The 144179-nt window shown below is 40.2% G+C and overlaps 2 protein-coding genes across 4 annotated transcripts; one reads left to right on the top strand and one right to left on the bottom strand.

Moving 5' to 3' along the window:
* Window positions 1-48438: 48438 nt before the first annotated feature.
* On the top strand, window positions 48439-56722 carry Glrx (glutaredoxin (thioltransferase)). 2 transcript variants are annotated; one of them, XM_013021999.1, is made up of 3 exons: window positions 48439-48799; window positions 53684-53803; window positions 55740-56722. In XM_013021999.1, exons 1-2 carry the CDS (start codon window positions 48593-48595, stop codon window positions 53795-53797), a joined length of 321 nt encoding a protein of 106 aa, XP_012877453.1. In that variant the 5' UTR covers window positions 48439-48592; the 3' UTR covers window positions 53798-53803; window positions 55740-56722. The 2 variants fall into 2 exon arrangements, with proteins under 2 accessions (XP_012877453.1, XP_012877452.1); XM_013021998.1 differs by having other exon boundaries at window positions 48443-48799; window positions 55743-56722.
* Window positions 56723-67108: 10386 nt separating this feature from the next.
* Rhobtb3 (Rho-related BTB domain containing 3) lies at window positions 67109-129864 on the bottom strand. 2 transcript variants are annotated; one of them, XM_013022075.1, is made up of 12 exons: window positions 129579-129864; window positions 129169-129394; window positions 124751-124937; window positions 113580-113731; window positions 109778-109889; window positions 106800-107165; window positions 95567-95679; window positions 91905-92025; window positions 81554-81727; window positions 78194-78360; window positions 69143-69239; window positions 67109-67537 (listed from the first exon to the last, which is right to left on the bottom strand). In XM_013022075.1, coding segments are annotated over exons 1-12 (1833 nt in total). In that variant the 5' UTR covers window positions 129581-129864; the 3' UTR covers window positions 67109-67421. The 2 variants fall into 2 exon arrangements, with proteins under 2 accessions (XP_012877529.1, XP_012877528.1); XM_013022074.1 differs by having other exon boundaries at window positions 113580-113734; window positions 129579-129687.
* Between the last annotated feature and the right edge of the window lie 14315 nt (window positions 129865-144179).

The following is a 144179-nucleotide window of genomic DNA, read 5'->3' as shown; positions in this document are numbered from 1 at the left end:
CAAGAAAGAAAACACATGACCATTTCTGCTTGTCTCAGATATATACTAGTTATTGCAAATAAGGGAAACCATGGGACCTTTGTTTCTTTGGACCTGGCTAGAAAGAACCATTTTTAAAAGAGCCTTTTTGCCTTAAACCTACATTCTTCTTACCACCCAGTTACTAGAAGGGTTCAACATGGTTCGGTATAGGTGAGATGTTTTAGGAAAAAGGCTTTTATAAAAATGACTCCATAGTATGGGGCACTGGTAGCTCACGCCTGTAATCCTAGCTACTCAGGAGGCTGAGATCTGAGGATCATAGCTCAAAGCCAGCCCAAGCAGGAAAGTCGGTGAGACTCTTACCTCCAACTAACCACTAGAAAACTAGAAGTGGTGCTGTGGCTCAAGTGGTAAATTGCTAGCCTTGAGCTAAAGAGCTCAAAAACAATGCCCAGGCCCAGAATTCAAGTCCCACAACCGACAGCCCCCCCCCAAAAAAAAAAGACTCCCTCTCCTTTTTTTTTTCATCCCAAGGCTAGAGCTCATCTAAATCTATCTTGTTTAAGAAGTGCCAAGAGGATCTCCAGGGGTCTCATGGTCACCTGAACGACAGAACCCTGCAGCTGAAAACAGCTCTGAGGTGACACTGGAGACTGTTAGCAAAGCCGCAAAGCCATGTTTCCATCTAACTTCTTCCTTTCTTCCTCTCTCTGTCCCTGTTGACAAGTTTGTATTGCTATGGTAGCTAATTATCACCACCCACCTGCTCTTCTTCCTCCTCTTTCTTTCTTTTTTTTTGTGGGAGTACTAAGGTTTGAATTCAGTGCTTCACACTTGCTTTACTGCTTGACCCATGCTTCTAGCTACTTTTGGCTTTACTTTCCAAATAAGATATCACATTTATACCTAAACTGACCTGGAATGTGAGCCTTCTTTTTATACTTCTAGCCCAGCTTTTACTTTGAGATGTAGCCTCATAAACTTTTGTGCCTGGCTTGGCCTTGAGCTACAGTCCTCTAGATCTCTACTTCCCAAATAGTTACAATTGGATACTCTGGTTTCTCTTCAGATTGTATAAAGCTTTCACCTTTTACCAAATAGTTACAATTGGGGCTGGGAAGGTGGCTCAGTGGTAGAGCGCTTGCCTTGCATGCCTAAGGCCCTGGGTTCGATTCCTCAGCACCACATAAGCAAAAAGAAAAAAGCCGGAAGTGGTGCTGTGGCTCAAGAGATAGAGTGCTAGCCTTGAGCTGAAGAGCTGAGGGACAGCGCCCAGGCCCAGAGTTCAGGCCCCATGACAGACCCAAAAAACAAACAAACAAACAAACAAACAGTTACAGGCATGAACACATCTGCTTCACCCCTTTTCTGAACTCACTGGTCTTGCATGTATGAACTCTCCTGCTCCTCTCTCCTTTTAACATGCACAGCTAAACATGTTTTCTTGAATTTAGCTTATAGATGGAGAAAAGGCCAGATAGAGACAGAAGTACAAAAGAAAGACATGGAAAGTTGAGGAAAACAAGTTGAACTGTTCTGCAGAGATGAAGGATGATAATGGAACATGGAGCTTTATATCATGGGTGTGAATCCTGGTTCTTATGAACTTGTGGCCCAGGGCTATTTTTCTATACCTTTCCATCTTCCTCTGATAATCCTTGTAACCCCTGACCATTAAACATTTCATGAAGCTAGAAGGACTAGGTAGGGACAATCAGAAAGCGACACTACTTGTTTTTACAGGCCCTCCCCCCATGTCAACCCACTTTGGAGGGAACAGAAACTTCTAGAAGGTCCAATACTTCAAGCAAAATAGCTACTATTAAATTACATGGCCCCTTTTAGTAGGAGTCTCATTTCAGCAATTTAAAATTCCAAGCTTGTATTAGAACTAAAGTTCTGAAGTATATTTAAAATGAATGCTTCTCTCCTCTTCCAGCTTTGGCTTGCTTTGAACTGGGAGCCAAGTACTCCTTGTCATCCTTCCTTCATCTGCTACCCCTCAGCTCCCCCAGGATTGAAGGAAAGGCAGGTAGGGATTAGCACAGGGTAGGAGAAGTCTTAGGTGGCACCTATGAAGTTAACCTTAGTTTCTTCTGGACATAGTCGGGTTTCTCATGAGCATTTCTGACCTTTCTCTAGTCAAGCTGGCACAAGAGGACATAGTAAGAGAATGTTCAGGTCTCCTTGGAGCAGCAGCATGAAGCTACTACTTACAGCAATAGAAGAGAAAAAAGTGTTGGAAATTACTTCTAGTGAATAGAAGCTGTCTGGGGCCTGTTAGATTGCTGAACTTATTCTCTAAATTGCTGCTTTGTCTTTATTAAACATATCTAGGGAGATAAAAGCAGACACGATTCCTTCCTGAGGCCCAGGCATTTCAGTTTATTGCCTTATCAAAAGTGTTCTGGTACTTGGGGTTCTTATCTAGTGGCCTTCTCATGTTGCTAATTCCTTCCGAGGAAAGTTTCCAACATGGGGAGATACCATTTGGTGGGTCAGTGGACCTCAAGCTAGTCCCTGAGTTCACATGGGAAAGTTGGAACTTGGGAAGGACAGTGATTCTTTTTCTCAAGAATGATTGAGGCCCCCATCTTCCAGGAGGTTTGAGGCTGGTATCTTCTCTGAGTGGACCCTTCTGGGGTAGAGCAAGATGTTTGGGCCATGGTGAGGGTACATCATCACCCAGGGTAGCTTGTGAGACAGAGAAATAACATCTGTGTTATTAAAAGTGCTCTGCTGTGAGCAACTGGGCAGACCATCTGTACGGTGTGAGTATAACAAGGTTACTGGTGAACAAACAAGAAGCTAAACCAACAGAGCTGGGAGGGGAATGCCAAAGGGTCAGCGAAGCTCAGGAGAAGCCCTTTGCAGAGTGAGAACAAGCAACAGCAGAGAAGAGCAACAACTGTTTACCATTTGTCAACGTGCAACACTTCGAGTCTTCCCAAACATTTTCACAGATGCCCTCAGTTGATTGTGCTCCTCAACACTTTCACTGTGGAATGGGACAACTCCCAGGCACAACCCCCAAAGAGTCACAGAGGGTGAACAGTAGATAAGAAGGTAGGTCTTGTCTCTCTACTATACCCTAATTCCTGGCAGCCTCCGCTAAGGGACCCCCATTGTTTAGCTGGTGCTTTGGGGGACTCAACAAGGTCTCCACACAGCCCATTCACAGGCTACCGCCACGAAGTTTCCATTGCTCTATCTATGCTCTGAGCCACGTGTTTCTCATTTCCCTGTATTCTCCCAGCAGGTCAACACCCCAATCTGCTATGAAAATGCCTCTCCTATTCAAACTGCCCAGATGGAGGCTCTCCCCAGCTCCTATTCCCTCATGCAACCACCTCTTGCTCCTGTTTTCTGCTTGGAGGTGGAATGCCACCCACCATGGCAGGACAAGGTTTTCACCTGTGGGTGCACGCTATGCTGCTGCATTCTTGACATTGTGATACCTGGATCTCCCTTCTTCCCAGAAAAAGAAATGGAGATCTGTTCTGCCCCTGTATCTTTGCCTTGACCTTTACTCTGAATTATCAGCTATAGGAAAATAGGAAGCTTGACAGCCATGCTAACCCACTATTCCTCAAAGTGATGGGTCTCAGGCATGCTCTCTGACCAGAAGCAGTATAGCAGCACCTGGAAACTTATTAGAAATAGAAATTCTCAGGCTGATGTGAAACCCCTGGACTGAGACCCACCAACCAGTGCCTTCATGAAGCCCTGCAGGTGATTCTGATTTGAGGCAACATTTGTGTCTTTAACACTCTCCATTAATTAGAATCACCTAGGGACTTTTGTCTATGTTCTCACAAAGACCAAGAGTTCTGCAGGTAGACTCTTTTGAAGTAGGAATTACACAGAGGACATTTACACAAATTTATCACATGATAGAAATGAATGGTAAGAAGTGAGGGCCACCAACCTACATAAGATTTCTGGATCTCCCAAATGCAAAGTCATTTGGCCTAAGAAATTTGGACAATGCTAGATTTAACATGATTAGCATTTTTTTTTGATGAAGGACTTTTCAAAACCTTTAATATGCTGATCTATGCCTTTAGAGGAAGTAGAGATCACACCATATCCTGTTTTATCAAAGTATCTCAAAATCAATATTTCAAGGAACAAACACATTGAAAATGTTACCTTAGAGGGTTTATAAAACATCATTTCTGCTGCAAATCAGGTTTCTGGAATCCCATGGACCTCTGCTCAAACTATGCTTTACCAGAACTAGGGTCCTTGGAAGAAATACCATTTAGATGTCCCTGTTTCTATTTGTGTAATCATACTCAATACCTCTTTGTTAAGCCAGAAACTGGTGGCTTGTGCCAATAATCATAGCTACTCAACAGGCTAAGATCATAGGCTCAAGGTTTGAGGCCACCTATAAAAGTCTGAGACTCCAGCTCCAATTAACCAGCAAAAAGCCTGACTGGAGGCCCATGAGCCATTCTCATGGCTCAGCCATGAGCATGAAAGCCAAGCAAGAGCACAAGGCCTGGAATTCAAGACCTAGTACTGATGCACACTCACACACACAAACAACACACACTTGTTTGTTGTCTACCATCCTTTCAACAACTTTTTTTTAGCTTGGCATCTCTTAGTGAAGCTATAGATATATAGATATAGATATATTTTTTTCCGGCTGGTCCTGGGCCTTGAACTCAGGGCCTGGGCCCTGTCCCTAAGATCCTTTTGCTCAAGGCTAGCACTTTACAACTTGAACTACAGCACCACTTCCAGCTTCTTCTAATTAATTGGAGATAAGAGTATCATAGACTTTCCTGCCTGGGCTGGCTTTGATTCACAATCCTCAGATCTCAGCCTCCTGAGTAGCTAGCCATCAGTGATGTCCAGCTAATGTAATAGATGAGAGATTTGTTGCCATATTTGGGTGTCAGACTGGGAAAATGAAAACTGTGCTCATCTGTAATTGATTAGTTTAGCTTGGGTTTTCTGTTATATTCTTATCTCCGCGAACCTGTAGTCATTGGTGTCTTTTTCATTTTTGTTTTATGATTTTATGACTTGGTAGAATTCATTGCTAGCTATTTCTAGTCCCAAGCTTACTCACATGGTTGTGGCTGAAACTTCCTGGCCCTCACCATGGAGAACATTCCATGGGCTGCCTGAGCATCCTAACACAAGGTAGCTTCTCCCAGAGACAGACAGACAGAGACAGACAGGACACAAGTGTTAATACCCATGATAAAAACTACCATTTTTTGTAACCTCAGTTAGAAGTACAAACATGGATTTAAACAACATTTCTCTTCTGAGTTCACAGTTTTATTTCAGCTCTTCTTTAGGAATAGAAATACAGTCTTATATCTACCATAGTTCTTTTGTTGTGGTTATTGTTGTTGTTGGTTATGTTGTTCTTTAGGGGCCGGTCATGGGGCTTGTACTCTGGGTCTGTGAACTGTCCCTGAACTCTTTTTGCTCAAGGCTAGTACTCTACCACTTTGAGTCACAGCACCACTTAATTGGAGATATGACTCCCACAGGAACTTTTCTTCTTGGGCTGCCTTCAAGCCATGATCTTCAGATCTCAGCCTCCTGAGTAGCTAAGATTATAGGTATGAGCCACCAGCACCAAACCCATCGTTGTTTTGTTTTGTTTTTCATGGAATTAAGATTCTTATTTCAGAAACGCTTTCTATTTATCAGTCCTCCAGTGTTCTTAACTGAATGGATTGAATGTCCAACTGAGATGCAAGAAACTATGAAGCAACTTGTTGAGAGTTTGCCTCTGAGAGCCTGCCTCAGGCAGAGACATCTGATGTGAAAACGTGAGGACAGGAAGGCACATGAGAGGAGCCAGGACTGGCAGTCTACCTTTAAAAGTGTGTTGATTTGCCTCCAGAAGCCTTGCCCTAATGAAAGAGACCATTCATTCTTTAAGACATTCGGGGCATATTTGTCACATGGCAACACTATCCCAGCACTAGGCATGTCACAGCAAGCAAATCAGATTTCCTGTCCTGAGCCATTAGTAATGTGAAAGTCAGAGCCAAGCATTCCCAGGGAAAGTATACAGTAGGAATGAATTCTTACATAGCCTAATATTTTATTTAACAAATACTTACATAGCTTTTGCTGTATGGCTGACATTTCTCTAAGTACTTTGGAAATGATAAAATGATCAGCTCCTCATAATTGCCCATGAATATTATTCCCATTTTATATACATGTCACAGGTCAAATAACTTTGCCAGGACCACACTGCTAGTGATAGAGATGTACTTTGAACCTAATCTAACTGCAGAGTCCACTTTCCTTACCACATCACCAATAACTGTCTGCCCTCAATGAAACAACTCAGCTCTGAATACTAGCATTTTCTTTGTAAAGCACAGAATATTATTACATACTGGTTGATAATTTTGTAGTGATATTTTATCAGCTGAAATCTCTTTTATCTGAAAAATTGCTTCAGTAGAGCACCCTCTCCCCTCCCTCTCTCTCTCTCTCTTCCCCCCCCTTTATTTTGAGGACAGCATTATCATATATACCAGTTGGCTAAGGGTTATAGTTAATAGGTTCATCATCTATTTGATTCACCCTTGTCTTATTTCCATCACTGGGTTTATTTTCAACAATTTCTGTTATAATATGATTTTCATTTCTATGGTGGTTTCATTATCTTCAATTCCTTTCATCACTCCTTTAGCTTTAACTTCTTTTTATCTGACCTCCTGTATCTTAAAACTCATTTCATACAAAGTTGGTATATATTTAAATTTTCTTGGAGAATGTAGATAAATATGCATCTGGAATTCTATAGGTTGCCCGAATAATCCCTCTTAATGGTTTACTCTTCATCTGCTTGTTGACTACAGGTTTGGTTCCACCCCTCCACAACCTTGGATGTGGTTGTTTTTATTTGCTTTTGGTGTTTTCAATGTGCCTAAATCTGTATGAAATTATAGGCTAAAATAAGTGATTTGTTGTGATTTGCTGTTTATTACATGTTATGGGAGGGGTTAGGACAATCAGTGGCAGCTGCAGACCTCCAATCAGGCCTGATTGCTCACAGGGTTTTAGATTGAACTCCTGTGAGTGGGTTGTCCAAGCAGGATATAATTTGGCAAGGATCTTGGTGGAGACTTCTAGCTCTCTAATCTTTTCTTATGTGTATTTAGAATTGTTTGTTCAAACAACTGGCTGCCATTTCTGTTTTTACATACTTCCTGTCTTACTTTATAAATTTGAACTCTGTTTTCAGAGAGAGCCAATGTGTCTTTCCCAATAACTTCCTTCCTTCTGTCTGATCATCTTTCCTTCTCTGCAAAGTAGAACCAACACTCAGAAGGATGTTCTTCATTTGTTGTGGGTCCCATCCATACCCTGAATTCTTGTTTGAAGGACGATGTCCCTGGAGACCCTTACATTATTTCCAAAGAAATCTACAACACCATTGAAACCTAAAAGATGGGCTTCACCTCTTCACAGCCTTCCTTGACTTGGTCAGATTTTAGCAGATTATAATGAATTGAGATTCTTCCTAGCTGCATTATTTTCATAGGTTTCATGAAAAGGGTTAAAGAAAACATTCTGTATACCATCGTATTTTATCTAGCACATTAATAAGTTGTTAAAAGCTCTAGTTTATGAATTCCCTGAATTATGACCATTTCTCTCTGCTTAGTTTCACTCAAAAACATTTATTGAGGTGATAATAGATGCAGATGTAGAACATTATGCAAGACACTGCTAAAGATACAAAGTGAGTAAAACATGAGACCTACTTTCAAGGAACATATGGTATAATGTGAGCAAGAAGAGAAATCCTAAGTAACCATAATAAGATTCATTTAAATGGGGTCAAGGAATGATCAAATTGTGACAGTAATGATGGTGATGATGAAAGGGTAGGGAATATGGTTTAGTGGTACAGTGTTCGGCTGGCATGCATGAGGCCCTAGGTTCAATCCCTCAGTACCACATAAACAAAAATTAATAAAATTAAAAGGGAAAAATAACTTTTACAAATTATTTTAAAAAGAGACAAGAGGTGATTATGTTCAGTCGGAGGGTTTTTGACAATAGTCAAAAAGAAAGAGAATAAATAAAGGACAATGTTCGCCAGGCGCCTGTGGCTCATGCCTATAATCCTAGCTACTCAGGAGGCTGAGATCTGAGGATTGCGGTTCAAAGCCAGCCAGGGCAGGAACATCCGTGAGACTCTTATCTCCAATAAACCAGTAGAAAACTGGAAGTGGCGCTGTGGCTCAAGAGGTAGAGTGCTTGCCTTGAGCCGAAGAGTGCAGAGACAGTGCCCAGGCCCAGAGTTCAAGTCCCATGACCAACCAAAAAAAAAAAAAGGACAATGTTCATCTTATGAACGAAGTGGGGATAATGGGCTTTGGATTACAGTGACACCAGACTCACCTCTCAGATAATCAGTGACTATGTACCCTCAGTAAAACAAGTGAGTTCTGTATACAAGCATTTTTCTTTATAAAATAGAGAATATGGTACTATATACTTGTTTGTTGTGGTGGGGGTGGGGGTGATCTTTTCCTAGTCCTGGGGCTTGAACTCAGGGCCTGGGCACTATCCCTGAGCTTTTTTTGCTCAAGGCTAGTGTTCTACCACTTGAGCCATAACACCACTTCTGGCTTTTTCTCTTTATGTGGTACTGAGGAACTGGACCTGGGGCGTCAAGCGTGCTAGGCAAGCACTCTACCACTAAGCCACAGTCCCAGCCCTACACACCTGTTTTGAAATTCAAGTGGTAAAAGGCCTGTCAAGCTCCCTGCCTGCATAATTCATGGCTCCTACTAGATATTTCAGAAATGTTTCTTTCCAAAGGAAGCCTTTTGTATAATAGAATCAATCCTCTAGTTGTCATATATTTAACACACATAAAGCTTTTTCTTACTTTTTCCTAAGCAAGTGCTTGGCTACCCCCCTCAGCTCAGCCTCCCAAGTAGTTAGGATTACAGACACACCCAATTCAAAGGATTTTTGGTGTTGTTGTTGTTGTTGTTTAAATGAATGGTCTTTCTACTGTTAGTTATATGTGTTATATAATTGTATAACTCTTAACTATATTATTGCTCTGTTAGCCTTGTAGCTAAACAGTCAAATGGGACAACTGTTGTGAATGTGCTCCTCAAGTTTTCAGGTATTAAGCAATATAAGGAAATGGATTAACTTCCTGTGTACCTCATGTTCCCTCCTTTAGAAACAAAATCCCACTCTCCTTCCTTTACACAGAAAACCCCATGAGCACATTTTTGCTGGCTTTTACCCTGGCATATGATTAGGCAAGTTTTTAGTGACTGAAGGCCAGTTCTCTGAGGATTTTTAGGGTCTGTCGGAGGCTGGCTTGGGACAAGCCAGCGTTTTCCAGAGAGGCGCAACATGATACACGTGAAAAGAAAATAGGTCAGAATCTCCTGTAGCTGTGCTGCATTGCTCCTTAGCTAAAGGTCATTCTTAATCCTCCTACAGCTCCCAGAACACTGTGTACAGTGGTTTTGTTCAATGTTCCAGGAAGGAAATGACTTCTATAAGGCAAAGTAGGGGACACATTCTTCACCGGAGCACCCCCCCAAAATGTTTCACAATTCCATTGAAAGCACTAAAAGATTAGTTCTAGCGAAACTCCATAGTAGTATTTCCCCATCCTTAAGATCTGAAGTGACATTCCTCCTCAGATAGAACCATAGTTGAAACTTTAACTTTGAACCTGCATGAAATAAAAAGAGAAAGAGAAGAGTCCACTGAACAAGAGCACCACCCATGAGTAGAGGATCGTAGTCAGCATGGCTGGAGAGTTTCCACTCAACCCAGTGATCTCTAAGCAGAGAAAAGAGTCTACACTGTTTTTCAGAAACACAGGAATCAGAAGAAAACAATGAGAATGTCATGGAGTCCACTTGCATTGTGGCATATGGCATTAAAGGAAGCGGTCTGAAAACACTAGGCCCTAGCTAGCAGCCCATTGCCTGCTCCTCAGCACCTTCATGGCTCAGGTGCCCCCAAAACTCCTCCTCTAACAGAAAATAAGAGAAACACTGGAGACCCTTTCTTACCCCGAGAGGCCTCCAACAGCTACTCTCTCTGTCCTTATCAATTCAGAAGAGATTATTTTCCAAAATAAAAGTAAATACATGGATTTGTGGATGTGTTCACCTATTTCCACACTTCCTAAAACCCATCACCAATTCATGTCCCCTCTTTCAGTTTGTAGCAGCTCCTTCATCTCCCTTTAACTCAACCCTCTCATCAAAGCAAGCTCAGTTCCCTCAAATTATTTATCTGGAAATACCATGGACATCGCTTAGGGACAAACAAGTAAGGAAAGATGTATACTCGTTTTGGGTTTTTTTTTGCCAGCTCTGGAGCTTGAAACTCAAGCCTGGGTACTGTCCATGAGCCTCTCTGTGCTCAAGGCTAGCACTCTACGATGAGTCACAGCACCACTTCCAGCTTTTCTGTTTATGTGGTACTGAGGAATCAAACCCAGGGCTTCATGCATGCTAGGCAAGCCCCCTACCACTAAGCCACATTCCCAATCCCTTGTTGTCATTCTTTTTCTGTTTTTCCATTCATTCTTTAGAAGTGATGCTTGTTGACCTAGATTCTTTGTATAGATTAACAGTATCTCCAAACATACCCCCTCCCTGAAAATCACAAATAGTTTACATGCATATAGACATACTATGTTTATTAGATGTGACCAACGCCAACATAATTTACTGAAAACCTTTTGCACACTAAAGAAAAATGTTAATAACAATGTTTCCTTTAAAACTATGCCAATGGGATGGGAATGTGGTTAGTGGTAGAGTGCTTGCCTAGCATGCAAGAAATTCTGGGTTCAATTTTTCAGTACCCCATAAACAGAAAAAGCCAGAAGTGGCACTGTGAATCAAGTGGTAGAGTGTTAGCCTTGAGAAAAAGAAGCTCAAGGACAGTACTCAAGCCCTGAGTTCAAGCCCCAGGACTGGCAAAAAAAAAAAAAACCTATGCCAAAATAAAAGCTATTCCACTCAAGGTAAAGGAGATGAAATCCATACAGAGATTACCTGATTGTGGAAATCAGTACATCCTTTGCCTTTTTCTTAGTCCCTAACAGTTAACCAGTTCTCCCAAACCATAAGAAATATAAGGCTAGATTTATTTTTATATCTATGGTGTGGTATGTCAAGCTCAGTGCTGGTGATATGGTTGAAACTATGGAGCTTACACTCTGCTGCCTGGTATTAAGGCTGGAGGATGAAGTTGTATACAACTCTACCTCAGTGGGCCATTATGCCTGTGCCCAAACATTTCTTGCCTCTTCCTATCCCTAGTCTTATGCTATACTTTGACGTGGGCCTTCGCTGACTTTTCTCTGGCTGTTAATGTACTTTCTGTGTATGCACACGTGCACACGTGTGTGTGTGTGTGTGTGTGTGTGTGTGTGTGTGTGTGTGTGTGTGTTTCAGTCCTGTGGCTTGAACTCAGGGCCTAGGAGCTGCCCCTAAACTTTTTTGGTCAAGGCTAGTGCTCTACCACTTGAGCCACAGCTCCACTTCTGGCTTTGTTTTTCCTTTTCGGTAGTTTATTGGAGGTAAACGTATCTTAGACTTTCCTGCTGCTCAGATCTCAGCCTCCTGAGCAGCTAGATTACAACTATGAGCCACCAGCACCTGGCTGTTAGTGTACTTTTGTGTCAGCTTTCTTAGCTTCTTTCAAGGGGTCTAGCTTCCTTTAAAGTCAAACAAGCTTATTTTGACAGTCTGGAACCTTCGACTATTTGTTGTCAGGACAGCTGGTAACCTTAGCAAGACCACAAAGCAAATATCATACACATTATCTCTGCATCCCAACTTTTGCCACATCTTGCCATTAAGCTCAGAATGCACATGGACACTACTTGGCGGATGAGCTGAGAAAGCTAGGTTTCATGAGTTGGTATAGCACAATGACTTGGGTATGCTGTTCTATTAAGACTAGGTTTTGGACCAGTAATAAAGAAGCTTCTATGGCTGTGATGCTGAGCTTGGTGTTAGAAACATCCAGAAGTCTTGGCCTAAATTCCAGGGGGCTGAAAATCTAGATAAGGAAAAGACTTGTTTAGCTTTACTAACCTATAACTTTGCTAACTTCAAGTTAACATTTCTTTTAATTACAAAGGTAGGTAACAAACCACAATAGTTATGTAACTATGTTAATTCATTGCTATTTTGAAGATACATTTCACACTAGTTGATCTCATTTAATATATTAATAAACATCTATAATAATAAAGAAACATCTTTTTAAATGAGAGTAAAGATATTTTTCAATATAATTGGTATCTTGTATATTGTTTCAAACTTTTAAGCATAAAACATCATCATTCTGAGAAAAAGCCAAGAGCTTTATCATACTCCTAAAGGAGGCCATGGATTCAAAGTCAAAGGTTGAGACTCCAGTGCTAGGTTTCACAGATGAACTGGAATTTCTGGTTATATAAATGTGTCAATCACAACAGAAACAAGACAAATGATAATGACTAATGCTTAAGGAATTTAATTTAGACATGAGCTTCTAACAGATGCCCAACCCTACTGGACCAAGAAACTTCAATGGAAAAATGGGAAGAGAGTCAAGGTCTCATGTCCGTAACCCTAACTACTCAAGAGTCTGAGATCTGAGGATCATGGTTCAAAGCCAGCCTGGGGCAGAAAAGTCTATGAGACTTATCTCCAAATAACTACCAAAAACTATAAGTAGAGCTGTGGCTCAAGTGGTAGAGCACTAGCCTTGAACAAAAAAGTTCAGGGACAGTACCCAGGCCCTAAGTTCAATCCACAGGACTGGCACTCAAAAAAAAGTGGGGGGGAGAGACAGAGAGAGAGAGAGAGAGAGAAACTATTGCCTAGCAAGCTAGCCTTTGGAACTGCCAGGCAAGCCATTGCATAACCATGGGCTTGATTCACTGGTTCACCTCCTTTATTCAGCTTGCTGAGATTATTATATTCTTGTCTTTAAGGATGATGATAGGTTACTAGGCCTACAGGTTCAAAATTGCCCTCTGCAGCCTTCTTCTGGCTATGTATTTATTGTCTATTGAGGTCCCTGATTCTTTTCCTTAAAAGTTTTAGCTTATGGCTTTGACTCACTTAGAACTTTACAATGAAAGAAGGTTGTCTCGAACAGGCGTTGAGTTCATGGAGTCACTTCCTATTGGACTGGAGATGAATCTGTCCTGACTTTCAGCTGATTCATATTTTCAATGGCTTACTCAGTTATGACTCAATAATGACAACATCATTTTAAACATAAAGTTTGAAGAGAACCATGGACAGAAATAGAAGAGGGAAACATATAAAATGAATTAGAATAAAAAGAAACCATACCAAATGAATGACTCCCAATGTTTCTTTGTCTAGGTATGAAATAGAAACTTTACTAATAGCAACACATCATTTATAGTTAAGTAGTGCTTTAATGGTCATCATTTTGTTTTATGTCCACAACAACTCTGTGAGGTAAGCAATTGCAAAGCTGAATCTCAGAAATCCTAAAGAACCAATCAGAGGCCACAGCTTAGAAAGTGGGGCATGAGTCAGGGAAGGGTCAAGTGTTCTGCTTTGCAGAACACAAAGTCACAACCTGAGGCTGCTGCCCTAGTGAAACTAAGAAAACAAACAGTAACTGTGTGCTGATTGAAAACTCAATGAGACTTGGAGCAAAATAGTAAATACAGGCACAATTCCCAAGTTTTCTGAGAGTTTGTAATACAGAAAACAGAAGAGGCACCAAAGCCTCATTGATATTCTAAGAAAAAGACAGAAGAAATAATTGTACACAGAGAAGGTAGTGTCCATAAAAGGAAACTAGAGGCCAAACTAAGTAGGGATCTACTTTGTTATATTTCAATTTTAGCAGATTTGCTGCTGATCTATTCATAGGTTTCTCTTGATAAACACACCCCCGAGAGAGAGCGAGAGAGAGAGAGAGAGAGAGAGAGAGAGAGAAACTTAACTCAGAGACAGAAAGACAGGGAGAAAAAAAGAGGTTGAACCTATTAGAAGCCCAAATGTAATATACATTTCATATATATATATAAATATGTGTGTATGTATTCCCCCATAATGCCATTTAACAATATAATCTGTGATGAGAACAAAAATATCAAAACTGTATAGGAAATTTATTTCCTTATCATTTGTTGAATAACATCCAACAAAAATATTTAGCATGGTTGTTCTGTGTACAGATAGATAAAGTAACTTTGGTTTTGCCTTAGCTTTGTTTTTAATTATCTCTTTCTCAACTACAAGGAAATCTTAGTGCTCATAAACAAAAGGAAAGAAAAGAGTAAAGAGAGTGCAGGCAGAGAGACTTTGGCTGGTCTTCTATCCATCTTGCATGCAGGTAGTTGCTACACAAGTTCCAGATCTTGATTTGAATCTCAGGGGCCAGAGCTGTATGTATTCCACAAAAGGCCCTTTGAAACTCTTTCCCTTTCCTGGTCTGACAAAGGCCTAGCTGACTGACCTTTAAGGGACAGGAGCCCTGGTTTGGCTTGGCCTCTGCTCTCCTGTGGACTGTGAGCCATCCTTGTCTGTCAGGGATATGTGGCTGAGACTACTTCCTCCATTATATTTAGCTCTTTGGTTGTTTTCCTAATGAGCTGTTCGTTTGCCTCCAGCCAGAAGATGAATATGTGAAATCATAAACTAGACACCCAGCTCTCAAGAGCCAAAAGGAACTATTAAGTAGATTTTGAAATCTCCCCTCTCTGGAGCTCTTGCTGTAACTGGTTCTTTATTCCCTGTGCCTTTGGCTGAACAGACATGCTGCCCTCTAGCTAGAGCCGTCCCATCCTTGGACCTACATTCTCTCAAAAGGCCACCTACATTAGCTGCCTTCGCTTCACAGGCGCCAAGCTACTAAGCTAACTGGCAGGCACACCCAGCACCTGCTTAGGTAGCAGAAATACACAGAAAAAAAATGGAAAAAACGGAAAAACTTTTAATCAACCAATAACCACAGTTACCATAGAAACAAATTTTAAAACATCAATCTTGTGTTTTTGAATGGTCTTTACTTTTAATTATATATGGTGGCATAGCAAAACTTATATCTTTGTATGCTTCATTCATGAGGGCTCTATAGGCATTATTGAGACTGCTTTTTAAAGTCCTATGATTTGTCTTTTGCTTGTCCTTTCTCCTCAGTGAAACTTTCACCCAGTGTTGATGTGACTCAAATAAATCCTGCTGAAAATCTGGGTCTTTCAAAACCTTAATCATCCTTACTTAGCATGAACTAGTTAGCTCTTACCATTCCTTCGGAGTCAGGAAATCATTAGAGAAAACATGGAGTAACCTACTTTCAGTCTTAAAAGCCAAATGATAATGTTTTGTTCTACTGTTTAATGGTAATTCATAAATCCTCTTTTTCATAGTGAATGCACATCAAATATAAATTATTACTCTTTTTTCCTGTGTTGTGTGCTGATCCTAGGGCTTGAACTCGGGGCTTGGGCACTATCTCTAAGCTTCTTTTGCTTAAAGCTAATCCCTAGCATTTCTGGCTTTTTTGGTGGGGGTAGTTTATTGTGATAAGAGTTTCACAGAGTTTCCTGCCCAAGAAAGAAACAACTGCCCAATAAGTAAGTGGGCTAAAGACTTATAGAGAAACTTCTCTGAATAGGAAAGAAGGATGGCCAATAGACACATGAAGAAATGCTCAACCTCCCTGGCCATAAAAGAAATGCAACTCAAAACAACATTGAGATACCACCTCACCTCAGTTAGAATGGCTAAAATCAAGAACTCTAATAACAACAGATGCTGGTTTCAAATCTTAATCCTCATATTTCAACCTCCTAAGTAGATAGGACTACAGGTGTGAGCCACTGGTGCTCAGCACAATTATTTCATGAGCCCAACCTCTCATCTTCTAGAATACATGGGAACCTATTATAACTAGTTTGTATATAAATTCACTGTATAAAAATGGACTTCAATGTTTTTATTTAAAACTGGAATGTGTCTTATAGCAGAATTCCTCCTAAACTATTAGGAAGCAGTTTATACTCCAAGAGAGAAAACCATGTGGACATAGAGTCGGTGGCGTGAAGACATGGTTGTTGTGTGTGCACAGTTAGAGCATTTCTACTCAAGCCCACACAATGTGGATGAAAAAGCCAGAGAAAACTTGAGATTCATTTAGCAAATTCACTCACCAAATACCATATGGTCACTTGGTTTCAAAAGATCTTAATATATAACATAGATATTATATTAACATATAATTTTGACAAAAAATTAACAATGAGGTAGCCTGCATATCTTTTCATTAAATATATCTAGGCAGAAAGATAGATATCACACTGGGTCATAATAAAAACATGCTACCAACTTTTTAAACAAAAACGAATGTAGATCTTTAAAAAGAACCAGGAAACACCTTAAAATCTTTCCCAAACAAACTAAAAGACTTCCCAGAACATTTAAAAGACAGTATTGATATTTTGATATATGGCCTTAAGAATATCTTTGGGGGGGGGAAGCTACACACAGATTGTCTACAGTAAGAATTTTGTGTACAGTGAAAATTGATTGGCTCAAACAACCGGTACACTCCCTCCCTCCCCAACACCCGCATGCCCGGAGCATGTGAGGACTATCGGACATGCTCTCCCTCCTCCCTCTGCCCTGACAGGAAGAAGTGATATGTCCTGGGATTTTTGTAAACATGAGGCACTTGCTCACTCTTCTTAGGAAGGTAAACCCCAAGCCTGGCAGAGGGGAAATCTCCTCCCAATTCCCCAAACTGGATCGTCAAGACTAATTTGAACCATGTAATCCAGCTATGCCAAAGTAAGCCTGGACTGTCATCCTGTGGCCACAGCAAATCAAAACACATAGCAATATGGGCCCATTTCCCTGGCAATTTTTGGATGGCAAAGAGAACTCTAATCCCAGGTCTCTGCTACCTCCTTGGAACCTCCAGGAGAAACTTCCCTGTAAAGAGCCTTGAGATTGACTTGAAATGGACTTGGTTTACCCTTTGTGTACCTTTTGTTTACCCCTAGATGAATAAAGGATCTATGGAGAAGTAAATCTCCCTGACCACAGCTTCCCCAATTGTTTTTCTCCCACACCCCTCATGGAAAGCCCTACAAAGCACAAAATCAATCTTCTGCCCTTTCAACCTGTCTCTGCCCTGCACAGATGTTGCTCAATGTGACACATTACAGGGGCTCCTATCACAAAACAAACAAGGCCTATGTGGCCGGAAAAAGAAAACTGCTCTTTAAAAGCTTTTAAATGCTGTTATATTTTTAAAACCACTTACTGAAGAGGTGAGTTATTTTCTACTCCTCCTTCCCCCGAAGCATGTAACCATTAGGGTTACCTGGAAACCTGTCCAGGAAGCATGTGGCAAATAGCAAACGTGCAATAGAAACATCCGGATTTGTCATCTAATAAGAGATGATTTCAGCAAGGTCATGCTTGTGTGGAATATGAAACTTAATTAATTTGCATGTCCTGGCTATTTGAGGAGGCTGTCCACATGGACTCCAGATGAATGGGCTGTTTTTAGTTCTTCACTTAGCTGGGAGGACATTAGGTTGGCACAAAGTGGAAATGAGAGGTCTGAGATTGGGTACTACCTTGGGAAGGAACTAGCAGGAGAAAAAAAAATCAAATACACATTTTTACTCTGAAGGAAAACCTGATCAGCTGGAGATACTATGTACCCAGGGAATGGCCTAAGAACATTTGTTTTTAAAGTGTTGAAAGTAAAATAATATACCGTGAAGGACAAGAATTGGGGCAAGAAGACCTCACAGTGATGATGACTTTGAATAAGGTGTTGAGAGACAGAGAAATCAACACAGCAGAAAGGCAGAAGCGGGTGTGGCACATTAGCCACACTTGGGGCAGAGGACATGAAATGAAAGATCTGCAAGATAGATGGTAGAAGGAAAAACTTACAGTGATGTTTACTTTGATATTTTAATTTTTTTCACTATTTATATTTGTGTGTGTGTGTGTGTGTGTGTGTGTGTGTGCCTGTACTGAGGCTTGAACTAAGGGCCTTGTTCATTCATGGGTGGTACTCTACCACTTGAGTCACATCTCCCTTTCTGGCTTTTTGCTGGTTATCTGCAGTAAGTCTCTCAGATTTGTCTTCCCAGATTTGTCTGGCTTTGAATCCTGATTCTCAGATCTCAGCCTCTTTCATGGCTTGGATTACAGGCATGAGCCACCAGTGTGTAGGTTTCTTTTTTTTTTTAAATTAAGTCTAGAGAAGTAAAAGGGAGAACACTGCTCTGTGTCTTGATAACCTCAGGTCCAGACTGCTGAGCAAAGCCTTCATTTCATGAAAGCCATTCCCTTGTTTCCAAAGAGCTTATTCCTAATGTATATTTCATTTCCAACCCACACCCTTTCGATGTCAGCCAGTGATAACGCTTGTAATTGCAGGGCAGCCTCAAACTTGTATCTCAGCTATTTCAGGGTAAAGCCTTTGCCACAGACTAATTCAGGTTTTGGGAAATCCAGCCAGCATGAACATAGCAATGAGGAGCAAAAGGCCATTTAAAAATGAGGTCTAGGAATGTTAGCCTGTTCCCTCTTGCTGTAGCCCCAAATAGATAATTTTTTTTTTCCAATTCAGCAAGAAGATGAGCGACAAGTCAAACTCTGCTCATTCTGAAAGTTAAGCTATGGGCAACTTATTCTGAAGAATCAGCAGAAACCCACAGGCCAGGCAGTGGGACAATTCCTGGGTTTTCCACGCTGACATCTTTCCATTCAGCAGTCATCAGTTCAATCACGGGCACTAGGCATGAGTCAGTGAAACATGGTTACAAATACTTGGGCAACTCTGCAGACTTAGACAATTAAGATACAGACAGGAAATCTCCTAGTGCAGACAGCCCTCAGGAAGGGAGGAGGAGTGTATGATGGAAGCCTGGCTGACATTCACCAGTGCTCTCCAATGACTCCAAACCAGTGCTGGCAACCTGGGAATAGGGAGCAATATTCCAACCTGTGGGCCTCATGGGGCACAGGTCTCATCAGTGATGAGTAAGAGACAGGGGGAGGGGATGCTCACCTGTGAGCTGGGGGACATGACCACAGACTTGTTGGCAAGAACTTCATGACTGACCTCAGTTATTCTAAGATGAGATTGAGGCATTTTCCAGACTGGAACCTGGTCTTCTGCATTCTGTAGTCACACCCCCTTCCCCCCCTCCCTCACTCCCCCCTTCACCACCAGCAAAAGGTTGAGAGGCAGAAGATTAAAGGTCTGATTGGAAGTGGAAAGACTGAATCACACGTCTAACTACATGAGCTCAGGAAATTCACTGAAGCCCTCTAGGAATCTGTTTCCCTAATTCACTCCAATCTGCCAGGTTTACTGTGCAAAGGTCAGGCATTAAAAATGGCAGATGAAAGCTGGGCACTGGTGGCTCACACCTGTCATCCTAGCTACTCAGGGAATTGAGATCTGAGGATCATAGCTCAAGGCCGGGCCCCCCCAGTTGAAAAAGTCCAGGAGACTCTTATCTCCAATTAACCACCAAAAAGCTAGAAGTGGAGCTATGGCTCAAATGGTAGAGTGCCAGACTTGTCGGGAAAGATAAGGGTATCCAGGCCCTAAATTCAAGCCTCAAGACTGGCACACACTCAGAAAAAAGTGGCAGGGAGTACCTGGAATGTTCTGTATATTGACCAATTTTCTTGTGTAGCCTTATTGTTCTCTACCACTCTGATGTATTTGAATCAGTGATAACTTAGCAAAGTTCTAGTCTGTACTTTCTTTTCACACACCATAGAATGAGACCTCTTTCACCTTTTTCAATCCCTGTCTGTTTCTCTAAGTGTAAAAAGAATAAAACTTTATATCATAAGCCAACCCTTCCTCATAATACAGCACACATGCAAGGGAACGCAGAACATGTGAAAGCATCATGTGTCCTGTAGTTTAGTTGGACGAAGATAAATCTGCTGGACTTGGTTGGGAAAAAGAGTTGATCTTGCTGTTATTTTTTATGTGTTTGCTTGTTTGCTTACTCAGCTGGCATCTCTGTCTACGTGTCTGAAGCATTTTCGTAGCATTCTCATTGAATTCCATCAAAGCTAAGCCAGATCTTGGACAGGGAGGCTAGGGAAGAAGAGAGTCCCCAAGAAGGTGTCTGCCTTCCTTCTCCAGTCCCCAAAAGATGTTTTCCTAAGTGAAAGCTTAAATGGACAAAAAGAACAAAACAAAAAAAAAACTGTGCAAATAAAAAAATCCAACCTGGCTAGAGATTGCCATAGGGAAACTGAGGAATAATGAAATTGGGGGATTTATTAAAATTGGCAGAAAAATTCCCTGGGAGGCCACTTAGGCAGAACTAGGAATGGGGTTTGAGGAAACTTCTTGGAATGTATTTCCCCATACATAAGGACAGGGGAAGTAGAGGAGTATAAGACCAGGGCCCGGGAGAGGGGCATAGGAGGAAGCTATTCTCCTTGGGCCAAGACCAGCAGCTGAGGGGCCTTCAAGTCAGGCGGGCTGCAGTCCTGAGTCTAGCCTGGAAAACCTTAGTCTCCCTCCTCCTCCCAAGTTAATTCTCTTCAGGTGCTTCTCCTGATGTAAATTAGGGTATTATTACCCTGGCTTCTTTGGGTTCACTTGCTTAAGTCCTTTCTGACCCTTCCAGCTCTGCGTGTTTGTCTCTGCCTTCTAACCACATCTTTCCCACCTTTGGAAAATTCTGTCAAAATCTTCACACCAGATCATTTCCCATGGTGGCCCTGCCTGGTCCAGTCATCACTGTCTTCGTAAGCAATCCCCTCCAGGGTTTCCTGCCAAGAAAAAGATGTTGCAAGTTTCACCTGAATTTCTTCACAGTGTACTTTCGAAGAGTCAACTAACGACAGTTGTTGCCCCTTATCCATTGTTTTCATATCTGTGGTTTCAGCCTGACAGCCAACAAACATTCCAAAAAAAGAAAAGGTGGTAAATTCCAGATAGACACAACTGGTCCCTATTCAACTTGCGCCATTCGGAGTGTGGTGATGCAATCGTATCCGTCCATGCTGTTCAGCACGGTGCACCTCTGTCCAGAACTGTGCCCACACTATGCATGCTGCCCTGTGTCACCCAGTAGCAGGCCGGGTTCACAGAATAACTGGCAAGGTATTTGCGGTGCTGGGGTTCGAGACACCCTTATCTTTAAATATTAAATAATTCTTAGATATTAATTAATATATATTTATTATAGTATATATCTAGTATTATCTAATTATTAAATATTAGATAACAATGCCCCCTAAAGGGCCAGAGCCATTTAGATACACCTCTCCCTTAAGTGACAGAGGAAAAGGTTGCCACTTCATGAGGAAAAGAAAGAGAGAGAGAGAGAAGAAAGAAAATCTATGTCCAGGTTGCTAAGATCTATTGGAAGGACACATCTATCCAGAACCTTGCAAAGAAGGAAAAAAAAAAAACTCATGCTGGCTTTGTCCTCGTATTTCAAAGGGACAGCCACAAGATATGGACAGAATGAAACAGTGTGGGGGTGAGGAGGGGAATTAGCCCCATCTGAGGTCTCCCTGCCCCATGGCATGCTCCCCTCACCAGAGACAGGGAGGCCCATGGACTTGGGGAGCTTTTTGTGACCCCCCCTTGGGTCTATCCCAAGTGAGTGATGCCTGTCCATCCCCCCCCAAAGAATCATACTTATGAAATAGCACAGAGACAGCTGGTGGCCCAGAGTTCAAGGGACGGCCTAAAATGAGGGGAAGCTGAGTCGTTTACAGAAAGTGAATCTGAGTCACGGTGGGTATGCTCCTGAAACTTCACATGAACTCATCCTGCCTGTAAACGCTGCACAGCCACGGTGAGCAAACACGGGCTCCGGCCAGGCCAGGCACAAGCGCTTTGTTTTCCGCAGGGCGGTGACGCCAGATCCCCGCGGCTTCCGACAAAGGCCCTCGTCAAGCCTGTGTGTCATCGTTTGCGCACGCACCGCAGCCGAGCTCGGCGGCACGCGCAGGCTCACCTCGCACCCGCTGGGTGACTCCCGCAGAGAGGGCCGGCAGGCGGGCCCGCGTGGGGTGCAGCGCCACCTTCTGGAAGCCGTGGGATACTGCAGCAACCTGGAGCGGATCCTGGAAACACAGCGTGTTGATTATGTTGGTTCGCTGAACTGCAAGGAGAGCAAAAAACACTCAAGAGAAACGTGTGCCTTTCGACCCAATCCGTTCAAATCAGCCCTCGAGGCTACATGCAACCTTTTCCTCGCTGTAGCATGTGGAGTGGTTTGCATGAGTGCATGAGAATGGATGTGAAGTGTGTGTGTGTGTGTGTGTGTGTGTGTGTGTGTGTGTACATGTGTGTGGTGTACTGTGCTGTGTGCATGAATGGATGTGGGCTTTCAAAGGTACTACAAATGACTGATCATCTCTTCTCCTTGCTGGATTTGTATGGCTGACAGACATTTACTTAAACAATCTCGTTTAATCTCCCCCTACTGCACAAGCAAATAAAACTGTCTGAACCAAATAAATACTGGCTCTACTGGCAGAATTACTCATAAGCTAGCTACGTTAGAGAAGCAGCTCATTAGTACTCTTTCCTTCTTTCCAAACACTTAGCCTGTGTGGAAACAAAGACTGTCCCCTGCCAGGAAGACTGGCCTTCAGCATGGAGGAGATGATGAAATACCATCCGGTCCACTAGAGGAAAAAAGTTGCAAATCAAACTTGAACTGCTGCTGAGAGACTGGCTGGCGGTGGCCATCTCAGAAAACTCAGATCAACAGCATACTTAGGTTTTTGCCAGATCCTCTGCAATTTAGACATGCTTCACATGTCATAATCATGAGGTAATTCTTTCTGCCTAAGAGGCTTCTGAACTAACCTGGAGGCTTCAGAAAAACGTGATGGTTCTCAGTACCTTGTTGTTGACACATTTTTGCTTGTTAGTTTTACGTGTGTGTGTGTGTGAGAGAGAGAGAGAGAGAGAGAGAGAGACAGAGACAGAGACAGAGACAGAGACAGAGAGAGACAGAGAGAGAGAGTTTGCTGGGCTTAAACTCAAGATCTGGGCTCTGTCCCTTAGCTTTTTTTTTCACTCAAGGTTGGTACTGTACCATTTGAGCCACAGTTCCAATTCCATCTTTTTGGTGGTTAAATGGAAATAAAGTATCTTAGATTTGGCTGACTGGATTGGCTTTGCACTGTGCTCCTCAGATCTCGGCCTCCTGAGTAGCTAGGATTACAAGTGTCCAGAGTACCAACATTTCTAAGAATATAAGCTACTCAACTGGTTCCCCTATTTCCCTGATTGCTGAATAATAAAAACTACAGTGGCTTGAGGGCTTGCTTATGCCAAACAGTAGGCTGAATGCTTTAGTTTTTATTTTTCCATGTAGTTCTTGTAAGTGTGTTCTGTGAGATGTCTATGATGACTAGATAGGGAAACTGAGTCCAGAGCCAGCTATATAGCTCAGAAGAAGTAAAGGGAGCATGCATGTCCAGGTCTCTGTGACCCAAAGACTATATTCCTGTTGTGTTCCTGGCTGTTCTCTGGCTGTTTGTGCCCTGCCAGAGCCTGCACTACAGTGTATTTTACTATTGGTGTGAGGGCCAAACTGCCTCATCACCACTTGATTCCCCCTCTTGTTCACTTTGAGCCCCTGACTGGGAAAGCAGGGCTCCAGGAGAGAGCTTTCCTTCAGTTTATTTTGAAACAGTTGGAACAAATAGTTCTGTGTCAGAGGTCAGAGGACAGGCCAGACTCCAGGGCAAAAACAAACAAGTCTCACAGTGTGCTTCTCCAGTGTGCTGGGCCGCACAGGCTCACACCCCCCACCTGGAAATGGAACAGACAGAAGGGGACAGCCTGGTGCATCTTCAGTCTTGCCACCTGCCCACTCTTGAACCTTGCAGCAGACAAGACTAGGGGAGCCGCTGCACCTCTGGAGAGCTCTAGAGAGTCCAAGGCACACCGCACAATGATGATGCTCACCACCCAGAGTGGCAGTGGCACAGCAAACCCCAGCTCCAGAATACTCTGGAAATGTGCAAGTGTTAAACAGAAGAGAAAAAAAACAAATCCCACCAAGTACAAAGTACGCTTCTCATTCACTCTGGTATGCAATTACGGGAGAGGTGACAAAGGGACACAGTGCTTACAGTTGTTTGCTCCCTGGAGAAAATCATGCGGATGCAGAGTTACATGGTGTAGCCCTTTGACCGTGCTAGATAATCAAGAGTGACATGTTTTATCAAACTCGACCTCCACAGGCCCACTTTGCTACCATCCATCCTCATGGAGCCAACCAGTCCTAAGAACAGGAAAACAAAAAAACAAAAACAAAATCCCATCAGCGACAGGTGTGGGTCTCAGTGGCTCTGCCAGGCATGGAGAGAGGAGAGAAGGAAGGGAGAGAATGCTTGCAGCCCTTTCTTGGGAGGTTAGGATCGCCGCCAAGCCGGTGCAGCACACTCCCTTCCCAGCCCCCACCACCACCCTGCCCTGCCCGGGTGTCCAGAGCCTCCCCCGGGAGTGTGGCAGCCGGGCAGAAACTGGAACCTGGCACTGAGGAGGCGGCACTGGCCTCCAGCTTCAAACAAAAGCCTTTTTGTCTGGGAGATGCTGGGAGATGCCACACAGCACTATTTCTTTCCAAATTAGCTTTTCCCTTGAATGCACTCTCGATCCTGGAAGACTATTTCCGTGAACTAACTTTTAGTTCTCCTGTGTGAGTGAAAACAGGAATGGCCAACATTAGGAGAATGGTAAAGTAGAGAACAGCATAGCCCAGTGACGTTTGGGGGAGTTTATAAACACGTAGCCAAAGCGTGCAACAGCATAAACGAACGCTGCTGTTGTCAGGCTGAAATGGTAGCTCTTGATCTTACATGAGTTAAAACCCGTAAACTGCCTCTCATGTATGTAATCCTAACTACTGAGGAGGGTGAACTGTGAGGATCGCAGGCCGAAGCCAGCCCAGGCAGGAAAGTCTGTGAGACTGAAATCCAATTAAACACACACACACACACACACACACACACACACACACACAATGCCAGAAGTGAAGCTGTGGCTCAAGTAGTAGTACTCTACTCCTGAGGGGGGAAAAAACAGCTCAGAGACAGTGGCCCAGGCCCTGAATTCAAGCCCCAGGATGGACCCAAAAAATAGAAACAAACTGGAAAGAAAAACAAAGCTTTCCAACCCATAGAACAAACCCTAATGTATTCAGTTCCTTGCCACACTATTATCCAGTCAATTTCACTGTAAATCTAAAATCAACCTGAAATATGGCTATTAATCTGTTTACTGAAAAACATTATCAGACAGAAATGGTTAGGATTACCATACTTTAATGGTGGAGTTTTGACCTTTTTTTCTTTTCCAATTAATTCAAGAATGAGTACCCTACACAAAATCGAGGTCTGCCAAGAAGCAGTTAAGCAAGAGAGTACAACTCAGGGCCCTAAACCCCCATGTTAGCCAGGAAAATCCCGCTGTTATACTTTAAATATGGTTATCCTCTGTAGAGTTTTCTTTGGGAAAAAAATAATCCTGTTCCTTGAAAAACACATTTATAAATGAGTTATACATGTACAATGGATTACTTGGTGAAGACAAATTCAACAAGAGAAATGCACCCACAAATATAAATATGAGCCCTTCAAACAGTGCCCCCTAGGGCAGAACAATTATCTCCAGAGTTCCTCCTAGGTTCTGGTTTGTTTTGGTAGGAAAGTAAAGCAAGGCTAGGCAGGGGAAGGGCTGCAGTGCTAACGTAGGCTGCCCTAAAATATAACTACGCTCTGATTTTCTAGAAGGCACAGGGTGGAGTCCTCAACACAGTCCTGTGGAAGTTCCACGTCACTGCAAGGTTTCAAGAGCAGCAGCCACAATGGAGGTGAGCAGACTGGCAGTCACACCAGGGGAGAGACCCATGCAGCATGGACCTGCCACCCAGCTCCATGAAACGACCTGTGGTTCTTTGGTTGGGATAATCCCAGCACGTATCAGAAATGTCTCCCTACCTTAAGCTATGGAGATGAGGATGCTGTGGGGGAGGGGCTGGAGGATGGCTGATAACGTGTACATGTGTCAAAGTGTGTGTGTGTGAGAGAGAGAGAGAGTGTGTGTGTATGAGAGAAGGAAGGAGAGGAAGGAGGGAAGAAGAAAAGAAAAGGAGATAGATTTTGTTAAAAGGTTTTTTTTCTAGATGGGAAACATATAAGAATCCCCAACTCTCTTCCCTGGGTTAAAAAGAAGAAAGTGCTACAATCTTTCCACCAATAAAACAATGTGAAGTAGAGAAGAAAAGAAACAATGTGTTCAATTAAACACAACAGCTACTAAGATAAGGAGAACTTGTATATACTATGAGGAATGCTTGTTTGCTCTGCTGATTTGTACTAATTCCCTCCCCCATGCCTTACCACACAGGTTGAATTTCTCTTTTATCTCTGGAACCAAAACAAAACTATCCCAACCACTAAATCTGAAGAGATGAACTTTTCCACATTACTAACTTGACAAATCTATTATACAATTCTCTATCCTCCTTTTCCCATCCCTCTCTTTATCCTGCATTGTATAGTTTATATGAGAGGTCATTTCCCCAAAGTACTTTACTATGGGTTTTGGTGGCAAGCCCTCTATGGGGCAAAACTTCTCATTGAAATGTAGTTGGAATACAAGCCTGCAACCCGAAAGTGAGCCCTGATATTGCCACTTGTTAATCATACCTCCTACTTGGGAGACCTCTGTCACCCAAGTCTTACTCCTTTACAAGATAACTATTTTTTGGGGGGGGTCTGGTTGTGGGGCCTGAACTCTGGGTCTGGGCGCTGTCCTGTAGCTCTTCAGCTCAAGGCTAGCGCTCTACCACTTGAGCCACAGCACCACATCCGGCTTTTTCCTTTTTGCTTATGTGGTGCTAAGGAATTGAACCCAGGGCCTCATGCATGCAAGGCAAGCGCTCTACCACTGAGCCACCTTCCCAGCCCCTCACTATTTTTTTTCCTCTGGACCTTTCAGACTTTTTGTTTATGAGACTACTATTTTTTTCTGCCTGATGTCTTTGTGTGGGTTTCTCTGTCTATAGTATATGTTGCAGACAAACTCTACAGAATTTTCAAAGTCCCTCAATTCTGGGAAAATGACTGCCATTACTTTCTTAAAATATTTCCAGTGCTCATATTTTTGTTCTTTTTCTGGGACTCCTATTATCTGGAGGTTGGAACCTCTACTTTTAATCTCCACACACCTTAGTGTGTGTATATATATATATATATATATAGAGAGAGAGAGAGAGAGAGAGAGAGACAGAGACAGAGACAGAGAGACAGAGACAGAGACAAAGAGACAGACAGACAGAGACAGAGAGTTTATCTCTTTTGTTTTTCTGCACACCTTTAGGAAAATTTATTTTGTCTTCCAAATCACCCATTCATTCCTCATCTTATAATTCTATTCCTATTGCACATTATAGCCTTTATTTCAATTATTTTATTCTAATGCCTAATTGAGGGGAAGGAGTTGTCCTGGTGCTTAAACTCAGGACCGGAACCTTGTCCCTGAACTTTTGTGCTCAAGGCTAGTGCTCTACCATTAGAGTCACAGCTCCACTTCTGGCTTTACGTGTGGGGGGAAGGGTTTAACTGGAGATGAGAGTCTCACAGACTTTCCTGCACGAGCTGGCTTTGAACTAGGATCCTCAGATCTCTGCCTCCTGAGTAGTAGGATGGCAGATGCGAGTACCTGGCTAATGCCCAGTTTTTGCACTTGGTTATTCTTACTTCAAATTACCAATATTCTCCTTTCCTAATATAGTCTTGCCTAATTCTTCAAGATGAGGAATAACTCACACGTGAAGCAGATTTGGGTCCCATTTTGTGAAGGCTTGGACTATGGGTTCCACAGGACTCTACTATCTACCATCTTCCTCAAGCAGCTGCCAATAGATTTCCCTTGGTTTTCAGAAGCAGCTGCTATGAACATGGGGCAGGGGCACCTGGAATTCCTGACTTCAATGACCCCATCCATTTCTGGGCCTAAAGTTGCTGCAGAACTCTGAGGCAGACTCAAACTAGGCTACAAGCTTTCCTGGCTGATCACTTCAAACATGTGCCACAATAGCCCAGCAAGGGTGGACCTTGGTGATGGGCGGAGCCTGACTGACAGGTGCCAGGTAGTGGGAATTGACAGGTTGGGTGGGGACTGGACCCAGAGGTTCAGTTACATGGAAATGAGTAGGTCTGGGAAACAATGCAGCCTTGTTTTCTATCACTTACAGGAATGTGTCCTCAATATCTCTTTCCTCTGAGAAAACAAACCATTTCCTCTGCAATAAAAGCCCACACTGTGTACTGTGCTAAGAATGTGGAGTGCAAGCCAAGACTGGACACATGCACATGTGTGGCACGTGTGTGTGCATGTGCTGAGCTTCAGGAAACAAGCCTCTCAGACCTCATCTGCCAACAAACTACCTTTAACTCTGCCTCCTGAGAAAGCTGTTTAAGATTTCAAAAATTAGAAAGTATCTGAATGAATTAGTTTTCATGGTTTCTTTGTTTATTTTAGACTGGGACTCAAACTGAGTATCTGATATTTTTGCTCATTGGCTTGTGCTCTACCAACTGAGCCACACCTCCAATCCCAGTCTGTAGGCTTTTAAGCTCTCTGACTGACCCCAAACTTAGACCCGAGAGCTTCTTTTACACTGAACAGGCTCAAAATCTTCCCTTCCTGAGCACAACAGTATTACTTACAAATCTGGGCTACAGTCTATTCCTGAGGTATAATCTACTTTCACTCATATATATTCTTGCAGATTTAATTAAATATTTCCATGTCACATGGATCTTCCAGAGTGACTGGACATAAATAACAGCCACCACATCTCAGTGCTTAATATAGACAATGCTCCATTCTAAATGACTGAAATATGCTAATCTGTTTAGGCCTGTCAGCTAATCAAGACTATCAGTGCTAATAAAGAACAAAGAAGGTAGATGATAGATGATGATAGACCAATTTTTTGAAAGCTGAATCTACAGTTTATTGACTAGCCAAAGACCACAGGCTAGTGAAGAAACACACTGAGTTAAGTAATAGTTCACTGAAAAGGAAAACTGTGAGTGGCTGAACTTCTGGCTAGAGAGTTTTGCATAATTACTAAGAATTAAAATCCAGTACTCTGGACAGGATTCAGTAATGCTGCAGGCCTTAATGCAGTTGGGTAAAGCCAACACTACTGCTTGCTCTTTAGTGAAGAACATTCACTTAGAACCAAAGTGTACCAACCCACAGACACTCCAGCTGCATGATCCTTTATCAGCATCTGGTGGTTAGAGCCAGCCTTGAGAAACACAGTAGTTAGCTATGACCTCTCCTTAGCAAATGCTGCCATAAATGGAAAGATTTTCTTTCCATTCCTTACAGCACTTTTGAAGGTGTGCAATTATCCTCATTCCCATTTGACAGTCCTGAAGATGAAGGTACAGAGGTATAAAGTCACATTCCCAAGATCAAGCTCAAATTCAAACTTAGCAGGCCAGCACCCCAACTCATGACCCCTCTTCTCAGTCAGCAAACACCGATCTAAAACCAGTCACTGATAAATGTGACTTATTCATAACACTTTATTAAAATTATATTTATGTTTAAATTATACCTAAGTTGAATGAACACATAATTCAAGGAGTACTATCGCAATTTCAATGCTGCTTTAACTTGAGGTCTGACTTTAACCTTTGCAAACCACTTCATAAATGTTGGATATTTTCTGAATGAAATAAAAGTATATAAATAAAATATAAAATAAATTTGCTTTTGTCTGAATAGTAACTTGTTGAAATAGGGACCAAGTCTGACTATACCACTTGTAATAAAACTACCCTGGCCGCATGAGTCCGACTATACCACTTGCATTGTAACAAAACTACCTTGGCCGAGTGAGTAGGTTTCCTCCTTGTAATGACTTGTTCTCTTTTCCACTCATCCTAGGTTTACCCTGGACCTTGCTTTGAATCTTCCCTAACTGGAATATAAAGAAACACTGTCTGCTATGATATTAATTGTACTTGCTTGTTCATCTACTTCTTTCCTTGTATCTGTGGTCAGTTTAGAGTTTATTGCTTGCAGCCTCTCAAAAATAAAGCATCTCAGGCAGGCCACATGATCCAAGGATCATGGTTCAAAGCTCATCCAGTCAGGGAAGACTGAGACTCTTGTCTCCAATTAACCACAAAACAGCTGGAAATGGAGCTGTGGCTCAGTGGTTGATACCTAAAGCAAAAATTCTCAGAGACAGTGCCCAGGCCCTGAGTTCAAATCCCAGGACTCTCTCTCTCTCTCTCTCTCTCTCTCTTTCTCTCTCTCTCTCTCTCTCTCTCTCTCACACACACACACACACAAAGTAAAACATCTCCTAGACACTGAGAGGAACTATGATATTCTGCACCAGCTGTGACCATTCTCTTTCATGTGTTAAGAAGATTAAATTCTCAAAATTAGATAATATCTGAAAAACCTGATGTCTAAGAAAGTCTATTGAGCTGTGAAATGCAGTACCCAAATCAACTTAGTGTGGTTTTCTACATGATTGATATAAATTGAATTAAAGACAATTTCAAGAGAGGTTTTTACATTGACCTTACCAATGGTAATGCCATTAGAATACAGTTCCTCCCAATATTCTCTTTAATAGTAATGGTTTCTTAGGTTGTATGCTTGGTGAAAAATTCAGTACCAACTACATAATTAGCTGTACCTCATATAAGCATTGACTTTAAACACACAGTCAACACGATGTCTTCCCTTGATATCAACTCTATGAATGAAAAGTGTTGCTTTTTTGCAAGGAAAAAGAAGAAATAAGACATCTGGAAGTCAAAAAGTGAATCTTATCTTGGAGAACTCAAATAATTACTGTTTGTTATGGCACCTTTAGAATTATTAGTAAAAAAGTCATAAAATTGTACCTACTATATTTTTTCCTCTAAAGCATTTTTAGGTGGATCTGGTGTTTTTGTTTTTGTTTTGTTTTGTTTTTATAGGAAACGTCTGAATGCTGTTGATGGTACTATTTACTCATTTATCCTGTGGAAATGGAACACATGTTCATCGCATAGACTGTTGTGCATGGCCACTAGGTGGTGCTCCAACTATGTATCTTCCCGAGCTGGGAGCACTTGTTCCCTACAAAATGACCCTTGTCAGGCCCATTGAATGAAGCCATGTGTGCACGCGTGCCTACAGAGGGACTTGAACTCAGTCTCTCCCTTAGTGTTTTTTTTTTTTCAAGATTGGCACTCTACTACTTGAGCCACACTTCTAATTCTGGCTTTTTTTTTTTTTTGCTGGTTAATTGAAAATAAAGCATCTCACAGATTTTTCTCCCTGGGCTGGCTTCAAACCACGATCCTCAGATCCCCGCCTCCTGATCCAGACTCACTGGTGCCCGGCTTTACTCCTAATACTCTTAAAAACAAGAAACAAGTTTCTTCTTCAGCAGGGCTGGAGATTCACTTAGGTCCCAAAGTTCAGAACTTTACTGCTTTGTTTTTGTATTTTAGGATTTTTGTTCTGCTTTTGTTTTATTTATTTTACTGTTTGAGTTTTGGTAGTACTAGGATTTGAACTCAGGGCCTCTTATTTGCTGGGTAAGCACTATCCACTGACCCATGACTCCAGCACAATTTTTTGGCACTGGCTATTTTTTAGGATAGGATTTTGCTTCCTTCACAGGTGCATACCTGGGCTGCAATTCTTTTATTTTTTCAGCCCCACCATAGTTATGGTGTTGTGCACATACCACCACACCCAGCTACTTCCATTCAGATGGTATCTGGCAGACTTTTCTGCCCAGGCTGGCTTAGAACTGTGATCCTCCTGATCTCATGTAGCTAAAATGGCAGGTGCACAGTACCATGCCCAACTAAGGGTTGAGAAGGCATCTAGTGAACTTTTCTGCCCAAACTCTGGCCTTAAATCATGGTACTCTCAATCTCAGCCTCCTATAGGCATGAGCCACTGACACTTGAATCCTTACTGTGTTCTTACCATAATTATCACTATAATTATTGCCCACTTTATGTCCCCAATCAGATTTCTGACCTTTACCGCATTCTCTCTCCCTCTTCTGTGGCTGAAATGGAAATCACAGAATCTCCCTCACTCCTGTGGACTGGCTGCTGGACCCCCAGCTGCCATTACTGAACACTTAGGGACAGGCACTGTGGAAAATACTATTATCTCTTGGAATCCTCACCGCTTCTCCGAGGGGGCCCTATCACCATCGTTAAAGAGATTAGGGGCTTGCCTGAAATCACACAGCCAGAGTGGCAGTCAATGGACTGGAATGTCTGCCTGACCCAGAAGCCATGCATAGTCTGCCCACACTGCTCTGTGCGCTTTGCTGCAGGAACCCTTGTCCAGAATTAGACCCCAAAGGTACAGAATGACAAAGACAAGTAAGGGTGCTCTGAAACACCACCCAGGAGCCCCCAAAGACTCAGGAGGTCATGTTGCTGAAGAACATAAGGCCAAGTGATTTCAAAATTAATGTGTGACCACACACACACACACACACACACACACACACACACACAAATGGAGGGAGAGAGACCTTTCACAGAAAGGGTTCTTCATGTGTTATCCCAAAACAATTTTTAATGGAATTGATGATTTTCAACATTATCCTTCCTAAGAAGTGCAAAATTGTTACTACTATCTCCAATTCTGATGTGTTCTTCCTTCCTCTCCTCTTCCTCCTCCTCTTCTCCTCATCCTCTTCCTCCTCCTCCTCCTTCTCCTCCTCCTCCTTCTCCTTCTCCGTCTCCTTCTGTTGCTGAGTTTCTTATAGCTTGAATTATAAATGATTATTTTCTTTTTCATTTTCCACACATAAAATCACCATGTAGTATACGGTTTTCGGACATATTTAAAGTACTTAACCCCTAAGATGGCATAGGCCTCAACCACTCAGAATCTCTGTTGCTGTCTACACCATATTGGTTGAGTATTAGTGCACGTCTGGCCCTAAACACACATCCCAACCAGGAGTTATTCAAACTTCCTAAGAACATCACTCCCATTCCAAACTGGCCTTAGTGTGTGTGATAATGGAGTCACAGAACTCCACTAGAAAAAAAAATTGTAGATTGTGTCATTCCCTTTCTTTTACGCAAACCTTCCTCTTGACCAATGTCTCCCTTGATGCACAATTGGTCGTTCTCTCAGTACACAGGAAAGGAGATCACAGCATCTTCCAGGTGTGCTGGTGTGCATTAGAGAGTCTACTGCATTGCTAGCATGGCTACTCACCTCCAACTTCAACTATTAGGAAACACAGCAGGTGCACGCACCAGCCACCCACTTCTTCTCCAAAAGGGAGTTTCCACTTGCTTTTTGGGTCATAAGAAGGTGTGTCACTTTATGTCATAATCCTTAAATGTGGACTCATTTGGCATTCGGAAGCCAACTCCTAAACTGGAACATTCCTGTTCTTACCTGTTAGGAGCGGAGTATGGTGTCAGACATGACAGGGTCATAGAATGGCTGGCCTCCTGGGAAGCAGTGCTTATACAGGGTCTCAATGTGTTTGAAATAGGAACACTGCTCTGCTCAGTAACATGGCCGTAGGCCTGAGGAGAAGGGCCAGAGTAAGCAGAAAGTGAGGACAGCGATGCAGACTCAGAGAGCTTGCCATTGAGTCCTTGTGGATTACCAGAAATAACTAGGCATTCATAAGAGCTGAACTGAAAGAGTCAGAGAATGCTATCTTCTTATTCTTCCCCCCCCCTCCACACACATACAGAGTTATAGTCAGCCCTATGTACCCATGGTCTTTCAACCAACCACAGATCCAAAATATTCAGGGAAAACAAAATTGCATTTTCCAAGCAATGATGGCTCTGTAATCCTGGCTACTCAGAAGGCTGATATCTAGAGGATTGTAGTTCAAGGCCGGTCTGGGAAGAAAAAAATCTAAGAGACTCTATTTCTAAAGTAACTAGCAAAAAGCTATGCTACAGGCATGGCTCAAGTGGTAGAGTGCAAGCCAAGAAAAAAAAGCCAGCAAGCATGAGGCTTTGAGCTTAAAGCAGGTACTGATGTTAAAAAAAAACACTATCCTGATGAGTGTATATTGGAGAATATGGTGTAGGTTACATGCAAATGATACTTCATATTATTTAAGTGACTTAAATAGACAAAGAACTTGGGTATCTGAATGTTTTGAAATCAAACCTCAACAGAGGTTAAGGTAACTGTATATTCAGTTCCATGGAGGTTTTCAAGGCCTGTGGATGATGATGTGGTCATACAATGAAGAATTTCCTTCCTGATTCTCAAGAAAACTCAGGAAAGCTTTGTTGAGGCATTTCTGGGGTTTTCTTGAGGAAGAGTACAAATATACCAGCCCTGAGATCTCTTCAGGTGCATCTCAAATCTCAAGTGATTTGTCTCAGGGTTCCCCATTTTAACAATTCCCCAGGATGTAATCTCTGTTGGTCCCCAAACACAGTAAAGCCTTGGCTCACCATCTTTCCTTAAGTTCCCCAACCCAACCAGCTCACAGTCTGGAAATTCATTGTCATATTACTACTAGATGGAAACCCAAAACTCCACAATAGGCAGTTACCTCTGTTCATTAATGCATTCATAAAATGAATATTAAGTAGCTTTATAAAGATGAGTTAAACCTACAAGTATTCAAAGTAAATTGTCAAGTGGCAGAAGCAAGGACAGAGCAGAGAGCTAATGTGATACAATCTAAAGCTCACCTCCAAAAGAAACTGGTAACCGGTGGCTGCATTTTGAGAGGGGAACTAAGTTGAAGATTAAGAATGAGAGGAAGTACACATTTGTCAGTCTTGGGGCTTGAATTCTGGGCCTGGGTGTTGTTCCTGAGCTCTTCAGCTCAAGGCTAGCACTCTAGCCACAGCACTGCTTCTGGTTTTCTGGTAGTTAATTGGAGATAAGAATCTCACAGATTTCCTGCTGGGCTGGCTGTCCTCAGATCTCAGCCTCCTGAGTAGCTAGGACTTGAGCCACCAGCGCCCGGCTTGCGTGTATTTTTAACAATGAATCCTAGTTATTTTTTTAAATTTTTTCTCATGAGGAAAGAGGGAGAAGAGAAACCACCTATTTAAGAGTATTTGAGAGTGACCAAGTTACAATCTCACCAAGGACATCCTTGGAAAGAAAATGAGAGTACACTCCCTAGAACACAGCAGATACTTTCAGAGTCTCTTGTCGAACTCCTAGGAGTTCTTCTTCTGCCTTCCCACATCACACCCTCCACACCCATCTTTTCATGGGTTTGCATTTCTTCACACCCCGAACTCTGTGTCCCTTCAAAAGCTCCTGGACAGGCACATTCTTCCTCCATGATCTGCCATGCGAACACCAACAGATCTATACATGAGGTAGGAGTCACTCTCCTACCCTAGAGCACAGAACAGCCACATTTCTTAATCTTTATAAAGAAAATTAAATCTGATTCAGTCTACAGCTCTGGTGGCCCTGCCCCTCCCTTGGGATGATCAAAGGACATTAGAATCCTGATTTTCACCACTTAGGAACATTATGCAGGGACTTTCAGTACATCACGTAAACAACAAAACTGTGTCCACGCCCCTGGGTTCCACCTGCAGGCATCTTGGTGGTTTCTACCACCTGCCAGTCAGACAAGGTCTCATCTTACTTGATTCACCCTTGATGCATCTGAGTTTAGGTGCTGACGAGGAGAGACATGCATGTTATGTCCCCACTACGTGAGACCTGACCGTCCTCAGAGTCTGGATGCTCTTTTCTTCCCCAAAGAGCCCATTTCTCATCTCCCGCCTGCCTCTCCCTGTTCTTCACATTTCAAAAGCAGCATTTCCATTCTCAAAAGCAAAAGCATTTGACATTCTGCCCATTCCTCACCCAAGACAAGGGGATTAAGAACTCAGAACTCGGAGGCCCATGTCCTCCCTGTGAGGGGCAGGGGAGGTACTGGCATAACAAGAAACACCACACAGCAATCGTTGTGATATGCATCCTCTCACTAAACTTTCAGCTTTATTGCCAGAAGATTCTTTTCACAAATAAATGGGCCTACTCCCAAAAGGACGGCTTAATATTTGTATATTGATACTTATTAAAGCACAACAAGGAAGATTTTATTCATGAACATAGCAAACCATTCAGGACCACAGTGACTGGGTCTTGCATTAGAAGAAAGAGATTGAGATCAATTCCGAAATCATCATGGACAGTAGGAAGTGTGCGTGTATGTGCACGCTTATGTGCACTCAGGGCCTGGCACTGTCCTTATCTTTTCTGCTCAAGACTAGTGCTCTACCACTTGAGCCACAGCTCCTCTTCTAACTTTTGGGTGGTTGGAAATAAGAGTCTCATGGACGTTTCTGCCTGAGAATCATGATCTTCAGACCTCAGCCTCCTGAGTAGCTAGGATTAGAGGCATGAGCCACCAGCCGCTGGTGGTAAAAATTTATAGCCAGAAATTTATAGCTAGAAATCACTAAGGAGAAATATCAGTGTTAGGAAAAATTCTGGTTAAGTAAGTGATCCTAACAAGATTTCGTGCAGAAGACAGGTTAGAGTGACCAGACAAGCCTCAGGGCCTGGGAGAGTGATGTGTGGGAAAGGAAGTAGAAAGCATTTTGCTAAGCTGACTTAGCAGGACTCTGCTATAACTGGATTTAATAGGATGTACACAGATGGACCCAGCAGAAGACGTAGGCACCTGCCTAAAGGTTGACCAAGCAAAGGATCTTGTCAGAAAGTTAGTCTAATTGTCAGCTGGGGCTCCTGAGCTTTGAATTCCTGGAACTAATGCCACAGAACAGCACATCACAGGATGGTAAGCTTACCAAGATTTGGCCATGAGCCAGAGAACAAAGTGAACTTTTTGTCTCCCCACAAGACAGAAAGGAAACCTTTGGGTGTCTGTTCCGCTGAGGAGGAAAGGTCTTTGGTAGGAACATAAATTTAAGAGGACCCAAGGGATTGAAACTGAATTAGTCTGGGGTGGGAGATAGAGCTCAGTCAGTTATTTTTAAGTTTCCCAGAAGAGTCTAGTATTCAGATGGAGCTGAACAAAGTGGAAGCTTTTAAGTTTCCCCCTCCACTTCCGTGTTCCCATTGTGCATCCTGTGATGAACACCCTGCATATGTCCTCAGAGCTTCTGCCCTCCCCACAGACTTGAGGTCAACACCTTTGGATGATGAAGTCCCTTACTCAGGGGAAGGGCCCTTCCTCTCCTATGCTATCTCAAATGTCAAGAATAAATCATACTAATCATTAGACAGGGAGGGTGCTTACCCTGTCTCAACCAGCTAAAGCCCCTTCTGACTTGGTAGCCAGGAAAGATGTGGGGGAGCTGAGCAGCAAACAGGTACCTTAACAGGGCAGAAACAAGTCAGCCACCCAAGCTCAAATAATAGTATGTCACGCTGTCATCCACTGTCATAAGCAGGCTTGGCCCCAAATAGCCCCCTAACCTCTCCAACTGAACACCTTCTGCATCCATCTTTCATGCTTCAAACATAACTTAGCCCAAATACTTGGTAAGGGATACAGAAGGATAACATGTCATGTAGGCCTGCCAGTTCTCTGTGCCACAGGTTCTCAAGTATCCAGTAAGTTCAGTAGGCAGAGCTATCACCAGGCACAGGGGAAGGGCCTCGAAGGCTGTGTCACTAATATTGTCCCTCAGCAGTGTTCTGTCAGCCTGTGAGTCACTCTTACGGCATGTTATGTGAGCCACGGTTCCCATGTTCCTTCCCTTGAAGCCAGTGTCAGTGTCAGAAAACACCCACAGTGTCAACCACTTCCCCTGTCTCTCAAACAGACTGGCCTTTGCCACCATCTGTCCCTGCAGGTGTGCCCATGTCTTCACTTCAGAATTCAGTCGCCTCATACTTTGCTGGTATCCCCCAAATCTACAGGAGGGAGGTGTTTGAGCCTGGGATAACTACCATATTCTCTGTTTCCTCTTTTCTTTTATGGCACCTCAAAGTGGTGGTCACAATGATCAGACTGGAATCTAGGTTACTTTGTGTATGTGTTACTACCTTCTGCTTCTCTGACTACAATGGTATTGTAAGTTGATCCTGTATTCTTCGTATTTATAGTCTCTTTCTATGTTCTTGAATTAGTAAAACCTCTAAATCCTCCTAATTGTACAAGTGTCAAATAAATATAGGCATCTACAGAGCAGAGCAGGGAAACCTATACCATCCCTCCCATTTCTCTCCTATTCCTCAAAGGTGCCATTACCCACAGTTGGCCACACACCTGCCCAGTCTCTAGTCTAAGCATCCACACCACACATTGCTGGACTCCGCAATCTATGTCTATGTCATGTTCTTCATTCACTTTTTTAAAAAAGTATTGCTATTATAAAGGTGATGTACAGAGGGGTTACTCTTATGTATGTCAAATAAAGAGAACATTTCTCTTTGGACAATGTCCTTGCCCTCTCTCCTCTCTCCCCCAGTTTTTCTCATCCATCCCCACCCACAAGTAATATAGTTCATTTTCAACATAGTGTCTAGTGAGTACCACTGCTGCATTTGTTCACACTTTATCCTTCCAATTCTGTGCCCCTCCCAAAGACAGATAAATGAATCAACAAGACAGAGAAGAAAAACAAAAAACAGCAACAAAGTTACAGCATCATGTTTCCATTTCCGGAGTTCATTTCGATAAATATTATTTGATATGACCAGAGGCACATAGGTATTGTACCTGTGGGTTCCTCACCTAAACATAGTCTCCATTGCTCTCAGTGAGTGTGAATACCTAGAGTCCTGTGTTTTGTAGGTCTAGCTTCTGCATTGTTCTCTCTCTTTTTAGAGAGAGAGATACTATTTTGCAACTTTTAAAACACTTCAAAATCTATAGGTTAGGATACATAGATACATTTATATATTGTTATATACACATTCTCTCCTACACTACATTTTGAGATTTATACAAGGTATTGTCCTATATACATGGTTTCACACTTTGATTTTTAGATACTAGAAAACTCATTCCATACATATTTCTGTTCTTATTATTGACAACTACGACCTCTTCCACTATTTGAATATGCTAAAATTTATTCATCAGAAATCCACTAGGAACACTTTTGCTACACGTTATACTTTTTGTCTATCTGAATGAGAGTCTTTTAGTTGTAGTCTGTATTTTGTGGAGTAGCAGGAGACATTAAAATTATCACTTGAGCATAAGATGCTGGGAAAACTAGAAATGGAAGTAAGGATTCCTGAGGGAAGAAGGGCTTAAACACTAGTATTTGCTTTTGGGTTATTTCCTATATTTTCTGGAAAAGTTGCTCAATAGCAATTGTTAGCTCAGACTTTTATTTTCCAGAGTCTGCTTCTTTTAGTTTTACCACAAGCTCTTTGAACAAGTCTTTCCATCTGTGTGTGTGTGTGTGTGTGTGTGTGTGTGTGTGTGTGTGTGTGTGCGTGCTTAGTGGCTGTTTCTGGATAGGATAAACTGTTTTTTTCTAACTAAAGATACAATAAAAGTGATTCATTTCCTTTCAGCATCTCAGATCATGTTAAAGGATTTTTTTTCAATCAGCTGTACAAAAATATAGCTATGATCTCTGTGTAAAATGGGTGTTGTACACCTGATGTTAACAAAATGTTTCAATATTTTGAGCCATTAGATTTTATCAACATGTAGTTTGCTGTCCTTAAAAACTAGTCTTACTAGTTAAATAGACCTGACTAAATTATGGCATGATTTTATCCAGTTGTGTTTTCCAAGAAAAGCTTGATGCTATTTTTAATGACTTCTGTTGCTTTAAATCAGCATTTCTGCCATTGCTGCATGTATTTGCTAATGCAGCCACTTTATAAACCCCAATTCTTATAATTGTCTGCTTATAAACCTGAATTTCCTATCGAGTACTATTTTTTTTAATTTTAATTTACCTTATTTCATTTTATTTATCTGTGGTACTTGGGTTTGAACTTGGAGCCATGCCCTTACTAGAAAAGCACTCTACCACTTGAACCACACCCCAATTCTTTTTGCTTTAGTTTATTTTTCAGATAGGATCTTATCCTTTGGGGCTGGGGCTCATGTTGGACAGTGATGCTTCTACCTTCCTTTCCTGAGTAGCTGGGCTTACTGGGGTGTGCCGTCCATCACACCCAGCTTACTTGTTTTTAATCTTTTCCACTGAACCAGTTTTCCAACATCTTCTTTAATGTCTCCCTGTTCTGTTCTTTCATAGTCTTTGAGCTCCACGTGCCTCTTCCTTGTGTTGGAACTCAGAATAGTCTCGCAATTTGTCAAGCCCTAGCATCCTTGTCCTCTTGGGACTTTCAGCCTACCCATCTTCAGTCCTAGCCCTTCCATGTCCCTGACACCCAGGCCTCTCCCTCAAAATGCTAGCCCCCATTCTGGCCAAGATTTACCTGTAGTTTGGCCCTTTGTCTCCTCCCTCTGAAATAGATGGTAAGGGATAGTCTCTCCGTGGACTGTTAGTGATAAACTTTTTTTTTTTTGGGTGGGTCGTGGGGCTTGAACTCTGGGCCTGGGCGCTGTCCTTCAGCTCTTCAGCTCAAGACTAGCACTCTGCCACTTGAGCTACAGTGCCACTTCCGGTTTTCTGGTGGTTTATTGGAGATAGGAGTCTCACGGTCTCTCCTGCCCGGGCTGGCTTTGAACCGTGATCCTCACATCTCAGCCACCAGAGTAGCTAGGATTACAGGCGTGAGCCACCAGCGCCCCGCTAGTGATAAACTTTTGTTGTAAGCCCCATTCATTTTTTTTTCTTTAAATGTGCTGAGAAGTTGGGGAATTAGCAATGAATATGTTTGGTTCCCTATTCCACTTCCATTTTCTCCTTCATCTTTCTTTAGAGAGCTCCTGTATGCTCAGAAATCTATTCCTTTCCATCTCGCTTTCTTTTCTTTAGAAAATAAAACTAACTCCACTCCAGGGATGGACCTGGTTTTCTCCAAAACTAGTAGATATTCTTTTTTTTCTGATGGGGGTCTTGTATGAGCTTGTAAAGCAATGTCAAACAATAACTCAAGGTAAGGTGTGCTGAGTGACAACTTGAGAGTTGTCTTTTCTCATGTCCTCTGGGTATGATTGTCCATGGAAAGGAGGCATTCTAGGATGAGGCCCAGGATGATTGCAATCCCAAGGAATTGGTGGGGAAACGAAGCTGCAGCCACTGAATTATGCTTGCCCTCAAGCCAGCCCTACTTCCGACTTGTGGCTTGTTTAAATATTCTGTTTGGTTAAGTTGGGATTTCTGCCCTCAGAAACAATGGTATCATGAGAGTTAAGGAATGATTGATTGCACAGAAAATGCCTTTTTTTCTGATGTAATTCCCTTGGGAAGGATATATCAGTGAAAAACAGAGCCCTGCCCTCCTTGAAGGTGAAAGCGTGTGATAGACAATAAAATCTGAATTCCACGTGTGGCTAATTGCCAAAGAGCCTTGTTTTCTTTTCTTAGGGGCTTAGAAAATTCAGACACCAGACATACAACAAGGTTAGTAGCAAGCAAAAACTGATCCTGGGGTCAACACATGAGCCAATTCCCACTGGGAAGTGGAAGAGAAGAAAAGTATGTAAAGAGGATTGCTTGCTTGTGCCTACATTTGAATGGATTGTGTGAAGCCCAGCTGTGCAGCTCTGCAGATGCCAGCTTAAAATCATGAGAAAGAATCAAGAGGTCAGGCATCAGGCAGCTCATACTTATCATCCTAGCTGTTCAGGAGATTGAGACCTGGAAATTGCAATTTGAAGTCAGCCCAGACAGGAAAGTCTGTGAGACTTTTATCTCCAATTAAGCATCAAAAAGCCAGAGTGGAACTGGGGCTCAAGTGGTAGAGTGCTAGCCTTGAGCAAAAATGGTACAGTGCCCAGGCTCCCCTGAGTTCAAGCCCCTGGACCAGCACACACATACAACACACACACACACACACACACACACACACACACACACACATACACACACAGAAAGAGAATCTTAGAGACACCTGTTCTGAGGCTAAGATCATGGAGCCTTGAGCCAACTTCCTACTACTGCATTTCTCTAAAGATAAGAAAAAATGAACCATTTTGATCAAAACTAGATTTAATTGGGTATTTTGTTATATTCTACCTGAAATACCCTGAGTGATGAAATTGGTTAGAGGCGCTAGCTACAAAATCTGGGGTATTCAGATGTTACTCTGAAATCCAAAACTATGTGTTTCCCCCACAAATTACCATAAAACTCCTTAGAATCCAAGCCAGGCTGGGGTGTGGCTTAGTGGTAGAGTGTTTGCCTAGCATGCATGAAACCCTAGGTTCAATTCCTCAGTACCACATAAACAGAAAAAGCCAGAAATGGTGCTGTTGCTCAAGTAGTAGAGAGCTAGCCTTGAACAAAAGAAGCTCAGGGACAGTGCCCCAACCCTGAATTCAAGCCACAGGACTGGAAAAAAAATTATTTAAAAAAATACTCCAAGCCACAGTCCAAAGGTGACATTAACCATTTCTGTCCCCACGCATCCATCTCATAGAAGACAGGTATGGAACCGGAGCACTGAGAACACATCTCCTCTTGCTCAATACCTATTTGACTTTACTGACCCTCCTCTTTCATAGTATCAGGTGAGGTGTGTTTTCTCTCACTACTGTGAATGTGGTGATGAGCAAGAAGGCCTGGAGCAGCTCCCTCATCTGGCCTGTCCATTGCCAAAGTATGTCAGGAGATGGACATGAATAAACAGTCAATGGCAGTAACCGCCTCCCAAAATAATGATCTTGGTTTTTAAGGCATAATGTTTGGTGACTTTGTTTAGAATCACATGTGCATTTTTGTTCCCAATCCCCTACCTATGGGAAGCTGCCATCTCCTATGTAAGTTGACTCTAAATCAGCTTCTTGGGCAAGATGAGACTTTAGGATGAGAGTCTCTGACATATTCTGATCAGCTAGTTCATTGTAATAAGCTTCTTTTTCTACCATCACTTTCGTCTTCTCTAACAGGTTTTCATTCTGTTGTGGGCCATTTAAGTGAGTCTCACAGCAAGGGATGGATGTGGTGTGATAAGATATGCTTCCTAAACATCAAGCACTGGGCAAGGAGAGAGATGAAATTTGCTTCTCTCTTGGTGTCCCTAATAAGAGATTCTCCTTCTAGAAGGAGTCATTTGGTTTATCTGACATGGTTATGTTAGCGAGTATTCCTTCCCATGGATTCAAAGACAAGAATAATACCCAGATAGCCAGAAATATCTGGAAAGGCCTTGGAGCCAACCCTTAATTTAAATGGGAGAAAGAAACCTCAATGGAACCAAAGGATTTTTAGATTATCTATTCTGGTTGCCAAAAATGTACGTCTGAACTGTATCTGGAACTTAGAAATTGTGGCAACAGCTGTGTACTGGTAGAATCTTACCTATTCAGGAGGCTGACTTCCAGAATATGGTGGGTCTGAGACAGATAAGAAAGTCTTTAATACTTCATCTCTAAAATAGTCAGCAAGAAACAGGGCTAGAAGCATGACTCAAGTGGTAGAGCCCCAAGTTCAAATGCCAGTGTCACCACACACACACACACACACACACACACACACACACAAGAGTGGAACAATAGGCACTGTCCAAATGAAAAGAATGTAAGACAGAGCCTGTTAGGAAGCACTTGGGCTTAGGATATTCCTGATCTTAGTTGGATTTCATAGCCTACATGTTAGAGGTCATTTCCTTATTCCTCTAGTCAGTTTGGGATTCAATAATATCCATCTTTTAAAGTTGTGATAAGGCTTAGAAATGACATATATAAAGCTGTCAGCACTGATTCTAGCATATAATCAGTACATAATAATTTAGCAATTTACCATTTAACTCACCATATGACCATAAGATGTGACATAGTCTTTAGTTGACTGGACATTTAACTATCCATGCTTAATGTACTTCTTATGGTTCAGGATTCAACTCTTTTTGCTATGAATGCTTTCCTTAACTACCTTTAAGGCGGATTGGCCATTTTCATTTGAGGTCCATATGTAGCTCAACTATAGCACTTAGAATCCATTTTCCACAGCTGTATCCCTCATTATACTAGGACTTTCCAAGCACTGGGACATTCTTTGAGCATGTGTGTATCTGGCCCAGACTGGTTGATTAATAAATATTCATTGAATGGGTACACAGATAGAAGGAGCAAAACCTGTATCTATCAGATCATCTCCTGGACTCTGATAATGAAAGGATTAAATCATCTGTCCCTGTATTCAAGGAACCCACTATAGATGGCAGAAAGTTAATTTAGGTAAACAACACATGGTAAGTCAGGGCAGAGAACCCAGAACCCAGACCAAACCTGTGTTTGGTCCTGTTGGAGCAGCATGACTTAGCCACACAGAAATAGGAAGGAGTAGCATCCTTAGCCTGGGGCAGCAGGTCACACTCAGTGAAGATGCAAGAGGCGTAAGTTTGATAACAGCACAGAGTCCATTTGACTGGGGGAAAGGAGAAATGGGAGAAAGAGCAGGAGTGTAGCAAAGGACATTGGGAGGACTCGTCATACAGGGTCATATCCCTCAGGGAAATCTGAATTTGATCTAAAGAAACCTGGATGTCTTTTAAGAAAAAGAGAGAACTGGCCAGCTTTTGTGTCTTTAAGGATTGTCCAGCAGCAGGGTGGATGGGTGGTGAGGCTAAGGTGATTGAGTAAGGGCAGGACCTACATTAATAGCCAGACATTTGGGCAGAGGGGAGAGTTAGGAGGCAAACCTGGGAGGCTTGGCCACAGTGTAAAAGCAGAGGGTAGTAAAGAAGCCTACAGATTTCTGGCCAATAGGATGAATGATGACACATTCAGGAGGATGAGCAGGTATAAGAGAGAAAGGAGGATGACCTCAGTGTGGTCCCAGGAAGGCTGAGAGACTTGCTCCATGTAAGTGTTCTCAGCAGGTAATAATATATTGGTGGGGGGCTTGAGAGAGAGGCCCAAACAAGAAAACTGAATGTGATATTCATCAGCAAAAGCAAAAAGATGATTGCTGGGACCACATGTGGAGATAAGATCTTCAGAGGGAGGGAGCACTCGGTGTGAGAAGATACATCTTCAAGAGATACCAAATGTGTATGGAAACTCATCCCAAGAGATACGATGGCAGAGCATCGTACAAAGAATCAAGTAATCCAGCTGCCATTGGCATTGAGAAAAAGTGGGCTTCCGGAAGGGAAACATGATAAACAACATCAAATCCTGGAAAATGGACAACTAAGAGAAAAGCTTGAGAAATGCTCTTTTGTAGCCAAATTTTTGTAGCCCTTGTCAGCCTGTGTGTACAAATGAGATCATGGTAACAGCAACATCATTCCCATCCATCACTAGCTTGCTGCCAACCATCTGCATACCAGACCTGCTTCTCCCCTAAAGAAATACCCTCAATTCGCACTGTTTCAAGAAGGACACAGGGGAAGGGGGTCCTCACATGACTCCATGGAGACCCACATGTGCTCTTCCACATACACACATACCCTCTTTTTGTCCACAGATGTTGAGGACAGGTCTCCCAGCAGCCCCCCCCCCCACTTCTACTCCCCACTCAAATGCCTGCGGTCTCTGCTGATCTCTGCCAAAGCCACAAGCCGACATGCCAATACAGCAGAGAATCCTGGCCTTGAATTTTTCACTGACTGAAGCCTTGGCATTTCCTAAGAAATAGCACACTCCCACTTTGCCATTTCATCTGTTTCTTTCCCATGTCTCACTCTGTGTCTCACACAAACATCTTCTTCTGCCTGTGCCTGGTGACCATCTGTCCCATGACTTCAGATACCAGTCCTTGAGGCTGAGCTGTGGGGTAGACAACAGAGGTCCCCTTCGTCTAAGGTCTGCCCTGAAAATAAGGGGAAAAAGGTAGCTGAAGTAGTTTCCCTACCCCCATTCACAAGCAGTAAGAACACAGGGTCACAACCCTATAGAAAAACATCCTCAATCTACTTGCAGTTTGTGTGGGTACTCAATCCTGTGTGACCAGTCCATTGGGAGATAAATACTACCAGTTCCCCAAAGACTCCACACCCAGGCTTCTGGGTTAAACCCACTCAGGCTAACTAGCTACAAGGTGATTTAGCAATGCAGAGGAGTGGTTGATAAGGAGGTCAGATTACAACAAGAGGAAAGAAGAGAAGGTGAGTGAAAACAATTCCAAACTGCAAACACCAAGTGTCAGGAAGGGACAGAGGAAGAATAGCAAGAAAGGGAAGACAGCAGTAGTGGCTTTTAACAAGAAGTGAGTTGAACATATTCGGAGAAAAGAGAAATGGAATGAAAACAGACACCTAAAAGGGAAGGCATCTGAGGGAACAGAGCAAGCATGCTGGTGAATTCTGGGTCTTGGGAACAAAAGGGACCCTTTGGGGGCTCAGGTAGGCCTCTGGGAGGAGACTGGACAAAGGGATCTGAAATGAAGGAAAGAGAAAATGCGAAACATAGACCCCATCGCTGAGCTTGATCTGGAGGAAACATTGAGCCCAGAGGTAGACTAGCCCTATTGCATTTCTTGGTTTTCTATAGAGTTCTTTCCAGCTTCCTCTGTTGCCCAGAATCTGACCACTTAATTATTATTTTACCACTTTAATTTTAGCAACAATTAGATTCACAGGAAAAAAAATGTTTCTACATAGAGCTTCCCTATGAAGCAGCAATCCCACACCTGGGTATTTACCCAAATGACCACAAACCAGGACACACTAAAGCTACCAGCACACCACGTTTGAAGGACTGACCCTCAGCCTGTTTTCCCAGGTGCACACAGACACCAGACAAGCCACCAAAGATAAGTGCAGACTGCCTGACGCCAGCAGGGCATACTGCATAAGCCTGGCTGTAAATAGTCCATCATGGGCCCAACTGAAAAGCTCCTCACTTCCCTAGACATAATGGCTTTTTGATTAACCTCTGCCTCCTTGCTCAGACCTCATTAAACCCCATTCCTGAGCCCATCTCCTGTCCACAGGAAGGCTGTGTTCTCCCGTGTCACATCTCAATAAACAATGCTTGCTGATGGAAGGTTGAGCCTGGCCTATTTCCTTCCTTTCTCCTCCATTTTCCTAACAATGATCATTGCAGCATTTTTTTTTTTACCATAGCTAAGATATGAAATCAACTCAGATGTCCATCAGTGGATAAATGGACCAATAAAATGTGGTATATATACACAATGGAATTCTATGCTTCCATCAGAAAGGAAATTTGTTAAGGAAATGGAAAGCCTTGGAAAAAATTAATTAAGTGAAGTATGCCAGACCCAAAGAAACATAGGCTTCATGGTTTCCCTCATTTGCAACAATTAGAATGTGCCTCTAAATCTACAAGTAAACCCAATGGATAGGAAAAGACAAAAATTATACTTGAATGTGATTAAACAGCACTCTGAACATTCAATCACATAGTAAGACCAATGAAGTATATTCTTAGAAGAGGATCACAAGGGCTCAACAGCTATGTGAATATGATTATATAAAAATATTATTGAAATGAACTTCAAGAAATGGAAACAAGAGAGTTTTTTTAATTGTTCTGTTTGCAGTTCTTTTTCCCAGCCCTTTGTTTTAGTCCCTTTTGTCCCCCCCCCTCACTTTTTATGTACCCTTTGTCTTGTGTCTTATAACACCTGAAGATAGTGGCTAAATGATCACACTACTTCACTCAGTAACAGTGAAAGCAAAGGATCACAAAGTCCCACAGAAAATTCCCTCAATTCTACCTGAAACTGGAAGTCAGAGGTTGAATGGGAATTTTTGTCCTTCAAGGGGTCATGAACTCAAATGCTTTCAGAATGAAACAGAGGTGTTAAAGGCATATCCCACCAGGAAGTAGGGTCTGGGCAAACTTAAGGCTAAATCTGCTTGTTCACAAGATAAAGAACCCAAGTCAGCCATAACTGCTGTCACTGAAAGCAACTTAGCACTGGCCCACCTGACTTGACAGAGAGAAATTCCAAGTCCAGATTCCCATATTTTAAAGTCCAAGAACTGATTCCATTAACATTACCACCATCCACAAACACCCACTGCATGGGCAAAGCAAAGCACTCTGGGAATGCACTCCACGCAGTGCCAAGTCACCACTTCAGTCTGCTTGCTCTGAAGAGATGCCAAGCAGTTGCTTGTGTCTACATTTTTAGAAGCCAACTTCATCCCTCAGAGGGGAAACTTTTTTTCTTTCTTTAAAAGGTCACCGTCTCCTGGGGTCCTTCCTGAGGCTGGTCTTGTCTACCTCATGCTTCCCCAGAGATGACCTAATTCTGATTCAAGCGGAAGGGCAAGTGCTTCCGATGGGGGGGGGGGAGGAGACAACAACTAAGCCAATCTGGCCCTTACTATCACTGATTAAACAGCAGGTGTGCCTGCTTAGGCTCGCCTAACTAGTGAATCACACCAGACTGAAAGGACTTTGGGACTGTCCCTTTAAAACTCAAGCACGCTACCAGGCAAACTCCTCCTCCAAGGAGGTTGCTTTTTAAATGAGAGCCAGCTGTCTGGGCCGTTCAGCACCCCCAGCAATACCTGCAACCCAGGATTTCTCCCCGGGAGGCTGCAGTCTGTCAGCATGGCTCAAGAGTTTGTGAACAGCAAAATCCATCCTGGGAAGGTGGTTGTGTTTATGAAGCCCAGCTGCCCCTACTGCAGAAAGACCAAAGAGATCCTCCATCAATTGCCCTTCAAACAAGGGCTCCTAGAATTTGTGGATATCACAGCCACCAGCAACATGAGCGAGATTCAAGATTATCTGCAACAGCTTACAGGCGCCAGGACGGTGAGTGTGCTTCGTTTGAACGGGCAAGAAAAGGGCTCCCGGTTTTTGTTTTTTTTTTCTTCCTAGGGCTGTGACTTTATGCCTGCGTCTTTTCTGGGACGCCAGCAGGGCTCTGTCCTCCAAGACATCCTGAGGGCTTTTGTACGGTGTGGGGGAGGGGCCTATCACTTGAATGGGCAGCTGTATTGCAGCCACCAGAGTTGTCTCAGAACGGAGGAGAAAGCCAAGTAAGTGGATGGGTGCTGTCAGGTTAGTAGGCCCAGCAGCTTAGCTGCGAGTCGCCAAGCACCCAAGCACTGTATCAGGAGGCTTTGTTTAAGCACTGCCACTGACTGACAGTTTTAGCTGGCAGGGCACGAGGAGGATTGGAGAGGTCTGGCAGGAGCTGCATATTTCCTTTAAATCCAGTATGGTATCATGCACTCGCTTTCGTCTAGTTCTGGAGGCCAAATGGACTTTGCTTGCAGGCTTTCTTTATCGATAACCTTTATCTGTTGCTCATTCTTCCTTATCCGACTCCTCCCACTTGAAAAAGCCACCACTCCCATTATTTGCCCTTTATTCTACATTAATTATAGGATGTTTTTAAGGCCTGCCAGAATTTTTTGGCCCAGCTTTCACAATGAATTGCTGGATATATCTTAGACAGGTTACCCCCTCTGGGATCCTCAAAGACCCCAGCCACAAGCCTAGAATGACTGACCTTCAAGTAAGTCATTCTTTCTACAATTTACTGTGGAACCCTCTGAAAAGTGCTCACTTCTGCCTGGGAGAGGTTCACTCTCCCATCCCCCATACTTCCTCTTTTCTCAACACCCTGGGCTTCTGTGGGAAGCCCCTGCTGGGCAGTTTCTGAACCTGGAAGGATGAGATGTTGCACCAGCTTTGATGAAAGTCCCTTTCCGAAGGCACAGACCAGGACGCAGCATTGGCAGACCCACATATTTCAGCTTTAGCTTGACTTTCAGAATTTCTGTGTTTGGGGTGTAAAGAATTAGAAATTGTCTCTCCTCTTCTGTCCAATCAGAAGTCAGCACATAGTACTTAAAAACGCTGTGAGCTAAGGTCCTGGAGCAAAGGCACTACAGGAAAATTGCTCTGTGGATTTCCTATATAGATTCTGGGGCCTGAGAAGGAAAAGGTACTACAACCACCACTATGAGCCCCTGCTCTGCCTCCCACCAGGGAGTTTTCTGGCCAATAGAATCACCTGTGGAGCTTTTGAAAGAATCCCATGTCTACTTTGTTCTCCAGTACAATTTCCTCACGGTGTAAGAGATGGGAGCCAAGACAGAATATTTTGGAAGATCCTGAGGACTTCTAGTTTACCACAAAGTTTAGTTGTGGAGATGGGAGGGAAGGGATGGTAGGGGAAAAACAAAGGAGGAGGCAACAATGCTTGATAATATGCTCATTATCTTGCTCATGTAATTGTAACCCCTCTGTACAGTATTTTCACAATAAAAAACTTATTTAAAAATGGCTTAGACTGACAGCATCTGTTTTCTAGTAGATAAAGCACTTCGTGCATTTATTTAACATTGTTTTAAATTTATTTGTAGAGCAACAATATTTTTATCATTAACTTTGAAGTTTATTTTAAATTAAATTAAAATTCTTTTTCAAGTTCTACTGCCCAAATGCATTCCTTTAAGTGGAAGAACAAATCCTTCAGCATTGTTTGCTTCCTGATCATCCATGGTGAATTGTTTGAAGGCGATAAGGAACAAGAGGGTTGTTGCTGTAATGATCTGTAGATCACTACAGATTTGTGTATACACTCGGAGTTCAGATGAACTTACTCCTTCAATCAGGCCATTAACTTAAGAAGCCACAGCTTCTAGATCAGTGCCTTCGTTTATTCTGTTTTGTTCTTCCTTTCTCCAAGGGAACTGAGGTTCTATCCTATATCATTTCTTTTATCCCTGAAGAAGTCTTTTGAAGCAAGTCTATTAGAACACATTCCCTCCAGTTTTGTCTGGAAAAGTTTATTTTTCTTTCACCTATACTGTAGCAAGCACTTTTCTACATAACATTTATGTTTCAAGCTGATAGTCTTATGATCAAAACAATAAATGCAATAAACAATATACTGGGAGGTGGCAAGTAACATATATCATGAGGAAAATTAAGTAGGGAGCCAGAGTACTGGTGGCTCATGCCTGTAATACTAGCTCCTCAGGAGGCAGAGATCTGAGGATCTCGGTTTGAAGCCAGCTGAGGTAAGAAATGAAAAAGTCTGTGAGAGTCTTATCTCCAATTAATCTCCAGAAAACCAGAAGTGGTGGGACAGCTCAAAGCGGTAGAGCACTAGCCTTGAGCAAAAAGGCTGAGGTTGAGTTTAAGCCTTGTGACCAACAGAAAAAGAAAAAGAAATTAAGTAAGAAATAGGATATGGGGAGTACACAGTAAGATATATCCCTCAAGGCCTCACTGATAAGGAAATATTTGAGTAGGCCTCTATAGGAAGCAAAGGAAAAAAGAACACATACATTTAGAGGTAAAATATGCCTGGCAGTGGAAACAGCAAGTACAGAGGTCCTGTGCTAGGAATGTGCTAGATTTAGTTTAGAAGATGTGGGAAGAGATTATATGAGGGGCAGGGTGGGGTTGGAACTGGGAGCCATTCGGAGGCTGTAGCAGTAATTCAGGGGACAAGGGAGGTGGCTGAGGGAGAGTGTTGGTATGTAACTTGGAGCAGCTGTGTATGACTAACCTAAAGCACAGAGGCTGTTGTTGCCTTGCTGGGGCTGAGAAAATGCACCCCAGGAGAATCCAGGCTCAGAATAGCAGAACTGGTTCTTTTAGTGACTGCTCTTTCCCTTCCTGGGCTGTAGCAAACAGGGGCTTATAGAGTTTATGATGGCAGAGAGGTTTTCCTCTTCCTGCCTGAATCACCACCAGTACTTCAGTGTTTCCTGTTTCATTGCCACAGAACCCAGACTTCTGTCCCATGCAGTAGTTTGGCCCTTTCTGAGTGTGGTAGGGATGTAAGGCTGCTTTGCTGGGGCACAGGTTAGAGGGTGAGTGGGACAGCGAAGTGGCTTTTCTGCTCTAAGATGAACCAGCTCCTTTGTCAGATGGTGTGCACAAATCTGCACTCTGGGGACCACCTGATGGCATTTCTGTGTCTGCCTCAGGCTGGCAGGAGCTGTAGGGCTGTGGGAAGAATAAATAGCCCAGGAGTCTAAAATGCAATCAACAGCAGCGTAGCAGCAACACCTGGAATTGGTTAGCTGTACAAACTGCTTAGGCCTCAACCCAGACCTTCTGACTCAGAACCAAAGGGGAGAGCACTGCAGACATCTGTGTTCGATAAGCCCTTTCACAATTCTGGAGTGTACTCCAGTGGGGAACCTACACCCAGGAAGTGACTCTTTTGACTCTCCGTGCTTCCAGCCAGACACAGTAGCTCAAACCCTGAGGTCAAAACCTTGGTGGAGGCTTAAAACTAGCAAACATTGTTTGGGTCTTTTTGGAAATAGAGACATTGAAAAATGAATGACATGGCTTCATTATTGAAGGCTCATTTAATTCATCCATACTCAACAGCAGGACTGTGCAGTAGAATCAACTGATTGCAGAAGGAAAGGGTAATGGGGGGTGATTGTGATGTATATTTGGAAATAAAATAATGGAATCATTAAAACTGAAAAAAGGAATAAGAAAAGGCAATCAAGCATGTATAGAAATATTGTGATGAAACCCCTTTGTACAATTAATATACAATAACCTTTAATTACGTATTTTATTGGGTTTCTCTAATGCTTTCTATTACATCTGACCACAGTCAAGTATTTCTGGGAAATAGCTGAAAGGCCTCCAAACTGTGAGTTGCAGGGAGGGGACTGTTATTTTTTGTTGGTTTTTGGTGCCAGTCCTGGAGCTTAAACTGAAGGCCTGGCTGCTGTCCCTGATCTTTTGTGCTCAAAGCCAGCATTCTACCACTTGAGCCACAGCTCCACTTCTAGCTTTTTGCTGTTTCATTGAACTTTCCTACCCAGGTTGGTTTTGAACCACAATCCTTAGATTCCAGTCTCCTGTTTTCTGCCGTTCCCCTTTCTGGTTCCTCAGGTAGTTTCTAATGTTTTAGGAGAGGGCTTGCTGCCTACCTATGGCTCAGGTGATCTACCTGCACTTCTCATTGCCAGTCCACCTTCCTGTGAACACCCTAGGGAACTGCCTGGGCCACAATGGAACAGCACACTCCTCCCCTCTGGGGATTCTGGAATGTATGCTTGGGTAGGTTGCACAAGACTGGAGAGGCATCCTTTCGGCAAGCATAATGCCTGTGGCAGTCTGGCTTGCCTTGGTTCACCCACCCTTGCAGATGTGAAGCCAAAGCAGGTAAAATATCCTTGTCTGAGAGCTAGAACACTTGGGTCAGGGATTAAACAAGGAGACTCATATACCACTGCACACTACAGAGAACCAAATTCACCTCTATTTCAATAACAATGAGAAGTGACTATATTTAATAAATCACAGACCTAAAGATCAGAATAAGACCAAATGCAAATGTTTCCCTGGTTGTGGTTAGAAATGAATGCCTCCTTGGGTGCGGTGGCTCTGTTTTAAGGTCTCAGGTGTGGTTCCAGTTGCAGAGAAAAACCAGAATGCAATCAGGGTACTCTGACTGTAGCCAATCAAAATTCTCTCCTGAAACATGTTTCTATATAGTAAAAATTTTAAATTCTTTTGCAAGTTGGACAGTCATATGCCAAGCATACTCAATTCATAAAATATTCTGGCTTCAAACATTGAAGAAAAGGTTATCAAGCAATTTAGAATCCTGGGAAGAATTTGAAAGAAGGATTAAAATATCACTCATTCTAATCTGATCATTAAATTCCTTATCTCTTCTGGACTCCATTGCTTTTGCAGGTTCCTCGGGTCTTTTTTGGTAAAGATTGTATCGGTGGATGCAGCGATCTAGAAACTATGCAACAGAATGGGGAACTTTTCTCCAGGCTGAAGGATATGGGAGCTCTGCAGTAATTACAGGTGACATGCTGGGCCAGGAACACTGGGAAATAAAACACTGGGGTCTGCTGCCAGGTTTGATTATACTGTGGGAAGGCATCTTGGGGGTCAAAAGAATAATCCAAGGAACTGTGGCATCACTTGTTCATGAATTTTATATTTGCCAAAGGATGAATGGTGTCAATGGAAGAAGTCCTTTTTATCAACATTCATTTAACAAATATTTATGGTGCTAGACATTATACATAGTTAACACAGAAGGATAATGTGAAACATATATTCTGGAGAGGCAGACAGATCATAAGCAAGTATGTAAATAATTCCTGAGAATATATTGAACTAGCATGGTGAAGGAGGAGTAGAGTAAAGGAGCTAGTTTGGTAAAGGAGAGACTTGCCCAGAAGATCGTGCTTGACAAGGGGGAGAAAGCCAGAAAAAGATGTGGCAAGTAATGAATGCTCAAAGGGATGGGGCGAAGAAAGGCAGACTAAGAAAAAGCACTGAAAAAGAGAAATAAGAAATGTAGGCAGGACCACAGTACACAGAGGCCATAGTAAGCAACTTGGATTTATTCTAAGTTTAATTTGAGATCAAGGTAACTTTTGTTTCACCCAGGTTCACATGCAAATCAACTCAATCTGATTGGCTTATGCAATGCTCAAAGTTTTCTAAAATCAGTAACCCAAAATCTTTGACTTGGTGGAAAACCATGGGGTGATGAGCTGTTTAGAAAGAAATCAGGATGCTTTGGAGGGCTGATAAAGGAATAAAAATTTAAGTATAGCTGGGCATCAGTGGTTCATACCTGTAATCTAAGCTCAGGAGAATGAGATCTGAGGATCATGGTTTGAATCCAGATGGAGCAAGAAAGTCTATGAGACTCTTACCTCCAATACTACCCAAGAAGCCAGAAGTGACTCAAGTGGTAAAGCTAACTTTGAGCAAAAATGTTCAGACACTGCCCAGGTCCTGAGTTTAAGCCCCAGGACTGGTGAAAGAAAGTCAGAAAGAGAAAAGAGAAAGAGAGAGAGAGACAGAGAGAGAGGGAGAGAGAAGGAGGGAGAGAGGAAGGAAGGAAGGAAGGAAGGAAGGAAGGAAGGAAGGAAGGAAGGAAGGAAGGGAGGGAGGGAGGGAGGAGAAGGAAGGAAAAGAAGAGAAGGAGGGGAAGAAATGGAACGAGGAGAAGAGAGAGGAGGGGAAGAGAGGAGAGTAGAAGAGAGGAGACAAGGAGAAAGAGGAAAGGGAAGAAAGGAAGGGAAGGGGGGAAAGAAAGAGAAAGATGTCAGGCTTCTGGTGGCTTTTGCCTATAATCCTAGCTACTTGGGAGGTTGTGAACAGGAAGATTTCTATTCAAGGCTATCCCAGGCAGAAAAGTGCCTGAGACCCCCTCCTAACCTGTGGTTGGGTGCTTCTGTCATCCCAAGCTATTTGAGGGGCTGAGATTGGGAGGCTGGGAAATAAAGTTCAAGAGACACCATCTCTGCTAAGAGAAGGTAGACATGGTGGTAAGTGCACGCGATTCCAGCAATGACTGGTAGTGTAAAGTAGGTAGGTCTCAGGCTGGCACCTGTGAGAGAAGTGAAGCTCTATCCTAAAAATAACCAGTGACAAACAGTGGTGTGTGTGGCTTTTTGGTCTTGGGCCAGCCCAGTAAGCCTGCGGTTTGCTAAATTCAAATGGAAGTACTAAGGGGAAGACTGGGAAAAAAACAGAAGTATCATTTTCCCAACTGTACTTTATTATTTTGGTGTGGGCGTGGGTACCTTCAGAGTCTGGAAGTTTGATTGCATTATCTTTCCTCAGCATTCTCTGTTGTCTGTATGTCATTGACAATCCCAATCCAAGGCTATCTATAACAAAGGATGTTTAAATGGCATGAGTAAATGTTCTGGGGATGAGAGCAGAAATGGAGAAAGCTTACCCTATTAAAAAGACCCATTCTTTGTTTCTTTCCTAGCAGAGCAGACTTCTTGCTGAAATCCCCCTGGAGAGCTGGACTACATCACAGAGGATGACAGCATTTCCTGGTGGATGGGAATTGAAGCAAAACCAACTTTGTTTTCCTTTTTTTTCTCAGTATTAAAAATTGGACCAACTTGCTCCTACCCACAAACCAAGAAGGTTGACAGATTAGTTGGTTTTCTGCCATATTGGCCCCTTGGGTTCAAAAGACCATGTCAAGTTCTGGTTTAGAATTTGTCCTCTGATCTGAAAAGTGCTCTTTCTCTCTGCCACATGTTTCTTCTTAACCTTCTCTATGTGCCAGCATGCCTCTACCCCCAATCATGTTTATCCAGAAATCTATCCCCCTACCTCACCCCACACCAAGAATGAATTTATGGTTGTTTTTCTCCTACTGGCCATCAGCTAAAATTATTTTGCTAAAATTGACTCCATGCAGTTTATATTATGAAATTGATGGATATTATGATTTATTTTTCTCGAAGTATACACATGCATCTTCCTAATCTCACCTTGAGAATTACTTCTCTGAGCGAATGTTCTCAATCTTACCATCTCTAGCTATCATTTGAGATAGCATTTGAGGAACCAGTTTGAGAAACTGTATGTAGAAGTAAAGCATGATTGGTCTTCCACCACTGGAGATATGTGGACAAACATGATAGAGCAAATGCATAGCAATATTGTGGATAGAGGATGGCTGTATAAATAATTCTGAAAAATGGTATGAATTTATTTAGAATACCAGAAAAATTAAAATATGAAATGTAAGGTTATCAAAATACCCTTGTAGGACTTTCCCCAGAAGTATATCTGGAAAAGGAAGCAAATTTGAGAAATACTGTCAGAATTCCCCAAATTCCCTTTGAAATCTAATCTCTTACTGTGAATTTGTCCTAGAATTGAAAGTTAATTTCCTTCTGTACTCTCTAGTGAGTACAGTTAATATCTTTCTAATAAAAAAGTACCTATTGTGGGTTTTGTCTATTCTGTGTTCTCAATACTATAAGGAATAGTATTAGTGTGAAATTTAAAGCCTTATTCCTCTTTGTCTCTGCTATTTATTATCATTATTATAATATCACAATTCTTATTATTATCATTATTATGATGAGTGAGTGGCTCATGCTTGTAATCCTAGCTATTCAGCAGGCTGAGATCTGAGTATCATGGTTCAAAGCCAACCCAGGAAGGAAAGTCTGTGAGACTCTTACCTCTAATTAATCACCAGAAAACTGAATGACACTGTGGCTCAAAGTGGTAGAGCAAAATGAGAACAAGGACAGAGCCCAGACCCTGAGTTCAAGTCCATGACTGACTTCTTTCTGCCCCTGTCCTCCCACAGAAGTGCTGCTGCTACCACTCTAAATATACATGATGGAGATGATTGTTTAATTTATTATTGCAATGACTATCACGTCAACACTAGCATGCTGAAGAAAGTTTGGTATTTGATAATTGTTTTCACGGTAAATTCCTTTTTTCCATTGCCCACCTAATACTCTTGTACTTTTGACTAGCCAGGATTGCTATGGATAAATGTACAGATTACATATTGAACAACACAATGAATATCATCCTCTGGAAGTTAGGCACAACTCTAGATCCACTCAGGACCATACCTGAACTTTCTCCCATATTTCTGGGTCCTTGCTCCTTGTGTTTCCTCATCCTTTTCTCCCATATTTCTGGGTCCTTGCTCCTTGTGTTTCCTCATCCTGAGGTATCCCTTTCTCCTTTGGTCTATTTTCATAGTCCTCCTCCTGGAGCAGATGGTTTTCTGTCCCTGTCTTTTTTGAGTAAAAATATTGTTTCCTTTCTGTAATTCAGAAGCACCTCCAGCACTCCACAGCTGTTAACAGGCTATAATATAGTTGTTCCATAGCTATTTACAGTCTATACTAGAGTTGCTCATTTGTATTGGTCTCTTGACAGATTAAGAAATACCCACAGACAAGAAATTTGACTTAGCTGTCTTTGTATCTCAATTTCTAGCATGGAGTTTTTGTTTTGTTTTGTTTGTTTTTAAATCAGGCAATATGCCAGGGTGCCAGTGGCTCACAACTATAATCCTAGCTACTCACGAGGCTAAGATCTGAGGATCTCAGTTCAAAGTCATCCCAGGCAGGAAAGCCTGGGAGACTTATCTCCAAGAAATGCTGTGGCTCAAGTGGTAGAGTGCTAGCCTTTAGCACAAAGAAACTCAGGGAATTCAAGCCCCAGAGCATTGAAAAAAAATCAGGTAATGTATATATGTAGTTTTAAGAGCTAAATAATATTAATTGTTCTAGTGCAATCCTGATCAACTCTAGTTTTGGTCAAACATATCAGTTTCATGGCTTATACATCTTATAAAATATTGTAAAACAAACATACAGAAGTAAAGTGTACAGGTCTATTTAGCATCCATGTATCTACCTCCTTGGTTAAGAAACAAAGTACCTATGTCTTTTTTCAATAAGACTCCCTGAAACACCCATAAACAACATGTTTTACTCTTTGGTTGTTTTGGGATTGTTTTTGAGACAGGGTCTTTCTGTGTAGTCTAGGCTGTCCTGGAACTCAACAATCCCCTTGCCTCTGCCTCCTAAATGCTAGGAACAATAGGCAGGCCCATCATGCACAACAACATATTTTACTTTTGACTAGCATAGCTGTGTAAGGAAAAGCCATTACTATTACATCATAATGAACACTCTCATCCCAGAAAATAAGCTGATTGGCTGAGAGATAGACTGACGTCAACTTCCCTGGGAAAGCCCTAGCACCTCTGCTAGCAGTGCCATTTCTAGGGAAATCTCAGAGGTTTTGAGTGGGTCCACAGAAACACATTCTTGGAGGTGATTTATGAGCTGGGTGATGAGCATCTCCCAGAAATATGGTCAACGGGAAGGGACTGCTCTGTATTTTCTGTCTTCAAGCTCCTCTGGCTTTCAGAAGTAGGTCAAAGCATACCCACAACTCTCAACTGGCTAGCTGTCCCAGATGGAGAAATACCATCAGCTCCAAGCAAGCTAAGGACAGATAAAGAATCCATGTCAGCCCAAGTGGACATCATGCCCTGAAGTTTAAAAGACAAAGATGGAATACCAGAACATTCCTCATGTGGATGAGTTGCTCTCTGTGCTGGGATTAAGATCCTGGGCTCCATTTCTCTTTACTGACAACCGGGGGTATTTGCTTTGTCTATAGTCTATGTTGGATCTCCTGTTTCCTGTGACCCATATATATTAGGTAAAGCTGCTAAACCAAGAACACAGAAGCACAGCACAGGAATATTTCTCTCAAAGTTGTCTAGAGGTAGGTAAGTGGCATTTGCTCCATGAGGTCTGGGTAGACACAGAGCTTAGTCTGTGGCCCCACCTAGCTGCTGAAAGGTGAGGCAATTGCATCTGTCTCTTGATCAAAATGCTTCTAAAACTCAGGTCTATACCAAAATAAACAAATAAATAAAATGGTGGGAGGAGGGACAATAAAGAATATGGAAAGAAAATTAGCATGTTGAATCTTCCCTTTAGTCTTTTCCTACTGGACTCATATTTTCTGTTTCTGTCTTACATGTGCAAGCCTTTTTTAATATAGTCTAGAGATATGATTCTCCATAAATATTTAAGATGGGGCACTAAGTCAGGTGCATGTACTAGACCTGTAGTCCTAACTACTTGGGAGGCTGAGGTAAGAAGAAGATTGCCTATGTCCTGTAGTTCATGGCCACCCTGGGAAGCATAGCAAGACTCCACCTCAAAACAAACAGGCACTGAACACCTGGTTGGAAGATGTGTGTGCCTGGGCTTGTTAATTAATGGGCTTCATCATACTTAGGAGACTCTTCAGATGTCTCCCTCTCAGAAAGGGCTCCACATTGCTCCATGTAAAGTAGAACACCCTGCCAACATCCCATTCACCCACCCTTATCCCTCCTCGTTTCATTTTTCTCTATGACATTTATCATCTAAATAATTGTTCAATTTAGTTTTTATTATCTCTCTTTACTATTAGAGTATAACCCCCTGCATTCAGATTTCTGTTTGTTTTATTCATAGCTGAGTCTGTGCATCAAGAAGACTGGCAGATACTAGGCATGTGATAATAAATGTGTGCTGAGTGTCTGGGCCAATAAATTAAAGAATGGATGCCCTGGTCATTTCAATGGGAGGTTCCCCCGACTGTTAGTTCCTGGATGTCTTTTCTTTGAGCTATTCAGTTTCTTTAGTGTCACAGCTGGGGAGGAGGGGCTGGACCTTCTTGCCAGGGTTCTGCCTGCCAAGCAGGGCAAAGGGACTTGGCAACTCCCTGGTCAGTATGCAGACTCATATGATTCCCTGTTTTCTGTCCTGCGCCTTGCTGAGTAATTCTGCAAGACAGGCAGTGATAGGAAGGACTATCATCAAAAAAAGTGATGAAACTTTGGCAGAGGAGATGGGCAGGGAAAGTAATGTGAATAACCAACAAAAACACAAGCCAAAGTGTTACTCTTTTTGTTTACTTAATAAAACCAGTGATTTAATCCCTGCAAAAGCCTCCTTTCTCTCAGCTGCTTCCAGCCTAACTCCTGATGCTGGACTCCTGGCAGATATTCCTCCCATCCAAGGCTACCTGAAAATGACCCTTAAGGGAAAACAACAGCCACGGGTATGGTAATAAATGAGTAGATGTGATCTGGACCAGTCTGTTTAAATCCTTAGTGAGTATGACTAAGCTATTATCTTGACATCTGGTTGTGAAAAAGCCATATTCCCTAATTTACTTCCCCATAATCATCATTTACCAGTCCTGGAATATATTTTCAAAAACTAGCCTCCTGCAGCATTTTACTTAAAATTTATTTCTTACATTAATAACAGTCTTCTCTTATTAAGTATTCCGAATGTGAGAAGGGACAGAGTTTAATTGTGCTCAAATTAAGCACAAATAATTTTTAAATATGGGCCTATTTTTATTCCCAGGTTTATATTTACTGTCCCCAGGCAATGTTTCTGGGGAACTGTGCAGAGCTGACAGGGGAGCAGAAAAGGCAGGGAGTAGGAGAGCCAATGAAGGTACAGAACACTGTGCATCCTTCGGGCCTTGCTTAGGGCTTTGGCTCTGGTGGACCTTCCTGCCCACTTCTCCCTCCCAATCAACTCTTTGTAGCCTCTGCAGCCCTGCAGCTGAGCCTATTCGGAGAGTAAAGTCTCTGCCTTTTTACTTCTCTTGTGTGTCTTGTGAAACTTGAAAGATTAGTGAAATTACATACAATGTGGTTTTGCACTGGTTCTATTCTTCCATGTCACCCTAGAGAATTGGGCCTGGGAGATCTCTAAAACAATATACCCTGAGTTCTAACTGGTAATAAGGACCAAAGAATCCACTTTCAGAATGGAAGATCCATTCCTAGAAATACAGAAGCAAAGAACACATCTGGAACCTGTGGTGTTGGGGGACTGCTCCCGTTATCTAGATCGAATACATGTGTGACCAGAGTGAGTATGTAAAGCTGATTCTAATAACTTTCCTTACCCAGCCCCTCATGGAAGATCTCGTTCAGCCTCAAGGCAGTTCCTATATGATGGAAGAAGACCAGAGAGGCAGAAGAAAAGGGTAGATCATGGATTGTCTCCAGAAAGGGAAGACTGTGGGAGCTCCAGATAGGTAAACCACCAAAAATCCAAGAAAGAGCCCTGATTCCCTCCCCATTTGATGAAGCAGGAGCAAGCAGCAAATGGGTAGAGGGTGGGAGCCACGAAGTAGCTTTCTACCACTTTAGAAGCCATTTCTACCACCTCTTCTGATGTTGCCTTATGGTTAACAAGACTGCCAATCCAACCACAGGAATTATTTTCCTCTCTTCCTTGTCCTATTCTTTTCCCCACTCTCCCTCTCCTCCTCCCCATCCAAAGGAGCAAAGAATGCAGAATGCTTCCTAAAGACTCCTCAGCTGAAAGAGAAGAGATACCTCCCTTTATCTGAATCCAAGGACTGAAACAGTAAATGTTCCCCCCTAATGAGTAAGCCATTGTTTCTGATAATTCTTTGACTACAGAAGATTGAGCCCCTATGAGCTTCAGACAATGTACATATATTCCCATTCTTCACAATGACAACTATATACAAACAGTGGCCATTCTGTATTATCTTTCACTGTATCTCTTTTCCCAATATCTTAGTAAAGGTGAGCACTTGATTTTTCTGGTTTATTTATGTATGGCAGTTGCAGCAGGGAATGAAATATAAACTCATTTAAAGGACAACTGTCATGTACATATAATTATCTATTCAAAATGTTTCTATTCAAAATGCATCCAGCCTTCACAGTAGCTTCTGACAAAATTGCTGTAAAAGCACAGTGAGTAGCTGTGGAAAGGTGGGCTCTATTCCACGTTAATTTTGGAGACCACTACCACAGTTGTGGCTTCTAGATTTCCTTTTTACATAGACCAGAATCTCACAAGCAGCTCAGAAAGGAGTGGCTTTCAATAATGATTAACTCTTACCAATGTTAATGCTAAATGAGTCTAGTGCAATATTTCCCAGGTACTCTCAAGTGGATAGGCAGTTTCTCCATTGGTTGAAAAAGGATAAAGAGTCTGCGTGTTATGATGGACATTTTAAATTCTGTACATGTTTTCATGTGGTCTCAGAGCAAATCTATTATAATTTCCATTTTACAAGTAGGGAGACTGAGCAATCTTTAGGGGGGCACCCAGGAGCAAGTACTCATAGCCCCTCCACCCTCCAGTCTTTCTCTACAAGAGGTCTGTGTTCCCTGGCCCAATGGGGCAACTGTCAGGCCTCTGAGCACTGAGCCACAACCTCGGAAAATGATTAGATACTTCTCTAGAGTAGACTGTCACTTAGCACAGTGTTTCCCAGAGTAGGTGCCATGGAACACTGGTTCCACAGCCTGTCAATATATGTGCCTTCCTGAGCGAGCCCACCTTCCCTGAGGGGCACCTCCAGCTTGGACAGCTATTGTGGGGCCGGGTCAGTTAGCAGGTGAGCTCAACTGAAGCCTTCAGCCCAGTTTTACCCTTTAAACATATCTGAGTTTATTTTGTGCTGTTACAAAGGATGGGGAAATAAGACTTATTTTAAAAACAAAAACAGTTTGGGGGCTAGGAAATCCCAAGTTGAGGGGCCTACAGCTGGCAAGGTGCCTTCGTGCTGAATCATTCCATAGGAAAGGTGGGTATGCAAGAATAGGGGAGAGTGCAAGGAATCAAACTCATGAACTTTGTATACTTGGCATCCATCCATGATAGATAAGGCTGGAGCCTTCATGGCCTGGGCACCTCCCTGTGCTCCACTCCCAGCATTAGTGCACTGAGGACTTCGGTCCCAATACATGGGCTTTGAGGAACACCTTCAAACCAGAGGATTCTGCCCCCTGGTTCCACAGATTAATGTACTTCTTACATGGAAAATGTCTTTATTCCATTTGAATAGCCTCACATCTTAACCAATACTCTAAAGTTCAAAGTCTCACATAAACCTGTTTTAAGCAAAACTTGGAGTAAATTATCTCAAGCTATTGAACAGAAACAAGTTTATCTACTTCCAAACTACAATAAGACAGGTGTAGGACAGGGGAAAAATTGATAAGCAAAAAAAAAAAAGGAGCACTGTTCCTAAATAAATCAAAAATCCAACAGGAAAAACATTAAGTTTCTTATCTCCAGAATAATTTTCCAAGACTCTATGTCCTACATTTCAGGTACAATGAGGTGAGGGTTGAGCGTGAAACCATGGGCAACCCCAACCCATGGTTTTGTGGGTCACAAATAGTGCCACAGCTGCTACTGTTTGGAATCCATGCCTGAAGCTTTCCTTGGCTGGAGCTGAAGTCCAAGGGTCTTTGTGGCAGCCCCAACCTCACAGTTCTGGTGGGCATTTCATTACTAGGACTTCCTGGGTGACTCTACCAGTGACAAGTGTCCAGGCAGCCAGGCTGTCCAGTTTATCCTCTGAAACCTAAGTGGTCCCTGCCCTCAAATAATAGCTAAGTAGATACTATCATACACACATATCTAGAAATGCTGCAATAAGACTGACCACAAGATATGAATGATGAGCTGGGGAAAGACATGTAGAAGAAAATAATTCTCCCTAAGAGAGGAACACAAAAGAGAAATGCTCATGTTGGGTTTTATTGGATATGTATGCTCTTGCAAAGTAGGCAGAAGTGATGACCTAACCCAATCCATTCAGATGATCTGTGTGGACAGTCATGTGTCAACATGGGAGCGTATTTTCTGCTTGGGAGAGAATTATCAAGGCAGAAAAGATAGATCATAATTATGAAGGGTCTTGCTGCCAATGAGGAGGACTATGCAAGTTTTTGCATGGGTGATATGGGTTTTCTAGGAAGGTAAAGTATCTATATCTGACGTGTTAGAAACAAAATCCCATTTTAACTACAGTGTCTTGATGCATTCAGTAGACTTTACAGAGAATTTAGGAATCTTCAAGAGAGGGACCACATCATAATTTGTCCTCACGTTGTAACTTCCTTTCTCTCTCTTCTTCCTCACTGGGATCCTTAGACCTAGGAAGCTACAAAATCTTATCCCTCTATTCAACCGAGTGACCTCTCCATTTTGCATTTCTTGGGTTATTCAACATTGTAGCTTACAAAGAACTCAATTCTATGCTTCCTAATTGTCAAACCCTTCTGGATACTTATTTAAACAAAGAAAGATTCTTTTATCCTTCAACTAGTTGTTAAAATTAATAAAAAATTGTCTATTAATTGTTCAGTATTAGAGAATGAACCCAGGACCTCAAGATGCTAGACAATTGCTCTATCCACTGAGCCACATCTCCATCACATAAATAATTCCCATCACATAAATAATTCTTTTAAACTTACCACACACATATGAATATCAGCAACATTTTAAATATTTTATACATGATGGAAATTTTATGTAATTATGCCTCAGAAACACAAGGTAGTATGTCCAAAATAATTGTAGCAATTTAACTTCTGAGGTACAATAACTATAAGACAATTCATTAAACTTGCTTTAAAAAATTTTTATTTGTTACAAAATGTTAAATACTAAAGCTAAAAACATATAAATTCCAGTCAGGCTATATTAAAATACACATATACCCTTCTTTGCAAAATTATTAAAAGTTGAATTAAACAGATGCTTTAAATAAAATAATCTTTGAGCACATTTAGGTCTAATTATATCAATGTAGTGTAGTTTGTAAAATTACAGTTGAAAAGCTGGCCTGTCAAATTTATCCAATTCGTCAGTCTTTTACCACTACCTAATACTGAGCCACCATGCTGGCTTCAACAGGGTAAATTTCAATTACCATACTGAGAGTTCTTTATTATATATTTCCTAGCAAGATGGAGTAGTCAGAGGTATAAAAATGGTTAAATAGAATGAAAACTTGGCCAAGAAAGCAAGGGCCTTAGTTCAATTACACATTATCTTCTCTAATTAAAGTTGATTGGTAGATACATTGAAGCAGAAATCAACACAAGCATACATCCATCTAAAAATAATATTTCAATTGCCCAAAGTCCACAAAAATCTTAAAACCAAACTCACTTCTCAAAGTCATTAAGTAAATTTCTCATTATTTAAAAGTGAGTGAATTCAAAAGTAAGAAGAGTCTACATTCAACAGGTAACAAACTGTATTCTGACTAGCTCTGGAGAATCATGATGTCTGGCTAAATCACTTATACAGGTGGTGAAGTACTTTCCATATCTAAGAGTACCAGTTTCCAAACTCAACTCTTACTCAGAACCATCTCTAAGAACTAGCTTTAATTCTACTTAGAAGTCAAATTGTTTTTACAAATGATACTTTATTTTGAAACGTACATATCTCAATTTCCTAAAAGTTTTAGAATCTGAAATGCTACAATTAAGAAGCAGGCTGAGATTATGGTTATTTAAAAGTTTGTAAATATGAGTGGATTTCTAGAAGTTAGCTCTAGTATCTATTCTTAACAATACTAATTCTAGTCAATTTGGATTTGCTATTAATTCAAGTGAGAAAAATACACACAAAAAACTCCATAAAATACATTCCAGTAATATTCAGTGACACAGTCCAATTAAAGTTAGGTGTCTTGGAATATTTCTATAGGGAATTTTTACTGCTTCTCTGACAGTGTTGATATACATATAAGGGCTAATTGTATGGAATCCTAATACTATAAGACTTTAATCAATCTTTGAAAGTTGTGAAAAAATGTATATTCTAGAGTCACTAAGAATTAGAGGAAAATACATTCCAATACTAAATTACATATGACAATGAGACCAACAATAAATAGTAATCTGTTTTTCCAAATCTGCAGGCTTGTGAGCTTCTCATGGAATCATTACATGTGATAGGAGAGAAACTCTAATTCTGTTCTCTACGACCATTCTCTCTGAACATAACAGTCTGATTTATATCCTTCCTTTTATCTTACTGGGTAAGGTAATTGAGGCACAAAACTAATGTCATTTCACACCATGTAGCCTTGTAATCTACTGGAAAGAGTTCAAGAGATTCCAACTACTAACATCCAAATCTTAGCAAATACACTAAGGAGAGAAAACTTCTCAAGCTGTCATGTCAAGCATCTTTTGCCTGTATCTTTATAAACATGGACTATTACAGTCAGGTTAATCAGTCATTCTTACCAACATTCTTGTCTTTCAGAATGAGTAAGAAGATACTTCTTCATCTGGAGCTGAACCACAACAAAAGTGTTTTAAAGCTAACACAAGGAATTTCTCACATACCAGTGGGGGTGGCAGTGGAGGTCTTGGGTACTACAAATTTCAGCAATCGCAACTGTGCATTCTTCCTTCCAACAAGCCACACCCTCTTCTCTTAGGATCAGTGTTCTTTTTCTGCTGTCACAGTATGGTGTCTGAGCATGAAAACAACAGTATTTTTCTTTTCAGGAAATAGACATAATTCGTATGTCTGCAACAGGGGCACAGTGCAAAGTGAAAGCATAAGGTCCTTCTCTAAATGATGTTAAGAATTAAGGATCTGACAACTGCACTCGAAGTGGAACCCAGGGCCAGGCCCTTCCAAGTGTGGGTGCTGTGCAGTTGAAACAGGTTAGGCATGATAAAGCCTGATTAGGTTTCCTGCTTAACCAGAATCTTAAGGAGGGGACAAGACAGGTAGGCAACCTTGTCTGGAAAACAGACATTTTTCTTCATGATATTCATCTATACACTCACTGATTCAGAACCAAGTGGCATGCCACTTCCATAATCTGGTTTTAATGATTAGTTCTTCCCCTAAATTTCTGACTATAGAAATAGTTACACTGGGTCTTTAAAGGCTCTTTATTTTAATAGAACACTTAGACATGATGAAATTTCTGTATTAATCTAGGGTTTTTTTTTTTACTTAACATGTTTTTAAACTGGAAGGAGTTTTCATGTCACTAAAGGAACAGGATATTTTAAAGGGAGAATACACCTGTCCTACAGCTTTATATTCTACACAGAAGACTTTTTAGTCTGCAGTATATTGCGTTCCCTCTTAAGACCCACAATAGTGTTTTGCAAAGAGAACTAATAAATTTATCAAGCTGTATGGTGATGTATTTTTTTAATCACCCATATTCGGTCTCAGTTATAAGAATTTTACTGGAATCCAGAGGCATCCCAGTCTTCATAGTAATAAAAAAAAAAGTGTACGCATATAAAAGCTCCAGGTTACATGACTAAGCAACGACATTTCCGGGAGTGAATATACTTCCTGTATTCTGCAAGCTGCTTCAAGTACATATTTGATGGCCATCTGTGCTTTTCAACGAAACTGCGTTCTTCCACTAAAATTTTAAGAGAAAAGAATGTTAATGGAACTTATTTTACTTTGGATCGGTTGAGGTATTAACTATCAATTTCCGATACAGTAAATGAGATTCACTCTGTTATATACTCTTCCCTTCCCTCCAGCTTTCCAGAATCATTTAATACAATTTTAGCTAACTGAATCAGGAGGCTTTTGTTGTTGTTAAGTGATTTCCAATTATATGTGGCTTGTCCAGAGATTCACCAAGTAGTGTCTGATTGTTTACCTTTTCTTTTTGAGTACAATTTTTGTTTGTCCTAGATGTAAACTCATTTATTTTTACTTAGTTTCTTTGCAGTAAATCTTCTAAACACTGTGCTCTCAATCCTGCTTTCGACTTGGTCATCTTTATCAGATCACCTATCCATTCGCTTGTAATTGCTGCTGCGCCAGAGGACTGACTCCAGAGGCCCATATATCCTTTTTGGCTTTTACACTTTCAACATAGATCCCACCATTCCTCAACTCCAGGTCTTTGACTTTGCTTATTCTCTAGTTTGGGTGAAACATACCCTTTCGTAGCCTGCCTTTTTACTGAGTAAAAACAAACTCTCAGCTATGCAACAGAAAAAAGCAAATTATTCTGAAAGGAAAGTTCAAGTCTAAGAGAGATAAGAGTTTTGCCCTCCTCTTTCCTTTTCTCTCTTCTCCTTACTCGTCAACTTTCTGTCCCCAACTCAAGACAACTTTCAGGCATTTCCATGAAGAGTTTTTGTCCAGAGTTTGAAAGTACATGACCAAGTATTCTTTCATTTCCTTATCTTTTTAGTTCAAGTTTTCTGCTTGAAACTATGCTAGATAATAGCATAAGCACGTTGTAATTAATTGCTAATTAATCTGATTGTCTACTCTGAAAGCTATTCCAATTTCATTTCTTTCTTTTTATGTAGTATTAGGAATCTCACCCTTTGATTTGTTTCTATCTTTGTAGTTTATCTTAGAAATTGTATTACATATACTTTCTGGTTAGCAAATTCATAATACTTGATCAATTAAAACATGTATTCCAAAGCAATATAAGGAGTGCTTATATAAATATACTTAATACATATAAATATTTAATTTTAAAAGACCATGTACTACAAAATAATTAACAATAGTTAAATTCCTTTATAAGAACATATTAAAGTACTATTTAAATTTTGCTTCTGACTTATTTAGGTAGTTAAAATAAGATCTCATTTACCACGACAAAATGCTACCCTAGGACAGTATGACCACTTTATCTCTCAGACAAAAATGCATGGCACTTAAAAATGAATGGGAACTATAAAATAATCATTAGAAAACTTGTTGTGTAACATAAGTCGAACTGCTTATATGACACAAGTAGCAATAAATAAAAGTGTCATGCAGTATGTTGAATCATTTAAAAGAAATATATTAAATTGACTATACTTTCTTTTCCAAAACCATGATTTTTAAAATTATATCTCAAGAGCAAAGACTAAAAATATTTCTTTTTTATTTATCTTTTGCTATTTGAAACTGAATCCAGAGCCTCTGCTCTACCACTTGAGCTATGCACCGTCCCTCCCCTCTCCCCAAAAGTTTTCTTTTCAAAGTGAAGTTGGCAATCTACCTGAAAGGTCCTGAAATTCAGGCTTTTGACTGAAGATGAGGTAGTTAGTGGCAATGAAATGAAGTAGCCAAGTGGAAAGGCAATCAGAGTGGTGAAACTGCAAGGAAATGAGAAGGAAAAACATTGCATATAAGGATCATCGTTATGAAATTAAGGCTAGACAGTTGCCTGAGAGAAATCAAGAAGAAGCCTACTTCCAAGTTTGTGTGTGTGTGTGTGTGTGTGTGTGTGTGTGTGTGTGTGTGTATGTATATGTGTATGTGTATACATACACACACACATATATGCCTTCAGGCAACTGTCACTGCTGAGAGAGGGGAACATTATAAATAATAATAAACTTACTTCATTCAATGAAGAAGCAGAAACAATACTAAGTTGATGCTGCTAGAGTGATCAAATGTCTTCAAGCTGAGGCTTGGAGACATTTGTGATTAACAAAAACCATTGCTCTTAAAGATTGAAGCTTTTAATTTACCAACATCATAGAATTCACTAGCTATACTTATATTTCCATCACAGAAAAATATTATAGGGAGCAACAGCCAAAAAAAGTCCATCTGAGGAACAAACATAAAACTATTTTGAGGAGTAAACATCATCAGCCAAAGGGTGTGAGTTTCCATGTGCAAATATTTCTATGAGGAGGTAAGGTTTGAATAGTTGCTTTTAATGGATCTCCTGTTACACTGAGCATGATTTCTCGCATAATTCTCCCCATTCTGAGTTCAAAAAGCTGCATACCAAAGGAAATTCATTCAACCACCAACTCAAGAACTTGCAGAGTAAAGTTTATTATTGGTTTTTTTTTTTGGTGGGGGGCAGTGGGGGAGAGGGAGGTTGGTTGTGAGTCTTGAACTCTAGTACTGGGCACTGTCCCTGAGCTCTTCAGCTCAAGATTAGCACTCTACCACTTGAGCCACAGTGTCACTTCTGGTTTTCTGGTGGTTAATTGGAAATAAAGAGTCTCATGGATGTTCCTACTCAGATCTCAGCTTCCTGAGTAGTTAGGATTACAGGCGTGAGCCACCGGTGCCTGGCCATATTACTGTTATTATCATCCTTGTGATACAATATGTATAACAGGTGGCTTACCATTTGATCCAGTTCTAAGTGTACAGTTCAGTGGCACTAAGTATACTCACATACTTGTGCAACTAGCACCCTACTGAGTTCCAAAACTATTTTATCCAAACTGAAGCTCCCTATCCATTACATAATAACTACTCTTAACCTGCTATCCTTGGGCCCTGGTTATTTATATTTTACTTTCTGTCACTATAAATCTGACTAATCTGGGTCCCTCATTTATTCGTCTAGCTCATGTCTCATAGTATAATGTTTTCCAAGGTTTATCCACATTGTAACATCTAAGCCATTTCTTTATGAAGATCAACAGTATTATACTGTATGTGTATGGCACACTGTTTATCCTCAGACAGACTTTAGGATGTATCCAACTTTTTGTTGTAGATTGTTCTTTTCAGAATTCTCACAAATATTATACAAGTAGTAAATAAGTAGTAATATCATGCAAGCACAGTAAATAATGTTAAGTTATCACCTCACATCTTAAGGAATAAACAAGGACAAGGTCTTCCAATAAGTTATATAGTATGAAAATATCTTAGTATACAAATTAATACATCCCTCTTTTTGTTGTTACACAGAATTTCTGGGCTGGAAGGAACTTTATAGTTTTATATAATATCACATTTCAATTCTTCTTATTTTTAAGCAGATAAACATAAGTTAAAAATAATGGAGTATCCTGCCCATGTAATTGTAACCCCTCTGTACAGTATCTTCACAAATAAAATAAAAAAAATGGAGTATATAACAAAAGATATTATGTCATTAGATGATTGGCCCAGAGCAGATAACCTTCCACCAGAAGGTCAGGACATCAAGATAATGGCCTAAGGCTTATGACTTTGAAAGAGAAGAAAAATCAGAGATAATAGCTGACTGTAAAAATGTGCTTCAAATGCAGAATCTTACATTTTTTGGTGAGTGTGTATGTGTGTGTGTCTGTGTGCACGTGCAGGTACTGAGGTTTGAACTCCCTTAGCTTTGTTGTTCAAGGCTGCTATTCTATCATTTGATCCATACCTCTACTTACAGGTTTTTGCTGGTTAAGTGGAGATTAAAGTCTCATGGACTTTTCTGCTTGTGTTGGCTTTGAACTACAATCCTCAGATCTCAGCTTCCTTAGTAGCTAGGTGTATGTCATTCATGCCTAGCTAGAATCTTAATTTTGACTAAAATTTAAGATACCACAATTGTGAGCTCTTGACAAGAGCTGGAAAGCATATCTTTGTTAAAACTAGTTTTTTGGAAAAGTCTATACTGTCATAATATGTTTAAATTGAAGTAGAAAAAAAGAAAGGCATTAAAAAAATCCACAAACTAAATGGTATTCAACCTCAGAGCTATATAACAAATACAAAGAAATTACCTAACAGCCACAGAAAAGAATCAGATCTGAAGTAAGCCAGGCCCAAAGAAACATAGGTCCCATGGTTTCCCTTATTTTCAATAACTACTATATGTCTGGGACAAGCAGAAAAGGTCAAAAGCAATGTACAGATGACCAGATAAGATAATATTAAGTGAAATGGGGCTGGGAAGGTGGCTCAGTGGTAGAGCGCTTGCGTTGCATGCCTGAGGCCCTGGGTTTGATTCCTCAGCACCACATAAGCAAAAAGAAAAAAAGCCAGGAGTGGTGCTGTGGCTCAAGTGGTAGAGTGCTAGCCTTGAGCTGAAGAGCTGAGGGACAGTGCCCAGGCCCAGAGTTCAGGCCCCACGACTGGACCCAAAAAAAAAAGATAATATTAAGTGAAATGAACCCAAGATAGGGACACAAGTGATTTTTTCTTTCTTGCTATTGTTTCTAACACATAATATACCATGTAATTTTTTTGTTTCTTTGTATGTTCCTCTTCCACAGTATAACCCCTGTTTTCACTGTATTTGATGTCAATGCCCTGCATCTTGTATATATACTTCTCTACTTTGGGGAAGGGAAGGGAAAAAACAAAATGTTTAAATAGGGATACAGGTTGACCCATTGTAACAATGAGATGCACAAGACACTATGTTGAAACCGAAATTTACAAATTAGGTGGGGGGGGAGGGTGTAGTTGTAAAGGTGGAAGGGAAGGGATGGTAAGGGAAAAACAAAGGAGGAAGCAACAATGCTTGATAAGAAATGTACTCATTACCTTGCTCATGTAACTATAAACCCTCTGTACAGTATTTTTACAATAAAAACATATATTAAAAAAGAATCAGAACTTATGGACCCAGGTAGCCAAATATTAGATATACTTTATAAGAATACTATTAAATTTTAATATGAGAGTAAATACAACTTCATAGTATTGAAGTTTGAATAGATATTGCTTAAATGTCAGAGAGAAGGGATGATCATTTCAGTGTGAAATTGATTTGACTGAGCAAAATAAACAAGGATCATTTGTGTATTAAGAGATGGAGTATGGCCAGGCACTGGTGGCTCACGTCTGTAATCCTAGCTACTCAGGACGCTGAGATCTGAGGATCATGGTTCAAAGCCAGCCTGGGCAGGAAAGACCGTGAGACTCCTATCGCCAATAAACCACCAGAAAAACCCTGGAAGTGGAATTGTGGCAACTCAAAGTAGTAGAGTGCTAGCCTTGAGCTAACATTTAAGAGACACTGGGACAACACCTGGGCCCTAAGTTCAAGCTCCATGATGATGATGAGAGAGAGAGATAGAGACAGAGACAGAGAGACAGAGAGCATACAATTTATTTGATAGAAATAAAAGAACCAGTTAGAATCATAGTAGACAATCAGGAGAAGGTAAGAGAGAATAAAAGGAAAAGTAAGAATACCAAAATTGCTCATCTCCAAAAGAAGGCATGAATGATGCTCAGTCTCACACTGCATTTTATTAAATTCCTCACACAGTTGGTAAGACATTCCAACAAAGGGCATTTTGCAAGGGTTAACAAACTATACTAGCTTCTCCTATATAAAAGTTTCACTTTCAAACATAAACAGGCAATGAATGAAGAGATCAATGAATTTAGTCTAATCACACCTATCCTTATACAGGGACTCATCTTGTCATTTTTCTTTTAGAAGTTATCATTTTTTTGGTAGGAGGGGAGAGGGATTCAATGGAAATTCAACTTTCCATCACGCCTGTGTGACTCAGTAAGGCACTACACTCAAATGACTTTGGTTAAGGACCGCTACTGAAAGAAAAACTCCACATCCATAAATTGCTTAATCACAGACACCACTGTGTCTCATAAAGATATTTTTAAAATACCTCATGAAAATATTTAAAAGGTTAATATATGGCTGGTTGCTGTGGTCAGGGCTCAGGACTGGCTATCACTTTAGTCGAGAGACTGAAGAGTTCACCGCCACCCTGAGTCCTGATAACTAGCATTTCACAGTGGCCTTCTGGAGACAATGCCTTAATCCAAAGAAGTGACTTGAGGATAAAGAACTTCAGGTGCATTCCATCATAACCAGCACGAAGTTTTCTTTGGAAGGAAAAACTGGTCACACAAAATGGACTCACCAATCATGTCAGCCCATGGCTGGAGGGCAACCAATCACACCAGTGCTGAAGTAGATGTCCAAGGGCTCTGAAGTTGTAGAGAGCTGCCCCAGAACCTGGATTCTGGACACATTGGAACATCATTTGGATGTCACTGGTTAGCTGACTGCTCAGCTAACAGATTTGTTTTTAATCCTCTTCCAGTTATCATTCTTCTTTCTATGCTTGTGTGGATTTCACATATTCCTGGACAACAGCAGCAGCTCGTAATTCTCAGACACTGTCATTCCTCCCATGACTGTGTTTCTGAATCCTCTGAGATCACCAGCCAAAGTGTGTGGAACATGTGCTGCACTGTGACAGCATGGCCAATGCTCATTGAGAGAAGCCCTAGACTTGTGATAATCCCTGACCCTTCCAGTCTCAAAGTGATAGAAGAGTAGGTTATAATCAAGACCTGATGAGACTACAAGTGACAGCAAATATGAGCACAACCATAGGTCTAATTCTGCATAGAATGAATACCTGAAGACACTGGACATGGATAGATAGCTATGCTTCTCAGTGCCACTTCCTGAAGGGCAGCTGGTGGAAACTCTGGTGACCACAACTGTGTGATGGAAGCCAGGAAAGTGACTCATAAAACTATGTACCTATCCAGCAAGAGCAGGTCCCACCCCTCCCCCAACCAAACTGGACATGGTTGTATGGGGGAGGGACTGCGGGAGCAGCTCTCATCTTGACTCCACCCATTCTGCCTGGATCACAAGGTTCTGACCATGCCCCCTATTTTTCATGTTTCTCTCTGACCAATGGGATATAAGAACTGGGGCCACACCCATATTTCATGCTGCCTAGTAGCACTGGTGTTCCCTTTGTTGATTTATACCACTATCATCAGTTGAGGAAAATAGAGGTGGCTGAGTGGTTGAGTGACAGAATTGAGGTCATTTTGGAGATACAGTAGGAAATAGACATAGTTGGTGGTGATTTCGAGAATAAAGATGATTTCAGAGCCTGGGAATGTGGCCCTTCCGCCTTTTCCATCTCAGAGCTGGGATGTCTGAACTAACAAGACCCAAAAAAAAAAAAAGCTGCAGGAAAGAAACTGCTGCAAGAATACCAGCAGAAGATTTGTCCCGATAGACCTGCAGAATCTAAGAGAAAGAAGAACATGAGATATGAAAAGGAAAAGGAGATATCCCCAAGATGGACACCACAGGGGACTGTAATTCAAAGAGGGTGTGGCCAAAGATCACATTAACCTTTGGGCCTTTGGGCACAGTGCTGCCAGGGTCTGGAGTGTCACAGGCCCCAGTAACACCAAGGATCTGGAAAGGTGCTACCACAACACCTGACCGTTGCCCTGGACTCCAGCAGAACATGAAACCAGCAGCTCTGGGCTGTGATTGAAAACTGTAGCAGGAAAAGAAAGACCTGCAGGATCAACAGGAAAAAGAGAATGAGAAGAAGCACTGAAGGAAGCCCTGAAGACAGAGCTGGAGCTCCACAAGCTATCAATACAGATGTTGATTTCAGAAAAATCTGATTTACAATCTGCCCTGGTTCATGTGCACCAGGTGGCCAAGGAAAAGGACTGCAGCATGAAGATCATACCAGCCTCCAGCAGGTTTCACAGCAGTGCATTGCAGAACTGGAGATGACATTGTCTACAGTCTTCACCATGCAGAATGAGCAGAGAGGAACATCTTAGAGCTCATTAAATATCTGAATAATGTGAAGTTGCAGCTCCAGGGAAAGGTCAGAAGCTATGATGACCTGGAGGAAGAGAACACCTAGATGGCAAGAGAGGCTGAAAGTGCTCCTGACATAAAAGGCCAAATGAAGATCAAAGTTTATGCGTTACAACAAGCACTAGAGGAGCAGACAGAGCTGGAAAGACAAATAGACAGCAGGAAAGAGTTGGAGAAAGACACCTTTTCAGTGGACCTGAGGCTAGATGGGTCCATGTAGAGGAAGGAGAAGGAGCAGTAGCTCTTGGAGCAGATGAGCCAAGTGAGAGTGGAGAAAGAGCAATGGGTGAGGCAGGTGTTAGAACTAAAGAGCAAGCTGGGGAGCTGAGAAAGCAGCTAGCAGAGCCACAGTTACTGCAACCCCCTGCAGGACCATCTCTGGCTGAGCAGCAGCTGTAGGCCCAGGCCTTCCAGATGCAGGAGGAGCTCAAGAACCTGGAGGAACAACTTCAATGCAGATGCAAGAAAACCAGAGTCTCAGTCTCCTGAACCTGGAAGAGCTGGAGTGTCTGTGGATACTGGAGAAGAAGGCCGAGGAATGGGATCAGCATGCTGAGGACTGATATAAGATGCTTGAGACAATGGAAAAGAAACATGAGACAATGAGATGCACACTTGTGCACAACCAAGACCTGAAAGATCAGCTGGCCCAGTTACAGAATGCCTGCCACAGACTGAGTGGTGAGAAGGAGGAGCTCACCAACATCCTGCACTCAGAGCACAAGTAAAGAAACATCCATGAGAAGTTAGAAGAATGGAAAGAGATGGCTGAATCAAAGAGCCAAGCAGCTCAGAATCTGCAGGAGCTGCATAACCAGTACCTGGCTCAGAACCACCTGTGAATAGCACATAGTCTCCAATCAGCTGCTGACCTCAGAGAAGGAGGCCCTGCAGCAGCACTTGCTGAGACATCTGCAGGAGCAGGTGTAGAGCAAGTTGGGGAACCAGATGGTTCCTCAAGACTTACAGGAAGTGCCTGGAAGCAATCAGACATAGAACATGCAGCTGTGGGCCTAGCTGAGCTTACAAGTTTTCCCTAGGGAAAGTGAAAGATCAAGCAAAAAAGAGAAGGATGAGGCCACTACACCTGATATGACTGTTCCAAAGGATGTAGACAACCACCAACTATGTGGAATTTTTACCTTGAAGTGCTATCCGTTGCTGAATCAAAGAAGGTAAAACTCAGCTGGCAGCTGCAGGAGCAGCAGGCCCACTGCAGGTACCTAGCCTACCTGGCATCCTAGTGCTAGATAAAGCTGGAGCAGCAGGCCCTCTTCCCCAAGAGGTGAAACTGTGGCATGTCCGGGGACAGGAAGCAGTACACACAGGTGCCCAAATAGAAACCGACAAGGTGGACATCAGAGTCAAGAGCATGACCTTTAAAACATCAATGTAGCCAGCTGTAAGAACACATGAACACCATCTAAGAGTCTAGAGTTCTCTACAAAGAACAGATGGAAGTCCTAGATGAGCTGTGTCATCTGGCAAAGATGAGTGTGTCCTCTGGCTGTCCCAGGAGAAGAGGGAAAAGCAGCGGCAGAAGGTGCTCTTGCACCTTGCAGGTGAAGGCACAGAGTGCCAGGACAACATGCCGGCAGCCACCCACACCTCTGCTGCTGTGGGCCCACTCAGACCTGTCAGGCCCCACAGAGATGTAAATTATAGAGGAGCAGCAGAGTTTTGAAGAGGTACAACTTGAAGACTACATGAAGCCTTCCCAAGGAGAGGCTAAGGCAACCTGCTCCATGGAAGACCTCACCACAGAGCAGATTGTGCCACTGCTGCCCAATATCCAGCACCATCAAGACTGCAGGCTTGAGCAATGAACCCCCCTCCTCTTTCTTCTCTAGACTGATGCAAACGATGAGTTTGAGATAATTACTATCTAAAGGCCTAGAAGCCACCACCTAGAGAAGCGAGCTCCTGTCCTCTTGCCTTACTTTGAGACATGGCAGCTGGGTGGCATTCTCTCAGGCCTTGTTACAATGGGAAATGGGAAAGGGTAACTACAGGGCAGACATTTCTAGGAGGTGGCCCAAACTCTAGGGACATCTAATAGTCTTTTGGTTGCCAGGAAATGAGGACCACATGATGGTTATTTCAGAGAGTAAATTCTCTACAAAAGGAAGATGGGGAGCAAGGGCGTAGTTTTAGTTTATTGTATGAGTGATGTTATTTTATAAATTACTTCCATATTAGCATACTCATGATATTATTTTCAGCTATATTTTCACATTTATGTAGTAGTTTTCATAATTCTTCAGATTATTTTAAGGAAAAATTTATATTGTTTCCTCAAGTAAGTTATTTCATGATTTAACATTAGATGTTGGTGCAGTCACACACTTCTTAAAAGTCTGAAACATCGCAACACTGAATTTTCTCCTTTGTAGTTTAATATACTACAATGGTGGTAAACTGAGGTGATAAAATAGTACAGACTGTGACAAGAAGAAAAGGTTATTAAACCTGACAGTTTGGAAAAAAAGAAAAAACTACTCATAGAACAAATAGAGGTAGGTGTCCAGTAGTGGCAAAACACACACCAAAGGAGTACAGACATGTAATGCAGAATAATATACCCAACTACTGATCATCTCTGAAGAATAAACAAGCCTCTCGAGTTTTCACTATTGAATTTTTCAAGCGATAAATGTGGCATACTGTTCATCAAATCTATAGAAATATTAAAATTCAAAAAAAGGTTAGTAAGTTTTTGTTGTTTTTTAAATCACACACCTTGGCCTTTTTGAGTAGGTCGACGATGTCAAGGTTCATGGAAGCCAGCTCCCGGCTGGGCATGCTCTGCAGCTGTGTGATGATGAACAGCTCACAGATGTGCTGCAGCCTGGAGACTTGGTACATCTCAGCACAGATGAGGAGACACATGGCCTGGAAGATGCCAGCTGATGAGAGGAGAGAAAGAAGAGAAAAACAGGTGATAAAACTTGCTTTTATCACCCAAAACAGAAAGCACACACACCCAACAAGAATGAGATTGATGGTATTATCTGGTGTAGACAAGAATTCCCTCCAGGCTAGTCAGCATTCCAAACCGTGACACCATTTTATAAGAATCCAATGAAGTTGCCACACTCAGAAGGAAGTCTTTTTTTCTTTAAAGTCACCAGGAGGTGATTCTGTAACTGCCCTTCATCAATGCAGAGCTATCAGCTCATTACACTGTTAGCTAAACTCAATCCCTGTGATGTTGCTTTCTTGGCTTTAGTCCTCCCCAGGCTTGTTTTGTTTTCACTGTGGTAAAATACATGTAACACAAAACATACCAGTTCCATGATTTAAGCATGCAATTGAGTGTTGTGAAATATAGTCACGTTGTTGTGAGCGAGTGTATCAACAAGACATCTCCAGAACATCATTCAACTTCCCAACCTGAAACTCCACATACCCACTCCAATACCACTCCCTCTAGTTTCTGGCACCCGTCCAGCTGTTTTCTTGCTTGGTTTTGTTCTGGCTCCACTAGGGTTTGAACTCAGGGCCTCTCACTCAATACATAGGCACTCTATGATTCCTCCAGGCCTTTTTGCTTTATTTTCTGAAGAAGGTCTCAGTTTTTGCACAGGCTGGCCTGGGCTGCAATCTCCTATTTATGCTTTCCCCAGAGCTGGGATGACAAACAGCTACCACCATACTCAGCTTTGAATTCAATGAAATGAGCTGTCCTTAACTTTTTGTCTAGCCTGGCCTTGAACCACAATCCAATTTGTCTCCTAAGTAACCAGGATTATAGGCAGGAGTCATTACACCTGGCCTGTTTGTCTCTTTAAAATGTAATTTTATACATAATTTTCATGTAATTCTCTTCCTTAAACTCTTTACATTCTTTTGTAGCTATGGAACTAAGAACACAGTAAATATTGAACACGAATAGAGTAACAGTCTATGAATGAATACAGTAACATTGTAATTTTCCCAATGCATTTATTCTAATATTTGGCTCAAGTCTGTTAATTTTCATTTTCTCTGCATACCTTTCACAACTGTAAAAGTACTTTTCCTAAACTCATTGTCACTTTCCTGAACAATTTTTTCCTGGTTAGCAAGGTAAAATTTAAAATTAGCAACAACTTCAATTACTTTACTTGAGATGATGATTAAAAAACCAAGTTTTGCCAGGTGCTAGTGGCTCACTCCTATAACCAAAGCTGAGGATCTGAGGATCACAGTTCAAAGCACAGCCTAAGCAGTAAAGTCCCCACAAGGGTCTTATGTACAATTTAATCACTCAAAAACTGTTAGTGGAGCTGTGGCTCAAAGTGGTAGAGTATTAGCCTTGAGCAAAAGAGCTCACTGATAGCACTCAGACAATGAGTTCAAATCCTATTACTTAAAATTTGACCACTTCTAAATTTTAATATACAAATTTCCCACTATTAAAACAAGTCATATTGCTGGGTGCCAGTGGCTCATGCCTGTAATCCTAGCTACTCAGGAGGTTCAGATCTGAGGATCATGGCTCAAAGCCTGCCCAGGCAGGAAAATCCGTGAGACTCCTATCTCCAATAAACTACTCAGGAAAAGCGGAAAGGGGCACTGTGGCTCGTGTGATAGAATGCTAGCCTTGACCTCAGGGATAGGACCCACGTCCTGAGTTCAAGCCCCAGGACTGGCAGAAAACAAAAACAACACATTGTCACACACAAAAAAACAACAGACTGCTTTCATTTTTCTTAAGCAAAAAATGATAAACTGGTCCTTAACACAGACAGTAACAACGGGCTCTAAAACCAGATTAATTAAACAAAAGAAGGAATTTTCTTTTTGGAACTACTAAAACTTTTCATTAGAGGGCTCCTGACATTTAAAGCTTACTTCAGCAATTTTCAATTCATGAAAGCAGTGGACCTAAAGAGAGGTGTATGTTTATGTTTTCCCTCTGCTAGGGTGTCTAGCTGAGACTTCAGTTGCAAATCTCAGCTGCATGGGGCTTATTCTAGTTGTGTTTGTGGTGGGAGCCATCTGGTGGTCAAAGGGTAAATAATCAAAGGTGCTTCCATGGCTGTAAGACAGGGCTCTCTCTCTATGCTTGTTGAAAGGATTTTGTTATTTCTCCAAGGTACCTCCTTTATGGGAAATTTGCAAGATTTGTTCTAACCCGTAGGTGCTAAAAATGATTGGTTCCTGGTCAAAGACAGTCTTTGGTTAGTGCATTTGGAAATAAAGCCTACAGTCCTCTAAGTATTATAAATATCTTCAGCTATGTTTTGAGAAAAGTACATTTTAAGATGCTGAATGGCTTCACACATCTTAGATTGATATCAGTAGTTTATGCATGTAATCCTGACTAAAATTTTGAGGATTATGACTGAAGATGAGCTAAGGAAGAAAAATTCACAAGACTCCTTTTCAAACAGTGCTGGGTATAGTGGTACATTAACTCCTAGATATATGGGAGGTTGAGATTGGGAGGACTCAAGTTCTAGAGCAGCCCAGGAAGAAAGTCTTTGAAACTCTGTATCAGTAGAAGCTGGGCATGGTAAACACCTGTCATCCTATGACAGAAAGCATAAAATAGGGACTTAGGCAGGAAATGAGGCTCTATCTAAAAAACAAACAAACAAAAAACAAACAGCACAAAAGAGGCTCAGAGGTGTGGCTTAGCTGCAGAGCACTTGCTTAGCAGTTATAAGGTCCTGAGTTCAAAACAAACCCAACATCCTTCAGGCCATAAAGAAGACCAAAAATTATCCAAAGTCCTTATCATTGTCCCAATCAAACCAGAACAATAAAAGTAGGCACCCAACCTTTTTATGAGGTGTCCTCTGCCCAAATCCACAGAATAGCCCCAAACACCTACATTCCTGGTATGCCTACAGTGATCAGTAGGCTGCTGATTTTGGCTGAGACTTGTTAATTTATGCCAGAATAGAAGAGTTCATAGAAGTCTCTCAACCATTGTTCCTTCATTTGAAGTAACTGAAATTCCATTGTTGTCCAGAGATCATCTCCAACTGCTTAGCACATGCCTTGGTGTTAAATCTGTTCTGCACCAACTAGAGCAGATTTCACAGGAACTTATCAACTTAAGTGACAAGGAAACTAACTGAAATATCACCTAGCATGTCTGCTGCTCACCTGGGCAACAAGAGTCCGTGTATAGGTATTCTAAAAATGACAAGAAAGTCTCTTTAGAAACACCATAAACTGGAATCAGGACACTCTTTGCTTCCATGTAATTTCCATTAAACATGGCTGCCATCACTTCACAACGGGCCACCAAGATGGCTCTGTGGGCTGGCACTGTAGTACCTGAAAGAAGGAAAGTCAAGTAAGATCAACTTGTGAAGAGTTACACTACTACCTATTTTCTTTCTAACTAGAGTAGCATTGTATTAGGTACAGCTAAACAAATATAGAAACTACATTTGGGGATGACAATCAGCATCACTTGGGAGATGTTTTAGTTTTAAGCTAAACATCAAAAAGAATGCAGAAGTTGACTCAAACTAATAATGTGCAGGCTATTCATTATTTAGTTCACATTTTCTGAAGAGAGAAACATGGAAATGACATTTGTTGCTTTATACTTCTAGTAGAACTATTAGAACTTTCTGACTGGCTTGAAATAGCACCCCGGAATCCTCCCAAGAAAACAACTCCATTCCCCTTCTTGGCAAACTTGCACAAAACACTTAGCCAAGCTTCCTCCTCTTATTAGAAAGAGGAAACTGTAACAAGTAAACCACAAACAGTCCATACCTTACAGTAGGTATGTCAAACGCATCTCTTGTGGAATCAAAGAAAGCACTTGAGAACTTATGAAAATTTGGTATGAGCCGGGCGCCAGTGGCTCACACCCATAATCCTAGCTACTCAGAAGGCTGAGATCCGAGGACCTCGGTTCAAAGCCAGCCCAGGCAGGAAAGTCCGTGAGACTCTTATCTCCAATAAACCACTCAGAAAACCGGAAGTGGCACTGTGGATCAAGAAGTACAGCACTAGCCTTAAGCTGAAGAGCTCAGGGACAGCGCCCAGGTCTAGAGTTCAAGCCCCACAACAGACACAAAAAAAAATTTTTTTTTTAATTGGAATAAGGTGACCTCTTCTGTCTTTCCAGAAAACAATTCCCCAGGAAGCCACTCTTTTCTACTCTTCTATATGAGCAATTACTTCTTGTTGAACTGTCAGGCCATCTCAGCCCATACCCCACACTGAAGCTTATTAGCTCATTAAACTGAACTGCTAGAGCAAGCTTGCTTAGCTCTCCAGCTGTTGCTCTACCACACAAAGGCAGCACCAGAAAGGGGGTATAAGTGGCCTGGGATTCACAAAGTGGTAAAGCAGTTTTTACCATCACTGAAGGAGACCAAGTGTCCACACTGCTAGCCTTCAGTTCAGCCTCTATTACATTCATAAGTCATATTCAAGCAACAACCATGTGCCAATCATTGTGTTTGGAATTGAAGACACAAAAGTTAGGAAGTCAAAGCTACTCTTACTCTTACTTACAACAGTTTTAGTTAGTGAAGACCTCACTGCTAGTGGATGACTAAGCTGCCTCCTTCCAGAAAGCAATACTATGAGCCAAAGCACTCTGCTCTGCCCAAGAATTCACCTACATAGCCATAAAAATCTCATACTTACCATAATATATGTTCTTCTCTAAAATATTTACAATTGGGTTCTTCATTCCCTTAAATATAAGCGAAACACCTTTTGACTCAGTGAGGAATCAAAGAGCTCCATGTAAGCACAGTGGCTTTGTCCCAAGCCAGTCATCTCTCTGAGGAACCACAGGCAACCCATAATATTGCCAGCGGAGCCCAGTGGTTGGCACTGTGGTTTACACAGCCACACCTCCCCCAGAAACAAGAAAGCAGTTTCAGGAATCACATTACCCCTGCCCCATAAACACCACCTACCAGCAGCAATGTGACAGTTTTGCCCACCAAGAGGACTGACTGTATTCCATAGTTAAAGCATGCTGGGTATATTTGTAGCCAGCAATTGACAAGAAATTAAAACAGGTAATGAAGTTTGGCTTGTAATTTTTTTTGTTAATATTTTTTTATTGTGAAAATACTGTACAGAGGGGTTACAATTACATGGGCAAGATAATGAGTACATTTCTTATCAAGCATTGTAGCCTCCTCCTTTGTTTCCCCTTCCCATCCCTTCCCATCCTCCTCCGGCCCCCCCACCTGGCTTGTAATTTTAAGGTCCAAAATTTTCTAAGATGAATAAGCTATCTTTCAAAAAAAGCCCAGAAAATTTATATACATAGCTTAAACAAATTGGATGATGTATCATTTGAGTTAAGCAGAGGGATTTAAGTGACTAAAAATACAAATGAACAGCAGATAGGGATGAATTTCCTAAATAAGACTGGAAATTTTAACAGAAATTTCCATTGATAAGGTTACAACAGAGTTATAAAACCAGCAACAAAATACCTGAAACAGTCAAGCATTTCAAAAATCATTTTGAGCTTGGAAATTAATGTGAAAAACCATTAGGCTGCCCACGAAGACAACATCAACTTTTTGTTACTCAGGTCTCTGAACAACTGTTTTAGAAAGTGGTGTCTTATGAATATGTAGCACAATACACAAGTATGGTTCCATTTTTAATACTGTATATAAAAAGATATCCTAGGAGAACAAAATTAGTGTTTATGCCTGATTGGCAATTGGATGCAAGTGAAGGATTACTTATAGGGAAAAAAATACCAATTTCCTTTTCAAAAGATAAACATGTTCTTTGAAAATGTCAAGGCCAAACTATCTCTTTTTTATGCTGTTCATGTGATATCACAGCTTAAGAAACTTCTTTTCTAAGGTAAAGGAACACTAAGAAACAAAATAAGCCAAATATATTGGCTTAAGCCTGTTATCCTAGCTATTTGTGAGGCAACTGACCAGATGGAGTTCAAAGCCAGCCTGGATACAAAAAAAAAAATGGCAAGATTCCTTTTTCCTCAATGCCTGGACAACATGGTGCATACCTGTTAGCCAGCCACAGCAGAATCACAATGGCTTGGCTCAGTGGCATGTAGCTGTCATCTCAGTGATGCAGAGAAGCACAAAGAGAAGAATCACAGCCCAGACCAGTCTGGGTATAAAATGAGACCTGATCTTGAGAATAATCAACCCCCAAAATGACTGGAAGAATGGCTTATGTGGTAGAGGGCCTATCTTGCAAGTGCTAAAGCCTTGAATGCCAAACAAATTTAAAGGCTCAAATGGTTTTGTCACTTTATATAATCAAATATCTGTTTTTCTTCACATATTAAAATACAATAGCATACTTTTCCTTTTGCATACTACTATCTAGGTTTTGAAACCCAAATATTTAGATTGTATTTGGTTTCATTCTAAAAAAAAAAAAGAAAGAATACTTGCTTAATTTGAGAGGTTTAGAATATATTCAATGTAAGTTAACAGGAAAGAAATGTAATTTGTAAAGGTACTTTTCACGTGACACAGGTTTAAATGTTAAAAGGAAATTCCTGTCTTTCTACGTCATTCCTAAATATTTCCAAGACTAACTTTAGAACTATTGTAATAATTTTATTTTATTTTATTTTATTTGTGAAGCAAATAAATAGCAATGGTCACCTATTATGGAGACAGTATCCATGTCAGAGTTTTACATTCCATGTCAACTCCAGAAGCTGGTGACAGCTGGACCATTCTAAAAAAAAAGCTCACTGTGGCACCTAGGTTCAAAGGAAAATGTACCAATACCCACCCAACCATGCTGGCTGCCACTGTAAAGTCAGGCCTCTGCTCATCATTCATGTGTCCTTCTCCATGGGGAGAAGTTAAAATTCCTATCTCATAGGTAGAAAAGCAAAGGTGTTCCAAATTATGACTGCTAAAATTTCAAAGTCACTTTTCCACTGTATTTGAAGTTTTCAAGGTCACTTATCAAATTCCACTGGTATTTGGAGGTAAATCTTAAAGGAACAGAAATATAAAGTGAAACCACCAAATTTGAGCAAAGATCCCAGCCAGGTCTTTCTGGTCTATATGAGTAACACTCCATCAAGGCAGACTGGTATGCTGGCTCCCCTAAATTGTTACATAGATTTTATTCTCATTTAGGTTTCTTAAGTCTCTTAGGAGGCTGAGTGATGTTCATACTCCAAATTGGAGTGAAGAAGTTGAACACTTATTGCATGTGTCTTCAAATTTACTATTATTATGTGAGGAGAAGACATTAAAGTAAATAATTTTAATGTACAGACAGAAAAACTGCAAGCAGTGACAGAACAATTGTCTCACAGGCACAAGGCCCTGAGTTCAAACTGTAGAACTGATAAGAAAAAAATGTAAGAATATCTAAAACTTCACTATAATATATTAAAACTATTTATAATGAAGGTTTGAGATGGGCCAACCATTATTCTTAAAGCTTACTACAAATTGGTTTACCAACCATTATTCTTAAAGCTTACTACAAATTGGTTTAAAATATACAAATGTCCCCATTTGGGGTATAAAACATTTAAATTAATAAATGGATCACGAGGAGATACATTCACACCAAAAAACAGCTGATTCCATTCACAAAAAAAGGACATTAGTTTTTCAAAGTGAAATTAATATTTGGCTGTCTGTTCATAACTACAATCAGAAACCACAGGCCCAAATGTTGTTACACTGAGATGTATTAATATGACCTTATAAAGCAAATCGCCTAGGCCTGGTATAAATTTCCAGAGAATGATAAGAATATTAAACTGTCTTTTAAAAAAGAACAATAGCTATGACTATGCCATTCTGAAATCAATCTAGTTTCCCTGGCCGCACTAACCAGGTGTCTTACCTACTTTGGAGTTAGAAAGGTACAAATCTCTGCCTCACCATCGCTGGACAAGGTAGGGTATGAGTAACAAACCAGAATGTCAGGCAACTGCTGCAACAGCAAGAGCAAGAGTACACCAGTGTTGCTTAAAGACTTGATCTTTATAGCTGTGGTCTCTAGTACAGTTGCCGCCATCACTCAGTACTACTGAATTACTCATGAGATACTATCAATAATGTATACAAATTTCTCATTACCAAAATGTTTAATAAACCAGAACAAATTTGCCTTTTGATTTGCACAATTTCAGCTTCATGTCTAGATTCAAATCTTTTTAAAGCTGTATCAGTTATGTAAGAAAAAAAAAGATACAAACACACTTAATGCTATAGATAGGTTGAAACAAGCACTCTCCATATACAGCCAATAGAAATGCAAATTGTTCTCAGTCTTATGTGAACATATACAATATAATAAACTTTGGATATTAAAATATTTATATTCTTTGACTAAGGATTTAACATCAAGCAAATAATCTTAATTTCAGAGTTAGATACTTACACTGAATCTTTCAATGCAGTTGTTGTTATTTTAATAGTAAAAATGTAGTAAACACCTAAGTTTTTATCTCTAGCATAAAAAAGATATAACCATATAAAAAGACATTTAAAATGTTGAGGTTTTTAAGATTATAAAAAATATATATATGGGTTGGGAAAGTGGCTCAGTAGTAGAGTGCTTGCCTCGCATGCATGAAGCCCTGGGTTTGATTTCTTAGCACCACATAAGCAGAAAAAGCCAGAAGAGGTGCTGTGGCTCGAGTGGTAGAGCACTAGCCTTGAGCTGAAGAGCTGAGGGACAGTGCCCAGGCTCAGAGTTCACACCCTATGACCGACCAAAAAAAAAATGTATATGAGCTGGGTGCCGGTGGCTTCATGCCTGTAATCCTAGATACTCAGGAAGCTGAGATCTGAGGATTGTGGTTCAAAGCTAACCCAGGCAGGAAAGTACATGAGACTCCTATTTTCAATTAATCACAAGAAATAGCACTGTGGCTCGAGTGGTAGAGTGCTAGCCTTGAGCTGAAGAGTTGAGGGACAGTGCCCAGGCCCAGAGTTCAAGCCCTATGACCAACAAAAACAAAAAATGTATTTGATACACATTTTAAATAAAGGATATAAAATTTGAACGATTGTATTTATTGCCTGGTCTTCTGCTTTAAGCAGAGGAAAAATAACAAATATACCCAAATCAAACATTTGGGTGTTACTGTGTATTGTCTTATGAGTCATTTTATTTATTTATTTTTTTCATCTTTATGTATTATCTGAGTATCTTTCAATAAGAATCTACAATATTTTTCTAATCAACACTATTCTCATTCTAAAGATAACCACAATTCACAATATGGTCTCTATTACCAGGCCCCCACCTTTTTTATACATCTTTGAACAAAACAGGCATATTTTCTATCAATGAGGCTATTCTGTGAAAACTGGTCTATAACAAATCATATGACTTTCACAATAAGAAAAGATTATTTCCTCTGCCATTTTCCTGGTTTAGAATGCCTCTCAATTTTGTTGGTGCCCTTTGCTTTGCTTCTTTCTCTAAATTTTGGAAGGATTCCAGAAATGTATTAGAGTAAGCTAAGTATGCTGCCTTCAGGCCCACACTGGTGAATTCACACCTCTAGGTGGGATGATGGACACATACTTTAATTCACTCAACTAATTCTAACTCAAAGTTTCTTAGTATTCTCAAAGCTATCATCATACAAGTGCAGCAAGAATAGAAAGATAGCTACTAGTGAGTTATGCAACTCTCAATACTAACAAGACCCTTCTAGAATCTGTGGTTCACCTTCCTTGATTAGATGATATGATAGGAAGACTATACAGGTCAATGACTCACCCAAGGACATACAAAATGATGCAAAGTCAAAGACCCCCACATTCAGTCCTCTACTGAACTCCTTTACATATATTTTCCTATTCTTGCTTCCAGAGATGCACAAAAGTGATTGCCAGACCCTGCTTGCATCCATTCCTGCTCCTCTCTGCTCCCCACTCTCTAAAAGGCTTTGGGTCTTAAACTAGTGAGTTACCCAACGTACCACAGCAGTCACTGCACATTATCAGCACAGGCAAGCAACTTGCCCTTCCCATCCCCAGCCCCTGTGTAGTAGGACATGGGTGGAAGGAGTAATATATGCAGGTATCAAAAAAAGGGCCAGCAGGTCAAATCAAGAAGAAAGGCAAGAGAGAAGTAAGGAGAAAGGATTCTCCATTTTCTCTTACTGTAACATGTATTTACATGGGTTGCATATTCCCTTTGAAAATCTCTTCAGCAGATTAAACTGACGTGTTGGGTATCAATGCTTTCTATACTAATTACACACAGACATTCATTTCTGCTATGCAAATTTGATGACTATGCTGTCGAAAAGCAAAAGATAAAAGGTGGGGGATGGGAGATAATCCATAATTCATTAATCTATGATAGGGCCATAATTCATATTCAATTTACTTCAGAAATTGCTCTCACACTGAGTTACATAATTAACATTCTTGGCAAAGAGACAACTCTTCCTCCTGTGATGGATTCATTACCATGCAAAGTCTTCATGAAGAGCATTTGTGTTCTGAGTGTTGATGACCAACTTCAGCATTACCAAAGCCAATTATTAAAAGTAGGTCACTGTTCTGGGGACTGTATGGGACCCATTGATGTAACAACACAGATTGTTATTTGATAGTAACTGTACGTGTGCTCTGAAACTCCAATTATGGCTTCTTCTTCCAGCAAAACTTCTAAAACATATACCTGGAGGTAAGATTACTCGTTTGGAAAAGAATTCCAAGAGTCTGTCTTCAAGTAGATGACTGAGAGGTTTGGATACATCCAAATCCCCAATCTAGACCTATTACAAAGGAGGAGGAAGAGAAAGAGGAGGAGGAGGAGGAGGAGGAGGAGGAGGAGGAGGGAGAAAGGAGAAAGGAGAAGAAGGAGGAGGAGGAAGAAAGAAGAAGACACAGACACTATTGCTTTCACCAAAGGACTAGAACTTGACCATGACATAAGTGAATAGCTAATCAACTATATTCTTCATGATTTGTATCAAATACTGTGTGAGTAGTAGCCATAAGACCAGTAGCAGAGCATCATCCAGAGAAGTCAGAGATGTTGGATGTGGCTGATATACATGCTCTGTTCCACAGCAGGGTGGCAGAGAGTTATCAGAACTGACCGTGGCCTGGATGGAACAGTACCGGAGGCTATTTTGCATTTTGCACATAACCTTAAGGTTCCACTCCTTTTCCTGATGAAAACACACCCTAAGTTATGAAATGGCCCCTGGAATGGATGACCTGCACTTATCCTCATCTGGAGTCTGCCCGTTTGAAGTTGGTTCACCATGAGTCCATCTTAAATACAAATGTGGCTCAAGGGCAGACCTCCAGTGTCCCACAGACAGTTGCTTAGAAAAGAGCCCTCACCCACCTCCAGTGACACCAATCACCTTTTGAAACACAGGGCTGCTATTTCTTCTCTCCAAAAAGTATTTAAAAATTATTTTTTTTGTCAGTTGTGGGGCTTGAACTCTGGGCCTGGGCACTGTCCCTCAGCTCTTCAGCTCAAGCCTAGCGCTCTACCACTTGAGCCACAGTGCCCACTTCGGGCTTTTTCTGTTTATGTGGTGCTGAGGAATCGAACCCAAGGCTTCATGCATGTGAGGCAAACACTCTACTACTGAGCCACCTTCCCAGCCCTACACTTTGAATTTTTATTTTGGATACTAAAAAATCAAGGTGTAATAATACCTTGTCAAGGTTGGTTTCAAGTTTCTCTAAAATAATGAAAGGTTATAGAAAGTCTGTGGGTATTCTTTGCCCACACCCCATTTTTTATGTTTCAAGGTTACTCTTATTGTCCCATTTTTAGTGTCTCAGGCTAACATTGCATACAGTGCAACTGACAGTAGTTGGTGTGTATGTATGGTACTGAGATTAGAACTCAGGGCCTTGTAATTGCTAGGCAATTACAAAGTAGCCCACATGGTAGAGCTATGTTATTCTCAACATTTTATTTATTTATTTATTTTGGAGAGGTCATACATTTTTTTAGCCTAGCCAGCCTCAGTTCATGATCCTCTTACCTATAGCTCCATCTCCAGTGTAGCTAATATTATAGATGAAGGTTACCACACCCTGCCTGTAAAGCTTTGAACTTTACCCTGGAAAGTTTCCAATTCATTGTTTACTTTGGCAAATGATCAAAGATTAAACTAAAATGGATTTGGGGGAAGACTTTTAAAAGTAAATTACAATTTTGTGTGTATGTGTGTGCCAGTCCTGGGGCTTGAACTTAGGGCCTGGGCACTGCCCCTGATCTATTTTGCTCAAGGCTAGAGTACCACCACTTAAGCCACCGCTCTAGTTATGGCTGATGGTTAACTGGAGTTCAGAATCCCAGACATGGAACTGGGAAGGTAGCTCAGTGGTAGAGCGCTTGCCTTGCATGCATGAAGCCCTGGGTTCAGTTCCTCAGAAACACATAAGCAGAAAAAAGCTGGAGGTGGCGCTGTGGCTCAAGTAGTAGAGTTCTAGCCTTGAGCTAAAAAGCTGAGGGGCAGTGCCTAGGCACGGAGTTCAGGCCCCACAACCGACCAAAAAAAAAAAGAATCCCAGACTTTCCTGTTCAGGATGGCTTTGAATCTTGATCCTAAGATATCAACCACCTGAACAGCTGAACAGCTAAGCTTACAAGCATAAGCCATGGGCACCTATATTTCCATTATGAAAAATGCCATCTTCCTCTTCATGACAGTCTACTTAAGATTCCACTTTTTTGGAAGCAGCTTCCATCTGCAAATAACTGAAGGTATCTGACAATTAACTTATCTTTAAGATTATGCTTTTAATCCATTAAAGAGAGATAAAGTTATCCGTGTGAGTCATCAGTAGTGGTCATTCGAAGTGTCATCTTTATTAAAATTAGGTAGCATTTCTTTCCCACAGAAGCAAGAAGCAACTTCCAGTTATTCTAGTGATAACTATCTGTGGTTGCCTGATAGGCCAAGCAGCAAAAAGAAAGCTGAATAAAACAGAATAAAAGGGGCTGGGAAGGTGGCTCAGTGGTAGAGCACTTGCCTTGCATGCTCGAGGCCCTGGGTTCGATTCCTCAGCACCACATAAGAAAAAAGCCGGAAGTGGCGCTGTGGCTCAAGTGGTAGAGTGCTAGCCTTGAGCTGAAGAGCTGAGGGACAGCGCCCAGGCCCAGAGTTCAGGCCCCACGACCCGATTCAAAAAAAAAAAAAAAAACAACAGAATAAAGGTAGTACAATCTTAAAGAGAATTGGTTTCAGATGAATGAAAAACTAGGATCTTAAATATACAAACTGAAAAATATTACCTACTACAGATTATCTAACCCTTAGAAATAAACAATGGAGTAAACAATAAGGGGGAAAGTATTGAAGAAAATATTTTTAATATTTTTTTTAAAGAACTCATTTCCCCAAAAGATTCTGTTGATAGTCATCTGTTATTAATCTATGTCTTATAAAAGAGAACAGTCATTCCTTCATCCCAAATTATCTGAAGCGGAAGTAAAGAGTAAGGAAAGCAAACAGCCAATAAAATGCATAATGAACTTTGTAAAAGCTGAGCCATACCTTGTATTTCGAAGACAACATCAGCAAGCATTGGTTTATTAAGGAAAAACTTCAGGGAAGTGTTATAAAACCACAAAGGTTTCCTGGCTTGGTAGGTTTTACAGTTCCTTAGGCAATTGATCTGTAAGCAAAATAAATAAAATAAATATAACTAAAAAAGGAAAAGGCTTCTCAGTGTACTTTGATAACATATATATGGTGGTCTGAGAACTAGAAAACTGAATAAAGAAACAATGATGACCTACTGAAGGACGTCGTGATCACAGCACTACAGCTGCTGCCTGAGCAACACAGGACTCAGCCATCACAGCAGTGCAGGCGCTGACTGCATGGAAACTCGACTCTATAGCCAAGAAACAACAGGATCCTGACTTCCTGAGAGTCATGGACAGGAAATGAGGCAGTAGTTCAAACTGATATGAAGACCCAGTGAAATATATTTCCACATACAGTCTAATTTGGTCATTAAGAACGTACACAGAGCCAAATACTAGTGGCTCATGCTTGTAATCCTAGCTACTGAGTAGGCTGAGATCAGAGGATTGTGGTTCAAAGCCAGCCTGGGGTGGAAAGTCCATGAGATTCTTATCTCCAATTAACCACCAGAAAACCTGAAGTGGTGCTGTGGCTCAAAGTGGTAGAGTGTTAGTCTTGAGCTGAAGAGCTGAGGGACAGCGCCCAGGCCCAGAATTCAAGCCTCACAATCAACAAAGAAAAGCAAGAAAGAAGGTATACAGACGGCTAGATGTGTTAGTACAAACCAGTAATCTAGAACTCACAGAAAGGAAGCAGGAGGATTGCAAAGTCAAGGCCAGCCTGAGCTACATAGTGGAATCCAATCTCAAAAAAAAAAAAGAGGAGGAGGAGGAGGGGTAAAGGAGAGAAGAGAGAGAGAAAAGGAAAAAAGGTAAAACAAGAGGAGGAAGTATATAAAAAATTCAATTTGAGGCTGGGTGATGGTTGCTTATGCCTAGAGTCCTAGCTACTCAGGAGACTGAGATCTGAGTATTGTGGCTTGAAACCAAGCTAGGCAGTAAAGTCCATGAGCTTCATCACCAATAACCACCAAAAAGCTGCAAGTGGAGCTCTGGCTCAATTAATATAGTGCTAGTCTTGAGGTGAAAAAAATAAGAAAGCTCAAGGATAGTGTCAAGCTCTAGTACCAACAGAAAATAAATAAGATTCATTGGGCATGCAAATGTCTGTTGTGTTACTGTGACCTTCTCATTTGAAATAACACAGTTATTTTTATTGAAATACTATTATTTGTTTCTGACTGTCCCATCCATTTTCCTGACTAAATCTCAGAACCTCAGCCCTCATGAAAAGTCCCTCTGCTTGGCCAGCTAAGGAAATCAGAAAACTTTACCTTCAGAAATCACACATGGATTTCCACAGTAGAAGAATAAATGATACATACCCCATACTCTGGATTAGTTACCTTGGAAGGAAGTTTTTAATCTTTGGTAAGGGGAAAATGAAGAAGTAAAAACTGACTCCAGGATGGTATCCATGAGCAAGACAGAGGCAAAGTAATACCACACAGATCCTGGTCCCATATATTCTGCTATAAACATCACGTTTTATCACCTACAAAAAACTGGCTACAAGATGCAAGCATCACACATAAAGGACAGCCAAGCTGTATCACAGAACTGGAGAGTTAGCAGGGGCTTTAGAACCATCTAGTTTATCCTCATTGTCAAGAAATCCATAAACTGCTCAAAGCCACACAAATAATCTGTGGCAGACTCACAGTTTAAATCCATACTTCCTGAGGCCCAATTCAGGGTTACATTCCTACATTGTACTCTGTGAATGGGAGCAACCTTAAGACTAAGAAAGCACAGAGGAGGGGAAGGGGGAACTCTTCTTTTATATCAACATCACAGAGTCACATGCCTATTCCCCAGTGGGAATTCATGCTACTCTCAATACGCAAAGGCCTGTGTGTAGAATCATACTCAAGGACAGGTTCAGAATGAAAGCAATACTGTGCTGTTGCTGGTTGTGTGAAGGTGATGAATTTACATAATGTGAATATTATGTAGAAATGCACTATGTATAAATGTATATATGTGTTTTAACTCTCTCTAGATATATGGGGAGAGAAAGAGAATGAACATGAATTTTGCAGATTCCCTCATTTGTATTTGAAAACAAAAAGAGGTGTACAGAAGTTTGGTGAGAACACAGGGACATGATATATATTTCACTGGTCCATAAATGAGATATGAATTTCACAACTTAGGGGGTAGGGGAGTGGGGGGGGATGGGTGAAAATGAGACAGGGCATAACACTGTTCAAAAAGAAATGTACTCATGGCCTTACTTATGTAACTATAACCTTCTGTACATCACCTTTATAATAATTTTTTTAAATGATGTAGATATATGAACACATTTTGACAAAAGAATCCTTTATTTGAATTAGGCTGTAAGAAGCTACTATCCCACCAGCAATTCTGTACGTAGCAATTTAATTTGTCTTTAAGTCTACACAGCTTCAGTATGCTTGTTTTGTTGTTGTTTAATTTTTGTAAAACAAAGACCTTGCCTCTTAATTCTACATGTTTAATTTTTTTCTCAATCATTTGTCTTCAGTAGTCAAAAATATTCACTAAAATGAGTGCAGTTTATTTTATCGGTGCCAGTACTGAGGCTTGAACTCAGGGAGTTGTTCCCTCATAAGGCTTTATCCACACATGGCTAGTGCTCTACCACTTAAGCCATACCTTCATTTCTAACTTCTTGCTGGTTCGTGGGAGGTAAGAGAGTCTGGTGGTGGATTTATCTGCCCAAGGTAGGTACAAAATGTGATCCTCAGATCTCAACCTCCTGAGAGGCTAGGATAGATTCTGTAACTACTAACATAGTTTGTAACTCAGGTTGTAGAAAAGATAAAGTCATGTATATAAAAAAAAATCAACAGAAACATTTTTTCTTATATTTAATGCAAACTTACACAATGTTCATAATTTACCTTTTGATTTACTGCAGCCAATTTGCTTATCACAGACTTGAAATAAGAATATGCTGGCTAAATTGTATAATGTAGTTGTCTTAAAATTTAGCAAACCTACTTTTAAAGCCCTTCCTGAATCCATGCAATCTAAGGTACTGGAGTTTTAGTGTGCATATAATTCTGGCTACATACAAAGTCCATAGTTTTATAACCTTAAACCCGGTTTATAATAGTGAACCTATACTTGAGAAAATCCTCAACTGTCCACTTGTTTAGACAGATTGCACAGAACCTGGAAAAGGTATACATAGAAACTTGTCTTGCTTCTCAAAACTAGGTAAGGGAACAGAAACTTAACAATAGGGAAAGAGAAAGCTTCCCCTCTAAGAAGCTTAACTACAGCTGGACAAATTGGCCTTTGAGGCCTGACATGAAGTGTGTCCCAGAGCTCCAGGGGAGTATTCCAAAGTATGGAGTTAACCAAATCAACATTTTAAAGACATGACTCACACATACTTTAGTTCTTACATAAATTCAAATCTAACTGAAAATGGCATATGTTTTTGTTTAACATTGAAATAGAAAAAAATGCTTAGGGAAAACACTCATATTTATTCATTAGTTAACTTTTCTAATGACTTCATATTATAGCCATCATAGTATATCAGTTATAACTCAGAGGCACACATTAATTTACCTTTCCTGGTGTTTTTAAAATGCATTTAACTTTTTCTATTACATTAGAAACATCCCCTGAATCTCTCAGTTTCTTCCTGATGTCTTCTTCCAGTTCTTCCCACTGAAAAGCACCTGTAATAAATTAGCACATGTCAGATACTTCTGTTAATAACAGAAAATATGAAAAATACATCTTGTACTGATCCTGGGTCTAAACACTGTCTGTAAGGTTTTCAAGCTCAAGACTCGCACTCTATCACTTAAGCCTAAGTTCAACTTCCAGCTTTTTAAAAAAATGTTTTTTGAGTAATTTATTGGAGATGAGTGTCTCATGGACTTTCCTGCCCGGGCTGACTTTGAACAGCAATCCTCAGATCTTGCTTCCTGAGTAGTTAGGATTATAGGCATGAACTACCTGGCCAATGTTCTTTTTTTTTAATGTAGCAATTTATTTTTTTTTGTCAAACATATATCCTTATAGTTAAGGGATAGATGTAATAGCTCTAGCATTTTATTTATAGAATTCTTTCTCAAAACCAGAAGACTCCTTCACTGCACACCTGCCACTTCTCTGTGATAGGCAACTAGCTAGTGGTAACAGCATTGCTAAAGTAAGAGTTTCTGTGACAAGTGGTCCAACACCCAAATTATTTATTATTATTTGGATGTGGTCTTTTCTAGTTGTATTAAATCATACTGGCTGTGGAGGACAATGCCTACTATCCTGTAGAGGAATACAAGCATAATGTATGCAGAAGGTCTCATGCATTGTTAGAGTCAAAAAGGACTTCCTGATAAGCAACTCTATAAAACCTACCTGAGGAAGGCAGATAGATAACTTCCTGAGCTACATGATATGCCACTGCAGCAAAATCACCTCTCTGGGACCATTGCTCCCCTTGTTTTCATGCCAGCCCATGTCAAACTACTCCATCTTAGGGTCACTTCCCATTTGTCCTCACTGTCAACCACTTCTAAGCTATTGATCATGAAATTCCTCTTCTATGACCAGTTAGTTTACCTTTGCCCCAAGTTCTCCTCACACATGGTCTATGGCTGCTGTCCTAATGAACTTCCCCACCTGAGTTTTCAAAAGCATGATTTTTTTCCAAGGGATTAGCCCCACCCATCTCATAGCTTATAGAAAGTCTAAATTCCACAACTAGTATTCAAAATATGTAGATGAGTGGGCATAGGTAGGCCTGAGTGCTAGGCCCAGGTTCTAGTTCTATCTCTATATTACTGGTATAAGTACAGGCAAGACACTTCACCTCTGCAGGTATTAGGAGATCTTTTCTATGTCCTCTCCCTGCTGCTTCTGATGAATAAAGACACCTAATTCATAGCTCAGGCAATTGTACCCAGCTTCTACCAAGAGAAACCAAACCCAACCTAATCTAGAGACTTCAGAACTCAAAGGCCCTCGATCTAGGTAGCTGAACCTGGCAGCACTTAGCATTCATGTACATTCTTCTGTTTTTAAGGTTTTTAGAATATATATTTTAAAAGAAAATAGTATTTTTACAACTGAAAAATGAATTAAATTGAATATTATAGGTGTTTAAAAAGTCTGATAAATAGAAAAATATGCATGATTGCATATAAATGTATGATTTGAGCTGTATTAATATTTTATGCATCCAAACCTGACACACTAAGTCAGTTTAACTTCATCCTCAGCTACAATTGCTACTATGCATCTTAATACACACACTATTTGCCTTTATAAAACATTTTTGTACACTTTTTATTGTAAAAATGCTGTAATAAAAGGGGTTACGGTACATGAGCAAGATAATGAGTACATTTCCTATTGAGAATTGTTGCCTCCTCCTTTGTTTTCCCCCTACCATCCCTTCCCTCCCATCACCACAACTACCCACCACCAACTACCCGCCCCCCCCACTCATTGTAAGTTTTCAACATAATATCTTGTAATGTCTCATTGTTACAATAAGTCAACCTGTATTCTCATTTAGGCATTTTGTTTTTTCCTTTCCCCTCCCCGAATTAGAGAAGTGTATATACAAGACGCAGGGCACCGACATCAAATACAGTGAAAATGGGTTATTTCATGGGGGAGGAACATATAAAGCAACAACAACAAAAATAAATCACATGGCGGCTGGGCGCTGGTGGCTCACGCCTGTAATCCTAGCTACTCAGGAGGCTGAGATCTGAGGATCGAGGATCAAAGCCAGCCTAGGCAGGAAAGACGGTGAGACTCCTATCTCCAATAAACCACTAGAAAACCGGAAGTGGCGCTATAGCTCAAGTGGTAGAGCGCTTGCCTTGAGCTGAAGAGTGCAGGGACAGTGCCCAAGCCCAGAGTTCAAGCCCCACAACCGACAAAAAAAAAAAAAAAAAATCACATGGTACATTATAAATAGAAAAAATAGCAAGAAAGAAAAAGATATTTGTGTCCCTATCTTAGGGTTCATTTCACTTAACATCATCTTATATGGTCATATATACATAGCTTTTGGCCTTTTCTGCTTGTCCTACACATGTATAGTTATTGCAAATAAGGGAAACCATAGGACCTATGTTTCTTTGGGCCTGGCTTACTTCACTTAATACAATTTTTTCCTCCAAGTCTTTCCATTTCCTAACAAATGGGGCAATGTCATTCTTTCTGATGGAGGCATAGAATTCCACTGTATGTATGTACATACGTACGTAATATGTATATATATATATACATATATATATATATCTGTGTGTGTGTATATATATATTTATATATATATATACATATACCACATTTTCTTGATCCATTTATCTACTTAGGGGCATCTGGGTTGGTTCCATATCTTAGCTATGGTAAATAATGCTGCAATGAACATGGCTGTGCTAGTAGCTTTAGTATGGGCTTGTTTGTGGTCATTTAGGTAAATGCCCAGAAGTGGGATTGCTGGGTCAGAGGGGAGCTCTATGTGGAGTCTTTTGAGTACTTTCATACTGCTTTCCAAAGTGGTTGAACAAGTTTGCACTCCCACCATCAATGTAGTAGGGTTCCCTTCTGGCTACATCCCCTCCAGCATCTGTTGTAATTAGAGTTCTTGATTATAGCCATTCTGACTGGGGTGAGGTGAAATCTCAATATTGCTTTGATTTGCATTTCTTTTACCATTTGCCTTTTCTATGGCATAACTATTCCTATCATGGCCAATTTCAAGCTAGCAACTCCAGAACATGAAACTATCAATGCTACAGACAATGCTAGTAGCAGTGGGTTCCAGAACACCACTAACTCTTCCTACCAATGATAGCTTTTATTCTGACATCAGTGCTCTTCTGCCTCATATCTAAATGAATGTGTACTCTAAAAAAATTATCTGCTTTCCCTTTATACCAATGACTTTTAACTTTGGGGGTCACAATCTGACACAGTATTTGAATTATCTCTCCAGAAAATCTCCCAGTAATTCCTAACCCTTGTTGTGTGTTGCATTTACCTGGAGTTAGAGCTTTTATAAAATACCATCCAAGGAGGTCTGATTCCAATTAAATTAGAATATCAAGATTTCTGAGCAAGGGTTCCTGATGCTAACATGCTTTAAAAGCCTTTTAGGGCGGGGTGACAGAGGCTCTTGCCTGTAATCCTAGCTACTCAGGAGGCTGAGATATGAGGATTTCAGTTCAACACTAGTCCAGGCAGGAAAGCCTATGTTCAATCAACTTATGTTCATTGTTATGTTCAATCAACTACCAAAAAGCTGAAAGTGGAGTTGTGGCTCAAGTAGTAGAGCACCAGTGCCCAACCCTTGAGTTCAAGCCCCAGGACAGAACAAAGAAAAGCTTCTTTGGGTCTGCAAGTACTGCTGTTGACAACTGTTCCTCCTTCAGAAATTAAAGACATTATCAAGGGTATAATGTGTATCTCTGATTGTCTACACTTACCCAAACTGAAGAAGAGCACAGATACTTTTTTTTTGTATATGCCTTTAACATTATAGCATTATGTTCAGCAAATACAGAAGTAAAACATCACAACTAAAGAACATCTGCACAGGATCTCCATTCCAAGGATTATGTGAAAGCAAGTAAGCATCAAATCAGCTAAATATATGGGGTTAGTAGCTGTAAACCCCAAGGGGCTCTGATCAGTCTGAGCTGTCTGAGAATAGGCTTACAAACAACCGGTAACTAAAAATAGAAGGAAGATTAATTCTAGGAGCACACTAATGAGTGGGCTGTTTTTTTCTTCACTAGACATACGAATTAAAATCACACATTTAGGTTCTAATAAAACAATAATATGAAGGCTGCGAGTTTTTGTAGTAAAACATTCAACATTAGATCTACCCTCTTAAAAAAATCTTAAGTGTACATGGTACAAGTACTGTTAACAGTAAGTAGTATGGCAAAATTTCTAGAACTTATTCATTTTGCATTAGTCACTGAGATGTATTTAGGATACCTTCACAAATCACCTAATGTCCTTCAGTCTCTTAGATGTAGTGAAATACTCCTGTATATGATGCTATATTTTTATGAAGTACAGAGAAAAAAAGGGGCTGCAGAACAGTTCTGGAAATGTGAGAAGCAAGAATACAAACTAATGAAGAGCACATGTCTCAGCTACCCTGTGCTAAAGGATGGCCCCTGTTTCTTTCTTGTGACAGGAAGAGCTTAAAGTACATTCCGGAGGGCTTACAAAGAGTTCAATTTCTAACCATGGGAGATCATGTGAGTAGGGCATTTGCAAGCTCAAGAGTATCAAGTATTGTAAGAATGTTACAACTGAAGCCATTTAAGGATTCTCCTGGAAGGCCAGAATTGCAGTCCTCACTGCTATCTGCCCTCTCCTTTAAGCTTTGGTCAGTAACACTTTCACAGTATACAAGGTTCCTTGTTATACTTTGGAAAGTCAACATATACAAAACAGGCATACCTGGGCTGACTCTAACTTTTAAAATATTAAGTAGGAAAGTAAACTAAGGCCTTATATACAGTGCAAAATGTTAACTAGACCATGAAACAGCCGCTCTTAAATATAAAATCATTTGTTCACAGCGACACAAATTTCAAATTCCTAAAGGTTAAAAAAAGTATGTTATTTTAAAAAGATTTAGGATGTTGTTTAAACTGGCTCATTTTCTAGGAGTCAAGAGGTAGGTTCACTGTCATTTTTCAGTCTGTGTTTGTCAGTCCAGCTCTGCCTGACAGTCCAACTGATGTAATGAACAGCCGACAGCTCCAGTCAAGCATGCTTCCCTCATAGGACCCCAGGCAAGTGGCCATCTCCTACAAGGGAACCATGGTATGAGTGTCTGAAAAAACTTGTCCTCTGTTCAAAGGCTTACAAATTTTTGAGAGTCTATTTAAAGAGGTAGGTGAGGTGTTTTTTTTTTGTCCTCTCTTCCATTTTTTTCCTAATTTTTTCTATCGCGCAAATATACATTTATTTACCAATTCATCTTTTGGTGGCATTCCTGAGGCATGAACTCAGGGCCTAGGCACTGTCTCTGAGCTTTTATTCTGAATACTAGCAGTCTACCACTTGAGCCACAGTTCTACTTCCCGTTATTTTGGTGGTTAACTGGAGATAAGAATCTCACTGAGGGGCTGGGAAGGTGGCTCAGTGGTAGAGCCCTTGCCTTGCATGCCTGAGGCCCTGGGTTCAATTCCTCAGCACCACATAAGCAAAAAGAAAAAAGCCAGAAGTGGTGCTGTGGCTCAAGTGGTAGAGCACTAGCCTTGAGCTGAGGGGACAGCGCTCAGGCCCAAAGTTCAGGCCCCACGACCGGACCCAAAAAAAAAAAAAAAGAATCTCACTGATATTCCTGCCTAGATTGGTTTTGAACCACAATCCTTAGTTCTCAGCCTCTGGAATAGATAGGATTACAGATGTGAGCCACCAGAAAGTGGGAGAAAATGAGGGATGGGCTAACACTATTCAAAAAAGCAATGTACTCATTAACTCACTTCATGTAACCATAACCCCTCTGTACATCAAATTTACAATAAAATTTAAATTAAAAATAAATAAATGAATAAAATATAGCCCTTAAAAATAAAATAAATTAAACATTACTTCTGCTGGCCATCAGAGGTATTATTATCTATGAGCAGAATAGTTAATGGGTACCTGTAAAACCAGTCATTTCTCCTCAACTAGCACTGAGGTCTACCCATAGCCTGAGTCAAGGGAGCGCACCACCTGTGCATACCCAATACCACTTTCTACTTTGGCTGAGACACAGAAGAGAGATCAGAGCTGATATACATAAGTTTAATATCAGGTTAAGAAGCAGAGTTCTGAAGGCTGAGCATAGTGTCTTTTACAAAGGCAATCCCAGCTACTAAGGAGCTAGAGATGAAGAAGTCTGCCTGGGCAGAAAGCTAGCAAAACAAAAAAGCTGGACATCGGGTCCATACCTGTAACTCCATTTATGCAAGAGATGAGGCTGGACCTAGACAAAAAAACGTAATGTACTAATTGAAAAACAACTAAGTCAAAAATGACTTAGTGGTATGGCACAGGAGCAAAGATGAGAGCCTAGCACGGGTGAGGCTCTAAGTTTACAGCAAGTACCAACTCCCTCCCTACCCCCCCCCAATAAACATGGTTAGGCTCTCAAGTGGCTGGGTTGCTAGAAAACTCTCTATAATCTCTATGTCTCCCTGTCTTAGAGTCCCTATTGCCTACCTCCGTGTCTACCCATCAGCTAAGCACTCACATTTCTCCATTTTGGGCATGAGACATAATAACACTGAGAATCCAGGTCTCAACAGCTCAGCAATCAGTTAGCCTTGCACTCAACTCCATTTTGACCACGTGACGTAAGTTGATAACAGATTCCCTTCCCATCTCCTATAATGAGTTCCATGGCCCAATTCACTGGCTCTGACTGGAATTCAGTTCTTCCGAGAGCATCAAGCATCACTGGAGACTATTTGAAATGCAATAATTAGTGCTCCCTCCCATGCCATTGACACAATTAGAATCTGCATAGAATCATTACTAACAAAATCCTCAGAAGACCCTCATTCTAGATGACAAAGGCCAACATCCAAGTGAGACTGGCAGCCAGAGTAATGGGGCCTCCTGATTGGATTCTTTCCAGCCTGCTTCATCTCAACCTTCCACCAGCAACAAAGAGAAGCATTCTGAGGCCCAGTCTGTTCATTCTTAAGACTCCAGCACAGCATCTAGGATCTTCAGGAACCTAGATCCAGGAATGGCTCAGCTTTGGCCAGCCTCGTCTCCCACCAAACACCTGCTTCCCACTCAATGCTCCAGACCTGTGATTCCCAGAAAGCAGTACTTAGCAAGGCCTGGACTTTTATTAAGGCAAGTCTGACTCGTATACTAATATCTTTCAAATAGTACCTGAGAGAAAACCAGAAAACAACACTGAAAAGCTTAAGTATCACAAATAAATGGTTCTGGGAAATAGGGCAAAGAAACAAGACAATGTTTTATTTTCTTTCCTCACTTTTCTATTTGCATTCATTTTTTCCCCTCTTCTCCATGTATTGATTTTGCAATCTAGGAAAAAGCTAGGCTGGTTTAGACACTGGAGAGACATGTAGCTGGTTTCAACTGCTAACATATTTTAAACGCTATAACTGACTTCAGAGTATGTTCATGTACCTTTGAAAAGATTAAATTGATATTGTGGGAAACTTGCTGAATAATTCATATGGTTTCAACAGTAAAATCTTTGAAAAGTCAAACACATCCCTCACAGCTCCTTAAACATGTCATTAAAAACATTTTTGTTCTTTTAACATGTAATCATTTTCATTTTTCAAAATTAGCCTTAGATTCTGAACTAGGAGATTCTAAGTTTAAACAAAATTTGTGGCTCTAAATCAAGTCCTTAACTAGTGTGGCTCACTAGTGATGCCCTTACTTAGTATGGAATCATCATATGATGATTCATTGTTAGGAGCTGCTCTTAACTAGTATGTAATCATCCTATGATGAGTCTTAACTAGTATGTAATCATCATACAATGATGGTTAGCTTCTAGGACCTGCTCTTACCTAGTATGGAATTATCATATGATGACCTTTAGTTACTAGGACCTGCATCACATGCAACTGAAGTCTACATGAACCTGCCAAACTCAAGGCTGTATACTGATCCTGTTTAGACCTTACCAAGTGAGAATTTACTAACCTACCATTGCATTCCATACACATGTGCACGTGCACACACGCACACGCACACACACATGGGCGCACGCGCGCGCACACACACACACAGAGCTGGCTACAATTGAACTTTCCAAAACCCTAATTTAAATTTTAACTTGCAAAATTATATAACTACAACTCAAATAAAAAAGTAGTATCCAACCATTTAAATAATGACCATTCTGAATTAATTATTCCATGCTGAAAAACTATTAATAAGAAAACTTACATTTAGAAGCTTGCTCATTTTATATCCCACTATTTTCCATTCCTACCTGAACACTTAGATGTAAGATCACTGATTCATTTGCTTAAAATGATTTAAAACTTCTACTATTTATAATACAGTTGCTTCCAAGGTTTTTAAGGGACAAAAAAGAAAAAATAATGGATAAGAAGTAGAATTTTTAAATAATTAGGGCACCATTAGGGGTAATTAACAAAAAAAAGTATGACCATGGTACTCAAATCCAGACTTGATCAGATGCCAAGTAACTTTAGATACTGATTTCCTGTTTCCAAACTGAATGTAATGTCTTTCCTCAATTCCTTCCCACAAAATCTCCCATTTGGGATTTTTAAGGGGTGTGTGTGTGTGTGTGTGTGTGTGTGTGTGTGTACATCATATACTGTTGCAAATTTTTATTTCTTTAAAGCTTACCACTCAATTCTTATAGTTTGGACTTTAACTATACATTTTAGACATTCTCATCAGAAGATTATATTTTTTATAAGTAGATTTTAGATTATCGCTTCTCAGCCTTTTGGCTAAGGATCAAGTGTAGTATCTGTTTTTATCAGTTTAAAGAAAGTAAAATAAGCATAGTAAAATATGCACAACATCACTTATCAATAGGAATTTCAAATCAAAACTATAATGGGACACCATCTTTAATTCGTTAAGTTGACTACTACCAAAAACAAAACAAAACAAAACAAAACACAAAACACAAAAAATAAGTCTTGCAGAAAATGTGTGGACTGGGAAAGTAGTTAAGTGGTAGAGTAGTTGCCTAGCGTGCATGAAGCTCTGGGTTCGATTTCTCAGTACCACATAAATGGAAAAGGACGGAAGTAGTGCTGTGGTTCAAGTGTTATAGTGCTAGACTTGAGCTTCTAAAAGAAGCTCAGGGACAGTGTCCCCTGAGTTCAAGCTCAGGAAGGGCAAAAACAGAAAAGAAAATGTAAAGATATTGGCACACTGCTGTATACTATTAGCAAGAATTTTTAAATGGTATAGCCATTGCAACAAACAATATAGTAGTTCCTCAAAAGTTTTTAAATAAACCACAGGCTCATGCTATTCATCAGGCTAAAACAGGATGATTGTGGTTTCAGGGCAATTTGGGCAAAAAAGTTCATGAGGTCCCATCTCTAGAGCAAAAAAACTGGGCATGGGGGCACATGCCTATCATCCCAGATACAGGAGGAAATGTAAATAGGAAGACTTTGGTCCAGGCCAGCCAGGGCAAAAAGCAAGCTCTTATCTCAAAAATAGTTGGTTCATTGTATATCCATTTTTCTAATTTGGGGAGGGGAAGGGAAATAACAAAATGCTGAAATAAGGATACAGGTTGACCCGATGTAAGAATGAGATGTACAAGACACTATGCTGAAAACAAACTTTACAACTTTGCGGGGAGGGAAGGGAGGGAGGAGTTGGGGAGATAGGAAGGGAAGGGATGGTAGGGGAAAAGGAGAAGAGGGGTTAACAATGCCTGATAGTAAATGTACTCATTACCTCACTCACATAACTGTAACCCTTCTGTATAGTATCTTTACAATAAAAATATATATTTAATAAAACTGGTTCAAAAGGATTGAAGATGGCTAGAGCAGTAGAATGTCTGCCTGAGTAGAATGAAGCCCTGAGTTCAATCCTCAGTAGCATAAAAATGGGGGGAAAAATTCAGAGAATTACCAAATGATCTAGCAATTTTATTTCTGGGATTATACTCAAAAGAATTAAGAGCAAAGTTTCACTCTAAACAAATATTTGACAACCATGTTTATAGCAGCATAATACATAATAACTAAAATGATAGAGGCAATAAAAATGTTCATCAGGAGATGAATGGGTAATGCAATAGACTCTTCAGTCTTAGAAAAGAATACAATCTGGAATACACTATTACAAAAACACCACTCCAATAGTAATAATAATAATGTTATATGATTGCAATTACATTAGACACTTAACATGGTCAAAACCACAGAGGCAGACAGTAGACTTGATAGATAGGTAGATGTTATTTAGTGGGCCTATAGTTTCAATTTTACCGTTACCAGGTATGAGGGTATATGCTTAAAGCCCCAACACTTAGGAGGCAGAGGCAGGAGGGTGTCCCCTAAGTTCAAGCTCAGGAAGGGCAAAAACAGAAAAGAAAATGTAAAGATATTGGCACACTGCTGTATACTGTTAGCAAGAATTTTTAAATGGTATAGCCATTGCAACAAGCAATATAGTAGTTCCTCAAAAGTTTTTAAATAAACCTGAGCTTCTTTTAGAAGCTCAAGTCTAGCACTCTAACACTTCAACCATAGCACTACTTCCGGCCTTTTCCATTTATGTGGTACTGAGAAATCGAACCCAGAGCTTCATGCATGATAGGCAACTACTCTATCACTTAGCTACTTTCCCAGTCCACACATTTTCTGCAAGACTTATTTTTTGAGGCCAGACTGGGCTACCTATTGAGTTCAAGGCTAGCCTGGGCTACATAAGCAAGATCCTGTCTCAAACAAAAATAGAGCATAAATAGTTAGAGATGGATGGTGGTGATGGTTGTACAGCATTACAGACACCACTACCATAACTGAATTGCACACTTAAAATGGCTAGGACAGTAAATTTTGTTAGGTTATTCTACAATTAAGTAAGTTACTGGAAAAGAGACAAGCAAATGCTTTTATAAGAACACAGAAAATCCACATTGAGTCCTGAATATAAAGCAAATATTTTATATTTCATGTATAAAGTCCATCTCAGATGGTAGTAGAAGATAAAACTAATAAAACTAGTCAACACTCTTAAGAACCACAGGCAAACTTCATTTCAAAAGGTCAAGACCGTAAGTAACCAGAACCAATAGACAAGGTACCTGAATAAATGAAGCGCAGAATGTCTGATAAACAAGAACAGAAGAGGGCATCTTTAACAATGACTCGTAATGGTGGGTTGCCTGAAGATTCCTGGCTAGCACCTGCAAATGCGGTATCTCTGTTTATAGCAAATAGATCCTGGGTAGTTCGGATGATACTCGAGTCCTGAATCTCAGTGGGACTCTTCACATTGAAAAGCAGCATGAAAACATGGCTTACAGCGCAGAGAACAATCTTGTGGGCCTCTACGACTTCCTTTACATCTGGGTGGTAAAATACCACGTCCACACACTGGCAGCAGAACAGCAGGTTATTTAAGTCAGAGTTGTAATGTGATGCTTCGGCCTTTAAGACAGGCATTTTTTCTGTTTCAGAAAATAAAAACAATAAACTACAAATGTAATCACTTCAGCTTTACTTTAAATATAACACCATAGTTTTAATAGTATTAGCTCAAGCCATAAGAAAATGCCAATATTAGCTCATTATTTTTAACCTACAAAAACAGCAATTTTGAGGAGCTTAACCTAACAATATGGAAACATCTAAAGTCCTTTACCTCCTGGGACTGAAAGTGGAGGTCAAGGGCTATACTGATAATATTTTAGTGTGACTTCTCAATGTCAGAGAAGTAACATTTCTTCACCTTTCTACTTCTCCATAAATTGTAACTACTCACGATACCTCTGGGTACTTACCCAAAGGTCTGAAACCACCTTATCCAGTTTGTTTGGGACCTAGTCTTTTTTCATTCAATTAAAAAATATACTTCACATGACCGTAATGTCAACTCAGCACACCTCATCAAAAGTGTTGACTAAGAAGATTTACTAGTTTATCACTAACAAAGAAATAAGTCCTCCATCAGTTCAGAATATACACCCCCAACACACACATACATTTCCTCATAAGACATCCCAACTATGTCTACCTTCTCATTTTTTTGCAAAGCTGAGCTAGATCTATCTATGAAGGTTTGCTGGAGAGATGTGCAGTGGTATAAATCAATGGAATTCAAGCTATTGAAAAAAAAAACAGTAAAAATCCTTTATTCTCAAGCAGAGTAAAACAGTTAACAAGGTGTTTGGGGGTCTGACCACTCTCTGCACTGTACCCCTCCCATCCACCCTTTAATTACCTGTAGCTCCTTCATAGGACTTAAGTGCTGGGACAAGTCTGAAAGTCACATACCCTGGAGCCCAGGATTTGTCTTTAAAGCAACTGAGCCCCAGAGCCATACTCCTGACTGTGTCATGTGGATCCTGAGTGTTGTTTATTGCCATGCTCAGGCCTCTCTTTAACTGAAGAGAGCAAGAAATAACCTTGGGAAAGTGGAGAATGCATTTATAACTTCAAAATATGTTTATGACCTCTAAAAATCAAAGGAGCAACTAAACATGCTCGCTAAGGAGACACTTTTGAGGGGCCCTGTTTACTGTACCAATGAGTGCTACCAGATGAAGATTCACGGAAGAAATGTCTTTTAGTGCTAAAGGATATAGGATGGGCTTCACTTTCTCTGAGGAACTAGTATGTTTTCTCTCCTCAATCAATAAGAACTAACAACCAGTACATTACATTACATCTACATTATTGATCTGGCCATTTCCCTCCCATCTTCTAATCCAGGAAGCATTTAAAGCCCCAGAGTTTACTACTAAATCCCTCTTTGTACTCTGCATCCTGAAAGCTCAAAGTCAAATGTGGGTCATTTATGGATTATGTTGCTTACATTTTTTAAACTTGGAAATTATCTTCCATTCTAACCTGTATTTTCCTGATTTTTATCTATATCTACTCATTTCATAAATATTTTTCAAATGCCACTTTCGAATTTTTCTTTTTAATTAGCACTAAGAATTTTACATATTGATGAGGTTATTGTATAGTTATCTAAAACATGCACACAATGTATAATGATTAAACTAGGGGTCTTAGCATTTCTATCTACATATTGCTTTATATTTGAGGCCGTCTAATGCTTCATTTCCATTTCTTTATAAAACATGTAATACATTCGTGTAAATGATAGCCCACCTACTATGCTACCAAGTGCCAAATTCTTCAAACAATATCAAAATCAATAGAGACATATTTTATTTCATCATAAAATTATATAAAAGTTCTAATAACAGTTACAGTAATTAAATTAAATAAATTGTTTTCCTTTGAGAAATACAAGGCTTTGAATTCAGGGTCTGACTCTTCCCATGTACTCTCATTTGAGCCACCCCCCCAACCCAAATAACTTAATCTTTTAAACCTCTCTTAACATTGTGAAACATCAAAAACAGTTAAAATTCTGATGCAGTGAACACACTTAAGATTCAGTAATTATTAACTTTCAACTTTTTTTTGCCTTATCTCTAGATAGAAAGTCAAACAGACACATGTACATGGTTGACCCACTTACATATAAGTTGTGGCCACTGGGACACTTTGGCTCTAAAATGTTTTCCAATTCATCTCCCAAAAATGAAAACCTTCTCTTCTAATCACAGTGCCATCATCACAGGAAAATTAACTAAATCCTATCATATTGTCTAATGTCCAGTCCATACTAAAATGTTGCCCAAATGAATTGTCTTTTTAGGGTTTTCACTGAACTAGTATTTGCTATAAGGTTCATACATAGCATTTATTCTATAACTAGAACAGCTCCCCTTTACCACTTTCTATTTTTAAAAATCTACAGGATCAAATTTAACACAGTCTTCCTTAAACTGCGGGTTGCATATCACCTGCTTCAGCATCACCTGAGAAGTTTGTGAGCTCAGTGCCAAGTTCACCAAACCAGAGATTCACACAAAAGCCCCAAACATGTTTAGATTTGAGAATCACTGCTCCAAACCTTGAAGAATTATTTATATGTTATATTATATATAACTAGTTATATATTTCTTTTATATGTTACATATAACAATGTGCTTTTGTATTATATATTTTATATATAACTATCTACTAAAACGTTGCATACCTGGTTGCTCAAGCTGGGGTGGTCTAATTCCATGAAATGAGCCATTCATTTTCCTTTTCTTCATTTTTTCACTGGTCTTCTGGTTTAAGGCTTGAATCATAAAATACTCCAACTAAAACATGCATCAAATTGGAATTAAAAATCCAAAAGAATTGTTCCTCTGATATGTTTGTATCCCATATCACATTTGCTAAAATTTTTGTATAGTCCATGCATTAACATTTTTTACTAAAAAAAATATCTAGAGCAATAGATGATACCTTGCTGCACATTAATAAACTTCCCCTATTTAATAAAGTTTTCCTTCCTTTTCCTTTTTTTATTTTTTTTGGGGGGGTCTGGTCGTGGGGCCTGACCTCTGGGCCTGGGCACTGTCCCTCAGCTCTTTAGCTCAAGGCTAGTGCTCTACCACTTGAGTCACAGCACCACTTCCGGGTTTTTTTCTTTTTTGCTTATGTGGTGCTGAGGAATCGAAGCCAGGGCCTCAAGGCAAGCACTCTACCACTGAGCCAACTTCCCAGCCCTCCTTTTTTTATTTTTAAGTGGTACTGGGGATTATACTCAGGCCTCAAAGATTGTTAAGCAAACATTCTATCACCTGAGTTACAAACCAGTTTTTTGGGTTATTTTTCAGAGAGTCTCATACTTTGTCTGGGCCAGACTCAGACAACAGCCCCCACCTTTAGAAGGGTTGAAATTACAGTCATGTACCACCACATTTGACTAGGTTGTTTTTTGTTGTTATTGTTTTGTTGTTAAGACAACAGTTTTGTTCTCTTTGCATGGGCTGGTCTCAAATGATGATTCTGTATCTCTACCTCCTGAGTAGAGTAGCACTGATTACAGGCATAAGCCATCACACCTTTCTAATTTTCTAATTTCTAGTTTGTAGTAACAATTACAACTTGTGGTTACTAATTTTGTTGTCAGTGGACCACCACTGGAGTTAATACTAGTAAAGTACAATGCAAGTAAAAAATCTCTATGTCTACAGATGGTCCTACCATCTAGGCAACTTCAATTTTTTTCCTCTTTGAAAGTTTTCTTTTACTTTTCAAATTAGAAGTCTCATCCACACGCATTTTTGTAGATCCAAGCAAGGCCAAAAGCAAAAGCATAAATAGATGTTCACTCACACAAAACAACAACTGAGTGTTATAAATCAAGAAAACAAAGCATTACATAAAAGATATCTTATATTCCTGTTTTGACAAATGTGTCGTCATCCAGTCCTAGACAGTCAAATGTAGATTTTAATTCTCAGATTACTCAGAAGTTCGTGTAGCTAGGTCACTCCTAGCTCTCAGACACTAAGAGTACCTCTCATTTTCTCACCTCTGCTCCATCCCATACCCAGAACAGAACTGTCCCCACAAGTAGACACCCAACCTCTTATCTGTTCTCCATTCGCCCTTCCTCTCCTCTCAGACCTTCAGGGATACACACCAGCAATGCAGTCCGCCTTCAGGACAGACCCCAAAAAAGAGGTTTGCACATTCCCTGAAACAGACTCTGGGCCAGTGTGCACAAAATTCTGGAGGCCTAGGTTTGGGGGCACAGCCACAGCTCTGTCCCAGAGAACCTTCTGTTGATAGACATGTTCTATAATAGCTGTTCGGTCCAACAGCAGATGATGCTTACATGCAGACATGTTGCTATAGAACACTGGAAACAGAATGCTTAAGGAACTCAATTTTATTTTATTTCAATTAGCTTAAATGGAAATAGACACACGTAGTAGCTATCACACCAGACAGTGTAGGAATAGGAGAAGGGTAGGCATATGTCCTTGGCTTCATAAACTTGGCCTTGTTGGACAAGGGCCAGATGATGATCGCCAAGGCTCACAGAAGGTATCCCACTTTCCTGGGGCAGAAGGGAGCACTGCACAGCTCTTCATCCCTGACTCTTAAACATACATTTTGAAGCCCTTTCACTCTAGTATCATCTCCATTCATATTCTTTCAAATGTTATGATTTATTACCCACAAGATCTCAATTGGGCCAGGCACTGGTGGCTCACGCCTGTAATCCTAGCTACTCTGGAGGCTGAGATCTGAGGATCGCGGTTCAAAGCCAGCCCGGGCAGGAGAGACCGTGAGACTCCTATCTCCAATAAACCACCAGAAAACCGGAAGTGGCGCTGTAGTTCAAGTGGTAGAGCGCTCGCTTTGAGCTGAAGAGCTGAGGGACAGCGCCCAGGCCCAGAGTTCAAGCCCCACGACCAACCAAAAAAAAAAAAAAAAAAAAGATCTCAATTGGGCATAAATGATCAAAAGTCTAGAAAGATGCCTGCCATTCTGACTAATTTTGTCAACAAAACATTCTTTCTCCCAACTTTGACCACATCATCAATCCTCATCATGCTCCCAACCTCACTGCAACCTTAAGCCTTAGGAAAAAGGAGAGGCAAGGAGAGACAGAAAAAAAGAGAATAAGTGTGAGTGGAAAGGTAGGAAGACTGATTCTGAGTTCTCAAGCTTCGGATCTTTGAATGGGGATCCGAATCCCAAGGCTCACAACAGAATCCAACATCCTTAGCACAAACGAAACCAAATCCAATCAATAAAACAGCCAATAAATGAAATACCTGCCCCCTCCCCTTGCTTATTCCCTGGGTATTTTATAGAAATATTTAATTCAGTTAAGAATTATACATCTTTTTTTTTGGGGGGGGGGTCTGGTCGTGGGGCCTGAACTCTGGGCTTGGGCGCTGTCCCTCAGCTCTTCAGCTCAAGGCTAGCACTCTACCACTTGAGCCACAACGCCACTTTCGGCTTTTTTCTTTTTGCTTATGTGGTGCTGAGGAATCAAACCCAGGGCCTCATGCATGCAAGGCAAGCACTCTACCACTGAGCCACCTTCCCAGCCCAAGAATTATACATCTTAAAGATATTAAATATAATTCCTGGGTGAATAATAGCCACTTATATTTGATACAGAGCAGTCCTGTGATACTTGCTTCTTATTTTAGCCAGCTTAGTTAGCTCCAGAACAAATTACACTTTTAGTACCATCAACATTTCAACATGAATGTACATAATGAATATTATGGAGTATTGGGAAAAGTGGTCAAACACAAGCTAGGAGAGTCACAAACAATTCCAGAGTGCTCATGTTTAATGTAGACTTTTTTTTGGTTTGTCACCTGCCATAGCTGATAATCGGAGTTGCCTGTTGAAATGAGGCACCTTTTCCCAAACTTGGTCAGTTCTTAAAATGATACAACTCCACAGCACCCTCCAAGGACCACACAGTCCTAATATTATGTCTAGGTATATGTGTTAAGAAAAGCCTCAAAATGGACCACAAGACAAACTAAAAGCCACTGCCACTGAGCAAGCAATCTCTGGCTCGCGTATGTCCAACAAGAAGCTATTTATTTAAGCAGTTCCCAGAATATGTTTAAACTACAACAATTTTAGTATGTGCAATCTTGCTGAAGCAAACAGAAGGAAGAAAACCATTCTTTTTGAGTAGTTGAAAAAACAAGAACTTTCAGGTCCAACTGCCTCAGGTAGTCATGTTCATTCAGCTGCACCACGATTACTATCAGCCCAAACAGGAAAATATGCTTTTGATTATGTACAATGAACAAATGAAAAGTATCTTAAGAGATAATAGAAAATGTTTCATTTAAATAGGAAAATGTATAACTTTCCTCTATCAAGCTGTTGCTATTGACTTTCATTTTATTTCTCAAAGTTAAAGACTAATCAGGCTTTAAAAGTAAAGCTTTCAGAAAACAGCCAAGGAATCAATCTGACAAATGGCTTAATATGTAACAGAAATTTCCACATACCACTCCTCCAAAATATTTTCCTATGTAGAAGTCATCAAGGCTGTGTAATTCAAGATAAGTAGCTCCCAGTTCTTTAGCAAGTTGAATTCCTTCTGTTGTACTAACACAGCTCCCACGGTCTGAGGTACATAGTGGGCATGTACAAGGTAATTCTTCTGAGAAAATAAATTCAAAAACAAAGAGCTTTGAAATTAAACAGGAAACAAGTACACATAGGCCATCTGAACACTGAACAAAGATTAAGAGCTTAAATTAGTAGCACTAGCCACTATATACTCAACAAAGTGTCAGGAATAAAAACAAGCATTAACTACAAGGGAAATAAACAGATTATTAGAAAGCAGAAGAATGTAAAAACAGGCAGTGGGTATTACTAAACCTAGTATAGTAATAGACTAACCCTGCCAAAACAGCAGACATGCTCTTTCATTTAACCATGACAATCTGAACTTCAATGTTCTAGGCCAGTAGAAAAGAATTCAAAGTTGAATTCCCCATAAATCCATGAAAAACAGCAGGGAAGATTTTCTTTGTAATGAACTTTAAGTATATATCTATATTCACCAAACATGAATAAGCTTTATACTTTCATTTTAATGGAATCCTCAATCTAACCTCATGTTCAAGGCAAGAAACTCCTACTTTGTAGATTTTGTACAAAGTACATTCTTATTAGTTCAGACATGTAAATGATTTGACTCCAAAATATTCCAACTTTAGAGACTAAATTTGGTCACTTTATTTTTGCCCTTAAGATTAAACATTACAGAAACAATAAGTACCCAAAAAGTAAGCTGTCCCAAGATTGATGTTGTACTATACACATATTTATAGCTGGGAACGTATAGACCAGCCTATGTATAAGAACACACCCTACTAAGTCTAAAGATATGTCTTCAATTCCACATTTAACACTTTGCTGTTTCACCACCAACACACCAGTTGTGTCACTGTTCAAAAGGCCAGCAAGTCAAAGAAGGCAAAGTCATCTCTAGAAATGCATGTCCTTACAGGTTGACTTCCCTGAGCAACACAGCTCTGACATGAAGACTGGTGTGCATTAACCTTACTTGGGGAATGGATGATCTTAAGAACAACTCTTCTAAGCAGTGAGAGATATGAGTCTCGGTAGAAGGAAAACTTGAACTGCAGTGCAGTTGATCATAGACCCTACAAAGCTCTAAAGCCTAGCAGCTGTTTCAGAGTTGCTCTTCCCTTAAAGGAAGGAAGCAGAGCCTCCATACCTTCTTCCGACATGGCTAGGAATTAGATGAGTGCATAATCTTGGGCAACTTCCATCCATGGAGGACAATAAATGTAAGAAAACTGACTGAAAGACACTCAGCTGTTTGCCATCAACTGACAATCCTGGTAATGAAAGGGTTAGTGTCTTTGAAAGAGTATTTGAGTAACTCCTCACAGGTGAGCAAAACTTGTTGCCTAGCTACTCTATATGAATGGAGCACTTATCTGTACATATTGGGGTTTATATTAAGGATATTTAGTGTATATGCATACTATGTATGTAATCATGTATTATGTATGTGCACACAACATGACTTCTGGGATGCATTTTTAGAGCTCAGAAACTATGGATTCACACCCCTCATTTTTTAAAGAGGTGAAAGTTGCTTTTCAGAGTGGTTACATGGCTTATTCAAGTCTCCTCATTTATGCAAAATGGAGAAACAATAATAAAACTTGTTCTATCTGACAAAGTAACATCAAAAGAGAGAATGAAAATTTAGTTTGAGTAAGGAGTAAGCAATTCTAAAGATGCAATAATTTAAAATTTAAATTTGGCTTCTTTAATTATTCCATAAATTTTAATCTGAGTCTTTCTTTGCTTTTTACTTTTTCCAAAATCCTTTGAGGTTTGGAGTAAAGTTTTCATGAAGAAATTTGTATGTCATGAAAAACATCACATTAGAATTTCTCATTTCTCACAAAGCCTTCTTTACAAAGCTTTGATTTTCTGAAGGCAGAGGCCTTGTTAAGTCTACAAAAGTCTTCTTATATTGAAGGAATGGGGTGAGTGGGCAGATCATCTTATTAAACTTTATCTCTGGACAAAAATTAAGCTAAGTCAGTGTTTCAAGTGAAAAATCAAGTGAACATAATATCAAATGACTATTAACAAACAACTGTGCTTTTAGGAATAAGTAAAATTAACTTTAGGTTAAAAATGAACTGATTAGGGTTTTTCTCGCACAGTGTATCCATTTCGCAATGTTACTGAAGACACTTCTTTAATTTTCTTTTTAGCAGTACTGAAGTTTAAGCTCATCACCTCACATTTACTAGGCTGGCCTTCAACCACCTGTGATATAATTCAGTCCCACAGAAACTTATCTTTTTGTTTACTTACCAAAAAGGACACATGTGCACTCCTAATACGCAACAATTTGTAGTAATTAGTTGTGTCTTAGTTACCTGCTTTTTATCTGAATTATAAAGTATTATTTTTTCAAACCTTCTTCAGAGACTTTTGTTCTAATTAGTTATCTTGTAAGTTTCTTCTGAACCATCCTACATTAATGTGCACATCAAACAGCAACATAAGCAAAGGTCTAAGTAAAAGTCTGCCTTGACTTGGTTATACAGAAGAACCAAAACAAAACGACTCTATATTTAATAAATTTACACTAAGCATTTTATCAAGAAAGATCTGAGGATCCAAAATAAAAGCTGATATCTCCCGGTCATAGTGGATCATGGCTATATTTCTAGTTAACACTGTAGTCCTTTTTCCTTAAGAAAGCAGGAAACAGTTAACTCCGGCATTCAAATAAAGGGCAAAAGTTTTCAAAGGAGATTTGGGAAGTTGCAGAGTAATTCTTACAATGTTGCCACTGCACAAAAGTTTTGTAATTCTTTTCAAAACTTCTAGCTCTATCAAGAATTTAAAAAAAAAAAACCTTCAAGGTAGAATGCCCATCTTCAGAGGTTTAAAACATCCTTGAAACATTTTGCAAATAACTTTCCTTTAAAAGTAGACCCACTGTTTAGTAAAAGCCAAAAATCTATTTAGAGCTATGATAAAATTATTCACACAAATATAGTTTGCTTATCAAAGATATGAGTCAAGGCTGGACTACGTTACATAGCCTGGAATCCCAGCATGTAGAAGTTGAGGGAGGAAGACCACAATTCTGAGGCCAACCTCAAAAGTTCTGGGTATTCAGAAAGTATGTCAGGCCAGCTTGGACGCATAGTAAGACTCTGCCTCAAAAAACAAAATACTACCTATAGACAGATATAGATAAGTAATACACATACAGACTCAACAAAAGAAATGAAACTGAATATATTTGCTGAATAATTTCTAGAAAGAGTTCCAAGAGAATTATCAGGAGAGCACCCTGTTTGGCTTTATGTATTGCAAGAAATAGGGCAGGAAGGAAGGGTACAATAATGAAGATCCTCAAATGAAATAGCCAGATTTACATCTGTAATTACCTTTTAATCACATCCTTTATGGTAAATTAATTTTAACTTGTTAGTGAAATTGATTCTCTTCACCTAGATTATTCATAAAGCCATTCATTCACTCATTGAACAAATGTTTCCTGAGTACCTACCACACATCAAGCAACAGGGACATAAAGATATAAAGATAAAAGGGACTCACAGTCAACTGAACCAAGATAGACATGACTGCCAACATGAGTAACATAATATAATAAGTACTAAAATAAAGGTACACATAGTTGCCATAGCAACAGAGGCAAGAAAATTAACTCTCTGTAGGGATTATGGAAGGCTTCACAGAAAAGATGACTTAACAAATAACTATGAGCTTGCTAGGCAGATACGATAGCAGCTGTATATGAGGCATTCCAGTCATAGGAAATGGCACAGGTAGAGGTCTGGATGTGAGAAAAAAGAAAAGAAACACACTCATTTCCATTTTCAAGATGGCAAACTAAGCCCACACTGCCATCTTCCCTCCTGGCCATACTGTAGAAAGGGTAAAGTGGAGAGGTGAGGAGGTAGGAACGATTGAATAGACCATAACATTAAAAGTAGAGAGGAGATCTCATCAGCCCAGAAACTTAAGAGCTCCTGACAGAATGAGGGCAGATAGTGCAGGACTCAAGCAGAATGAGAAATCCAGGAGACAGGTGAAACCCACACACTGCTCAACAATATGGAAAGCAAAAAGCAGGAGGTCCCAAAGCAACTAACTGAAGATTGGCTGAACAACCAACAAGGAAGCACTGAGGTCCACAGTGTGTTGTTCATCTACTACAATCCCCAGAGAGCAGCTGGGCAGAAAGAAAAGAAAAGCCAGGCACAAACTTTCCCACCGGGGGAAGTATGTTGCACAAGAATGCAAATTAAGAGTGCCTGAGAAACAGCAATATCTGAAACAAAACCTCATCAAATGAAAAGATTCAGGGGCTGGGAAGGTGGCTCATGGTAGAGCGCTTGCCTTGCATGCATGAGGCCCTGGATTCAATTCCTCAGCACCACATAAGCAAAAAGAAAAAAGCTGGAAGTGGTGCTGTGGCTCAAGTGGTTGAGCTGAAGAGGTGAGGACAGCACCCAGGCCCAGAGTTCAGGCCCCACAACTAGACCCAAAAGAAAAAAGAAAAGAAAAGACTCAGAATACCAACACAAAGCCAGAGTTAAAATTCATCAAAATAGAATTATCAAGTAGAATTAATTATTGAGTTAAAAACTATTGTATCCTTAAGACAGGAACAAGAAGTTATGAAAGATCCAGTTAGAAATCTTGGATATGAAAAGATATTGAAATTAAAATTTTAATCAAGCAGAGTGGCAGAACAGACCCAGCAGAACTAATGTATGAGCTAGAACATTAGGGAAAAAAAAGAAGGCCAAGGACAAACCAACCAAAAGACATAAAGGGATCTCTGTACTCCCAGCACTCGGGAGGCTGAGGTGGGAGGTTCAAAAGTTCATGGCTGGTATGGACTACATCCTAACACTGTCTCAACAACAAAATGAAAGGGAGGGAAGGAGGGAAGAAAAAAAGGTCAGAAATAGAAAAGAAAGAAGAACATCAGAGGAGTTACCCAGAAGCATCTGCATAACCCTAGGTGATGTCTGACGTCAGAAGATAGTCCTACACAGATCTAGTTCCTGTAACTGGTATGTAAGACATAGGGAAATGTGCCTTGGAAGATTCTAGAAGGAACTACAGTTCCTTAGTGAAGTGAGAGACTAATTGGAATAATAGGGTCAAAAGGAACCTCTGAATATATGATTATCTCCCTCCTCCCCTTCCTTCCCTCTCCCCCTTTCCTACCTCCCTCCCTCCCTTCCTCCTTCCCTCCCTCCCTTTCTCCCTCCCTTTCTTCCTTCCTTCCTTCCTTCTCCCTCCCTCCCTTTCTTGGCTCAATTCTTTTCCTTGAAAGGATTTGGAAGCAGTAAGTAAGGTTCATTACAGTTAGTAATGACAACAGAAGGGCCTGGATAGAGGTTCCCATGTATCAATCTTTGTGAAAAGGAACTGGGCTAAAATGGAATTCTAGGGATGGGATGGGCAAAAAAACGTTTAAGGTGAGCTTTGAAAATTTTACACAGAAAAATAAGAAAGGGTTAAAAACTGACTGGAGCTAGTCCTTCTAGAACAACTAGAACAAACACTAGTATTATCTCAGAGAATAATTAGAAAAATAGATAATAACATGTTGAATTTATAAAATAAATCTTGAGCCATATGATTCTAAAAGAAAGGTATAGGAGGAAAGAGAAAGTTAATTGCTCACAGAAGGAACTGTTTCAGGTATAGACAGAAAGAAAATTACTGGAGTTTCTAGGTTTTGTCCATCCTGCTTAGGTTTGTAATTTTGCAAAATAAAAGTGAGAATGGAAGCCCCTAAAGAATTCAAAGCAGTCAGTGTCATGATCTGACTTGTGTTCATGTTTATTCTGAGAGATTTTATTTGAGAAAGAGGCAAGCCAAACATAGGAGGCCAGAGGCCGATTTACCATGAAGCTGATGCAGCTCAAGTTTCAAGACCCTTTCCTTTCACCTTCTTCCCAAAGCCCTGGGGAACATGGACAATAAATTCCTCACATGGTTATATGCTTTTGCAAAATAAACTTTTTAAAACAAGTGAAAAATTTACTTCTATGATACATTCAGTATGCTATGAATTCAACAAAAATTGTCTCATTTAGTATTAGAACAACACAAACAACAAATTGTTAACCAATAGTTCTTCCTTTAATAGAAGAAGAAATGAAATTTAGTAATAAGTGATTTGCAAATGTCTAAATTTCTGATATGTAATACAGCTTGGGATTCCACATCTTAGGTTCATAATTGTTATTTAATTAAGAATATTTTTTTTCAAAATAAAAATATTTTCATTATATTCAGTTAAGATCACTGACTCTATTCTGGCTTAATCTGCCTTTTATCAGGCAGGCAGCTCTGGAGTAGCCAGAGCTACTAAGAGGAAATTTAGGTTTTAAAAAGCTATTACTCATGGCTTGCCCTTGTGTAGGTAAGTGCTGATAACTGCACCCCTACAGGAATGACTTTCAGAAATGCTTCTGCCTCCTGCAGTGCAGACTGCCTGGGCCTCGGATGCAAGATGCTGAGCTGAAATACTCACACAATGCCAACTGGAGAGTGAAGGAACTGAAAGGAAAACAGACTATTCTTCTCTTCTCTGTATAGGAAACATCACAAAGTGACTGATGAAGAGGTGGTCAAAGACTTCCCAGCCAAAGGGCAAATGCTAAAAAGAGTGTTAAATGTTTGCAACTTTTCAGTAGCTTTAAAAAATTAAAATATAAAATAGTATTTATTGAAATGAGCTCAGGAAATGGAAATAAGAGGGCTTTTTTTTCTTTGTTGTTTTGTTTTCTTTTTGTCTTATTCATTTAGCTGTCTTTCAGAGAGTAAAGGGAGGGGACACAGAAATGGAGAGTCAAAGGGTAACTATATGCAGCAATGGTACTCACTAGACACTATGTTAAAAATGAACTATAGAACTTGTGAGTGAGGAAGGGAGGGGGAAATTGGGAGAGAGTAAGGGAATGGGTGACATTGTACAAAAAGAAATGTGCTCATTACCTGACTTATATAACTGAAACCTCTCTGTATATCACTTTTATTATAACAATAAAAACTAAAATAAAAATTATAATTTGTGGTACTTTCTCTTTTCATTACAAATAAATATTTTGTTTATATGTGCATGCATCTGTAGCGCCTTACTATGAACTTTCAAAATTGTGAATTTGAAGCCCTACCAAAAGCTTCAAAGCACCTGTTTTAGGAAAACAAAATGAAGACCACTAGGAAAGATGATTATAAGGATTTAAAACCCAATAGATGCTGGAGGGGATGTGGACAGAAGGGAACCCTACTGCATTGTTGGTGGGAGTGTAAACTTGTTCAACCACTTTGGAAAGCAGTATGGAGGTTCCTCAAAAGACTCCACATAGAGCTCCCCTATGACTCAGCAATCCCACTTTTGGGCATTTACCCAAATGATCACAAACAAGACCATGCTAAAGCTACCAGCACAACTATGTTTATCACAGCATTATTTACCATAGCTAAGATGTGGAACCACCCAGATGCCCCTCAGTAGATGAATGGATCAAGAAAATGTGGTATATATACACAGTGGAATTCTATGTTTCCTTAGAAAGAATGACATTTCCCCATTTGTTAGGAAATGGAAAGACTTGGAAAAAATTATATTAAGTGAAGTAAGCCAGGCCCAAAGAAACATAGGTCCCATGGTTTCCCTTATTTGCAATATCTAGTATATGTCTGAGACAAGCAGAAAAGGTCAGATAAGTTGATGGTAGGCAAAATGAACCCCAAGATAAGGACTCAAGTGGTTTTTCTTTCTTGCTATTGTTTCTAACATATTTATAAGGTGATTTTTTTGTTGCTTTGATTGCCTCTCCCCCACAGTATAATCCCTATTTTCACTGTATTTGATGTTAGTATAATTTGGGGAGAGGAAGGGAAAAAACAAATTGTTTAAATAGGGATACAGGTGGACCCATTGCAACAATGAAATGTACAAGAAGATGCTATGTCGAAAAAATGAACTTTACCACTTTGGTGGAGGGAGTGTAGTCATGGAGATGGGAGGGCAGGGATAGAAAGAGAAAAACAAAGAAGAAGCCAACAATGCTTGATAAGAAATGTACTCATTACCTTGCCCATGTAATTGTAACCCCTCTGTACAGTATTTTCACAATAAAAAAACTTATTAATAAAAAGAAAGAAAACTTTATCTGTAAAAATAAATAAAACCCAATAAAGACTGCAGTAAGTTTATTTTATTTAAATTTATTTAAAATTTAGCCAAGTTTCTCAATCAACTGGATGTGGGGATGGGACAGAAAAGTAGGTCTACTAAGGTTTTAGGTTGGGTGAATGGAGAGGTTTTTCATCATTCACTATGAGGGAATTCAGTAGGTGGAAGATAAGGGTCAGGAGAAAGAGTTGAGCAAGAGAAGCAAACTAGACAATAACTATGTCTCTACTGGGAAACCCCAGTAACTGACTGGCATTTTTTGTGATCTGGGTAAAATGCATGAAGAAGTAAAGCCAAAGGATGGGACACTGGAAACAACTCACACACAACACACGGGTGTTTGTGAAAGAAGTATGAAGGGACCAGTATAGAAGACAGACAATTGGAAAAACCACACACACAAGAAAGAGCAGCCTTATTAAACAGAAGATGTTTGAGTAATCCTAAAGAGAGAATTATTACTAAAGTATTTTAAATTTGGCAAATAAGGATATAACTAGCAACCCTAAGTAAGAACTCAGTGCAATGTAAAAGTTTATGTGAGACTAGTAGGCTGAAGATCAATAGGAAGTAGACTCAGAAAATGCGGATAACTCTCAAGAATCATAGCCAGGAACAAGAAGTAGTCAAAATACTGGGTCACAGCAGGGCTAGCTTCCTTTATTTGTACCAACTGAAAAAATATCTATGTTATGATCCAGCAATTCCACTCCTAGGAAAGGATCTAAGTATCATCAAAAGGAGAATGGCTGTATCAATTACAGCTCATTTATACAATGGAATACTATGAAACATTAAAAAGAGGAGTCTGCATACACACAACACATATTACATAATTCCATTTGTATGAAGTTCAAGAATAGTTACAACTAACCTGCTGTTAGAGGTCAGAGTAGTGGTTATCTCTGAGGAAATGTGTTATTGCCTGAAAATGAGGACTAAGTGAACCTTCTGGACTGCTGGAATAAATGCTGTACTTTTTATCTGTGTGACAGGTATACTGATGTGTGGATAGGTTAAAAGAAAAAAAAAAAAAACGCTGTCATTAAGGTTAGTGAATTCAGCCAGGCAACAACTGGCTCACATCTATAATACTAGCTACTCGGAGGCAAAGATCTGAGGGTCGAGATTGGAAGCCAGCTAAGCAGGAAAGTCTGTGAGACTCTTATCTCCAATTAACTACCAAAAGAGCCTAAGTGGAGCTGTGGCTCAAGTCGAAGAGTGCTAGTCTTTAGCTAAAAAGCTCAGGGACATTGCCAGGACCTCAGTTCAAAGTCAGTACCAGCACAAAAAAAGATTAGTGAACTCTACATTCCTAACTTTGCTGTGTCTAAATAAAGTTAAAACAAAAAATACATAAATGAAAATGAAATTTGAAAGACCAACTTTATTAATAAAATACCACTAAGAATATCTCTGAAATACCCCAAATCTCTCTGAGCCTGACTTGCTTTACTTAACATACTTTTCCAGGTCCATCCATTTCCCTGCAAATTATCTCACTACCATATTTTCTTGATTCATTCTGCCCTTAAAGAGCATCTCACCTGTTTCCCACCTTGGCTATGAATAGTGCAGTAATGAACATGAGTATGCAAGTGTCTTTAGTATATCCTCACTTGTAAGGGAAGAGTGACATCACTGGATCAGAGTCATTTTTGTTGTTGTTGTTTTGTTTTTGTCAGTCATGGGGCTTGAACTCATGGCCTGGGTGCTGTCCCTGAGCTCTTCAGGATGTCCTTGAACTATGATCTTCAGATCTTAGCCTCCTGAGTAGCTAGGATTACAGGTATAAGCCATCAGCACCTGGCACAGGGTAGTTTTATGTTTAGTTTTTTGAGGACTCTCCAAACTGCCTTCTATAGTGGTTGACTAGTTTACATTCCCACCAACAGTGTAATAGGGTTCCTTTAAGTTAGTCTTAGAGAGACAAAGAAAACATCAGCACAGGTTTGTTTCATATGAAAAAGTTAAATCTAAATAATATACATATATGAAAACATATACAAGGCCACATGCATATATCCATCAATAAACTGGCTAAAGTATGGTACATTCAAGGGAGGAATTCAATGATGTAACTACTCTAAACAACTAACATATTTTCACAAAATGAATACCAGGAAGCCAAACAAAGGATGGGTAGTGTAATGGAGAATGGAAGGGCCTGTGAATACAATCACAATACTAAATGAATATGTGAAATAACAGAACCTGGTTATAGATAAGGTAGGCATAAATCGGGGGCAGGAGGAATGATAAAAGGTCTAACACTGATCAAGATGCATTATACTCATAACTGACATGTAAAATTGAAGCTGCCTCTGTATAACCAAAGATAATTAGAAAAAATAATAAATATAATGCAGTCCAAGTGAATCTTAAGTTGGCCCCAAGCTATTTGACATTAATATGCATAGCACCAGAACTGGAACTGCCTGAACCAAATGAATCCATCTGCCTCAGAGTCAACACTCCTTCCCTCCGGCAGTCTCATCAGTGTTGCCAGTTTATTCGTTATCAATCTAGAAATCCTGTCTCCTATGCCTACTTCTGTCTCTGGATAACCTATCCTTCCCAACTGCACAACCTTCAGAGTGTCAGAAAGAGCTTTCTAGGGCTCTACCTCAGCCTAATATTTTTCATGTGTGAAGAGCAGAGTTCCTAATTCCCTTTACTACTGTGGAAAGGCAGTTTAAAAGACAGCTTTGTACCCAGCAGATTCCCAACAGAAGTTTGTGATCCTCTCCTTTGATGTCTAGCTTTCAGATCAAATGAAGAGATAACAGCAGGCATTTGAACCCACAGTCATTTGGGGTATTAATCATTAATATATTATATTCAGTTTTCTTAAGATTTAGTATAGTACCTGCATGCTCATTAAAAAAAGAAAAAATAAGTACTTACCATTTTGTCTGGTTCCAACAGCAGCAATAATTACTGGAACTGAATTTAATGCTCTTTTTATCACTGGAATATAATTATCTTTTACTTCATGGAATGAAAACTTGTCATTTACATTGTATTTGATCACAATGATGTCGGCACTCCCAATTAGATTTCGAGATGTGTACCAATCACTGTCAAAAATGTCCTAGACCAAAATGCAAATAATAAACATTAGTTTAGTGATCTTCAATCATAAAGTCAATTAGAATATAAGTAATGTAGTAATTTTAAATATTTTCCTCTCTTTTTATATAAATTTTCCTCACTTGGCTTTTTCTGCTGATGGATGACACTCTACCCCTTGAGCCACAATTCCACTTCTGACTTTGTGATGGTTAGTTGGGAGATAGGAGTCTTTGAGATTTGACTGCCCAGGCTGGCTCCAAGCTGAGATTCTCAAATCTCAGCCTCTTGAGAAGCTAAGATTATAGGCATAAGCCACCAGCATCTAGCTATAAATTTATTTTCAATTAGGTAACTATATATTTTAGTGCTTTAAATTGCCATATACTGTGTATTTTGTGGTATTCCATATATTCATACTTGAAAAAGTCACATGTACTTTTCAGCTTTATACTGTGCATATGTAGTGTATCTAGCAGAGTGGGGATAATATACCTCTCTCAAACCTGCTGTTTTACAACATGTTAACATGGGAAGGAATATATTTGCAATTCATGTATTTTGCTTCTACATTAAAAACTCAAGATAAGCCTTCCAGTTGTATAATCTTTCTTTTGTTCCAAGTTGATAATAGTTGTATTTATAATTTTTGGAACCATAAGCAATGTTATAGAACCTATTCCTTAAAGTTTTGCTGCTTTGATACTTCAAAAATAATTTTTAAGCCAAGTGCCAGTGGCTCATGTCTATAATCTTGGGTATGCATGAGACTAAGATCTAAGGATTGTGATTTGAAGCTGGCCTAGGCAGGCTTTTATCTACAATTAATGCTCTTATGCATAATACAAATCAGAGCTTTGACTCTTCCACAAAAATTGTGAACATTCACCTCACTTTTTTTTTTCTTTTTGGTCAGTCATGGGGCTTGAACTCTGGGCGGGGGTGCTGTCCCTCAGCTCTTCAGCTCAAGGCCAGTGCTCTACCACTTGAGTCACAGCACCACTTCTGGTTTCCTGGTGATTTATTTCAGATAAGAGTCTCATGCACTTTTCTTGCCCAGGCTGGCTTTGAAGCACAATCCTCAGATCTCAGCCTCTTGAGTAGCTAGGATTACAGGTGTGAGCCAATGGTTGCCGGCTCACCTTACTATTTTTTTTTTTTTTTGGTCTGGTTGTGGGGCCTGAACTCTGGGCCTGGGCGCTGTCCCTCAGCTCTTCAGCTCAAGGCTAGTGCCCTACCACTTAAGCCACAGCGCCACTTCCAGCTTTTTTCTTTTTGCTTATGTGGTGCTGAGGAATCGAACCCAGGGCCTCAGGCATGCAAGGCAAGCGCTCTACCACTGAGCCAACTTCCCAGCCCCTCACCTTACTATTTTTAATCAATTATTTTTGGTAGAAATGAAAGTATCTAGAAATGTGAAATGAATAAATAACATGATTGCAAACACAAAAAGGAGTGGGTGAAAAAGAACTACTTAGTAATGAGCTACATCCATAGAATTTGAAGCCTATTTCTTAAAAAGTGCCAAGTTATAAGGCAACGAGCCAGAACAAGGCAAAGGATCCATAGAAAATTACTTCTGAAGGGAAGTACAACTTTCTCATTCCAACTCCAAGGCAGCAACAGCTATGTCAAAGAGCAAATGCTCCACTGGTTTCTAGAATTATGAAGGAAATAAAATTCTCCCACCCCTTGTAAATCAGTTCCTGGATTTCCTCTTGGGGATTACACAACATAATGCTTGGGGCCATATTTGGAGAATTTAACTCATCTTAGGAAAAAAAATCTGAATTTCTACAACATACCAATTTTATCCTACTTGATTACAGAGCTACACATACAGCACCTAGTAGAATTTACGTTTTGCAAATGTATTATATTGGTATAAATCTTAATGGGCATGTGAGGAAATTACCTCTGTTAAGTGTTAAGTGATACATGACTATGCTAAAGTTTTATAATAAACACTTTATTATAGTAACTACCACTTCTGGAGCACTTACTCCATGCCAGAGTCTAAGCTTTAGAACTTTTACATGTACTATCTCATTTACTTCTTGGAACAGCTCTAGTAGGCAGAGATAATGAAGAATTCTCTAGAGATAGGGAAAATGCATAGATTGAGAGACACAGAAGCACTAAATGAAAATGTCAGAATGCAAAATCACTTCCTTTTGGTAACAAAGTCTTTTGTTTTATTTACTCTCCTAAGATAATTTGATACCGATATATGGTATATATGTCATTAATATACTAAACTTTGCGATCTTTATCAGCATTACTACTACTAAGAGAATAAAAGCACTTGTCAATGAAGAGACCCATTAAACCTAGAAAATTATACCTGATTTTTAAAAAATTAGGCTCTGATACCACTAGAGTCAAACCATACAGTATAATATTTAATAGCTTAATAAATCAAATAGCCAAATTCCAGTCTACAAAGGTTTGTTTGATCCATTTGGAAGATTTCATTTCACTATACATAACACAAAGGATCATAAGTATGAATTTTTGCTAATTTAAACAGAAAAGGATTAATAGATCAAATTAAATACAGGAAAGGCAATCCCAACCTCCTAATTTGCTTTCCTCTACATTTATTTGCTTTCCTCTACATTTATTTACTGTGTTCACTAAACATTTGTTCAGTAGTGTGTGGAACAAGTTCGTTTTCAGGCTGGATGATCTTTTATAATGAAAAGACCGGGAGTAAAAGGAGTGCTTCATTTTCTGGCACAGACTCCTGCTAGAAAGCAAGTTCTCCATGGATACTTCTTTTGCACAGCAGTATCATTGTCATCTCAAGAGCTCAACCGCATCCTAATACTGAAAAGGGTGTTTTTAATTTAGTTTAGCACATGAATACAACCTTCCTTTAACTGAAAATTTGTATGAACCATTTGTTGCACAAGAAATTCTTCTAGGTACATTCTATATATTTTATTTAAAAACATATGTTATCTCCTGATAGCTATAATCCCTTTGTTAAAAATCCATTTTAAAAGTAAACAAAACAGGCAGGTGCTGATGGCTCATGCCTAGCTACTCAGCAGACTGAGATCTGAGGATAGTGGTTCGAAGACAGCTGTGGCAGGAAAGGCCGTGACTATTAAAAGAGCCAGAAGTAGAGTTGTGGCTCAAGTAGTGGAGTGCTAGCCTTGAGCAAAAGAAGCTTAGTGACAGAGTCCAGGCCCAGAGTTCAAGTCCACAATCAGCACTAAAAAAAAAAAGTTAATAAAACAATCAAAAAGTAAAGGGGGGAGAGAGAAAGGAAGGAGGAAAAAAAGCAAAATCTCAAATCAAAATGACAACTTGTATTTTTTTTCAGGCACTAAGTTTCCTCTTTAAAAAAAAAATCAGTCTTCAACTAAAATATATGTAACCCCAATACCAATAAACAGGAGTGTAACCCCAATACCAATAAACAGTAGGATGTTTTTAAATTCGGTTATGTAAAAACATTTGAAATAGAATGATAAGGCACACTGGAAATACTTTTGTGTGTTAAGGAAGAGACTCCTTTGACCTTTTACCAGACACTCCAGAATCAGACTAAGACTTTTCTGTAGTTTCAATTATCACAAATCTGAAAGATTTTTTTTTATTTTCAAATTAGTAATATTTCTGATTTCAGATCACTACAAATAAACTGCTAATATCTGAGAAGGGTTTGCATTATTGAAATTAAAAGCATTACTTAAAATGTTTCAGAGGTGTTATGTTACAAATGTGTCTTTTAAAATGAATCTTAGTCCTGGTCTTTTCTCCTCCTTCCATGCTATTTCTGCAGTGTCCCAGTGAAAAGTATTTTTATGTTGAGCTATACCAGGGCTGTATTTATAGAACATCACAGAGGCATGGGGTGTGGGGCGGGCGATCAAAAACAAATAACAAAAACAATGCCCTCAGCTAGTGGAACTTAGTGAGCCTGTCCCTTTGGGGTTGACGCATTCAACAATCCACTGTTTACCTAGGGACAATCTACAGTTTTGAAAGAGTAAGGACTCTGTATTCTCACTGGGACTTCTTAACCTTACAGGAGTTGTGACTCTCTCCACTCCCTCGGCCCGATGAAACAAAAGACCAGATTAATAGTACTTGAAAAAGAAAAAAAAAGTTTAAAAACTCTACACAAGTAACACCGACACTTCCCATCCACGCAAGTGGGGTAAGGAGGAAGGAGGGGAAGTTCCCTAACAGGAGCGTGGGGGACGCTTTTTCGGCCTCGGCTCAGAGCAGCTGCTCCTTACCCAGACGGGACAGTCGTGAACCACGAGCTTGACGTTCCCAAACGCACTGGCCTGATACTCGGTGAACACCGGACGCGCCACCGTGCCGGTCGCGTTCAGCAACAAGCTGCTTTCGTCCCCGGAGACCAGAGGGCTTCTCCCCAGGTACGTGCGGATGAGCCCCGACGGCCGATTGTCCTGGTGGAACGCGTCGCCCTCGTTCCCCAGAGCCACGATGTGAATGGACCTGCAGGGACAGAGAAAGGGTGCGCGGGGGCGAGGAGGAGAGCCGCGGTGAGCGCGCCCATCACTTTGCGCGGAACAGGAAGTGCGGGGGGCCGCGCGCCGCCGGGGTGGGCACCGGTCCCCTAGCCCCCCGGGCGCGCGGCACGCGCTGGGGCTGGAGACAATGGCTGGACGGCGGTACCTACATGATCTCCAACGCAAGGGTAAAGCGGCGACTCGGAGAAAAGCAGCCACACGCTTCCTCACGGTGTCTCCGAGCCCGGCGGCGGCGGCGGCGGCGTATTTACCCGCAATGTGCTCATCACCCCCCGCGCGCCTCCACCGCGGCGCGGCCGACGCAGAGCCGGGGCCCGGCGAGCGGGCGAGCTGACCGGGAACCGGCGACCCCGGAGGCGCACGGACGAGCGATCAAGGAGTGCCCGGGGACATGGCGGGAGGCCCCCTTCCGAGAGTGGCGGGGCGCGCAGCAGGGCTGCAACCCCGAGTGAATTCAGCTGACCGCTGCCCCTCTCCGCCGCGCCTCCCCGGCGGGGCAGCTGTCGCCTCCCACAGCTGCCTCTGCTCCTCCTCCTACTCCTCTTTCTCTCCTCCTCCTGGCAGACACGCGGGGGGGAGGGAGGGAGAGGGAAGGCTGGAGCCCCCGCCCTCCGGCGGGCCCGGCCCCGCACGTGCGGGCTCCCCGAGTCCGGGGGTAACGTGGCGGACGCGTTCCCCGTCAAGGTCCCCAAGTCCCGAGTGGACGCAGCCGGATACAAAGGAGCGGCCGCCGCGGAATATAAATTAATAAATACAACGCTGAGCCCGAGAGCGGCCGGCTCCAAATCCGCCTGCAGCAAGTTTGTTCAACTCACAGGCTGTAACCAGAGCCAGGAAAGCGGGGTGGGGCGCCGAGGCCCCCGCGCACTGTGGACTAGGAGAGAAAGAGAGAGAGAGAGAGAGAAAGGAGGTTAGCAAAACTGGGGATTCTAGCTAGCCCATTTGCAGCTTCAGCAATTCAGTTTTGCTCCCTCCTGGCCTTGTCATTTGTCACCGTGCGCTACAGCTGTTTTCTAAAAATCATACTTGAGAGAGGAAAATCAAAATAGAAAATAAAACTTAAGGCAACATTCATGGTACTGCAGAAAAAAATATACAGGTGCTTTGTTCACCAACCAATTAATTGGCTAATGAATGTCTCTTTGTCTTTGGAGGGATTCTTTATTATTTCAAGCTATATTTGGCGTATTTACCTTCCACTGAAAGGTTTGTGCTGAAAAACTGGAAGAAATTTGTGCTAGTTTGCTTGGAGATTTTAAAGTCTATATGAAGGCTACATATTTAATACTGGTCGTCAGACCAACTGAAACAATATCATGTTGATGCGAGGATACTTTAGATTCTTTCATGATGACACAATAAAGTCCAGGATGTTGATGTCTCTCCCTAAAGGACACCAACAGCCTCAGCGCAAATCACAAGGGTTGAAAAGGATGGTTTCTAGTCCCCAAACAGGTCTGGGGTTACTCTGGGGTTCCTCCATAAACATTAAAATTCTCACCAACACTCTGTCTTAAAGGACTCATTGTTTACCCTTTCATTTATTTATTTTGCCCTACTTTAAAATTGGGCTATGTCTTTTCTCAGCAGATCTATTTTGAGTGTGTGAAACAGGAGGTAGTTGGGGTTTCCAGAGAAGGCTAAGGTAAGAGGCCTCTGGGAATGTCAATAGCTCTTTATTACGGGCCCTTATTTCTCAGTTGGAAATACTTGAATAATTTCCCCTACTTCAGAAATAGAAGACAAACAATAGAAGTCTTTCTCTTCCATGGTTTCTGACCTCCCCCACCCCCACCTCCCTGCTTTCTCTTGCCTTTGAAATGGGATCTTGTTCAGGTTGGCCTCTAACTCTTGGCCTTCCCACCTCATCCTCTGAATTAGCTGGGATTCACAAGTTTGTACCTACATGCCTGGCAGGTCACTGATTTAAAATAAATAAATAAGTTACCCTGTACACCTATGAATGTGCTTTTTGTTTCTAACTAGGAGTGGGGAACCTTTTTTGTTTTCTTCAACAGCCATTTGAATATTTATAACATCATTTGAAATTGACATTACAGGCAAATGGATTAGGGCAGCCTACAAAAGCATATGTGTTTGTCTTGTACCAAATGATTTCCTAGGACCTGATACAAGGTATACAAGACGACTACACTCCTGTTCGAGCTTTAAGTAACTCGCCTGAAAAATTAAATAAGATATTGCCTTTTCTCTCAGGTCCACAGGAAATATTTTCACATCAATTTCCTCCAATAGCATGCAAGACAAACACAAAGACACTAGAATGATTGACTAAAATATGGTATGTAAATATAATGAACTTAAAAAACAATAAACACCAACGTCTCATTGTGCTACCCAGCATGATCTGAAACTTCTGGGCTGAAGTGATCCCTTGCTTGAAGCTTCCAGAATAGCTAGGGCAACAGGTACTCATCATTACACACATTTTTCAATAAACTGTTAATCAGCATTTTAAAATGTAGGAAATCCTCCAAGATTGATGATCCTACAGGACAGGGTGCTAAGTGAAAGGAGCCAGTCACTAAAAGATCAATAGAAAATCATTCCACTTTCATGTGGTATCCAAAATAGGGGAACTCTTAGAAACAGAAAGTAAGAGTATTTAACTAGGGACTGGAGGGAGGGGGTAGGAAAGAAGTTGTTTAGGGTTACAGAGTTCCAGTTTTCCAAGATGAAGACGTTAGAGATGTGTTGGACAATAAATTGTATGTTGTAATACTACTACTATACTGGATGCTAAAACCTAAGGCAACTTTCATGTTATGTATTTTTTTAATCACAATACAAAGCAGGTAAGAATAAAAAAGGAGACTAAATGAATTCCAATTATTAAGTGTCAGGGTTGGACAAATCATCTACTTTTTTTCCCCTCAAATATTAAGCATATGAGCTAGGCCTGTGCTTTGTAGCCATGAAAGATACTGAAATACTCAAAACCCCATCCTTCCCTTGAAGAAGCTAAGTTTGGTAATGGTCACTGAACTGTGACTATTAATGCAGCCAATCCTTTTGAAAATATAAGGATTTCTTAATAATTATCTAATGTATCCCATAATAGAAGAACATGCAAAGTATAAGGATAAAATTTTCAGTGAATGTTTAGAAGAGATCTGTGGTCTGTGTCATCAGAGAAGTTCATAGAGGAAGTAAACATTGTCATGTGTTTTAAAAAGATGAGGAAGAGTTTGCTAGACTTGGAGGGGAAGAGGTTAGGGGAAATGAATATTAAAAAGCAGTAGACATACACGTAAATTACATACGCAGTGAGAAATGCATGACCATTGCTATTCAAAGAAAGACTAGATGGATTCATGCTGGTTTGCTCATTCCTGTATTATGGCAGGTAGAAAAAAAAGTGGTGAAGATTCCCCAATATAAATCAAACCTGGTTGGAACACATGCATGTGTGCATGCACACACACACACACACACACATACACACACACACACACACACACACACACACTAGTGCTCATCAAATCCATTTTCTCTTCCAAGATACATAAATGCATTCCCTAAACATTTTACATATAGGTAAGGCCATGTATTTATCACATTTTGTCCCCCCAAATAGGTAAAAGAAAGTGTTTCTTCTCCACTTTGTTTATCCTTCCATCTACCAACCAGTTGAAGCTAGATCAACCTAGAAGTATGTTTTGGAAGACATTGGCACTGCAGTGTGGAATGAGTTCCTGAATACCTGGTTGTACAGCAGAGCCTCCTCACAGCATGCCCTGTGCTGTGACATGAGTGAGAAATAGATCTTTATTGAGTTACACCAGGCATTTTGAGGTCAATTATTACAGCAGCTAGTGTTGCTTATGTTGGCTAATAGACTATCACAGATGTTCCATTTCTTGATATCTTAAGATCACTTTTTAGGAGTTATTTCCATCTCATTAAAAAAATTCAATTTGGTTTATATCTTTGTTGTTTTCCTTACTAGCATTTAAAAATAATACTTTTACTAAAACAAATTATAGCAAATTAGATTACCTTATGTCCCCAACTCCAAGGTTACTGGGGACACACAGGAAAGGTTTCCACTCCAAATGGTATTTTTCCCTCCTTTAAAGGCTGAATTGCCACCATTCCATACTCATTCTGTTCTATACTTTTATCCCATAATGAGATGTAGTGCTTGGTACTCAGTGAGCTATTACTATTCCCCATATTATAACTATAACAACCTTTTTTGGGGGGGCGGTTGTGGGGCCTGAACTCTGGGCCTGGGTGCTGTCCCTCAGCTCTTCAGCTCAAGGCTAGCGCTCTACCACTTGAGCCACAGCGCCACTTCCGGCTTTTTTCTTTTTACTTATGTGGTGCTGAGGAATCGAACCCAGGGCCTCAGGCATGCAAGGCAAGCGCTCTACCACTGAGCCACCTTCCCAGCCCAACTATAACAACTTTTGAAATGTATGACTAGAGTGGGAGCAAGTGTTGGTGAGGGCAGGCCTGGAGAAGGAAGCCGACCTGGAGAGCTAGCTTTTGCACATTTGTGTTTCACAGAAACTAGGTTTTCACAGAAGAATCTTGAAGCCTTGCCTCAAGGGTAGCAGAGAAAGAGTCCACATAGGCAGAGGTCTGAGCTCTGATACCCTCAGCTAATTAACTTTAAGCAGTCTGGTTGCCATGTTGTCCTTTAAATGCTACAGTATCATGTTCATGTTTAATCTTTAAAAAAGTTTCTAACGTTAAAAACAAACAAAAATTTAAGACTCCTTATCTAGGAACCTTGCTGTAGGGTACAGAAGATGCCCACTGAAACTCCAAAATTAAAAATTCATTCTTACATTCCCAAATACTTGGATTTTTTAACCAAAATAAGAGGGAAGACATTAAATTGTACTACTGTTTTGTGAGTGGATTGGCACTGGTACCCCCACATGGTCCATAAGTGAGCTGTTACTAGATGGGAAGAAATGGAAGGACTCTTCAGTGATGTCAGTATAGGGCCTCATATCTCCCTTCTGTGTCTGGCTAAGGGGATTATGAATGATCTTTAAGTAAACTCACATCATGAACGAATGGTGATAGTGTTAAAAATGCAAGAACACATAAACACCATTAACCAGGCTGACATTTCTGACACTTTGAGAGCCACATTAAGGTAAAAAACTGATGACTAATCAGACCTGAGAAGATCCAGCCATAATTGTTATTAAAGGACACTGTCTTAAGCACAAATTTATATTCATTATTCCTAATACTGGTTTCACTTAAGCGTATATCACAATTAGCTAACTACTTAAGAACTGAAGATCCAAACACAAATGCAGGTAAATATTGAGCTATTCAAAACAATGGTAGGTACTAGTAATAAATTCTAAATAAAAACCCTCTTCTAAGCTTTCTTTTAAAAAATGAATGTCAAAAAGGAACACACTATTCAGGAAATTATTTTCTTCTTGCCAAGATAAAAAATGTTGGAAATAACACATGGAACACAAATAGGGTGTATGTGTGTGGGGGGGAGGTTTACCCAACATAACTGCATTCCTTTGTCAGCAAATACCTTGAGAATATGCACATAAAGCTTGAATAAATATGGAAAGGCCCAAGTATTAGAACAAGTTACACAGTGTGGGAAGTTTACTATAACATTAAACTGAAAGCACAGATGTTTTTAATATGTTCCACTGTATGGTATTTGAGAATCTGTTTCATGTAACACTTAGGAGACTATGTTTCAATAATGAAAGCCAATTTTGAAGTGACTTTTTTTTTTCCCATGAGCCACTAAAGGACAGCTAGAAAGAAAATAAACATTCACTTCTACATCTTTTAACAAGACTGTAAATGCCAGCCTCCGATGGCTCATGCCTGTAGTCCTAGCTACTCAGGAGGCTGAGATCTGAGGATTGTGGTTCAAAGCTAGCCCAGGCACGAAAGTTCATTAGACTTTTATCTCCAATAAACCTCTCAGAAAACTGGAAGTGGTGTTCAAGTGGTAGAGCACTAGCCTTGAGCTGAAGAGCTAAGGGACAGCGCCAAGGCCGAGTTCAAGCCCCACAACTGACAAAATAAAAATTAAAAAAGACTGCAAGCAATAGTTGATTTTTTAAAAATGAGAACTATGTAAAATTTTTGTAAGTGTAACCATTGATGGACTAGTAGTTTTGACTAAAACAAATTTTTTTTAAGTGAAGAATAATTTCAAGCTAAGATGACAATGCAAACAGTCACATTTATTTACAGCATGTCTCATAAGTACTTATTCTAATCAAGAAGCTGGACTCAGAACACACAGTACTGTAGGATGTTACAAATGTGATTTGTTTTGTGAAAACAAATTCTATAGCTGTTTAAAATTTTATCTTTTAACATTTCACATTTTTCATTCTGAAATATCACACACATGCAAGTGAAATACATAAAGCCTGTGCATATCATTTAGTAAATTATTATAAAACAAACATTCCTAAAATCATACAGGTAAAAAAGTGTACAAGACTATTTGTGCACACACACACATTCACACATACACACACTCACCATACCCTATACAATCCCTCTCCTAAGTTATAACCCTCTTCTTTCCTCAGACAGAATAATGAATCTGGCTTTTACCATGGTTTATTTTTCCATGTAGTTTTACTGTCTATATATACATTCCTAAGCAAATGTTTTGGCTTAGATTCCTCTTGAATTTTCTGTAAGTAGTATCACACAGTATATATTCTTTTGTGCTTTGATTCTTTGGCTTGGCATGATTTGTAAGATTTAACTATGTTCATATAATTGTGGTTTATTCTTTTTATTATAGAATAACATCCAACAGACATATATTTATGTATTCTGCTAGATAGACATGTCAGTTATTTCTAGATTATTTTGCCTATTATAAACAAAGCTGCTAGGACTGTCTTGTTTTAAAATAAATGTGTGAGTTTGATAGGGTACAGGGTGTGTTTATGTCCATCTTTGCCAGATAATGACTTTCATTAAACTTATAGCAAGGCATGAGAATTTGCTCATCCTTTATACACATATTTATTATACAATAGGCATTATATTCAGAACTTTACAGTACCAGTTTATTAATTCCCATAATAATCCCATAGCATGCATTCTACAACTATCCTAATTTACTAGAGACAAAACTGTAGTACAGAGAAGTAGAGTAACTTACTCATAGCTGCCCAAGCAATGACTAAAGAAACTGAGATCTTAAAGTGATTGGCTCCAGGGTCTATACTCTTACTAACTATGGTATGTGAATGTTTGAAAATATTTTTTATTATATAATTTATGTGTAGCCTCTGAAATTTCCTTTTTTTTTTGGGTCCGGTCGTGGGGCCTGAACTCTGGGCTTGGGCGCTGTCCCTCAGCTCTTCAGCTCAAGACTAGTGCTCTACCACTTGAGCCACAGCGCCACTTCCGGCTTTTTTCTTTTTGCTTATGTGATGCTGAGGGATGGAACCCAGGGCCTCATGAATGCAAGGCAAGCGCTCTACCACTGAGCCACCTTCCCAGCCCCTGAAATTTCCTATCTTACAGAATTTTCTAACTACCTTGAAGATTTTCCAAATATATTTTCAGTGGATTTTATAGCCATGTGTTAAAAATGTTAAAATGTATATACAACATCTTCTAATTAGTTTGCTGGAACAAATGAGCAACATTAATCAAAATGGTAATATATTCATCAGATTTTAAGCAAAACCTTTGCATAATTTGTGATGGAACTGAAAAATAAGAATCACAATTTAGTAACTCAGCTAACCAAGCTGAGTTTCTACATTTAAAGCCACATATCATGTCTTTAAGAGCTCTTTTCATCTCGTCTTTAAATGAATTGAAAATAGTATTAGATATTTGCTAACTGTATTACAGAGTATAAACCAAGATTTAAGCTATAATGAGACCTATTCAATTATTGCTCTCCCTAAAAATCTTTTTTAATAATCATATTCTAGAAATAAATGTTTTATAATGCATTATTTAAAATTTGATTTACTTGATGATTTTGTCTATTGAAAAATTTTTGTTTCCATATGTTTTATTGGATTGACAGTAACATACTATGATGCATGTTGTTTATAAAGCTCTTAGGAGCATGCTTTAAATTCTTTCTGGTAGAGTGCTCCATTAAAAACGTTTGGCGCCTGCTGGCTGAAGCCTCAAGCTATCCTCTGGAGGGCAAGCTTACAAGGACATAAACATGAAAACAGTGCTGGCAGGAAACAGACCAGGGTACAGTGAAGGAGGCTGGGAAACAGGAAGTAGGGAGAGAGAGAGAGGAAGGGCAACAACAGACATACTTCCAATCTAGTTGCCTAGATAACAATCTGGTGAAAAAAAATGTTTGTGGTTTTGGGGTTTTGTTTTTTTGTTTTTAACAAATCTAATATGAGATAAAGTGCAAATTTTCACACACAAAAAGCCTTAAAACTCACAATTATTTTTCTTTTGCTTTAAACAAGAGTTCACATTTACTATGGGTAATAGTAAAATAATCTACCAGAGTCAGTAACCATTTGTTCAGTCATAAGGAAAGTTGACTTCCCTCCTTTTATTACATGGGTGATTCTTTCCAGGGAAGTAGCCTACAGATTTTCCCAAAATTGTGTATTTTTTTCCCTAAATTGCAAGACTGGTAAATAAGCTGACTTTGAAGAAGCCAAAAGGATAATCCAGAATGTTATATCCATGCAAATCCAATTCCCTAATCTTGTTCAGAAAAGGTCTATCATATTTGTTTCTCTTTTTCTTTCGATTTCTACTATCCACCCACATATATATCACAGTGGCCAGTGATTTTCAAACTGTTCTGTTTTTTCAAGTAGAAATATTACATAAATACCAGAACAGATGCTCCTTTAAATCAGTACTAACGGCACTTTTCAAAGAGTTAACTTCAAAGAAATATGATTGGTTAGCATCAAAATGCCGGCTATGTTAGTTAGGCCTTGAAAATTTCTAAGACTTTACTGAATTATAAAACATATTTCCCAGGAATGCATATAAATGGAATCATTATTAAGTACCATTGTGTATCATTTATGTATAATATCTTTGTGAAATCTTTCATTTGGGGCTAGATAGAAATGCTGGACATTAGAGAATTACAAAACTTTGCTGGTAAGCCTTTTTGAGAACTCTAATACTCTAAGATAGATTTTTAGAAAATTATTGTAACCTGGCTTTTCTTTAAACTAAAAGTTGTATGCTTTTCCTATGATAGTTCCTCTTAGATTTTCCCTATCTTTGTCCCCATTGTAACTGGCTGGCTTGGTGTACTCCAGCTCTGCCTCTGCTTCTGCCTTCCATTGGACACTATCCCAACTGGAACACTTCACAAGCATGCTTTGAAATATTCTCTTGATTTATTCAAAGGCCGTCATAGTCCACTTCACCTGACCTCTTCTGCCCTCACACAATATCTGTGAACCTTATTTGTCACAACCTGTTTTTTACTTTCTACTTCCACACTGACAATCCTGTCTGAGGTTAAAAACTGTATTTTACAGTGAATACCAATTGAAACTTTCTCCAATCTCGCTTTGTGTCGATGGCCCAGTTGGTGACATAAAATATGGCATCTTGTATCCTTGGTGAATAGACTTTTGAGCATTTCAACAAATAACTTCAAGAGGAATCTAAAATGTTTGGCTTATCCTAAGGACATTGAAATTGTTTCATTTCAGTTTTCCCCTGCTTGCTGCCTTCTCTACAGAACCCCTTGGGCACATTCTTATTAATATTTGTTTTCTTGGCCCTCTTCAAAGATCCATTAAAATTTCCAAATATTAGGCTGGAATTTCATTGCCCTCTTTCATCTTTTCTCCTTTCTTTTTTTCAAATGAAAGCAACTAGATTTGATAATCATGATCATTTCTCCAACTAAACACCCTGGTTTCCTCCCCCCCCAACCCTAACACTAACACTACCCCTAAGAGGGGTCAATTTTTGAGTGTGACAGTTGGATGATGGGATGGGGGAGGGTGAGTAAATGCCTCTGAGTGTCATTAAATTGAAGATCTCTGGCCTCCCTCTCAGAGTGAAGGCCTGGGTGTGCTCAGCAAACAGTCTCTAAGCTACATCCAATCCTTGACAACTGCCAAGTGCCAGGGGCTCACACCTGTGATCTTAGTATTCAGGAGGCTGAGATCTGAGGATTACAGTTAGAAGCCAGCCAGGCAATAAAGTCCATGAGTCTCTTATCTTCTCCAATTACAACTCAATAAGCTGGAAATATAGCTGAAGTGGTAAGGCATCAGGTTTGAATGACAACCCCCCCCCAATGTAACCAATGTAATCAACCACAGTCCCACAGTAAGTAACTGTAAGCTCCTATTGGGCCAACACACTTTCTGCTGATGAAGGGCCTTGGTCAGTGTTCTTCAAGATATTGTAGTGTTACAAGCTCCTGCCTATTTATGATGAGGTTAAGACAAAGTCAATCTCAATCTATGTAAGATATTTAACCCTTTCTCAAGGATATGATAGATAAATAGAAAAAGAAGGGACAAGCTGAACTTTTATTTGTTTTAATTAATTAATTAATTTATTTCAGTTGTAGGGCTTCAACTTTTTGGTTGTGGGGCCTAGGCATGTCCCTGAGTTCTTTTTGCTCAACTGGCGTTCTAACACTTTGAACCACAGCACTGCTTCTAGTTTTCTGGTGCTTAATTGGAGATAAGAGTCTCTGACTTTTCTACCTAGCCTGGCTTTGAACATGATCCTCAGTTCTCATGCTCCTGAGTAGCTAGGATTACAGCCACCAGCACCCAGCTTTAATTTTTTTACTTATTATTTTTATAAAGGTGATGTACAGAGAGGTTTTATATAAGTCATGTAAAGCACAGCTTTACAAACGTTTACTCTGATATCTCCCCAACAGAGATACCTGAAAAAAGTCATTATAAATACACCCACAGAGCATTTTTAAAATTCACACCCCGGTTTTAGTGTGGATAGCATGCTGCAAGCACAAATTTCTTCGAAGTCATGATTTTTGCCCTTTAGTCACAGTACACCCTCATTGATTTAGTATAAAAATAGGCATTAAATTACCAATAGGTACCAGTAAAGGCTGTGTCATGCTATATTATGTCTTTTCTTTCATATACTTTGAGTTATTGCTGTGGAAGTAGTCAGGTTATAAGGAAAACTTGTTACATTCTGAGGGGTCAGAAAACCTCACATTAACTCTAGTAACAATTGACTTTTGCTGAACTAATTAGAAAGAAGCTTTTTGTTGTTGTTCTTTTTTGCAGATGGGCAGAAATAAAATAATTAGCAATCATTATTAGAATATTTATCCTATGAGGAAATGCTGTTTTTATGGATCATTATGCCTAACATTCAGCATTGTGGAAAAACTCTCTAAGTTGCTTCATTTGTTTCAGTGTGGGCATTTTAATCTTTACTAGCTATAGCCTTAAGAACAGGATAATGTGTTCCTAGGCCACTACCCATGAACAGCCACAAATTGTACACTATTAGTAACACTCCATGTTGGACTCTAGAATTAGAAGGCATTTTCAGCCAGTATATTTTATTAACTCACTATGATCTAATAAATTGCTCAGTCCTCTTACATTAATTCTGATCAGAGCAATGTTTTTCTAACAATCCCTATCATCTTCTTCAAGATTTTTATTGCAGAAAGTCAAGTTGATCTAAATAGGGTTGCTGTTCTAAACAATCAAGCCAGATATATCATGGGGAGAGGCCAGCTGGACTGTTCAGGCTGGCCTCAGTTTGACATTGCTTCAGTTAAGTCACATTTTCCAAGATCATTCCTCAGTTTTGCAAGTCAATCCAGAGACTTTATTTTGTCCGAGTGCCCAGAGTTGGTCACACTCAAGGGAGTAGGCTTGGGCTAACTTAGTGCACTGAGGCCAATGTGTAAGCTAGAATACTAATTTTCTAGTTTTTGATGACAAGAGAAACTATCTGCTGGACAGAAAACCTAGGATATGTGGCCAACTCTTTTTCCTGTAAAGAAGTCTACAAAAAAAGTTCATGATTATCTTCTAATCCAACAAAATTTATTAAGCACTTAGAGTTCAGGTCATTTTGACCACAAGGACGTTTTGCATATGAATTTATTTTAATTTGTATTATGGCCACATTGGCTTGTCATAGAATGTTTGATTTAACTGAATGAAAAGGTACAGATGTAAGACAAATGGTGCTTAAAGCAAATTTTGAAGAAATAAATTAAGTAGACACAATATCTAGAAGCAAAGTGCTACAGGCTCATGTAAATATTCTGCTTCATTTACATAAAGATAGGAATAATGTCTACACAGAATATTTCTAAGAGGGGTCAATTTTTGAGTGTGACAGTTGGATGATGGGATGGGGGAGGGTGAGTAAATGCCTCTGAGTGTCATTAAATTGAAGATCTCTGGCCTCCCTCTCAGAGTGAAGGCCTGGGTGTGCTCAGCAAACAGTCTCTAAGCTACATCCAATCCTTGACAACTGCCAAATGCCAGGGGCTCACACCTGTGATCTTAACTATTCAGGAGGCTGAGATCTGAGGATTACAGTTAGAAGCCAGCCATGCAATAAAGTCCATGAGTCTCTTATCTTCTCCAATTACAACTCAATAAGCTGGAAATATAGCTGAAGTGGTAAGGCACCAGGTTTGAATGACAAAGCTAATGGATAGTACCCAGTCCCTGAGTTCAAACATCAGTACGAGGATGAAAATAAAATAAAATGTATGAAGTAGAACCACTACTGAAAAATTAGTATACTCCTTTAACTTCAGTTCAGTAGAAATAATATGAAATGTTTTAATCTACTGTTGATTTTTTTTCAAAAGCATCACTGAAGTAGAAATCTAGCTTTAGTATGACTGTTTCCAGTAATATGGAAAATGCATAAAGTCTGTTTTAATGCTTTCAAGTGGAACTCTTGTCTACATCTCAAAGCAACTTTCACAAAGTAGCATTTTTTTCTGCCTGAAAATATTTACTGTCACACTCATCTCTCTCACAGGCTCTTCTAACATCTTGTCTATGCATGAAAGTCTTTACTATTTTCCATGGAATTAATTACAGACTTTTGGGGAGAATCCAGTCTATAAATATTTTTTCTGGCAACTGGCCTAATATTTTTCTTCCTAAATAGAGAGTTTGTTTTGTGGCAAATCAGAGTACCACAAATTCTTTTTTAATTAAGTAGGGATGAAGCTCAGTATAGAAATAATTCATGATGCTTTGGTTAAAAATGTCATTTAAAATAACTGGATAAAATATTTTCATTAAAAAATCAAAGTTATGTTTGTTAACACAGTTGTTAACTGATTTATTCTCCTGTTACTGAAGGTTATGAACGTCCTTCTGATACAGCAGCACCCTTTGGAAACTATGTTAATCTCTCTCAGTTAGCAAGCTGTTATTTGTTACAATAAGACAGTGATTTACTATGTCTTGTTGAACACTGATAAGGTAAGAGACTGACTTTAACACAAAAGAAATTTTGCAGTTACTACAAGGTTCTGCTTTAAGTCAAGAAACCAAGTTGGCAGGCACCAGTGGCTGTGCCTGAAATCCTAGCTATTCAGGAGGTTGAGATCTGAGATCACAGTTTGAAGCCAGCTAGGGCAAGAATGTCCATGATATTCTTAGCTCCAGTTAACAACCCAAAAGCCAGAAGTGATGCTGTGACTCAAATGGTAGAGCACTAGCCTTGGGTGAAAAAACTAAAGGACAGTGCCTAGGTCCCAAGGCCTTAAATTTAAGTTCCAGTACTGCTGCATGCATGTGAACACACACACACACACACACACACACACACACAAAAGAAAAATCACAAGTGCCATTTTCTGATAAAGAACTTTGGGATAAGTCAACAACTGGTAAAGGTCTCTGAAGACTTTGGCTTAATATTTAATTGGGTAAAATATGCAGAAGTTTCTTATTAATAATCTTTTAAAAATCTTGATATCCTTTGCTAGAATTGCCTATGAATATCAGGAAGTATCAGTAAACTACAAACCTTTTTGTTTGTGTACAAGTCCTGGTGCTTGAACTCAGGACCTGAGTGCTGTTCTTGAGCTTTTTGTTAAAGGCTAACACCCTACCACTTGATCTATAATTGCACTTCCAGCTGTTTGGTAGCTAATTGGAGATAAGACTCTCACAGACTTTCCTCCCCAGTCTGCATTCAAACTGGGATCCTCAGATTGAAGCCGGAATAGCTAGAATTATAGGTGTGAACCACTTGTGTCCAGCCAAAAAACTATTTTCAAAAATCCTGGGCTAGGATATAGCTCAGTGGCAAAGTGCTTCTTGCCTAGCAAGTGCAACATCCTGGGTTCAATTTTCAGATCCAAAAAAGGAAAGACAAAAAAAAATTCTATAGTGTGGATTATTCATACAATGTAATAATGGAATTAAAAACGTTTTAACAAATAAAGATAATAAATTACATGTGATAGCATGGCTTACACCCATACACACACATACACACAAATAAAGGCATATAAAGCTGGTAAATAAAATTAATATACCAATGTCAAGTTCTTGGTCTTGGAATTGCACTGGTTTGTAAGTTATTAGGAGTTATAAGTAGTTATTTAGAGAAACAGGATGAAAGGTAATTAGGACTACTCTATTATTTTTGCAAATTTATGTAAATATAATTATAACTAAAAAGCTTAAAAATATGAATAGCTACTATGAAACTGCTTTATTGATCTAATTATATAATATAGACAGCATATTTATATAAGCTATTGGTAATTAGGATTTAATATAAAAATA

This window comes from Dipodomys ordii, unplaced genomic scaffold (genome assembly GCF_000151885.1).
Source record: "Dipodomys ordii isolate 6190 unplaced genomic scaffold, Dord_2.0 Scaffold59, whole genome shotgun sequence".
Taxonomy (NCBI): domain Eukaryota; kingdom Metazoa; phylum Chordata; class Mammalia; order Rodentia; family Heteromyidae; genus Dipodomys; species Dipodomys ordii.
Note: the sequence above shows the minus strand (reverse complement) of the source record. Positions and strands in the feature narration are given on the sequence as shown.

Coding starts and splice junctions, on each gene's coding strand:
- Glrx (XM_013021999.1), top strand. CDS start 48,593: ATGGCTCAAGAGTTTGTGAACAGCAAAATCCATCCTGGGAAGGTGGTT. Junction 48,800..53,683: donor AGCTTACAGGCGCCAGGACG/GTGAGTGTGCTT, acceptor TTGCTTTTGCAG/GTTCCTCGGGTCTTTTTTGG.
- Rhobtb3 (XM_013022074.1), bottom strand. Junction 92,026..95,566: donor TTTTAAAAACACCAGGAAAG/GTAAATTAATGT, acceptor TTTTGCTTACAG/ATCAATTGCCTAAGGAACTG. Junction 78,361..81,553: donor CACGGACTCTTGTTGCCCAG/GTGAGCAGCAGA, acceptor TCCTCTCATCAG/CTGGCATCTTCCAGGCCATG.